The sequence below is a fragment of the Uloborus diversus genome, chromosome 9 (assembly GCF_026930045.1).
Source record: "Uloborus diversus isolate 005 chromosome 9, Udiv.v.3.1, whole genome shotgun sequence".
NCBI lineage: Eukaryota > Metazoa > Arthropoda > Arachnida > Araneae > Uloboridae > Uloborus > Uloborus diversus.
In genome coordinates, this window is record NC_072739.1 from 93,049,287 (window position 1) to 93,179,288 (window position 130,002).

A 130,002-nucleotide genomic window follows, 5' to 3' on the forward strand; every position below is an offset into this window, starting at 1 on the left:
TAAAAGTAATCATAATGTAAATTTTGAATCAAGGCTTCTCCGGGGCAAACATGAGTCTAAAGTCATTTAAACATTTGGAAACTCACTTTTAGCACACTTAAGTAAACATAGTAGAGAGCTTTTTTTTCTTTTTTTTTTTTTTTGCGTGTGTACTATTTAAGTAAATAAAGCGCACAGTTTTTTTTAGTGATCTTTGTTTTTGTTAGATATATTTTGGAAATTCTTCAAATTTTTATATGCTTCACTTTGCGCTTTCGTTTTTAAATGAATACTCTTTCTTTCTTTATACTTATTGCTGTTTTACTTTTATGGATAAGGATGAAGCTCAATTTTTAATGACGTCAAAGCGATGTGTTTTGAGTTCTTTCAGTTAAAACAGCAAAACAAAAGAAAGTAGCGATTGTTTCTCACAATTATTACTGACCCAGGCAACGCCGGGTATTTTTGCTAGTAATCTTATAATGCGTTTGGAAACATTAAAAGGAGAGGAAACAGGTTTGCCGAGTGTTTCCCGTAAGATTTTTTAGGAGGGCGCCGTGCCCTTCCGCTTTTAAGCTAATCTTTGACCCTTAACTTAACCAACCCTCCTTGCTCCTTAAAAGTGCAAACAAAACTTCACAAAAGCGAAATTATTTTTAAAAGGTAAAGATTCAGACAAACCTGTTCTTGAAACGTCACTCTCATTTCAATCGCTTATCCACAAGAACCTGATTAGAATTATATCTGAATGTTGCTTGGATTATCTTTAAAACTAAACGTCAAAAAGCTTTTCAATATTTAAAATATTGTTACAAATTCTGTAAATAGTAATTATTGTAGTAACGTAACCTGTAAATAGTTTCCCGTAATGAATATACGACCCCTATTTTCTTTCTTTTTATTGATAACGGTCTACTACTTTACAGAAGCGTGTGGAATATTTGAGAAATTTCTTTTCGGTATATTTAAGCCGTTAGCGATGGATAAACAGTTAGTTTCGATTCAGATTTCGAACGGAGAGCATTTTGCTCTGTTTATAGCGAGGCATTTCGCTGTGTTGTTTTCGTATTTGGAAGTAAATACGTGTGTAAACGTTGAGTTTACGGTGTTGTGTGATAATTGCTTAATTGCTGATGAATAATTTAGCAGTTGTTGACGATCTTTCCTGTATATAGTGTAAATAAATTTCCTGTGCTTTTATCAAGAGCAAGCAAAAGTTTGAATGGTCCAAAGAATGCGAAGATGCATTTCTACGACTGAAGGAGGCTTTAACATCAACGCCTATCCTCGCCTATCCTCAGCCTGAAAAATCCTTCATCCTGGACACTGATGCGAGCAACGAGGGAATTGGAGCTGTTTTATCCCAAGAAATTGACGGAAATGAACATGTCATCGCTTACTGGAGCAAATGCTTATCAAAGTCGGAGCGAAATTACTGCGTCACCAGAAAGGAGTTACTGGCCATAGTGAAAGCTGTAGAACACTTCCATCATTACCTCTACGGCCGAAAATTTCTGCTTCGGACAGATCATGCCTCGTTAACTTGGCTTTTGAACTTCAAGAATCCAGAAGGCCAGATAGCCAGATGGATACAGCGGCTCCAGGAATATGACATGGAGATCAAGCATCGAAAAGGGTTATCTCACGGTAATGCTGACGCTTTATCAAGGAGACCCTGTCCTGAGAACTGCCACTATTGTTCCCGAATCGAGAAACAGTATGGAACGACTAGCCCTACCGCCTATCAGGTGACAGTGACTCCAACATCATCAGAACCTGATCCATGGAGTGATGACCAAGTTCGAAAAGATCAACTTGAAGACCCCGACATAAAACCAATTTTAGAGTTCATGGAAAGTGACAGTCGACGCCCTAGCTGGCAGGACGTTTCCATCTTCAGTCCTGCAACAAAAAGATACTGGGCTTTATGGAACTCACTCCATTTACGGAACGGCGTGCTACACCGGAAATGGGAATCTGACGACGGCAAGACATCTAGGTGGCAGTTACTACTTCCTCGATCCAGGATTTCAGATGTTCTGAAAGAAATACATAGTAGTGCGACTGGAGGACATTTTGGTGTCTTGAAAACCCTCAATAAAGTTCGGGAGCGCTTCTTCTGGAGCAAGGCGAAGGATGACGTGGAGAAGTGGTGCCATTCTTGTGACGCCTGTTCTGCTCGTAAAGGACCGAAGAAAAGAAGCAGAGGGAAGCTACATCTGTACAACGTTGGAGCTCCTTTCGAACGAATTGGGATCGACATCCTGGGTCCTCTACCAAGAACTGCTGATGGGAACAAATACATTCTTGTTTCCATCGACTATTTCACCAAATGGCCGGAAGCATATCCCATTCCAGATCAAGAGGCTACCACCGTAGCAGAGACTCTAGTCCAACATTGGATCTCGAGATATGGAACACCTTTGCAGATTCATTCCGATCAAGGGAGGAATTTCATCTCTGCTGTGTTTAAGGGCCTATGCCAAATTCTCGGAATTGAGAAAACTAGGACAACACCACTACACCCACAATCGGACGGCATGGTGGAGAGATTTAACCGCACAATCCTGAACAATCTCTCACTTATGGTATCCAGAAATCAACAGGATTGGGACAAGAAGCTACCTTTGTTCCTGCTGGCCTACCGCTGTGCTGTCCACGAGACTACCGGATATGCCCCATCTCAGATGCTCTTCGGACGAGAGCTTCGGCTACCTTGTGATCTCGTCTTCGGTCGTCCTCCGGATGCGCCTGCATCGCCTGAGGAGTACATCCAGGATCTCCAGGCCCGGTTGGAAGACGTTCATAACTTCGCACGAGAGCGAATCAACATCGCGGCGGAGAAGATGAAGACCAGATACGACACAAGGTCTACTGGACATGAATTCAACGAAGGCGACAAGGTTTTGGTTATGGAATCCCATCCGACGGAAAGGTCTTTCACCCAAATTGCAGTCGCATTGGGATGGACCCTACAAAGTCCTTAACCGACTAAATGACGTCGTAGTGAGGATCCAAAAATCACCTAATGCAAAACCTAGGGTTGTACATTATGATCGGTTAGCCCCATACTATGGCCATAGTTCATGAGAATTACGTAAACAACCATGGTTGATAACATAAAAGTGGTAGATAATTTTTGCTTTTAATGTTTAGTAATATTTCTTGTTATTATTGTGGTTTTCTGTATCTGTTAGTTATTAATTAATGTGTATATTTGTAAACTTGTGATAGAAGTTTGGCACCCTTTCTGGGGATTGTACTGCCCGGGACGTGCAGTCCTTGGGAAGGGGGCAATGTTACAAATTCTGTAAATAGTAATTATTGTAGTAACGTAACCTGTAAATAGTTTTCCCGTAATGAATATACGACCCCTATTTTCTTTCTTTTTATTGATAACGGTCTACTACTTTACAGAAGCGTGTGGAATATTTGAGAAATTTCTTTTCGGTATATTTAAGCCGTTAGCGATGGATAAACAGTTAGTTTCGATTCAGATTTCGAACGGAGAGCATTTTGCTCTGTTTATAGCGAGGCATTTCGCTGTGTTGTTTTCGTATTTGGAAGTAAATACGTGTGTAAACGTTGAGTTTACGGTGTTGTGTGATAATTGCTTAATTGCTGATGAATAATTTAGCAGTTGTTGACGATCTTTCCTGTATATAGTGTAAATAAATTTCCTGTGCTTTTATCAAGAACTGTGTTTTCATTTCAAGAAAGTGGAAGTCGCACCGAATCCGTTACAACATAATTACTATCGAAAACACTTAAACTTTGTATGTGCCAAGACTCATACCAAAAAGTAAAAAAGCACCTTTTTTATTTTACAAAACTTCTTTTAAAAAGTACCCTTTTATCTGAAAGCACACTGCCACTTTTTTGGTCTCGGGGAAACACCAGTTCTCTCAGGGCATTTTTTTCTGAAACTGAAATCAATTTTAGACTATAGTGCCGATAAAAGGGTTATGGATCTCTCCCACGAAAATTTCTGTAAAGGAAATTTTAAGCTATCTTTAGTGACTTTAAGGGAGTGGCGAAAATTCGAAGACTTTGGCAATTTTTCGATATTTAAATTTGAAAAACACAATTGAGGGCCTTGATGCAAGAAAAAAACCTGGAAAGTCACTCATAGACTCACTCATTTTTGGCAGTGTTTCTTTCAGGCCGGGGAGGGGTGGAGCATTCAATGGAGGAGGCCAACAGCCCCCCCCCCCCCAAAGAAAAAATTTGGATTGCACTTGTTTTGTTATGTAAAGATTTTTTTTCTTTTAAAAGGAAATTATAGAAAATTCGGAACTCCCGGGGGGGGGGGGATATCGGCATCTGTGGGCTCTATTCTGTCACTGTCGATAGAAAGTCCCTCACTGGCAACAAACTGCGAAAATGACATTTTTTTGCACTGGAAAAATACGTGCAATTAACGAAAAAGATATGTTTTCCTCTTCCGTTTGTTGTTCGTTATTATTGCTGTTGTGATAGGGATGGGGTGGTTAGAACTATGTTATCTATTATCTATCTAGTTGTTGACTCGCACAATACGTTGGTAAGGTTCGTATCAGGACCTTAAGACATGTACTCTGTGGACACTCCTGGTACATCTTGTTGTGCCATTCTGAGATGAAAATACTCGTATAGCGATAATTTACAATAGACCGATGAAATCTCTTGCCAACTCACAGCATTTAGTTGAATCTGTCACAAACAGTGAAGACCAAGGGCGTGCACAGAAACTTTGGGGCCCGTCAAAAATCACTTTCATGGGCCCCCTCCATATTGTTTACTCCTGCATCCCTACATATATTTCTCCCCGGGTCAGCAGGTGTCTCTTCTTCCCCCCCCCCTCCCTTCCCGTGCATGCCCGTGCTCATGTATCAATACCCCAAAACATGGTCCACGCATTTATAGCAGGGCGGTCCTCTACCGTTTCTTCAATGTAGGAGCCATTACCCCCAGAGCTCTAAAAACTAGAGAGAAAAGAGAGGAAAGCGTTCGCACGTGTGGACTTCGGCTGCTTAGGATGGAAAAAAAATAAACCTGTATCCAAACTCTTTTTTCACATAGAGTAAACAAATTACATGTTGTTTTTTTTTTTTTTTATTATTATGACACTTTAAAAAATGTTAGATGTGAATTTAAATGTATTTAGTTCAATAAAAAAAACTGTTTGAAGTGGCCCACTCGGCTGTAGGCCCAGTCGGTGATCCCCGACTAGCCGATCTAGCCTGCCCGTCTCTGGTTTTTACTTCATATGTCGAAATTATTTCGTGTTCAGCTGCTCCTCTGATATGCTAATAATGCGTTTTGGAAGAAGAAAATATTGTAATATCTCAGTTAAAGCCACTTTAAATATCTATCTGATCTCTAAGTGATGAACAATTAATAAGAATTTTATGCCTTTCAAAACATGACTACAGGAGCAGTGGCGCAATTAGAAAATAGTTTTAGGGGAGCACAAATGGGGTCGTTTCCAAAATTTTTAAAAGTATTTTTTTCTGAAAGAGCATGCTTAAAAACATAGGATCTGACCATTTTTTAAATAATTTGTTTAAGTTTAATATTTTAAAAAAATTACTTAAATCGGCTCGCTTTCAATGTTTATGCTTCTGTCCGATGACATCACAAATGATGAAATGCCATTCTGTGTTGCCATTCACAGAGCAAAATATTTAATTCGCATTTTTACTTACGTGTATTGGCAATGATATGGTTGGTAACAAGCGTAGAGCGCAATTTTAATTCGCTTCTTGATTATCATAACGTGGAAAGCGCGGTAGAAAGATGTGGCAAAGTGCATCATTTTGTGACGTCATCAAGATCACGCCTTGTTTCAAAAATCAGACATTTTAAAAAACTAATTAAAAAGTAACTGTTGAGAAAATAAAAGTATTTTCTGGGTCCATGTTTTTTTTTTTTTTTTGCTTATTCTATCAATTTCAGTGACAAAAAGTACTACTTTTGACTAAAGGAAACAACCCCATTGCAAAAAATACCTTTTTTAATAAGAGGGGTCTGGGGGTTCTCCCCGGAAATTTTTGAAACGTAGTTTGAAAAATGCAATTTTAGACGGTCTTTGGTAGTGTTATTGGTAAAAAAGGGTACAAGGGGCTCCGAGGAAATTTATAGAACTTGGAGTCTTAAAACGTGATTATAGGCCATATTTATTGACGTTAGTAAGAGATGGAACTCTGGGATTCAACCCGATCTTTGTTTTTTTATTTTTTTTGAAAATAGATAGAAATCTCAATTCTCCTTTTCTCCTCTCCAATTTTTCGAAATTTAACTTCAAAAAACGAAACTGTAGACAACTTTGAATATTTTTACAAGAAGGGAATTCTGGAGCTCCTCCTGGAAAATTTTTCAAAATTAAAGTCCTAGAAACCTAAGCAGTATTTTATGATATTAGGAGAAATGGGTCAGAGGCTATTCTAACTTAACGTTTTCATAAGTTATGTTTGAAAAACCTTAATTTTTTGATGATATTAAAGGAAGGGGTGTTCGGAGGCCCTTGCCCTAATATTTTCTGACATTGAAGTCTTAAAAACGTGATTAACCATATTTGGTCAATTGGCGGGGGGGGGGGGGGGGGATTTGGAGGAGTAGCATTTTGAAAATTTTTATATTTTCAGGCGAACTAGAAAAAAATAACAATAATAAGGATAAAAGAAAAGAAGTAGGGCCGGCAATCTTTTGAAATTGAAGCTCTAAAACGCAATTTGAAGTGATTTTCGAACGCAGTTATAAGCGATGTTGTTTCGTATTCAGGAGCTTTCACGAAATTGAAGATCTGGAAACGAAATTTGAGATGCTCCGTTATGTTTTTGGCGCGGGGGGAGGGAATTCGGAGGAGTAGTATTTTGAAAACTTTCTTATTTTTAAGCGAACTAGGAAAAAAAATAAGGAATAAAGAAAAGAAATAGGATGGAGGGGAGTAGCTGACCAATTAGCTGAAACTAATGAGAATTTTCACTCGAAGATTTTTTTCTAAAGAAATTCAAGTTTTACCCCAACATCATTATTTTTTTCCCTTGTTAAAATTACTTTGTTTTCCAAAGACGCGTTCCCTCCCCCCCCCCCCTCCTTCAATAGTAAATATTTTTGAAAAACATTCAACTAAGCATTCTGGTGAAATTTGCCGGTAAAATCAATAGTTCTAAAATACGAAATCGTTAAAAAGGCATTGAATTTAATATCTAAAACAAACAATTTGTCCAAAGCTGATTCTTTAATTTGATACACAAATAGTTGGAGAAAAAAGGGGGTGGAAGAATTGAGCAATTATGGTCAAGTCGTTACTTTTCGAAACTAAAAAGTTCATTTAAATTATTGTCGACAATCTATGTATTTTATGCACAAGTAAATAATATGCAAATATGCTTACCGTATTTTTTTAATGTATGATAACATAATGCAGTGAAATTACCACGAACAATAGTTAAAAATCACAAAAAGATGAGTTATTATAAAACATCACGAGTTGTAATATAACTTATTCATCGTAAGAACCAAAATGGGGAATAGTAAACTTTTTCTTACAAGAGAATTACAAATTATGTCTTTTAAGTAAGGTAAGCTCTTCTTAGGGACTGTAGTTGTACTAGTTGAGGAAGTGGAGATTTAAAATCGCCGAAGAAAGTTTATCTCAGTTTAACCTTAAACGCTAACTGCTAAGTATAAATCACTGTATTATTACTAGGGGATAAATATATCTCTAATGGTGTTCAACAACGTACTAGCTTTTTAAGCTGTATGCGTAGTACCTTTGATGAGGATAAATGTAGAGGAAGAAAGGGGGTATATACGGTAACTAACTGGAAATTAATTCATCATTTAGCAAGTTGAAGTTGAGCTATTCTCATAGGTTAGTAGTAGTGTGTAAGAACTGCATGTGTGTGTGTGTACTTTATTTCTCAATAATTAATGTGATATCGATTCCGTCTAATAATCTCGTTTTCTCATATTTTGTGCAATATATTAAGTAATACAAATGTAATGTTGGATAAGGGTGCTGTTCAGGGCCGTCACCAGGTACATTCGTTTGGGGGGGGGGGGGTGTTGAAACTGATTCTGCCGACTGACTCCTAACATTTTGCCGACTCGACAGATACACATGTACACACATTATATATATATATATATATATATATATATATATATATATATATATATATATATATATATATATATATATATATATATATATATATATATATATATATATTAGGGTGGGTCCTTATTTATATGGGAAAATTTTTTTTCGGAATTCAACAAGTGACGCCCCCTAGTTTTGTGACACTATAATAAAAAGTAATCGGTGCAAAATTTGAACTTGATCGTGTCAATAATAACACGTGCCCCTAGGACGTTGAACTTTAACACTTTTGGTAATTTTCCCACAAATCTTCGAGTTTTTACTTCAGACCCCGTACATCGTTTTTCCTATGTTTGCCAAATATTTTTACAGCGAGGTAGCCTAAAATTAATCTTTTTAATTACTTCATATCGTCTAAAAATTTTACATGGAATAAGAATGAAATATTACTTTAGAAACTTTACCTTAATCGTACGCTTTTCTCAATGTATCTCAATCATGTGCATTTTTTTTTTTTTTCCGATAGTCTTGGAGAGTCTGTAAAATACAAAATTGCTTTTGTGACTCATATTTGGTAAATTGATTGTGAAATTCTTCGATTAATTGTGCTGCTCTTTCAGTTGTATCATTCACAACTTTCAGCATTTTAAAGATATCTCTTCCCTTTAAATAACTTCCTTCATTATTGCCATGAATCAGGATCAAATAGGAAAACATCTTTTGGTGTTTGTAACTTATCAAACAGTTTTATTGACTTGTAATTGATTCTATGAAGAGGAAGATTTTTTACTAAAAAAGTATTCCGAATCATCTACTGTTATTTGAAATTTTTTATAGTCATCAGACACGTCTTCCTATTCAGCAAGCATTTTTTTTCAAGTAGTCTTTTCCTATCTTCAAAGTTAATTCCTTCATCCAATACGTACAAGCTACTAGTTCATCCCCTAAGTACCATAAGTGATTTATGAATTTTTCAATCACTGCTTCTGCTGCATGTTTGTCATCGTTTTGTACGCTGCATGTTTTTTAGAAACTAGACTTTATATTAATTTTAAAAGGCCTAGAATGGGTTGCTGCGAAAAACTATATCTTCATACAACATTTAACTGTAAAACAGCATTTACGGGCAATCTCTTCATGTAAGGTCAATTTAAATTGTTTCCTAAATATATAAATATTCAAAAAATAAATTCCTTTTGCCACCCATCTGACTCACAGATAAGCTCCAGGTTGCCGAAAACATACGAGTATCCCTGTAGGAGGGAGGACTTCACCAAGAAATATTATTACACGTTATGAGAATTCTCTGTAATATTTCTTAATTCCGCTTTCTATGAACAATAATATGTTATCAAATTTTTCTTTTAGGATTTAAGTGGTATTTGTAATTTTTGAATTTTGAAGCGCTTAAATAATGGAATATCGAGTCTAGAACTAAGAAAGGAAAGAACTTCTTTAAAGACACTCTGCAGTACGATTTCAAGTGCATGATGATATCAATACAAATGCAATATATCACCGTTCAGCTTTTACTCTAAAAAATTACATGCACAATTTATACGGCCGGTATTGTAAGCCGCTGTATAAAACACTACAGCTTGAACAGTTAGCAATAAAGAGCAATCATCTAAGATATCATATACAACTGAAGAAATATCTCAGAAATTCTGAGTAGCTGTTCAACATTGGAACCTGAAGCTATCAGGGTAAGCCTATCGGCCTTTTTTTCCAGTTGCATCTGGATGTAGCTTTGTATCCCAGGGAATAACTAAAAAACCTAAATTTAAATTCATGAAATCTGATTTTACCCCTCGAAGATGTTCTCTTGCTCTCTTAAGGGGATGTACGATTGATCATAAAATTATTTGGAATTAAATTTACTGCATCTACATAGGCTGTTAATAAATGAGCAAAATCTTTGTCCCTAATATGGCATTTGTCTAACGTTGATGAAATGCGAGAAGATCTCTAAAGTTGTCAAGCTTTTTTTGCATTGAGGTAGACCAGATATAGAAAAAAGGGTCTAACATGTTAGGATAGATACCCATTTCGGTTTCTAAATCTTGTGAATTGGAAGAGAAATTTGATGATAATAAAGGACTATGTGCTGAAATAGAAGACAGTTTAAAGTACAGATTTTTACATTATTCCAATCTGGAATTTTTTTTAATTTATATTTTAGATATGGAAAATAGAGTTTATTTTTATGGTAGGGAAATCGAGGATTTTTCAAAATTTAAATTATAAGAATGCATAAACATTTAAGTATATAACTAAAGAACAGTGAATTAAAATGTAATTGTCATTACTTATATTTATAGCATGGAAACCTAGTGATTCTATTTGCCACACCTATTACATACACGGAAAATTTTCTAAATCAACACCCCCAAAGCCTGGAGGAGGCAATTTGTTATTGTCAAAATTCATTCATTAATTGCCTATTGCCTAGGCCATTCGGTAATGGTCTTTAGAATCCATTGTGTCCATCTTGGTGGAAAGAAATATTCCCCTGCCGCTTCGTTTGAAACGAGCGCGAATAGCGGTATGCCTGTCCCAAGGCCATTGGTGTACATGTACCCTATGTAATATGTAAAATTTTACAGAATGAAAGTGAAAGAATGGTTGATGTGGAAGAAGCAAGATCTATTGAGGTTCAAAATTACTTTCAATATGAAACCTATTAATATTTTTACATAAAAATGAGAAAATCCGCAATTTTTTCTTCAAAACTCAAAAAAAGGGGGTCCTAGGGGCACGTGTTAATATTCATGGATTGACTTAAAATTTTGCATGGATCATTTATTTGTATAATGGAACAAATTGAGGGGGCGTCGTGTAAAATATCTACAACTTCAAAAATAAGGATCACCCTAATATATATATATATATATATATATATATATATATATATATGTATGTATGTATGTATAAATTCAGGGCCTCTGAACAGAATTCGTTACATATTGCAGTCTGGAACATGCAATTGTAGACAAGCTTCAGTGATACTAAGGTGATGTATTAATTTCGATTAAAGTCAAGATAGACTGCTGTCCTCCGGAAAATTTCCTAAATTGGCATACTAAAAACATGATTTTAGGCTTTGGTTTATATAAGAAGGAAGAGGATCGTGGATTCATTCTCATCTTTTTCGCTGGAGTCAATATGGGGCTTTTTTTCTAGAAAAGGTGGTTTTCGGAAGTTCTTCCATAGAAATTTTTAAAAACAAAGATTTTTTACCATCTTTATTGACACGAAGAAAAGGGATAGGGGGCTCGGGGGCCCTCCCCCGAAGGTTTTTCAAAATTAAAGTTTATGAAACGCAGTTTTAGGCTATTTAAGAATACTTTAGGAGAGAGGGTAGACAGTGACGGATCTACATTTTTTTCCGAGTCGGGGTAAATATCGAAACTGCCGCCCCTATCTATCTTTCAAGTTTTAAAATTGAGTTTCAACGAAAAAAACAAAAATAGTGTGAATATAATGCCTCCTAGAAGTCGCCGCCCTTGGTATTCCCCGTCTCCTCCTCCCCTTAAATCCGGCACTGAGAGGTATTTACAGATGTCCAGTGGACAGTGGCAGATTAGCTAGAGAAAACGGCAATGAGGAATTAAAAGGAATTTTGGAGGAGACATTCTGAGGAAATTCGAAAAAAAAGAAAAAGAAAACGTATTTTATCCATATAAAATTTAACACATAAGAACATTTTCTACTCAAAAAGTTTTGTAATATAATGGTGAATTAATTATGTTGTATATAATTTTTTGGGGGGGAGGGGGGGGACCCTCATGATAATCATTCGTTTTGGTATCTTTGAGTACCTTGATTCTGATTGAACATTTCCATGGCGCGCAAATAAGGATTTTAAGTATACAAATCATTAGAATTGCTTTGTATGCTAGAAATAGTTTGCAAAATGAGTTATATCATACTATTAATGTTAGGCTAGAAAAAGTGGTGTTCGGAGGTTTCTGCCCCTAAAGATTCTAAAAATGAAACTTTAGACAGTCTTTGACGATGTTAGGGGGAGAGCAGGCTCAGGAAATTTTTTGAAACTGAAGACTTAAACAGGTGATAGTAAGTCATGTTTGGTTCCGCTGGGGCTCAGGGGTACTCCCTAGACGATTTCGTGAAATTAAAGTTCCAGAAAGGCAATCATAGACCACCATTGGTGATATTAAGGAAAGGAGAGGGGAATGACATATTTTTAGTGTTGTGGGAAAGAGTGGGGTTCATAGACTCTCCCCGGAAGTTTTCTGCGAATGATGTTCGAAAAATGTATTTTTACGCGATCTGCGATGATGTTCGGGGCTGTCCCCTAGAAAAATTTTAAGAAACGTATGTCTTAAATAATAAAAAAAAAACTAGACAACTTGGATTTGGGTAGCGGCGTATCCAGGGGAGGGGCCCAGCGCCCAGGGAGAGGGGCCGAGGGCATAACCCTTCTTGGAGATCAAAGAGAGCCTAAAACCTTATTTTTCGGCTTTTAATTTCGGAAGATTTTCGGGGGCGAGTCCCCGATTCCCAAGCAGTTCCATAATGTTTTCAAAATTGCGGTTTTCGGGTCTTAAGTTTTAAACAATTTTAGGTAAGACTCATCCAACTTAGCAAAACATCGCCTTTACAATGTTCTTGGCAGGGTCAGCTCCCAAACACCATATTCAGAAATACTGAAGGAGAAAACATGTCAGCATTTCTGTCCTCTAGCTGTCCTCCTATGCTAAGTTTTGAAGTTATTTATCACTTTTTTAAAATACCCAGACTTAACAAATAGGAGTGTAGTGTATTGATGTTTTAAACAACTATTAATTAATTATTAGCAGATATAAATAATTAGCATTATCTATAATGAAACCAATTTAGCAATTCAATGAAAAATAATGTCATAATCTCCTTGAGGTAAGCATGGGCGTCGCGGCCGGGGGGGGTCCAAGGGGTCCGGACCCCCCCAATATTTGAGGACCGGACCCCCTCAATATTTGAAAATCGGACCCAGTCGATAATTGTCAAGATGAAATTCATTATTTTGGGGAAATTATTTTTGCTTTGAAGACTTTAAACAGTTGCATAATACATAATTTACTATGTTTAATTCATATCAAATAAAACGAAATGAACATCGAATAAAAAATGAACTTAAAAAAAACAAAATAGGTGATGTGTATAGTGAACGGAAAGTCGGAAATTGAACTTCATTGACAAACCATTGCTCTGCTCTCTGCGCACACTAGCTTCAGTGGAGGATGCTAGAAAGGGGACACCTTCTCCCGAGTGCAATGTCAACCATCCATAGTCGAGTCTCCAGCGTATATGGACACCCCCCCCCCCTTTTTTTACGACTCTCGTTCTAATAAGTCAACAGAAGTCAGACGGGGATCTGAGTTTCTGCCCCTTTCTTTCTTATCTCGTTTCTCGGCGCTTCCAGGTTTCTGTTTCGAGTTTTGCAGTGTTTGTTTCGCCGATTCGATTCAATTTATAGCGACCCCGATGTTACCCAAACAAAATGAGACATCAGACCTCTTTGGCGGTTTTTTGCAGCTGGCAACAGCACCCTGGCCAAAGGATGCACAAAAATTTAGAAGACCACTTAGCTGGTCAAAGGTTAAGTTTAGGGTAGAAAGAGAAAGGAGACGTGTCATGTGTTTGACATTATTCAACACGTGGCTTCAAAGTACCTTACCGAAGCGCGGTTTCTCAAATGTGTTTGCGGCATCTCAAATTTGACCAAAAAAGCGTTATGTTACAGAAAAAGAAAAAGGAGGATTCTAAATATTAACGTGCAATTTCAAAAGCAAATCGTAAGCCAGCATAACGTTGGATACTGTGATGTCACTTCCGATAGACCAACAAAAAAAAAAAAAAAAAGAAGCGCAACATGACCAGGGGAAAAAAAAGACAAAAATAAAACGACGTTCCGACAAAAATAAAGATAATTTCATGGTGGTCATTTGGTCTCCTTGAGAATAGGTGACCTGAAGAGCGCTCCTATTTTGGTAAAAATACTTTTTTTTACATAATCGATTGTGGCTATGGAGAGGTGGCTTGAAACGGGAAAATGTAGCAAACCTTCTACATCAAATGAACCTGAGCAATTTTTAACAACTGAATCATCATCAACATCCACGGAACCATCTTCAAACTAGTATGTTGTGGCCATCACGAAACTTTCTTCTATATTTTTCTTTTTTTTTTTTTTTTTCTGATCCCTCCCCATGCTTGACGAGGAAGCAATATTCCCAACAAAAACAAAATTACACATGCAAAAACTTGACGACCATCCCAATGTCTGAATTATTGCAAAAGCAAAGCAAAGAGCGAAAATTGAAAGTTAAAAAGCCTTGCTTGAATTAATTACAAATATTTTATTTGTTAACAAACATAAGATGGCAACAGTTAAAAATTTTAAATCATTGGGATAATATTTCCGATCATTTCCATACAATTAAAATCACGAGAAATACGCAGACGACAATCTATTACGATTTATCTTTCTTATTGTTGCATTAATAAAGCTATTTTTATTCGCAAAAAAAAAAAAAAAAAAAAAAAAAAAAATCAACACCTTGGAGCGATTGGCGTCAAAATTGAACCAAAGCCTGTTTACGTATGGATTCACATATATTCCAAATTTCAACCAGAACGTAGCATTACTTCTTGAGATAGGGTACTCACAATGGAAAAAAAGAACGGGCGATTGCGCTACCCCCCTTTTTACTTTCTTCTATATCTAATATATAGAAGAAAGTATTGGATTCGTGCAAATTTTCGAATTTTGACGGATTCGAACGTTTTGAGGTGTGCTGAGTTCATTTCGACTATTTTTGGAAAATGTCTGTCTGTCTGTGTGTGTGTATGTATGTGTGTGTGTATGTATGTGTGTCACGTCTGTGTGTGACCAGTTTTTTGTGGCCGCTCTACAGCAAAAACTACCGCATGAAATCGAACGAAATTTGGTACACATATGTGCCCGTATGTGAACTTGTGCCCATTGGTTTTTGGCGCGAATTCCTCCAAGGGGGGTGGAGCAATGGGACGTTTTTTGAGTTACGCGTGCTTGCTATTCCTCAGGAAGTAACTGGCGGAATCAAACAAAATTTGGTCCATATGTTGCCATTAACAGGAACAGGTGCTGATTCAATTTTGGTGTCAATAACTCAAACGGGGGTTGAGCTATAGAACATTTTTTTGTCGTCAATTGCGACTGCTGTATCTCAAGAAATAATGAACGGAATGAAAGAAAAATTTATCGGCAAATAGCCCTTAGTGGGTATAAGAGCTGATTTCATTTTGGTGTCAACAGCTAAAAAGGGGGGTAGCGCAATCGCCCGTTCTTTTTTTCCATTGTGAGTACCCTATCTCAAGAAGTAATGCTACGTTCTGGTTGAAATTTGGAATACATGTGAATCCATACGTAAACAGGCTTTGGTTCGATTTTGACGCCAATCGCTCCAAGAGGTGTTGATTTTTTTTTTTTTTTTGCGAATAAAAATAGCTTTATTAATGCAACAATAAGAAAGATAAATCGTAATAGATTGTCGTCTGCGTATTTCTCGGGATTTTAATTGTATGGAAATGATCGGAAATATTATCTCAATGATTTAAAATTTTTAACTGTTGCCATCTTATGTTTGTTAACAAATAAAATATTTGTAATTAATTCAAGCAAGGCTTTTAAAATAACTTTCAATTTTCGCTCTTTGCTTTGCTTTTGCAATAATTCAGACATTGGGATGGTCGTCAAGTTTTTGCATGTGTAATTTTGTTTTTGTTGGGAATATTGCTTCCTCGTCAAGCATGGGGAGGGATCAGAAAAAAAAAAGAAAAATATAGAAGAAAGTTTCGTGATGGCCACAACATACTAGTAATTGTATGGAAATGATCGGAAATATTATCTCAATGATTGAAAAATTTTAACTGTTGCCATCTTATGTTTGTTAACAAATAAAATATTTGTAATTAATTCAAGCAAGGCTTTTAAAATAACTCATTTTTCGCTTTTTGCTTTGCTTTTGCAATAATTCAGACATTGGAATGGTCGTCAAGTGTTTTCATGTGAAATTTTGTTTTTGTTGGGAATATTGCTTCCTCATCAAGCATGTTGAGGGATCAGAAAAAAAAGAAAAGAAAAATATAGAAGAAAGTTTCGTGATGGCCACAACATACTAGTTAGCTGTTGACACCAAAATAAAATCAGCTCTTATACCCACTAAGGGCTACTTGCTGATAAATTTTTCCTTTCATTCCGTTCATTATTTCTTGAGATACAGCAGTCACAATTGACGACAAAAAACGTTCTATAGCTCAACCCCCGTTTGAGTTATTGACACCAAAATTGAATCAGCACCTGTTCCTGTTACTGGCAACATATGGACCAAATTTTGTTTGATTCCGCCAGTTACTTCCTGAGGAATAGCAAGCACGCGTAACTCAAAAAACGTCCCATTGCTCCACCCCCCTTGGAGGAATTCGCGCCAAAAACCAATGGGCACAAGTTCACATACGGGCACATATGTGTACCAAATTTCGTTCGATTTCATGCGGTAGTTTTTGCTGTAGAGCAGCCACAAAAAACTGGTCACACACAGACGTGACACACACATACATACACACACACACATACATACATACACACACACACATACATACATACATACACACACACACACATACATACATACATTTTCCAAAAATAGTCGAAATGAGCTCAGCACACCTCAAAACGTTCGAATCCGTCAAAATTCGATGTTCGAAAATTTGCACGAATCAATACTTTCTTCTATATATTAGATATAGAAAGAAAGTAAAATCAAAAGACCGTGATAGGTAAGTATCATTCTGTTTAGTGTAATACATGCGGAGGCTCCCCGATTTTATACTATTCAGATGGGGTTACTTCTCAATTTTCCGAATGAAATTCCTAATTACCCACATCACTACATCTAATGAGAATATCTTTTTAATGCAATATTTCGCAAAAAACTACTCGAAATTTGAAGACTCGTCAGACAAAATTTTCTGGGAAAGGAAAGTTTATGAAAGTTCACAGTGACCTCTTATCGAGTAGCCCCTGAATGCCTGCTAATCAGGTATGCTTTACAGTCAATATTTTGACATTATGAGTCCTATGGGAGCTAATGCGTTCAACTTTCTCTTTTTTTTTTGAAATGTTTCAACTTTTATAAATTTTAATGGAATAAATAATATTCCTTTTAGTTATTAAAGCTTAACAGAAAATTATCCATTAATAATCCTGCTTTACTGAACAAATTTTATTGAAATAACCATTTTAAAACTTATTGTCACGTGTCAGAAAAAAGCAGTTCATTTCTCTATCTCTTTCCCATCGTCCGCTGATCAGAATTCAATTATACACCAAATGCTGTTTGTTCTCTGTGTAGGCCAGTACTTAATCTGTGGGGTGTGCCTCTCAAGGCAGGACTGTCGCTTAAAGAGGATCAGGAGGGGCACTTTCCCTGCTGACTTTGAGAAATCAGAAATTAATGTATTTACCAGTGGCGGATCACCGCATAGGCGCATGAGGCGCTAGCTGGGGCCTCCAGAAAAGCAGGGGGCCTCGTAGCCTCGAACTAGCCTATCCTCAAAACCAATTTTTGTTTTGAGAATTTGTCGTGGAAAGCCATAATTTTGAGTGGAAAATGTTCAAAACTCATGAAAATTGATATTTAATCATGAATTTTAAGCGCGGGCTGATTGATTCCAATAGGACCCCCTGAATCTTAGAGGCCCCTGGCTTCAGGTGCCTTTGTTTGGATTTTCCCTAGAGTTTGGATTTTCCTTTTTCTTCCCACAATTTCAGCATAAAATTGTCTTTGTAAAATACTCGACAAAATTATTCTGATAAAATGCACAGTTAGTCTTGCCAACAGGCCCGGATCTGCGTACCCTCAAACCACGCAGTGCAAGGGGGGGGGGAGACACGACCTGAAAGGGCCCAATGTCCCAAGAAATTGAAAAAATAATAATAAATGAAAATAAAAAAAAATAGCACTAAGTTCTTATTAACGGTACGAATGTACACACTGCTGGCCTCTGGGGAGTGGCCCTACAGAGTTTTTGCAGTGAGCCCCAAAATTTATACATCCGGATCTGCTTTCCAGAAGAACTTTTCCCGTTCCAATGAGTTCTTTGACCAAAGTCGGCTTCGTCTGAGTAAGGAGTATGCATCTTGTTTCAAAAAAGTACTATTGATATACACATGAAGATACTTGCTTTAATTGGAATAGCCATATAGCTAGGAAGTGTCGAGAGGGGGTAGAGTGGGGTGAGACCCCCCTCCCCCATCTTTCCAAACAAATGATAACCAGTCGTCATTTTTGTGTTAGTATTATATCAGTCCTCAAAATATACCAATCGTCATTTGTGCGATTATGCCCGAATCGGTGTTTTTCTAAATAAGGGGAGCAGGCAGCAGGATTTACAACAAGGGTTGTAAAATTCGACCTCTTGGAATGGTCACTCTTCTTGACTAACAATTACATTCCCTTTCCTTATCTAGAATGCTGAAGGGAGAAGAGATAGATCTGTGGGGGGTCCCAGAGCGAAGTACAGCGCACAGCTGTGTTTTCCTGTGTTTTCTTTCTTTACTTTTTGCTAAATTTCCCACTTTCCCACCAGTGACCAACCCGTAACAAGATAGTTTTATGACGTATTTAACTAAATAAGCAGTTTGGAAAAGGCGGGAATTTTTTCTTTCTATTTTTTTGGAGGAAGAACGAAGAAGTTATGCCATTTGCTGTTTTGATTCACTCGTGCACGTGCTTTTGCTCTGTGTCTTCCATCAACGACAAGACCATTCCTTTTGAGAAAAGTTAAATATGTTTTGATAACTATTTAATTTTTAGAATTATGCTGCAATCTTGGTGGTTAAATGATAAATTTTGAAATATAATAGGCTACAATTAAAGTGGTACAAAGGTATTGCTTTTGGAAAAAAAGAATATACAATTAATTCTTCTTTAAATTATATTTCCATCACAGAGGAAAGAACCATTTGTCAATTCATTACAAATACGCTTTATAAAATTACTATAAAAAATTTAAATGCCTCTGCTGCGAAAGTAGTTGATTTTGAGTGTTCTCCTTCTTTTACTGGTGCCATTTGTTGTAATATATTTTACAATTTCAACTTCATTAAGATTATTTACTTATTAAAGGACAAACGTTTTATATAAAAACTGTAGTTGCGGCAAACCTAACCTGACAGCGTCGTAATGCTATAATTAAGATCTGCGTAGCTTTCTTAATGCTGCCAGGTTAGTTTCTCCCCAACTATTGAAGTGTTTCAGTTTTATTTTCAGGACTGTACATCAACATTTGTCATGTACTAAAAAGCATGTTTTACTGCTTCAGAAAAAAAAAGAAAAAAAAATCGATGATAATGATTATTAAAAAAAAAAAAAAAAAAAAACATAGGCTTTAAGATTTGCTTGAAAACTTCTGAAGAATCAGAATTTTCAAACATTAAAGGAAATTAAATTACGAATTTTGAATTTCAGAAGTATATAAATAATTCCAGGAAAAGTAAAAATATGAGAGTAAGAATTTCACTTGGATTCGTTCGTAGTTGCGCGCGCGAACTCATTTATACTTTTCTCGTCATCACAGCACTTCTTAGCATACGCTTTAGGATTACCACCCAGGACTCCGAAAGCCGATGAACTCCTTGAATTTCAGAAAATACTTGAGCAAAGGTCCCCGAACAGACTTTCTTTAATATCATAAAAAAATTAAGTTTTTTAAACTACACTTAGAAAAAATTTAAATGGCATAGCCCCTGAATATAAAATGTTTGCTAAAGTTTTTAGGACCATAATTTTGAAAAAAAAATTTCATGGAAGAACCCCAGCACCTCTTTCCCGTGAAATTGTTTATCATGTAAATTTTGTCTGCAATAGTGTTTTTGAAAGTTCAATTTCACAATTGGGAAGGGGGAAGGGGCAGAGAATTGATTTCGATCTATTTTTTAAAAAAATATATTGGGGGCACTCCCTGGGCTCCATCCCTTACCCTAACGTTAATAAAATGGCCTATAATCGCATTTTTAAGGTTTCAATTTCTACCACCTTCCGATGAGACAACTTCACCTTTTTGTCCATAAACATCAGCAAAGAAAGTCTAAAATGGCGTTTTTTAAACCTTCTAAGTTTCAAAAATTTTCCCGGGAGAACCCTTAGACCTCCTTTCCTTATCAGATCACAAGTTTACTGAAAACATATTGGTCATAATGAAGCAATCCAAAGCTTTTGTTTCAAATTCACTCCAAGATAAAATTTCGTAAGCGGGGTTTTCTTATAGTTTTAGTTGCCATAAAAAACAATTATTCATTTGCGTCTTTAAATGATTTATCTGGAATTTACAAGGGTATTTTTGATGATTCTGAGATTCCAATTATCTGATAAAAAGAAAAAGCAATAAATTTTGGACTTACACCTTGCACTCTACTTTTAATCCCTCCTTCTTAAGGACATTTTTTCAACAACAACAAAGCAAGTTGACAGGACGCAATTGGACATATGTACATTTATTTTTACTTCATACCGGTCACTGTGTTAAAGAATAAAAGATTGAATGCATTGTATTGTTATTTTTCAAGATTGAATTCGAAACGTTTTATCATCCATTGCGAAAATTAAGCTTATACATTACGTTTAAGTTAAAAAAAACTTGATATCTGTTGTCCTAAAATTTTATCAAAATTGTATCCTAAAATTTTTGAAATCACCACTCCGACCCGTGTAAATGTCAGAAAGCGGGGGCTCGGGGATCTCTCCCACTGTACTGACTAAATAACGAACAAATATAGGAGGCAAAAATTTTTCACCATAATATGTTTTTTTTTTTTTGGGGGTCAGAAATGTTTTTTACTTTTAAATAAGAATGTAACTGCCCCCCCCCCCCCCAAAGCTTGTTCGTTTATTCAAAAAATAAAAAAAGTTATGATTTCCAGCATTGTTAATATTAGTAAGACTCTATCGTTTTTGTTGTGAGGGCCTCAGGATCAGGTTGGCGCCTGGGGCCTCACAATCACATGATCCGCCACTGGTATTTACATGGGCATGGTTTTTGCTGTTTTTTTGGTTTCATATGCATTGAGTGTATGGATGATTCAACAAAAAAAGCAAAATTTTGGTGCATTTGTTACGAAAAACCTGAAAAAATTAAGAAAAAACTTTAAAAGGTTAGCATTATTAAAATATGATATTATGAGAGCTTAATTATTTGTCTTATTTTATTTTTGTAGTTGTGTTTTTCGTAGGTTCGTGAATGTCATAACGGTGAATTATATACTTTAATATTTTAATTAAAAAACATCAAATTAAACTCCTTCGAATCCAACTTGTGCCAAGAACTTAGAGCTGCAGGGTTTATCACTATGTAATATAAAAATTTAATTATACAGTTTGTCGCGGCTTATATGAGTCATAATTTTGTTCTAAACAGCTTTGATTCCATAAAGCGACTGATTCAAAAAAGCTGGATTTCGTTTTTGATGATTTCATTCATTAAGAACGGTTAATTCAATTGTCCACTGTTTCAAAATGTTGAAAATTTGGTGCGGCTACTCTTGGTGTGCCGCCCTTCGTCGTGTAAAGTTGAAAGAAGCTTCAGTGCGCTGAGAAAGCTGAAATTGTATCTAAGGTCGACTATGACACAAAAGCGGTTGAATCATGTTTGCTTTATGCTAAGTTCACAAAAACATCTTGGACGAAATTGATCACAAAAAAAAAAAAAAAAAAAAAAATAGCACGGATATTCGTATCCCATGTGCAGTCTAGAAAAAATGTATTTGTTAGTATTTAATTATTTTCCTTATTGTGTAGTTATGTAAATCAAGATGTACCCGGTTTAAAAGTATCGTATTAAATGTAAACCCATTTTATATATACATATATACACGAATTTTTCTTAATGCAACTTGAAAATGACAGAGTCAGAATGGTCCCCCCCAATAAATTTCAGCTCACGACGCCAATGGAGGTAAGAACCTAAGAACCTGGGCCTCTTCCGAAACAGAATCTTTGCTACACCACAGGGTTTAAGAAAGGAGGATCGGAGTGTTTCCCCAAGCGTTTTTTGAATTGTAGTTCTAAACATATAGTTTTAAACATTAAACGACTATTGGTGATGTTAGGAGAAGGTGATACGAAGTGATTTCGCTCGAAAACGTTTTGAAAATTGAGGTCTTAAAAGTGCCATTGTAGGCCATTTGTGGTAAACGAAGTTCAGAGGATCTCTCTCTAGACAACTTTCTGAAATTGAATGCCAAAAAAACGAAGTTTCAGACGATCTTCGTTGATGTCATAGGCCCTCCTGCAGTAAGTTTCAAAAATGCAACTTAGATTACATTTCATTACCATAAGATAAAAGGAAATGGTTAGGTTCTGCGATTCCTCCGTCCCCCCATCCTAAAGCTACTTTCCTAAATCATTTTATTTATTAAAAGAAAAAAAGGTAGGAGATCCTCCTCCAGATTTTCTTTTTAAAAAACATTTTAGCTGTTTTAGTTTTTCACGACGAAAATTTTCAATTTTCACTCTAATGTTTTTAATTGTTTAAAGTACAAAATTATGCAACCTTAAAACAATCTGTTAACATTTTGAACTTACAGACTAAGATAATTTAAAGCTTTTTTTTTTTTTAGATCGAGGTAGGGTTTAAACGTTTAACATTTTGAATACAGGTGGGTATTTTTTAGTGATACCCATTAAGATAAATTTTTTTTACTTTATTTAAATATCAGAAATCCTGAAACTCTTGATAAATTTCATTTTACGTTAATTTTTTATAACTCAATTTTTAAACACTCATTAGAGTTACTGGTGTGACTTTTCTAGACAAGATTTTGAATCTTTTCCTCTATTTGAAACATATTTTCCTTACTTTTGTACGGGTTTGTGTGTCCTAGGGAGCTATCATGTTTATTTACCTATCGTTTTTTTTTTTAAATTGAAACTTATGTAATTCTATAACGCTTTGGCTATTTTTTTTCTCTGTTTGTTAAATAATGTTTGAAACGTATTTCAGCTGTCTTTGGTTTGGTAAATCGTAATTTTAATGACGTACATGTTTGAATGTTTCTAAATAAATATTTTAAGATTGCATTTTCTTATGAAATTTTACAGCAAAAAAAAACATTCATTCCACCCCACCCCCCCCTCTTTTTCTTTTCTTTTTTGAAACTTTTCACACCGATTTTTTCATCCCTGCAACTTACTTTTATACCTCTTATTTTTCAATATTTACATCATATATTTACCTCTTATTTTTCAATATTTAACGGAAGATACACACACACACACACACACATATATATATATATATATATATATATATATATATATATATATATATATATATATATATATATATATGGGGAAAGATTAAAATAATGCTTTGAAAATATTACGTTAAAATAATCATACCTTTTCTGCTGCATTTCAATAAGCGTTTTTTTTTCTCTCAAATTCAAGTAAAATGCTTTTTCAGATTTTTCCTTACTTGCCACAATGAGAATTATTGTTCATTCACATGCGAATGAAGTTACAAAACTTTAACTTATTTTTTTTTTTTGAATTTATAATGAATAAAATTACTATGCAGGATAGTCACTCAAGTCTTCTGCCAAGCTCGGGAGCCGGACAAACTTAATGCACTTGTATCTCTTCAAGGCTCCAACGCCAATAACCTTTTTCCTTCTTCAGGCAGAAAGTTCACACAGCAGGGGCCGGACAGACCGTCCTTAAGCACACAATAACAGTTAATCCAACTCTTCTCTAATTTTCCCTCGAGCTCCTAGTTCTAGATTCCAGAGAAAGGTTTTTAACAGAAAAGACCTCTGAAGGTCTGACGTTTCTAATGTCACCCCTACACGCGATTACGCCACGCCGACTCCACGACGGCATTTCTGAGTGTTACAATTGGCGGACAAATGTCTTGCTTTAGTTACACAATAAACTTGTGTGGTAGACAAATAGGCATAACCCCTGCGAGTAGAATAAAATTTTGATTTTTACCCGTCAGCCTAGAAAAAAGCGGAAATGGTGCTGAATGTGTATTCAGAAGTTCGTTTCAAAATCAAACACTTAAAATACATACCAATGGGACTTTGTGTTGTAATAAAATCTTTCTCTCTATTTTAATTTTTTTATTATTTCGGCACCCTATGCAGGGCTGTCGCCAGGTGGCATTCGTTTGGGGGGGGGGTGTTAAAACACTGATTTTGCCGACTGACCCCAAATTTTTTTGCCGACAGCAGTATTACAACTAGAAAAAAGTTTTAATGGAGGGGGGGGGGGGGCACATTTGAAAAAAAAAAAAAAATGATAGGGAAGGTAGGAGAGGGGGTCCAGGGGTTCTCCCCGGGAAAAAACTTTTAACTTGTAGTTATAAAACGCAATTTCGGACTTCTCTGCTGATGTTAAGTGAAAAAAAGGTACAGAGGTTTTAAGCGGAAAAATCTAGAAATTAAAGCCTAAAAAAACACGATTATAGACCATTTTAGTGACGTTAGGGAGAGGGATAGAGTTCAGGGACTGCCCCCTTATCGATGTTTTTTAAAATAGATTTAAATCAACTCCTCCTCTCCCTCCAAATTTTCGAAATTGAAGTTTCAAAAACGCAATTGCTAACAAACTTTGAACATTTTTCGTAAAAAAAGATTTTGGGGCTCTTCCCTGGAAATTTTTTTTCAAAATTATGGTCCTAAAAGCTAAAGCAATATTTTATGTTCGGGTGCTATTCCACTGAAGTTATTTGTAAAGTGTAGTCTAAAAACCTAATTAGAAAAAGGTAGTTCGGGGTCCTTGTCCGAATATTTTCTGAAATTCAAGCTTTAAGAACACGATTGTAAGAACGTAAGTTTTCAATATTAGGGCCAGTTACTTTTCAAAATTGAAGCTCAAAAATCAAATTTTAAGCAATTTTCGATATTGTTTGGTATTTGGGAGCGTTCTCCTAGAAATTTTGCGAAACTGAAGAGCTGGGAAACGAAATTTTAGATGCTCCATAAGGCTTTCAATGTTTGTGTGTGATGTGGGGGACTTCGAAGGGATAACATTTTAAAGACCTTATTTTCACACGAATCAGAAAAAATGTTTAAAAAAAGGACAGAAATAGCGTGTGGGTGGGGGGAGGCTTAGCTGACCAGTGAGCAGTAACTATTGAACATTTTTTAATTTAAAGATTTCTTTTTAAAAGGAATTAAGATTTTCCCCTAACATTATTTTTCTTTTCTTATAAAGATCACTTTGTTCTGGTCTTTTCTTCCCTTCAATAATAAAGAAGTTTTTAAAAAACATTCAACTTAGCATTCTAGGGGAGCGGTCCCTGTACCTCCCCCCCCCCCCCCCCTCTGGTTGCGCCACTGACCGGCAGGAAAGAAAGAACCATGGAACCCTTTCTCTTTCTTTAACATCACGAAACGAATGTCGGATTCTGTCCGTCGGACGTTATGTCCCTTGGATGTTTTTGTCCGTTGGACGTTTTGGTCATGGATGTTACATCCGTGGACGTTTTGTCCGAATCCCTCACGAAACATAACCTAAAAGTGCAAGAACTTTAATTTCGAACAACTTCCTTCTCCTCTTAGGTCTCTGCACCCTAAAACTGCGCTTTTGAAATTTCAATACCGAAGATTCTGTGGAGACATCCCTCAATCAAAAATTAGCCTTTAACGCATTTTTAAGATTTCAATTTCAGAAAATTCCGAAATTCTCGCTTTCCCAAACGTTACTAGCAAAGATAGCCCGAACCTAGACCTGAACATGCACTTTTAAGATTTCAATATCAAAATCTTTCCGAGATAAATCCCGAAACACCCCCCTCTCACCTTATGTATTGGAAACTTCAATTTTGAAAAATTTCCCATAGAAATTCCCGACACCCCTAATGTCAGATAGTCTAAAACTGACTTCAATTTTGAAAAAAAAAAAATCGAGAGGCACTAGGGGCGGATACAGAAAAATCTTTTAGAGGGGGCACAGGAAATTGAATAGCCCTCCCCCCCTTTCGATGTTTCGTAACAAAGTTTTAATGACTTTATTTTTAAATGTGCATCTTTTTTATTTATTATATATATGCTTATGTATATATATTTATTTATTCTTGTTTTAAGATTCCTCTTCAGGTCAATGAATCTACTTCTAAGTTCATGAATATTGTGCACTAATATACTTTGAATGTTGACGGAAAACATCTTTAACGTTTCAAGTCATTTAAATACTAAACCCAATATAATGTCACCGAGATGTTAGACAATGAGCGGCTTTACTTAGGAACATTGTCATAATGATTATAAGCGCGAGGGCATGGTTTTTAATTAAACCCATACTTACTTGAGTCTTTTTTTATTTAATTTATAAAGAAAATCATAACTTTATAACATATAAGTTTTACGAAAGAATTCAGAAACAATTTCTGTGTGAATTTCAAAACAGTTGCTGATTTGTTTTTAAAGCCATGATACAGTTGAGATAACATATTGATACTACATGCCGTTTCCATTAAAAATCATGGTTTTTCCAAGAAACTACCATATGAGGCAGTGAGAAGCAAGGGGATGTCCAGTGGATATTTTCAACTTTTGAGTAAAACGCGTTTGAAAATAACATCCTAGGTAGGCTTTCATTGAATTTTTTTTTTCTAAATCATGCTATATAGCAGCAACTACCGGGGCTACGAGTACCATCTCTTGCCACAAGACAGAGGCGAGTTTCACCTACCATGTGTACTGGTTATCACCAAATTTTTAATTTTGCCACTTACATCCCTTTGCTTCTCACTGCCTCATATGATTTCTTTCATTTTCGATTCTTATAAGCTTTTATGGAAATCTATTATTTTGCAAATAGGTTCTTGGATCAAAATGACTTTTTAAGGTGCGCCTACACATTTTTTTTTAATGTTAATTGTTGATTCCATCAAAAAAAAATTGGTGGACGAATCGCGATAATACGGTCCCTTGACTTCGAAACCAGTGAGTTAAATGTATTCTGCAACTCTGGGCCTCTGACTCCAGTAATACTACTTTAGCAATCAAAAATTCTTTTATTTAAAATATGCTATGTGTGTGTTTTGTGTTCTTTTTAATTAACTACTTAAACAAAATGCAAAAGAAATATCATTTAAAAAGTAATAAATAAAATAGTGAAATTAATCCATCTTTTGGGGGGACACGCACCTGTTGCCCCCCCCCCTAAAATCCGCCCACTGAGAGGCACCCAAACCTTTTTTCGACATTACAAAACTTGTCTTAAAATTACTATTTTCGATGTAATTTCAAACATTAACGTTCTGCTCTTGATACAAAAAACCACTCTCCCAGTATCTATGGCAGCAGCTGTCGGGACAACTTCAAACTTTAGCGAATGGAGTAGCGCAAATAGTCAAGAGTGTCTAAATGGTCCAATTCTGTCTGATGTCAATACAGAGTGAAATCAAAGTCTTATTTATCTAAAGAAATTTTGAAAAAAAAAAAAAAAAAAAACAGAAATTTTAATTTTTAATGTTTTAAAACTTTTTTGCGTAAATGTAAGTGAACCGTTAATCTTATGGCAGGTGAAAACACTTCAGTATTTCTCTCTTAATTGAGAAAATATTTTAAGCATATTACTCATGTATAAACTTTGAGGTTATTTATCTCTTTTCAAAAATAACCAGAATCAAGATAGAGTGTATTGGTATTTTAAAATACACTGCGAATATGTAACAGGCAGATTTACACCCAGTTTTCCATCTCAGCACCCTACTTACAACTTCATTTTTTCAGTATTTAATGGAAAAATATAAAAAAAGAGAACCTTAAAATTAGTGCTTTCAAAATATATTAAAATAATCATACCTTTTCTGCTGCATTTCAATGTCTTTTCTCAAACTCAAAGTAACATCGAATGCTTTTAGTTTTTTCCTTACTTGCTACAATATTGCTCATTCCTTGCGAATGAAGTTCAAAACTTAAACTAGTCTTGTGTTGGGGGGGGGGGGGGGGCAGTTCAGAGTGCAGAATAAACAAAATATCTCTTATAGAATAATCACTCAAATCTTCTACTTTTCTAATGTCTGATGCCCATGATGCAGTCAGCAAAAGGCCAGGGAAAAAATGAAAATTAATGCCACTTATCTCATCAGAGCTCCAGCACCAGTAACCAATTTCTTTTTCTGGCGGAAAGCACGACAAAAGGTTCAAAATCAAAAGCACACAACAAACTGATCCAGGACTTCCCTAATTTTCCCTCGAGCTCCAGAGAATGATTCTAACAGAAAAGAGCCTAAAGGTTCGAAGTTTCTAGTGTCACCGCAGTAATCGTCTACTCGGCGGCATTTTCGTGTGCTACAATAGACGAACTAATGTCCTGTTTTCCTGTTACTAGTCATCACGACACAATACACTTCTTTGTTCGACAAATAGGGATCTGTGCCATTTTGAATTTTATTATACACGTCAGCCTAGAAAAAGCGAAAATGATGCTAAATGTGTATTCAGAAGTTTGTTTCAAAATCAAACATTTTATATCTACCAATGTGACTTTGTACCTTAATATTTTAGTTTGTCTTTCATTACGACGCCCCATATATTTTTTCCACTTGCTGTAGTTTTATTGACGATACAGTTTTACAATGAGTAGACGGCCCAAAGCTACGTTTATTAATCTACTTGCATTTTTAAACTGAGGTTTGCCGTTGGTTTCTTTATACTGTACAGAATAATTATTTCGAAAAAAAAAAAAAGTTTGAAACGTACATCGCACTGTAGTTAGGTTATCTTAATGTGTAACACAGATTCTCGAATATTTCTAAATAATAAGATTACATTTTCTTTCTAACCTTTACAAAATAAACACTAAAATGAAATTCAGCCTTGTTTTAGCAAAAAATTTGTGCTTTGAATTTCAAATCTGTTGAAATGGAAAAAATATGACGAAAGGACATAGGGAATTCAGAATCAGCTCTAAAAATAAAAAGCCGATTATAACTGGAATTGCCGACTTAGACAGTTATAGGCACCCCAACGGGAGGTCCCTGTGACCTTCCAAAATGTCCCTCATTTGACAAATTTCGTCTGACAATTCGGCAAATTTGGAGACCTTATTGCATTTTTGAAATTTTCGACTGTCCCTTCTCATGCGTGCGTATTGCATATTCTCCATTAAAAGGTAAAAATGTTGCACGTCAATCTGCATATTACTTTACTCAAAATTTTTTAAAACCAGAATCAATTGAAAAAGATTAAAAAATGCCGACTCTAACTGAAATTTCTCAGTGGGCGCTTATTGTGTTGGGGAAAATAAGTAGTCGTAAATTAAGCAATCGGCATATAGTGAGCAGTTGAAAAAAATGATCCTGTCTGCCATATGAATTTATCAGAATGAACATTAAGCACTGTCATATGGTATGCCTGCACAAACCGTTCATATTTTCTTTTCTCCTGTCAATGCTTATTATTCATTATAAATCTGTGTACCATGTGTACTACATTTTTTAAAAAATCAAACGTTTCGTAAATGCGGAGACTAAAAAGTCAAAAATACCGATTCTGGTTAATTTGACGACTGGGCCGTGCCATATTTCTCATGGACCAGTCAAAGCGCCCTTAAAATGACGCACTAAAGAAAACAGTCGGCGAAAGATTGCCAAACAATCGTGTTTACTGTGCAAAGGAGTGTAAACGGAGATCCCATTATTTATTTTATCTTGCGCCAAGTACCAAAAGGTTAGATATGTGACTTTGCCGACTTCTCTTTTTTAATTTTTTAATTAATAAATGCTTTGAAATTCCGAATTTTTGAAAATGCCGACCCAAACTGATTTTGCCGATTGGATGAAATCACTGGGAGGGTGAGACACCCCCCTCACTCCCCCCTACAGCGACGGTCCTGCATGTATGTTAAAACTACTACACTATTAAACTATACCAATTTTTTTATTGTTTTTTTATTTTGTCTTCATGAAGAGCATGCCATTTTATTGAAAAAAAAAAAGGGCTCACAAGAGTTAAAATAAACAGCACTAGTATTAAACAAATCAGACTTCAGAACAATTTTATTTTTTAAATATCATATACACAGCTTGTGAATTCGAAAATAAAATACAACAGCCAGATATAAATGACAGTAAATGAAGTGAGTGAGAAACAAAAACACTAAGATCTACTAATATGTACTATATTTTTTTCACATTTTAGCCACCATAAGTTCAGAGTTTCTACTGGAATACATGATATCTAAGTCTCGGAAACAATAAATTTAGGACAGAAAAGAAAATTTACTGATAAGGTGATTGCCTGGCATGAGAATTTGATGTTTTGTTGTTGCTTCCAGAGGGTCCATGTTTACGCTTGTGCTTGTTGCTTTTCTTTTTTGATGAAGTATGATCCGGACTATGTAAGAAAAAAAAGAACGATCAAGAGGGGTACAAAATAATTATGAAAAAAGTTAAATCTTCAGAAAAGCATGCATGAATGAAATGTTAAGAATTCATCAGCACGAAGCTTTGAGAAACTGTCACTTATCCAACTTTCTTTTAAAATATTTTCTGCTCTTATGTTTTGTAATCAGGGTTCAAAAACATATTTTCAAAAATATTAAAAATATCCGATATTTTGATACATATCTGATATTTTCACAGCACAAACTAAAGTCTTCAAAATAGTAAATGCATCCTCAAATCATTCTTCATTTTCTTTTATTGATATTACAATGTGTAGACTTATAAAATTGAGGTTTCTTTCATTATTTATATTTAATATTTCATTTAACATTTAAATCTATTTTAATAGTGTTAATTTAGCATTAGCTGTTTAGCTCACTTTTCTTCAGTTTGTTACTTTTACAGTTATATGATTCAGAATTAAATTAATATGCATTAGTCAGTGCACAGTCATAAGACATTTTTTTTTTCTGACCTATGTTTAACATTTAATTTGGCACTTTTAATATGATTTAAAACTGTTACATTACTAATAATTTTTATGAATATAAAATATAAAAGGAATATTATATTACTTTGTTACATTAATGATGGTATTAATACATCATAAGAAATATAGTATGTAACTTTTTGATTATTTTCAATAACACTATTACTATGATTATTATAATTTTTACAATGAAAATACCGTAGTTGAAAAATAAATATAAAAATATCATGATATTTTCAAAATAAATATTGGATATAATATCGTGATATGTATCAGCAAATCCTGTTTGTAATTAAATCACTTAAGAAAATTTTGAAAAATGGACTATTTTCTCCTGTTGTTTTACTTTGGGAGATTTGCAAACGACTAGCAAACCACTTTTCTTTCTAGCTGAGACCAATTTAAACTTTGATATTAAATATTTCCACAACTCCTACAGTCACAACAAAAATAAAAACCCCTTTTAACGGAAATCTTTAGCTCCTTAATTTGTTAATTAATGATTTTACTAGGAAGTTAATATAGACTTCTTTACTAATAATAAAGCTGCAAGTCCTCTCTGGCCGGATCTCTCTCTCTCTGTCCGGATCTCTGTGACGTGCATAACGCCTAGACCGTTCGACCAATTTTCATGAAATTTGGCACAAAGTTAGTTTGTAGCATGGGGGGTGTGCACCTCGAAGCGATTTTTCGAAAATTCAATGTGATTCTTTTTCTATTCCAACTTGAAGAAAAAATTATCAAAAGATGGACGAGTAAATCACTAAATGATCATGACATGGAACCGTAATATGGGTACAAGCCAATGGCGAAAAAAATTCACCGTACATTATTTGTAAATATACAGGCGAACCAAAATACCTTTTAATTTTCTAAAACGGTGCAAACCGTGTGGGTACCACTAGTTAAGATATAAAATGAAGACTAAAAAAATGCACCCAAAACCCAAGATTAAGATGTATGTTGCACGCACCCCTAGACACATTTTGGTAGGCAACCTAGTTGAAAAATATTCCTTCTTTATTAATAATAAAGCTTAAAGTTTGTCTGGATGTCTCTCTGTGAAGTGCATGGGGGTGTGCACCTCAAAGCGACTTTTCGAAAATTGGATTTTGTTCTTTTTCTATTCCAATTTTAAGAATATTTTACTTAGGAAATAAATTATCATAACGTTGGAAGACTAAATTATGAAATTATCATAACTTGGAACCGCTAGTTAATCATAATTATGTATAAAAATTATGGTTACTTTAAAAAACAGGTGAGGGGAGGAAATTTGCAGTGGGATCTTTTACCGTAACCAATGAAGTAGCGCATGAGTGAGGAACACATTCTGATGGGGGATTGAGAATTTCAAGGGTAGTGACGACTTTTTTTAAGAACTAATGTTCCTTTCTGTTAATAAGGATTTTTATATATAGAGAGTCATCATTTCTGTGATAGAAAACTTTACACCACATTTCTCCTCTTTTAATTAAGATGTGAGAAAAATAATCAATCGACATTTATTTTTGAGGGTAATTGTACACTGTGGCAATGCTGAGTACTGCGAAGCAGTAAATAAAAAAATAAGTAATAAACTTAGGTAGAAAGGACACAAAAATATTAACTGTAAAAACGAGACACTATAATAATTATTCATAAACATTGAGAAAAATGACGAAAATTAATCGCAAAATGCACATATAAAATGTCATATATGATGCCATTTTGATTATTATATTCTTTTCAGGAAGGACATTTTTTTAACATGGACAAGTAAAATTCTACAAGCATCGCTCTAATTTTTTTGCAGACTAGTGTTGATCAGTAAGACCAGTGGTAGAGAGTTGCTGGTCTACAGCAGGGTTTCTCAACCTGTTTTAATTTGTGGCCCCCTTTCAAGCGCCGAACTGTGGCTCCCTTTATATTGGATATAAATGTTTTGCATATAAACGCAGAGCTGCCAACTGTGCTACGAAAAAAATCTTAGTTCCTACGAACTACAGCCTTGAACTACGACGCTACGGAAACACGTCCAAAAATTACGATATTCTTTTTTTATAACCTTAAAAAAAATTTCCACCAATACAGATACTGTCCTCAATAGTAATCGTTTAGTTAACAATGCTTTTGTGTTAACTAATACTCCAAATTTTTGCTTGAAAATAAAAGGAATTTATCATACTAAATGATAAAAATAATTTCCAAAATTAACTGGAACTTGTACTAATGTAAAATTTTTTGTAAATCCCGAAAGTAAGCATTCCATCCATTATACCCCCCCCCCCCCCCGCTTTAACAGAAAGTAGGATCATTCGGTAATGCAGTATATAATCTTAATTTTTGCTGATCTTCATTTGCCACTTTCTCAAAAAAAAAAAACACACACACACACAAACATTTTTAGTTCTGCTTGTTATAACGTTTTTTGAATTTTAGTTCCCCTTCCGTGTGCAGGTTTTCTTTTCTAAAAAAAACAAAAGTAAAGCAAACAATATCGCACATATTTTTTTTTTTTTAAATCATGCAAAAGAACAATTAGCCAGTTTCAGAGATTCATTCCCTCCACTTTGTCTCGGCGCATTTTTATGCTAGGCGTTACCGGCGCATTAGAGATGACAACGCTGTGTTGCGTTGAGACGGCAACGTTGTGTTGCAACAACAACGTGCTAGGGCTCCTTTTCTTTTACGTTTCTTTTGTTCATATGTGTTACAAAAGGAACTTATTTGGAACGAACAAATTCGAAACGTACACTAAAACTGAACAATGACACCATGTGGAAAACACGTTAAAAAATTGTCGCAAAACTTAGAAATAACCTAATACTAAAAACTTTATAACAACCTCTATAATTATACGGGTTCGAAAATATCATGATACTTTTGAAAATATCCGATATTTTCCATTAGCACAAACTAAAGTTTCAAAAATAGTCACGCACATCCTCAAATCAATCTTTAATTTCTTATAATTACAATATGAAGACTTAAAATTAATGTTTCTTTCATTATATATCTAATATTTCAGTTTACATTTCTATCAATTTTAATGAAGTTAAATTAGCATTTAGCTTCACTCATTTTTCTTCTGTTAGTTACTTTTACAGTTATATGATTCAAAAATAAGTAATATGCATTAGTCGGTGCACAGTGGTAACACATTTTCTTTTCTTCTGAGCAATATTTAAAATTTAATTAGGCACTTTTAATATGAATTAAAATTGTTACATTACTAATAATTTTATAAATATAAAACACAAGTAAAAAAGGAATATTTTTTACTTTGTTATATTAATGATGTATTGTACATTAAAGAAAATATAGCAAATAACTTTTTGGTTATTTTTAATAATGAATAAACAAAATTGCTATGATTAACATACATTTTATATTGAAAATACCATAGTTGAAAAAAAATATATAGAAAATATCAAAATATCATGATATTTTTAAAATAAATATCAGACATATATCATGATATATATCGACTGATATATATCAGCGAACCCTGATAATTATCCCCCGCCACCTTAAATTTATCAGTTTGGTTTTGAAAATGGGAGGGGGGGGGGGGGGGGAATACTCTCTAGATTTTACTAACATAACTTACTCATTAGGTCTGTTACATTTGTTATGAAATTCATCGTTTTACCCCCCCCCCCCCCCCCCCCACACACACACTCAAAACTCTGCTACAAATTTAGATTTTCAAAAGTTGGCAGCTTTGTGTACACGTGTGTCGCTAGTAATTTTTTGGAGCTTGTTTTATTTGCCATGAATAAGAAATCCACAGTAGCAGTTGTTCTTTTAAATATCAAAACAGATTACCCGTGATAAACCAAAACTACGATTACAGTAAGAGAGAAAGACTACAGCTTAAGAGTGGGAATCGATTGAAAAAGTCCGCTCAGGTTCCAAATTACCTTAAATATATTTTTTATAATTAAAATAGTTATCTCAAAAAAAGTTAACCTTATTTAAATAAAAAGAAAAGGATCAACTGCTATCAAAATAAAGCCAAATGCCTTCTCTCAAAATTATATGCCTTATATTTCAGCAATTTCAAAATATTATTATTTTGAAAAGCAAATATTTTATTTGAACTTGTATTTCTAATACAGAGCATACAATCGTGACTGTGAGAGAAATAAATTGTAGAGTTGTGTTACAAAAACCCTCTCAAGCATATAAACTTAAAAACTGATCATGTTAAGGTAAGAAATTTTTTTACATGAAATGAAGTACAAAGGAAATTTTATGAAGATTGTATTGAAACTAAAATTTGTAATTTCATCAAAAATAAAAGATTTAATTTCCAAAGAAAACAAAAGTTTTAAAATAAGAATTAGGTGAAAGGTTAACAACTTTATAATTATTTTCATTAAGAATGAACTTGTTTGTTGCTTTTACACTTTCGTTGGGAAACGATGCACTAAAAATTTTCAGAAATTGCTAATTGAACCAGACCATCCAATTAATCAATGATCTTTGTCAATGTTAGATGTAATAAGTTTTTTTTTTTTTTTTTGAAGTCAATAAACAAAAAACTAAAAAAATCAAAACCATCATAATAGCTTAGATATTTTAGTACACATATTGTTACTGAAGTTACTGGTTTATAGTTAAAGGGATTTTAACTTGCAGGTATTAATATAAAACACTATTGAAAAGTAGCCTTAAACATTAAATTTAAAAAATTTGTAGAGTTTTACCTTAAAAGCTGTTTGACAAAACCAACCAAACTATTAGAAGTGAATTTACACAAAATTCAAACAATGTCTCCCTGTGTTTCATTTTAAGTTTTTCTTAACTCTCCGAAAGCAAACGAAATCTTGCTCCACTTAAAACGTGAAACATGAGAATGAGCCCTTTCTAGCATCATGATAGTCTTTGCAAGAGATCCTTAAATCAGACTTTTCTTTCAAAATTTATCAGGAAAAATCCATTCAGACAAATGCTTCCCAAATCTCATATTCAATCTTTTTTAATGTTTTTAAATATTTTTTCAATTAAATTCTTTTACTCATTTTGTTTTTATACATACATCAGGAGTATCTTTGTATCAACTGTAAAGATTTAAAAGCATGCTTACATCCGTACAATTGAAATATTAAGATCTATAACAAAATGTTGGTGAAATTATAGAGTCTTATTGTCCTGCATGTGACGGTGGAATGGCCCTTTAGCACATTTGCTGCTTGAGAGAGAGAAAAGTAAAAGGCTAATGAACATTCGTGTTTGTGTTATGATTTTGCTTCACATACATAATTTTATACATTTATACCCATGTTAAAGATTTACTTAAAATTAAGTGAAATATTTTCCCCTCTTCTAAAAGATTTTGTCAATTTAAAATAGTTCAACCATGACCCCTTTTGCAAGGTTCATAAATCCCCCATTTTGAAATTTTTTCCCTTGATTTTTCCTGTGGTCCCCAAAGGCCATACGGCCTCCGTTGAGAAATCCCCATTGATACGGGTATCTCATGAAGTGTAACATAAATATGCATTTCCTTACTTACCTGCCTTTGAATGCTACGGCATTCACATACTTAAGCTTATTCAAACGCTACAGCAAATAGCATCACTAAAATATGTATGGGGGGGGGGGGGGAATTATGAACTGTTCTAAAACCAAAAAACTACTATTTAATGCAATACCTTGAGCCATCAGTAATAGCAAGAACCTCAGGAAGAGGACTTCGAGTTCTCCTCTGTGTATCATAGCCCAGCATAGACCGCATTGGTCTAGTATTGAAAGACTGTGCCTTATGTTGCCATTCTTGATTAAACTGTTCAGCTTCCTCTGCAAAAAAGAAAAAAAAAATGTTTATAGTTTATGTTGGCACATGTACACAATGATTGTTGTTCAACATGATTATATGAATGTAAGAAACATACACACTAATAAATCTTTTAGAGTCCAGGAACTACTTGACATGAACCGCAAGTGTAATACATCTTAAATTACAAAAGTTAAAATGTATCTAGAAAACTTACCAATAACAACTTAAAATGTTGATGTCGACAAAATTTGAAAATTTTCTTCACTTAAAAATAGTTTATTCAACAACCCTGGTATATTCATCTTTTTGACCTTTTATTTTTTTTACTTCATTGCCCCTTTCTTAACTATGAATGCCAACCACGGAACAAAAAAGTGTCCTGCAAAACAGATTACTAGGTCAAAGACTACACATCTATAATTGCTCGTGGCACAAAATTCTAATTAAGTGTTAAATATCATTTATTCATATCAAGGGCCAATCCAGAGACTTACAACCTATTTTTTTGAAAGTCATCGACCATTTAAAACAGATATTGGGGTGTGGGGGAGATATGTAGAGGACCTTAAGAAGTTTAAGCTCAATAGGCATTGTACCGTTTTCTATTCAAGAAATTTTCAGAAAAAAGGTAACCCAAAAACAGCTAATTTTAAAACTGCACATTTGCAAAAAACGCCTAAAAATAAGTTAAACTACTGCGAAAACTTCTTTACTCATTGGATGTTCATATAAATCAGCTTAGCACTCGATTTTATGAGTAAATTTTGATTTAAAAATAACTATTTTTAAATGTTTTTGTGAAGGTGACAATTACATTTTTGTGAAGGTGTTTATTTTATTACTTCATATTTGTGAAAGTACCGATTTTAAAATATGATTTTTGTGAAGGTACCGAAAAACGGTAGTAAAATCCACCTCTGCATATGCATAGTTAGATATTCAATTCTTCCTTCCAAAATTAACAATTATCATAATAGGGGAGAAATTAGTAGCTTGATGAATTTTTTCATAAATTTTATGTTCTGATTATTGATGACAGTTGCAAGCTAGTCCATTGATTTGCATATTTTTGTATCATGCACTGAATATATCCCCATTGAGGCAGTGAAAAGCAAATGGATGTAAGTGGCAAAATTAAAAATTTCGAAATGACTATTGGCAGGCGAATTTCTCCTCTGTCTTGAGGCAAGCGATAGTTATAGTGACACTGCTATAAAACATGATTTAGAAAAAAATCTTAATGAAAGCCTACCAAGCCCTGTAACTTTAAACACATTTTACTCAAAACTTGAATATGTCCACTTTCCTTTGCTTCTCACTGTCAATTGAAAAATAGGGGAAGGGGGGACTGTAGAAATAGGTGAATCAGTGTCACACCCATAAATTAATTTTGAGAATAGCATATTGTCATTTCCAAGAAAGAACCAATATCTTAAGATTATAATTACCATGATAAAGATTAAAGAATATGATGCATCAACCTAATTTCCAGTATTTAAATACCTTCATTGATTGAATGGTTCATTTAAACGCAATTTCGACTAATGTTTCTTTTGAAAACCATCTTTCAGCAATATACGTCATTACAGTCAAGGTGACTAAAACTGTTAAAAGGTAATGGAGATTGGAGAAAATATCTATGTTGCACTCTAGTAAAACTTGTAGAGCAGCGAGTGTTGTACCAATACTTTGTCCCTATAAACGGGGATCAAAGCAATCAATTCACAAAATATATGACATTTTTTTGAAAAAATATAGGACAAAATAAAAGAGGAGAACCGACAAACATGGAACCATTATATGTACAGACCTTATTGGTCTGTTCATTTTTTGCCAGCACAATAAAGTGAAGTAAAATTTGTAATACAAAACTAATAATTAAGAAAAAAATACTTCATTTAAATTTAAAATGATACAGAAATAAATTACACAGAAATGCAGCATTTCTCATTCTTTTTCGATTTGCAGATCAGCAAAAATTTGTGAAAACATTTTGTAGACCAGGAGAGGTTTTTTTTTCCGAAAAATATTAACACTGCAGTAACAAATCTGAAAAAGATTAATTCTAGTAGTCGAACCCAAATGCAACGATCCCTGGTTGTAGAGAACCTTTTAAATGCTCCTAATTGAAGCTCTTTGTCATTAAAGCATTTCCAAACACTAGTAATGATCACTAAACACTAGAGAATCGGCTATAGCAATCCGGAAATATCAAAACATTTCAATTTTTCATAGCAATTGTAGGTATAATTCCTTACTAATATTTCCATAGGCAACCCTCTTTTCACCAGAATACTGCAGTTTGAACCATTCTTTGCCTACTGTTCCTCTGATAATACTGTAAATTTCACTGACTATGGCTACATAAATTAGGCAAGCCAATTTTTTTTTCTGTATGGGATTATGTTATTATTTTGAAATTGAAAAGCAGCAAAAGCGTATTCTCAATTTGCAAGGAATTTTTGGTTTATAAATTCATAGTATTCGCTATGCAGCAAAATCGTAACTCTAAGGTAGCCGTCAGTGTTTAGATCAAATTTTTTATGACAGAAACGAGATAAACAAGTTGTAAGTTCGTTAACAATAGTTGACAAAAAGCTGAATGAAATGTACATGCAACGCAAAAGCTTGCAACCAAAAATGGCATCTTTCTTCCCATGCTATGGATAAAAAGATATATTTCTATAGTTTGTTAGTTACAGAGAACAATACTTAACACTAATATCTTACTTTATTTTATTCTAATTGAAATATTGTGTAACAAAAGCATTCATTATTGAAATATCTTAGCAAGTGTCAACTTTTTTTTTTTTTTTTGAAGATTTGGGTGTAGCGAATCCTTGGTTATAGCGAGAGGGTTCCTTACAACCGGGTTTGACTGTATTTACATTATTTGCACCCACAGATGTTAAAGAATAATAGCATTTCCAGTTTATTTGCATCTGAAGATGTGACGTCACATCTTCAGATATAGTATGATTAAACTGTTTACTGGACTTAGATAACTTCTTTGCACTTTATTTTTCTTCCACATAGCAAAATTGCACTTTAAAAAATGATTAAATATAGTCAAAATAAGATTTAGATGATCCTACTAGAATATTAGAATGATAATTACATGCTTATTTTTGCCAGAATGCTAACCAACTGGTAATGAAAAGCAACTGATTGACATACATATTTTAAAATTAAGATTTTAATCATCACAGATACAAATGTTGTATTTAATTATTGTTAACCCATTTTCAGATGTTTTAAAGTGGGGATTGGGGGTAATTTATTTCAAATATTGCAATTTCTGAAACTTGTTAAATTTAATTTCTACAATAACAAATGATATGAAGTTTTTACTTTAGAACATTCAGGAAACTTTCTTCAGATTGCATTTTGTCTTTAAAAAACTGAAAAAGATACAATTTTTTCAAAGCTTTTTTTTCCCCCCAACAGAAAATGTCAGCTAGATTTTCTAATGCTATGACTAAATAAAATGCTGTTTCTTAGTTGTCCATGGAAATGTGGGATGTAACAAGACCCAAAGCTTCTTATTGTTTTCTTTATAGGATGAAGACCACACTTTGAAAGAAGCAGCAAGATGGTCTACAGTGATCTTCAAGAAATACAATTCCTACTACTGTACTTCAGTACTAATGAATCTTTTAAGCACAAAAGATGAAAAATTGTGAGCAAAAATGAAAAATACCTTGAAGTTGAACTAGACAAGTTTTAGCAACTCCTATACTTCAAATCAGGTTGCATATTTGGATGCTTCACTCGCCAAATCGATTAACTCCATAAAACAAAAAGTCGAGAAAAGTGATGAAGAAGATAGTGCTACCAATTAGAGTGAATGGGCCCTCGTGTTATTCTGCCATCGCAGGATCAGAAATGTAGTGAACCAAAAGTTAAATATAAGTTCACATTCTAAGCATTGATTAAGCAGAAATGAAGATTTCTTTAAAAAGTGCATTTAACTGATTTGGCAACCGAGGCATCCATATATCCCTCTACAACGCCTAGCCTGGATGCAATCACACTGGGTGCAGTAGAATCACATTCTTAGCAAGTTTTATAGAAGTGGATGCATAAAAATGGCTAAAAAGTGTTGATTTTACGCAAAATCAATAAAACTTGATATGTATGTTCTAAAACTCAAAATCCATGACCAATCGTTAGTTTCCATGATTTAAGGGCTTTTTTTTTTTTGCTGAAAATCATGACTTTCTATGATAAGTTTTGACCATGGTCCAAATCCATAACCATACGTGCGGATATCCTGTAACTTTTTATTGATTTTAATGCTGCAACTCATATACAGTCAAACCTCCCTTAAGGGACACTCCCCGTTAGCGGACAGTAAATCAGTCAAGTTTTTTTATTTTTCTGTGTCTAGTAAGATTTTGATCAGCCTTAGTTTTATACCAAGCATTTTTTCTACTCCTTTATGATGTTCTGAGGCTAACCAGTACTGATAAGAGGATTAACACCCCTTTTTTTCTGAAAACAGGAGCCATTCACGTCCAAGCTTATGAAAGTTGTTTTTATTTCATGCACAAAATTCCAGCAAAAAACATTAAAAAAAATCTTTCTCCTTTTACATAGTACCTTGCTTTATCAGTTTGCATGGGAGAGGAATTCATTCCAAAAAAAAAACTCTTGTGCAATTTAACAGTATCCACTTCCCCCTCCCACTATATTTTGGGACACCAGTGTCGGCGCAATGTTCTTACCCTCCAGAAGCTGATGAGAACTGGCACAGTACTGCCAGATTAAGTGAAAAGTAGCCGATTGGGGGATACATTTTGCTTCGTCTAAACGAAAAAGATGCTGAAAATCAACAACATTTATTCCATTCTGCTTGATTGGTTTTGTTCAGCTAGAGCAGGGGTTCTCAAAACTTTTAGACATTGCAATCCCTTTATTAGGCTAGGTATTTTGGCGGTCCCCTAAACTTTTAACTCTGTCTAAACTCTAAAAAAATAACTAAACACTACACAAATGGTTAAATTTTATCCTTAGGAACACAAGTAGTAACTAGTAAAATAAACATGAATTTTGTCTCGCGATTTTTTTTAATAATAAGAGACAGTAGATCTTACAGATTTTATAATTGTGCAATAACATAATTTTCTTCCACATCTTGTGACCCCTGGACACATCCCAAGACGCCCCTAGGGATCACGATCCACCGTTTGAGAACCCCTAAGCTAGAGGAAACAACTTACAAATGCCCTCCTATTTTATTTTCCCAAAAGATTCAGCAGATTATTTATTTCTTGAGTAAGTACACTTATTTTAGCACTACCAGGGCCCAATACAGGTTGATTTTACTACTGCTTTTCGGTACTTTCACAAAAATCTTATTTTAAAATCGGTACTCTCACAAAAATCAAGTTATAAAATCAGCAGCTTCACAAAACTAATTTTGAAAATCGACACAATCTAGAAACAACATTAAAAAAAACGCAAGTTTCACAAAAACCTGTGTTTTAAAATAGAAAACATGTTTTTCTGTTTAGAACATAGTTAACTCATAAAATAAAATGCTAAAATGATTTATATGAACAATCGCTTAGGTAACATCTTTTTCATAGCATTAAACTCAAGTTTCACTCTTTTTCGCAAAATTGCTTTTAAGCAATCTTTTAGCATCAGTTTTAGGGGATGGTGATTTCCTGAATTGTACACAGTAAAAGCTTATTGAGCTGAGATACAATGATATTTTCCCTACCTTTTGAGTCCCCCCCCCCCACCCTCAAAAAAAAAAAAAAAAAAACGTTCAAAATATTAGTTAATGACATTTGCACTTTTCAAACTAACACTTAAATTGCTCTAATTTTCTGAGACAAAAATTAGATTGTGCCTTTTAAAGATCAGAAAATCGATGCTGATAAAAAAAAAAAAAAAACTTTCACAAAAATGGAATATTGATACAGTACTTTCACAAAAATAGGTAGTGAGAAAAAAATCCTGGATTTGCCACTGACTACTCAAATTTAATTTAGAATTTTACTGTATGTGTAGGTTTGTTGTTGTTACTTATGCCACTCGAGAACCCAAGCCTGAGTAGCAATGCTACTCGGTTTTAAGGCAGAGGGGTCGGTTTCCATTTTAATCAAGCACCTATTCTAGGTGGAAGTCCGATTTGGTTCAGACAACACGATAGATGGCAGCACCATCTACGGACAGTTCGATAATTTAGAACCAGACCAAAAGCCGAGTAACTTTCTGGCCTAGCACCTCCAGAGGTATCGTTTCACTTGGAGGACATAGTGACCACGAGCATATTTAACGTCCCCCAGTCACCCTTAGTGAAGACTGGATCTTCCACCGGCTAGGATCGAACCAAGGACCCTCCGGTCACAAGTCCAATGCCTTACCAATCAGGCCACCATGGCCTATGTGTAGAATTAAAATACAAAATCAAAATGTCATTGTAAATTTGGACTTCCCAACAGCGGACACTCTCCATTAACGGACATCAACTTTGGTCCTGACGGTGTCTGCTATTGGGAGGTTTGACTGTAACAAAAATTATCTATTAAATGTTTCTTAGTAATTATAGCATTAAGAATTGTAGTATCATTTTGCAATGGTAATAAAAAAATATAGAATGTGTAGGTACATACCATCATCCAAATTAATATATTCATGGTTTTCTTCTTCTTCACCAGTGTATCGATACTTTTTCTTCTCTATCACGTGACCCCTTTCATTCAAATGATGACCGATTGCCATTTGTTGAAGACCAGTTCTCGAGTCCTGAACAGACTGTCGAGTTTCTTTAACCTATAAGACATGAATATATTAAAATTATGTAAGAATCAATGCATAACTATAAACATGAAAGTTACAAAATTTAAGTAAAAGATCCCTGCTAATACATGTCTATATTAGTCTCCCTGCAGCAAAAACAAAACCTCTTAGCACATTTCTCCCTAAAACAAATTTCTTCATGAGACTACTAATTTGGAGCTTGAATCTTTATGATACAGATATCATTCTCAAGAGAAAAAAATAAAATACTTCCTTTCTAGCAACACCCTGAATTTGAAATTTTTGGGAGGGGGGAAATTCTTAATTCACCAAACGAGCCAGAATTTCACCATATGATAAAAAAGTTGCACACATCATATTCCTACGTCTAATAAGATACATTAGGCATCATTAAAAATAAATCTTCTTAATCGCAGTCATCATGCCACCCTATTCTGTGAATCAACCAGAGTTTACTATAGTTGTTAAATAACATTGTACAGTACAAAATTAGAAATCCTTTATTACATTCCTACAACAATAATGTGTAAAGGTCAAGATTCAGAACATTTCTAAAAACTTGGTGGCCGTGCAGCCATTCTAATCCCATCAGACAAAACAAAAGTCATTCATTCTTATCAATCTTTCGACTTCGTAGCAATTAAAGCAGCCATAGACTCTTCTTCACTTATTCTATTGTCTGCCTATTCATCTCCAGCCGAACCAATAGAGGAATTACCCATAGAATTATCAAATTTCCTGTCCTCCACTTCCCTCATTCCAACAATTTTAGGTGGAGATTTCAATGCACACTCACGTACCTTTGGGTATGCAAAAGATGAGGCACAAGGGAAGGAACTATTGGACTTTACAGCAACTCATAATTTAAACCTCTTGAACACCCTTAATGCTCCACCTCTTTCCTCACCCCATATGGCCGGACATCACATTTTCAAAGAATATAAATGTTAATATTATTTGGCAAGTTCTCGATGAAATTTCTGCTAGCGATCATAAGTATATCTTAATACATTTAGATCAACTCTTTACCAATACCAGATTCATTAGATATAAAACATTTCATGATACTAAGCGCTTCCAAAATCTTCTAAAAATTAAACTTCCACCAATTCTTGATGTCCTGCCATCTCTTACCACACTCGATGATTTAGATTGATTCCTGTCAGCAGGGAAAGACTGTGCGGGGCTGGCATTCAAAAAGAAAACCTTTATCACACCCTCCCCTTCAAACTGGTGGCACACAGGCCTCACTGTTTTCAAAAAATGTGTTACAGCGGGGAGACGCCGTTTTCAATGTCATAGAGGAACGCCCCAGGATACTGAATATGGAATTAATTACAAAAAAGCACTTGCGAAATACAAAAAAAGCATACGCATGGCCAGAACCTCATCCTGGAAAGCATTCTGCAGCAAAATTCAGAATACATTTGGAAAACCATATAAGGTCTCCTTCACCCAGATTCAGAAGAATCCTTCAGTCTTGACATCTTGGACCATTTTTATCCACAACCTACAATTGTTCAACCCTCTTCGCCACCAACTGCACCATCTTCGTTCATACCTTTCACAACAAAAGAAGTAGATCAAGCGATTTGCATGATCCGTAGTAAAAAAGCCCCTGGTAAAGTTGGTCTTGACTTTGTCATATGGAGGATCTTCCATTCCACATTCCCTAACAGATTTCTTTAACAAATGCGTTTTATTGGGCTTCTTCACCACAGCAATGAAAGAAGGAGTGCTAATCCTATTCCTTAAGTCCAGAGACCCTACTCAACTTTCCTCTTTCTGGCCAATTTTACTGCCCGTAGTTTCAAAAATCTTCGAAAAAATATTGTTATTTAGATTACAAAGTTTCCTCTCCCTTAATAACTTCCACCACCCCAACCAATTCGGCTTCACCCCTCGTCGCTCTGTTGATCAAGCATTAGCTTTCCTTTCGATAAAATTGAAAAAGGTATTTCGAGAGGAGATCAAATGGTGCTGATCTCCCTGGACATTGTCTCCGCATTTGACAATTTCCCACGGGATAAAATCAGACACTACCTCTCGGAATCCAACTGCGACGAGGGGCTCCAAAATGTATATGCCAGTTTTCTTTCCCAGAGGAAGATCTTTATACAAACAAGTTAAGGCTCCTTGTCGACCCAAAACCAAAAAGGATGTCCGCAGGGATCATGCAGTGGACCGGAACTGTGGAACCTCGTAGTGGCTTCGCTGCTGCGGCTTTCATAGCCGGCCCACACTCATGTGCAGGCCTTCGCGGATGACATTATTATTCTTGTATCCACGCGTAAAACCTTTGACCTGCAAACCTTTGCCGGGGAAACTCTGACCATGGTTCATGACTGGCTGTTGGAACACAGATTGGAGGCATCAATCAAAATCATGTTATAAGCATCTTAAAGTTCCAAGAGACCTTCAGAGATCCCCGATGATGTTAATGGGCGATTTCTATTTAATCCAGAAGCCCGCTTTTAAATACTTAGGGGGTCTTGATCAACAACCGCTTAAAGTGGACAGCCCATATCGACTATATAAAATCGAAATCTTTGGCAATCTTAATATAAATTTCAAAAATTGGCAGGGGGCAATTGGGGAATTAAATTTAATCAACGGCGTCTACTTTACAAAGCAGTTCTCGAATCATCTCTATTACACGCTTTTGGATTATGGGGTCAATATATGGGTGTCAGAAACATAAACAAGATACATTCAATACAAAGGCGGTTTCTCCTCATTTTAACTGGAGCATACTCAACCACATCTCATTTCGCCTTTTACACACTAGTGGATCTCCCTTGGAACTTACAATACATAATAAAGTTTGGCAATACAAAATCTTTGTACAAAATCAAAATTTTTTTTAGATGGCCAACCATTCGAACCATCCTTTTTTGAAACAGAACTACATAAATGGTTCCTCCCATCCGACCAACAGCTAAGCAATTTTGAATTCCTCCACCCGAAAGAAATTCATCCTAGCAATATAATATACAGAAGACTGTTTACTGATGGGTCAAAAACTTCCATTGGTGTTGGTTCGGCCTAAGTGGTATACTCTGGCAACACAATAATAAATAGCTCAATGACTAGACTCGGGGAAGGCAACTCAGTTTTCCAAGCAGAACTCTATGCGCTCCTTAATTCAATATCATACACTCATTTCAAACCTACTAATAGATTTCAAATATTTTCTGATAGCTTATCATCAATCTTAGCAATAAAAAAATATTTTCACTGCAATAACCTAGTGCAAATCATTCAAAAACAAATTTTGACCCACCCACTAAATTTCAGTCCTCACAGGCCACTCAGGCAATATAGGGAACGAAGAGGCAGACCGCCTAGCTAGAACGACTGACGATTCCACAGATTTACAACCTGATCTGACGTTGCCCTTCCCTAAATCTTATCTTAAATACTTGATTTTTACCCAATTGAAGGCAGACTGGCAGTACAGGTGGGATCACGCGGAGACGGGCAGAGGGGTCTACGATGTATTCCCCACAATCAAGCTCTCTCCGCGTGTCTCTCATCACTGCTATACTGTCTTTTTAACAGGTCATGAACCATTCCTTAAATATCTCCATCATTTTGGTCTCATAGAATCGCCACTCTGCGTGTGTGGTGGGGTGGGTGATGCATATTATTATTTATTCGATTGTACACTTACAGATCGCCTGCATTTAAGATATCCCACAAATATCTCAAAACAGCAAAGAATTAGACAAACAATCACTCCCTAATCTGGGCAAGTCACTACTGTGATAGGAACAGGGGACCCTCGGGTGTGATGTCACCGAATGGTGAAGATCAAAATGGGAGAGGAGTTTTTACTACTTTCATGAAAAAACAAATAAATAGAACTGATCAGAATTGCATTTTAAAAGCTATAAACATGCATTATTTTTTTCCCAAAATAAATAGATAAATAAATTCAGGTCTGGATCTGCATACCGCAGACACCGCAATGCGGGAGGGCCCACGTACTTACGGGGACCCAACGGCTCAAGAAATTGAAGAAAAAAATGGAAACGAACTAGCACTAAGACTTATTAATGTTACAAAAATACACTGCTGGTCTCTGGGGATGGAGCCCTACAGATTTTGTTGCAAGGAGGCCCATAGTTTATAGATCCAGGCCTGAATAAATCAATGAAAAGTTGGCAGGAAACTGCATTTTAGATAAAATGTAAAAAAATACAATTTTGCTGTAAAAAAATAGTTTTGCTGTACAATTTTGCTGTACAATGTAAAAAAATTTCATTTTTCCCAAAAATAACTAGTTTAAAAAAAATTCTGGCCCTTTTTATGTTATTTTCAGTAGTTTGCACTGAGATAGGCATCCAATTCTGTTTTTGGAAACTTAGGCAATTAAATAGTCTTGTCAGCTTTTATCTTACAAATGACCAAACATGGCGAGTACACGAAAACTTTAAGATATGAAAGTAATTTTAATATTTAAAACCCCTTAAAAAACAATAATTTAGATGGAGAGTCAGTTTGTAGCACATTAGCGTCTAGCAATATGGATAAAATAATATTCTGAAGATAAAATTTGCATTTTTGTATTTTTCAAGAAAATAATTATCCAGGGGGGAAAAATACGGCACATTTTGTGGAATGTTCAATTGTTTGCATTGTATTGCAATAGACATCCAATTCTATTTTTGGAAATTTGGACACTTAAAGAATCTTGTCTACTTCCATTTTGGAAGTGACCAAATATGGCGACTGTGCTAAAAAGTAAGATTTAGGTTTTTGAATTGTAGCATAAAAATAAGTATAAAATGTAAAATCCTCATTAAACATCAATTTAATTGAACTGTTATAACTTTTAGCACATTAGCGTCCCATGTAATAAGGATAAGACGAAATTTTAGATACAAAATTTTTTATTTCTCAAGGAAACTGTTTTAAATAATAAAAGAAAATTAAATAAAATGCTTTACAGCACATTTTGCATCATTTTCATTAGTTTGCATTTGAATAAACAAATTCTGCTTTGTTTTTGCAAACTTAAGCACTTAAGTATTTTGCCTACTTCCATCTTGTGAGTGACCAAATATGGTGTCTATGCTTCAAAAGTAACTGTATTGCCGTTCTGATCAAAAAAGATCTTCCTCCACTTTTTAAAGAGTTTAAAGCTCAGTCCAGTTAAAAATGACATGTTTAGAATTTTTATGCAATAAAAACAACTTAGCTAATACATTTTTTTGGAAAGTCTCATTTGCAGATCAAAAATTTGGTTTTGGGACTTAAAACAGACCTTAGATATAACCTGTATTACCACACCTTAAGCTTGAGCAGAGCTAAGCCCCTTTTGACAGCTTATTAGCCCCCTTATAGAAAAAAAATACTAACAAGGTGTAAACTTTCCTACCACATAAAAGAGATTCTTAAACAAAAATTTATACAATACTAAAAATATTTCTTTGTTCAACATTGAACATTCTACGAGGCTATTCCTTTTATCCACCTGCACTCCCTAGTTTTTGCTCATTGTTTGCTCGTCATTGTGTACTTCAGGGCCCTCACTAGGTAAACTCTCAAGAAGCATACACTCAGCAGAAAAGATGAAAACACCTAACTGAAAGTTTGAATGATCCAGTTTGCGCCATCTCAAAATGTTAAAAGTTTGTTTTTACAAAAAAAATTTTTTTTCTTTTTTGCAAAATTATTTGATTTTTCACGAAAAACAAACCTTGTGAAAAATCCTGGACAAACCCCTGATACTATGAATAACTATGTCGCTTATAACCTTTCCACAGGAATAATTAAGCATTACTTACACCACCAGGAGCAGTTCGAGTAGAAGAAGATGCTTGATAGAGTTGAGGTCTTCCATTTTCATCAGTAGTGTAAGTCATCACAGAAGAGGATGAGAAGCTATGACAGTTGGGGTTAGTGCCCATCTGACTCTATAAAAATAAAGAGAATTAAAGTTTTGCTTATACATAAAGTGTGCCTAGTTTTATTGTATAGCTTTTGCACTAACAGAAAAACATACTTAATCAAAGCAAGTGACTATATTGATCATGCTAATATAGAATGTTTGTCTTACTTTAGGCTGTGAATGAACAAGAACATTCATAAAGTCCTTTAGTGTAATAAACAATATCACCCTAGTTCTTACTTTAAAACTTGAAAAACTGCATTGGATATCAATTGTGTAAAAAGCTTGGTTAGAAAAGAATCTCAATATAAAGTTAATTTATGGATTTAGAAAAAAATAGGCTGTGGATTTAGAAAAAATAAGACAATATTTTAGGACAACAAAAAAAAAAAAAAAAAAAAAAAAAAAAAAAAAGCACCAACATCTCTTATTTGAGAATACTGTGTTTTTGCCAACTTTCTTATGTACAGCCAGGGGTCTGGCCAGAGAAAATTTGGGTCTGTTAACAGACCCTTCAAAAATTCCTGTGATGCTTGCTTGCCCATTGTACAAGCAATAAATCACTAATGCTACCAAATATAGCAATTGTTGTTTGTTTCCGTAAAAAAATTAATGAACTTAAGTTAGTTTTTAAAACTTGGCTTGTTTCTTTTATCACAGCAGAATAAAAATAGCCAACAATGATGTTGTTCTAGATTCCACTGAAAATGCTATGACTTGCAGCTGGATATTGCTGCATCTGCACCTTTCTCCCTGTTCTCAATCTAAACAATATAATAAAAGCATATACTGTTGGCCCTGCTTAATGGAATATCAAGAAATTTTATTTGATTTCATTACTTTTCTCTTTTTTTTTCATTCTCTTTTCCTTTCGTTCGTTTAAGTCGGGGGGGGGGGGGGGGGGATTTTACCTTTCTAATTGACCACATTTGTCTTAAAACATAATAATACAACAAAACAGTTCAATAATTAGTATGTACATTACCAGTATGCATAAAAATGGAAGGAAAAAAATAACTTACAACTTGAGTTATGAAATCCGCTTTGATACCTTTTTTTAGTATATTCTTTTTTGAAACACTCCATAATAGTGGATTGCCTGTTGAAGGTCTTTTGAGAACACTTTTTGTACTCCCTTTTCCTCCTTCTTGTCTACCGTGTTTTATATTTAATATTTATAAATTTATTATCATCTAAAATGTGTATATTTCTTTGTGTTATTCAATTTAATTATCAAATGCGTTATCTATAGCTGTCTTTCTTTTTTTTTAATGGCAAAGACAAAAGAAACTTTGTATAGTGTGTAAAATGTTTTGATGGAATATGAACGTCGGTTTTCTCACCCGTTGTTAGCGAAAAACATTACTTTATATTTTTACATCAGTAATTGTTCTTACTTAATTTATTTCTAATTTATTCAAAAATGTTCTCATCAAAAATATTTGCGTAAGCTGATTAATATTATTCGATTATCTGGGGAAACTATTTGACTAAGTGGGGATCTTTAACATTGCATCTATGAGGAAATATTCGGTTCTGGGAGGTTTTATTGGTATAAGCGGGGTATTCATTTATCCGTTACCTGATCAAGCGGGGCTGACAGTATCAACGAATTGAACTTAGTGGCTTAACAGCTCTAAAATTAACATTAATGCTAAATAATATCTAGTGTTAAACCATTAAAGGGCTTAATTGGAAAATATTCCAAAACATTTTTTCAGCTTGGAAATTTTTGCACCCTTATGGTGTGATATTTTAACATTATGAGAGGAAAATTGCATTAGTTTTGAACTTTTCAGGAGCTTTTTTTCCTTAATCCGAAGTTTCGACAAATATGTCAATGGTCATCATGTAAGCCTTTTAAAATGCAATTCTAAATTTGTTTTACTTTAATAAACATTTATTTGCCAATTTTCACTTTTGATGCCTTCATTTTGAAAAAAGACAATCTCTTTGCATCCAGTATGAGAATTGAACTTAACTCATTATTCATGCTAAGCATTGTTAGGAGGCAAACAAATGAAAATCCTTTTTATTTTTATTGAAATCATTAGTTTAAGTGGAATTCTGTGTCTTTTTATGAGTGTCAAGAAGTTAAATGCTGAATTGATGGATTAATTTAATTTTTGCCTCAACAATGTTGATTGACATTAATAATATATTTATCATTAACCTTTAACATGCAATTTCGAAAGAATATTACTAAAATAAATTTTTTTGTATGCCCTTTTTATACTTTTGATGCATTACTTCAAAAATTTGAATATTTTTGCAACCATTATGGGAATTTAATTTTTCGCATTTTGGATACTTACTACATTTTATTCAGAGGGGAAAAAACAATTTATTCTTATTTTATTAAAATTATAAAATTAAAAAGCTTTAAGCAAAATTTTGTGCTCTAAAAATTCCATGTGCCAAAAAGTTAAAATAGGACCGCTGCCTGAATTTTATTTTTATTTCAATTATTTTAAGTTTTTACTCTCCATACAACATCTTCATCTAACATTTCAAGAACAATTTAACAAGATGTGGAATGGTATATAAATGCTGATACATCAGGGGCAACCATCCCCTAGAGAGCGATGCCCTCCCCTCCCCAATGCTATAAAAACCCAAGAAATCTAAGCTCCCTAGAAAAGACAAAAAAATACCACAAAACTCCCAACAAATTATTTCAATGCTACAGTTTACACCATGAGACACCTCCCCCCCCCCCTCCAACCAATGCAATATATTTACAAATTTTGAAATTTTGTTTGTACGGAATTATGTTATTTTTCACGAAAATGTTTAATTTTGCAAAGGATCCTGTGAAAAACCCTTGACAGCACTTGACTCCCCCCCCCCCCCAAAAAAAAGCTACATAGGGGGTACAGGTTTCGTACTCAATTTCAGAAATAAAATGAAGGAGTTTTGAAGGAGTAAAATGAGATTTTGAAGGAGTGCTAATGGTCTGTCCAGAAATGATGTGATGATATCGCACTTTTTTCGACACATTTGACCCCTTCCCTCTTTGTCACAAAGTGTCACACTTCAACTTACTCTTCTTGTCACATGTCCTATTTTTTATAAACATTGTTATACTAACAGTGTGATGTCCCTTTTTGTCATCCTCTCTCTTCCCCTTGTCACAATTTCATTAACCCGTCTCCCCCTCAAGGCATGACATCACTTGTGGATGACCCTTTTTACAATATCATAACTGCGATTTACTAAACAATTGTTTTTTTTAACACAATCACTTAATATAGTACATCTATTTAAGTATTTTTAAACATTTAAATAATAATTAGACAAACTGACTTTTGCTGCTGAGAGAGTGTGGTGGAGCAATAATCATAAAACTTGAAAAAAATGCCAAGCACCAATTAAACATGTTTTACTTCACTTATGAAATGTCTTAGTCATTTAATAATATTTTCACCTTCCTTCAACTTTTATGATTTCTATGATCAATTTTTAAGCACCCCTTGATGAAAAAAATAAATATATGAAATTACTACTTTAAAATCGCCCTTTTACCGATCGTCCCTTAAGTTGTCTATTGTTGAAGTATTTTAAGTTACCGTCATAGAGGAAGATTTATGTAGTCTTAAACTAAAAAAGAAGGAGTTTTGAAGGAGTTAAAACACAAATGAAAGAGTTTGAAGGGCCCTTCAAAAAAAAATTTCTAAAGGAAAGAGTATTGGAGGAGTTTTTTTTTTTTGAAGGAGCATATGAACCCTGTGGTATTTTGACCTTAAAGGAAAATCAGGAACGATTATTAAGTTCTCACACCAAAAGGAAATCAAAATAAAGCACTTTAATGCACCCTATATATTTCTAATGTTTTCATCAGGTTCTTGGTAAATCATAAGACTTTCTTACTCAATCTTTTATCCGGATTTTAACCTGGTTCCTGGAGATCCCAATAATAAATGGACAAATACAAAAAAAATAAATTTTAACTAAATGGAATGAAAATATAAGGACCATAGCCTAAACGAATATAAAAAGTTAAAATGAAAAATACAGTAGTACTTCATTTAAAGGAGTTTTTCTGGTTTTAGTTCCTTTGAATAGGGACCATCATGTATTTGCCTCTCAAAAAGGGAAACTCGATTCAAGGGGCAGTCACAGAGGAAACTTAAATATGATGCATTAGAAATATTAAATTTAATGGAATTCAAGGTTCACTTTTTATCCAAAAATTAATAGGTAAAGGTCTGCCTTGACATTAACATGTAAAGAAACAAATATATATAACCCTAAATTCTTGCTGAGACCAACATTCATGCTTTTCCCTCTCATTTTTTTTTTTTTTTTAAATAAGGGCTCAGCACCGACTGATAGCCTATGATCTAAGCTCTTTGCTTTGTACTTACATGACATCTAACAGATCCTGTAACACATTTATTCAAAATTGTAACTATTCAATAATAGTTTTAAAAGTTTGATACCACAAATGTGATAAAACTTTAATTTTATTTATTTATTTTTAAATTAAATTTGAATAGTGCTGTTTAGTTTATATGAAACATTTTCAAGATTGATCTTAAATGTTATTAGTCTGAAGTTATACTGAGTTAAATAGACAGCATGTATCAATTCATCTACTCTGAAGGGATACTTCTATTTTAGGGACGAAATGTCCAGAACCCTTAGTCTCTTATTGAGAGGTTCTACTGAACTATTAAAGTTTAAAAACATAAAATTTACTTTTAAAAAATATTATAAGGGACCAGAAAAAAAAATATTAGAAAAATATTAAATACTCATTAGTTGAAGCTTAATTATATTTATATTTCTGCATTATGAAAATTGGAATGAATACAAATATTGATTAGATTAACATTTTTAGCGTTAACATACTTTTGGACAGTTTAAGACACTTCCTGACGGTAAAAACTACATGTCCCGTCCTAAACCAGTTTTGGACAATCCAAAACTAGGCTTGCCAGATTTCTGAAATGTTCAACCGGGACGCCGGAATGCCCATCCCACCCCGCCATCGCAAATATTCAAAGGGGTACACACCCTTGGCTGATTTTTGGAGTGTTTTATTGGGCAGTTTATTCTTAATCTTATGAATAAATCGCTACTAGTTATGAACCTAAAACATGGCAGTAAAAAAGACATAAGCAGATAAAATTTGAACATTTCAGGTCCAAGATGTAAATATTTATGAATTGTTTTAGTTGTAAAAAACACTTTGAAGGAGGAATAAAAAATTGAACAATATTATGATATACTTTTCATATTATAGAACTTTTTTCAACAGTCTTGTTTGGTTTTAATCTTGTTTTTAAATCTTCACAAGTTAATCCATATTCATTTTACAAGTCAATGTTATAAATGATAAAGTAATTGTCCTAAATAATCCTTCACAATTAACTATTTTTAGTCATTTATAATCAAATTTATCCTTCTCCGGGACATGAAGTTAACCAGCCGGGACACCGGATTTTGTTTGAAAAACAGGACGTCTGGCAAGCCTATCCAAAACCAAACCCTGTGTAAAATATTTGTACTTTGCAAATAATTAATTCCCTTTTTCCCACTTTTTATAAGATAAAAAGAAATAAGCCAAACATGAAGAAGAATGCCTTGCTTTATGAAATAGAAATTCTTGAGAATAAAATTCAAGCACAAAACATGAAGTGAAACGGAAAATAATTGTAAGGCCGGATATCCATGTTTGGCAGACAAGGGTCAGTGGATATATAACGTCTGGAAAAAATCACTATATGATGTATTTTAACTTGGAAACTCAAAAAATATTATTCACGTTTTAGAAAATCATGACTTTAGTAAAACTTTTGCCAAAGCTCTTTTCTTATATATTTTCAGGGTTTTAAAATTTTCACAGGATGGGTTACAAAATATTTTTCTTTCCCAAGACTAGATAGCAAAAATTAATAGAGACGTACCGAGTAGCACTTTGGCCGAGTAGCCGAGTACCGGGCCTTTCACTACTCGGCCGAGTACCGAGTTCTCGGCCTTTCACTACTCGGCTGAGTTACCAAGTACCAGTTATGTTTTAAGAAAAACCACTGACACACATGTCATAAATTTTGAACTTATTGGAATAGTAGTATAGACCTCCTTGTCCATATAATAGTTTTTAAAATTAAATTCCTGCCCAGTGAAATCCCTCTAATGCAGACACTAACAGGACAATTTTTTTTTTGTCCGCAATAGAGAGGTGTCCTCAAATGTTATTTGCATTGGAACTGGGGAATTAAAAATTGTCCACATAACAGGGGTGTCCGCCTTTGAGAGGTGTCCGTTAGGAGGGGTTTCACTGTATACCAATCAATTATAGTTCTAGTGTGCCAAACATAAATAATTTTTAAAAGCAGATAAAACAAATGTGCAGGAATACTGCAGACACGTGTTTCTGACCCCCCGTTACAAGGAAAGTCTTTTTCAGTGCATAACATGTGAGCTAAAGAATGTAAAGACATACGACGAAAAAATCCAACTTTTGTGGGATGCCTTTAAATCCACGAGCTCCCATTTTGTGCATTGAAAAAGAAATTCCTTGTAACGCCAAAACATGTGTCTACATTGTTCCTGCACTGTGCTTTTAACGTTGTTTTATTTTCTTTTATTTTTTAAGCAAAGGTATTTTTATATTTTTTATAACTAATTTTTGTTTGTAGCAAAAATCCATTTTTAATATAAAAATTCCATATTTTCTATACTTACCTTTTTTGCATAATTTTTAATAAATAAGTTTTATTAACTTTGGGGACATTAAAATAAAGATTTATTCCATTGAAGCATTACAAACTTCATTTTTCTCAAAATTTAAGTTTGACTTAAAAAATTTAAATTGTAAATGATTGCAGTATAATGCTTGCTCTTTTTTCTATAAATTTTAATATCTGTCTTGGACAATACTCAATTTTTTGCAACTACTCGGTATTGGCCAAGTATCTGATCCGAATTTGGCCGAGTACCGAGTAGTTACCGAGTACTCGGTACGTCTCTAAAAATTAATAAACAAAAATCTGAGTCAAGAGTATACAAGAACTACCTAATGGAAGAAAAAAGGGCTTTCAGGAGAATATACAAACCCTTATAACATTTTTACACTAACTATTAATATTAAAGTGAACTTACAAAGTTGGCAAACATGTCATCCATATTTGGAAACAAACTTCCACCAAAACCAAAAGGGGTCAACATGTTGTCCTGAGAATTACCGCGAACAGCTGGCTGAATTGCTCTTTGTCCACCAAACATTCCACCAAATGGAGACATCATGTTATCCATTAGTGATTCCATTCTTCGCATATGATCCATAGGGCCACTGGAATTTATAGTATATGCATATAATTAACAGAAATTGATGCATTAAACACTAAAACCTTCAATCTTTGAGTTGAACCGCACCATTGCTGCGGTCAATCGTCTGGTGTGCTAATTCTACATTAGCTACCAGTTTGTTTGGCTCACTTGGCTCCCTTAAATGGTTTTCCGTCTCCACCTCAGTTACTTCCTATTCTGGGCTGATAAATGCTGAAAAACATGAAACTGCAGTCCTCGGATGGAATAGAATAACTAAGCTGGTGGTGAATTTTATGTATTCAAGAAATTGTTTTTTTCCCTCACATCCATTATAACCATAGATCTTAAAATATAGTAGATGAGCCTTTCCCTCTTTTTCTGCTCGGAGCACGCGTCAATATCCCCCGTTGGACATCACGTGATCATGGGACACTTCACAGAGGCATCTTTTCCCTTCATCGAAGAGAATCGCTTTTTTGCAGCGATCTTTTGTGCAACTAAGCGAAATAGAAGCATAAACTGTTTCCCATCCTAACTTTTGAAGCAGCCGCATAAGCCATTCAAGCTTTTTTTAAAGTATTTTAAATATTGAATAGAAACAAGCATTTAACGTTAATTACAGAAGAAAACAATCTTAAGCATAAATAAACCTTCCAAGTTTTTTTCTAGATATATTGATTCAATGCAAAATTCGAAAACAACTTTTGAAGTCAGTGCAATAATTATACCTAAAAACCACATGTCCCATAAATCAATTAGAAAAGTCAATTAAAGTATTCTTGAATCTACAACAATTCTTGCAGTTAAATAATATTCTCATGCATTGCGCACTGATAATATATTAGTAAAGTTATTATAAACAATAACTTTTGTTTGTTCATGATTTTTTAGTCAACTTCAATAAACTTTTTATAAGTAGTATTGATAAGTACTCAGAAAATGAATTTATTTGTTAAGCCATTCCATTTCACGTCAGGCAGAGCCTGTCCCATAACTATCACCGATTTTTTTAAAAACATCACAGCAGTTACAACTAAAGAGCATATGAAATATTTCAAAGTATTTTGCAAGATTTTCTTTTTCCAGTTACTGACAGCCACATTGAAAAAAAATGAATGAAACATTAGATTTGAAATAGACCCTACTTCAAAACTATTTAACCTACTGGAATAATTCCTTTTTCTACAAATAAAAACCTATGAATTATCTAAGCATCGTTTTTGAAAATTTAATTGGGTTCATTGACAATATTTTTCTGTTGAAAGCACTGCATATTTTCTCATTTAAAAATTTAACTCTCTGTGAAAAGAAGTTTTATTTTTTTTCTAAACGGAAATTAAAGTCTGAAGCCCTTATATGGTAGTTTTTATAGCAATATTTGGATACATACAGCATAAGAAATTAAATTGAAATTTTTTAAGTTTTCATAAATTAACGACTTTTGAAAAAAATTACTCAAAAAGCTCATTTTTTAAAAATTTTGAAATTTGCTCATTTGGACCTCTTAATATGTAACAAATAGATGTACACCAAATCTTGTGTTTTTGCTCAGAAAACGCTTTCCGATCTTTTGAAAGTGATCTTATCTCCTATGATGTGCATGTGAAATGAAAAAATTCTAATAATTTCAAAAAGTGAAATTCTGATACATTAACGCGTTAATAGTAACAAAAGTACTCTTTATTCAGGGGTCTGGACAGAGGATATTTGGGTCCGTTAACGGACCCTTCACAAAAAATCCGATCAACCAAAACGGACCTTTCACAAAATCCCTATCAAACAAACAAAACGGACCCTTCACAAAATTCTGATAAACAAGATCGGATCTGTCACAAATTGTTTATTGAAAGAGCAAATTTGAAAGCAAAATAATGCATATTTTTGTGTATAAACCGATCATTTTTGGAACCTTTTTTTAAGTTAAATTAGAGGGATCAGCTTATACAAAATCGGCTAATTTTGAAAAAAAAAAAGAAAAGAAAAAATCGGCACTCTTGCGATGCTCCTGCAAGCAATAAATAATTGCTACTGCCAAATAAATATAATGGTTGTTTGTTTTATCACAGCTAATTAGCAGCGGTGTTGTTGTAAACTTTTCTGAAAAGGCATTGGTAAGCACTTTTCTCCTCTCATGATTTAATAAACAATAATAATATATATCTGCGAAATGAACTTAGAACTGCAAAGGGATAGTAAGGGTGAGGAAAAAATATGATCGCTTCAGATAGGGTTACCAACTTCAAAACTATCACCACTTAGAGTCTGGCGTTGAACCTTTACAATGACTTGATTAGAAAATATTCTCATCATTTTGTCCGCTTGTCAATATTTGCGTTTTTACGGTGCGGTGCGATGTTTAATTGTTATTTTGGGAGAAAATTATATGGATTTTGATTTTTCGATGCTAACAAGGATGATTAACTTTAAATAAACTTTTTAATTACCCGCTTTTTTTTTCTTTAGATGTCTACATTTTAAAAAATGCAATCTTTTAACATCCGATATGAGAATCATATTTTGTACTTTTTTCAAGTTAACTTCGCTTAATTAGGATTCAAATAAATGAAAAGTCTCTTTATTTCTGTTAGAACTCTCATTTCAAGTTTTTAAAGCAAAATTCCATTTTCTATTATGAGTCAAAAATTAAAATGCTGAATAGATGGTTTATTTTATTTTATTATTATTTTTTTTTGGGGGGGGGGGGAGTCAACTGTGTCCACAGATATTAATGATATGTTATCATAGAACTCTTAAAATGCAATTTTAAAATAATTTTATCAAAAATATTTCTTTTACAAGCCATTTTTATACTTCTGATGCCTTCACTTTGAGAATTACGATCTCTTTGCATCCGCTATGGGAATCCGATTTTTCGAATTTTTGATGATTATTACGCTTTGTTAAGAGGTAAACAATTGAAATATCTTTTTATTTTTGTTAAAATCACGGAATTTATAAGTTTTAAACGAAATTCTGTGCTTTTTAAGAGTGTCTTTGGTCAAAAAGTTGAATGCTGAACCCTATTCTGAATTTTGTTTTATTTATTTATATTTTTGTTACAATTATTTTAAATATTGTACAGAAATATATCTAGTATAAAATTTAACATAATGCAGAATGGTAGATAAATATTGATACTTGAAAGAGCGATGCCCCCCCCCCCCCCCCCCCCGCCAAATATCAGAAAAAAATCCAGAATGATTTTCTCGCCATAGAAGAGAAAAACACTCAACTTTAAGTTTAATTGATGCAGTTTGTGCCATCTCTAAATTCTAAAATTTCATTTTAACTTTTTTGTTTTGTTTTTTTTTTTTTTTGCGAAATTTTTTGATTTTTCACAAAATTAATTCTTTTTTCACAAAATTATTTGATTTTTCACAAAAAACGGACCCTGTGAAAAATCCTGGACAGACCCCTGTTATTAGTAACAGCTAAAATCTTTTTTTTTTCTATATTAGTTTTTTTTTTTTTTTTTGCTTTATTTTGTTTTTAGAGCTAAGCATTCACTGTTACTAAGATGCCGTAACAAATCGAAATTTCTCTCTTTTAACAACATAAAATAGAAGAAACCATCCAAAAACAAAAGAGAGTAGTAGAATGCATTTCAAACGATTTTTCATTTTAATTATATGCGATTAGTGACCATTGTCCCAGAATGTATGGTTCCTACCTCGTATTATTACTTCTATTTACAAGCACTAATTTTAAACCACAAAACCCATCTATAGTCCGAGAATATTAGAAGCTCACTTGTTCGATGACTGATATATAATCAATTGAAGATGATTATAAAAAATAACCTAACTGTTCACCACCGTAGCTATCACAGATAAGGCTTAATTTCTAACAAATGAAATGCAGGAGCCCTATGACCTTCAAAACTTATTTTAATACTTAAATTGCCTGAATTCAGTCCAAAATATAAAATTTACATGAAATGAAAATGAAGAACAGGACCCCCAGCTCTTGTGAGCTCTCATGAAAATTAAGCCCTGATAATAGCAGAAACCAGAAAGTAATAAATAACAAAATCAGATATTCACCAACCAAAGGTAGTTTAGTTCTCTTCTATAACTGGGCAGTTCTCAAAAGGTGGGAACAAAAAAGTTAACTTTGAACAATTTCAAAAATTTTCAAATTTGACATCAATTTTGCTTTTATTCTATAGTATGCATACCTGGAACACAATATATGAACATGAAAAGACAGCAGGTATTTGTAAAAATTGTTAATTAGCAAATTAAATCAGCAATCTGTAGGTAACACATTTTGGACATTGTTGTCCTGTAGGTAACGTATTTTGGACATTGTTGCCCTGTAGGTAACGGATTTTGGACATCATCATAATGCAAGTTTCACCATTTTTGACAATTGTCAATATGATTTTTAACTTTTCCAATGAAAATTTTATTTACTACTTTTTGAATTTTGCAATTTAATAGCAAAGAGGATATTAATGAAGTACTTGAATGGCTGTACATACTGCTCTTTACATATAATAAAGTTTTGGAATGATTTTGAATAAGTTAATGAAAGGTTAAAAAAAAAGCTTCATGGAAATAACTATACAGACTCGTAGTTTGATTTATTGAGACAAATAAGGAATAAAAATGGAGACAAATAAATACGACATATAGATTTTTAAAGGAACAATAAACAAAATGTGCTTTAAGAAAGTAATAAATATTTTACACAAAAAAATGAAATTTTAAATGCAATGTTTTAAAGGCACTAAGTTTGCAAAACAAGAAAAAATGCAGACATGTGTTTCTGTGTTACAGGGAATCTTTTTTTCAATGGCACACGCATGTGAATTTAAAGGCATCAAACAAAAACTGTTTTCATTTTTCTTTACATTGAAAAAGCAATTCCCTTTAATCCAGAAACACATGTCTGCAAATTTTTGCTAATGCTGTCCTTTTCTAATGCTGTTGCTGTTAAACTTCAGTTTTTTTTAAAGTTTATTTACACTAAACCATTTTTTGGATACAGTGAGCTATAATTTCTTTATCAAAAGAAAAATCTCCTCTTGTAGTAATAGGATGAGGTGGAGACGTTGATTTCAGAAGTATATCTTCGTACTGCAGTTCTGCAACATCTGTCTTCTCTGGGTAGCGAAATCTATTACAATTAATATCACCTTGAGGAGTTAAAAAATTTAAGGTATACATCTTAACACTATTAATGGTTGTGATTTTCTCAATAACTCCTGGCCATAAATTTTCATCATATATGACAAAACACCAGTCACCCATTTCATATTCTTCATTTAATTGTGGAGACCCAGTATCTGGAGCAGAGCTGATTATTGAAACAATTTTTTGTTCACCGGCTTCTCTTGTGACACATGGCTGCAAATTTTTGCAGTGCATACAGAAACACGACCTCGGTCTTATTTCCACAAGTCCAATGTCATTTGTTGCTCGAAGTGCATGAATTTTTTGAGTGCCTTTGACAGTCTTAGCTGGTTGTCTGGTCACTTGTCGAGCATGATCGATTTCGGCTTTTTGAACTAAAATTACTGCCCGCTCAGTTTTAAATTTTTTTCCATTCTGCATCGATGTTGGCATTTCCTGGCAAATCTGGACAAAGTCTTCCGCTGACTGAATCAGGCAACCTGTATGGACAATTTGCCTATCAACCCATGTTTTGATTACTGCGCCTTCTGCATCAGAAGGCCCTTTTGCATGTCGAGAGCCAAAAAAATGGTGTTCGTAGTCATGTTGAAAGGTTTGAGGGTATAGTGAATAATCAAAAAAAGCTTCACAACTTTTATATTGGCTGGCACATCCATCAGACCATCCGACATGACGCTTGATTTTTAGACTTCTTTTGGTTATAATATGGTTAACTACCTTGGTACGGAACACATCGGCTGCAAAATGATCATGTACCAAGTCAGATGTAACTAAAGTTACACCTTCCCTTATAATTTTCTGTGTTTGGGGATCTCGATAAAAACATACAGTAGGATGTAAAGTTATGCCCTTATTATCCCAGTATGACGATTGAGGATTTAACTGGTATTTGACTCGAAAATTTTCTGAAAAATCCTCTACCGTTACCAGCCATTCGTCACATAAGTTATCGATCAGAGAATTAAATTGCTGCAACTGCCACATTGCATTAAACAAATGCATGCCAAAAGGTTTCAGTTCTTCACGTAATTCGCTCAGTAAAAGTTTTACATCTCCACATTTTTGCACTAAGTCCTTCACAATTTTAACTTCTTGGTTTGACTTATGTGACTCTGATGATTTCAGAACTAATCGTTCAGTTTTTTCATACCGATGCCACTTTGTTGGAACATTTGCACAACAGTTTTCAATTTTATCCAATAATTCGATATTTATTTTGTTTTTACAGTCGCCACACTCTCTTTCAGCACAAAGCAAAGACCTTTCCTGGCACATACTTAGTTCATATAACTCATATACAGTGCTTGGCAATTTCGGAAAATTAGGCCCATTATGAGGGGCAAGGCGACGAAGACAGTCCAATTTGTACAATAGATTCACACAATATTCACACATGCATGTAATTAAGTCTTTTGATCCTGTAATTTTTACATTGTTAGGCCGCATTCTTGCAAAACTGCTGTAACCTATACAGTCCTTTGGAAATTCCTTTTTATATCGATTGAATGCATTTAATATAGTGGTTTCCATTAGGTACATAACTTTAAATTTCTTAACTGTTTTTTTGCACGGCAAAGGTCTGCTTATGTCTCCTCTTTTGTAGAAATTAATAATTTTTTCTCGAGGAACTTTCAAAATTTTATGCTTGTATGGTACACTATTTATAGTTTGTTTTGATCGTTTAATGATCTTCAGAGAAACTTGAGAAATGGTTTTTAACATTTTCATCCTGCTTAAATCTTTTAAATTTCTTTTCTGTTTTAAAATGCTAGCCTGTCTCTTGATTTCTCTTTCAATATGACTTGGATCTTTTGTCTTCTTAGGGCTAGGTATTCCAATTTTTCTTAAAGCATGCTTTTTTTTCTGTTGAACATGACCGGATTAAACTTTTTATCATGCTTGCATATTTAGTAGGAGATTTGGGCAGGCTTTTACGTATCCTTGATGCTCGGGAACGTACTGATGGAGATATTGATGAGTGAGAAGGAATAGTAGTGACACATGAAAGCAATTCTGCTTTTGAATTTTGAAGCTCTTTCTTTGCAACAGCCACTTCTGTTTTAGAGTTTTTAGGCTGTATTTTTATTGCAGGTACTTCTGTTTTGGAATTTTGAAGCTGTTTCATAGTAGCACGGTTACTTCTATACTTCTTTTCCCTTTCAAGAACCCTTCTTTTCTTTTGATGGCTCATTTTAGCCCTGGATTCTCTTTTCCTTATACGATCATATTCTTTTCGTTCTTCTGGAGACATATCTTTAATTTTCTTCTGAAAGGTTGAGCGTATTGCAGTTCGATTCCCAGCTTTTCTTTTTTCACGCAACTTCTGCATACGAAGACGGGCTTGTTCTTTTCGAATGGTTTTCTTTTCTTCAGATAATGTGTCTCTTGTTTTTTTATTTCTTGCAGCTTCCTTTATTAAATAACATTTGTATTTCTCTGGATTATTAACTTTCATTTTCTGCAGATATTTTCCAAACGTAGAATGTGCTTCTACCAGAACCTCACTTTTTGTTCTACTTCTAGGAGACATAATCTCGTGTGAGCATTAAACTTTGCAATAAATCCGTTTTCAAATAGGTATTAAAAATCAATAATGACTTCAAAAATCATATAAATACACGTTAATTCCACAAAAGAACTTAACTAAATTGTTTAAAGCACTTTTTAAAAACATGTTAATTCACAAGACTTACTATCTCTCAAATTTCAAGATAGAATGAAAATAACCAACTGATATTTGTTCACAAATCAACTGCAGACGATTTTTTTAAAACTCTAAAAAATTCGAGAATTAAAACAATTATTTAATTTAAAAATGATACAAATGTAAAAAGTGACATCAGTTTTAATAATGAATATTCTTTCTATTGTCATAAGAATTAAAACGATGTCTTAAAAAAAATTATTGAAAAAAGAAATTCGTATTTCTATTTGGAGATAGTTCAATTATGTTTCCAAAAGAAAGGAGAAAAAAAAAACCTAAACTAATAAAAGCGGGGGGGGGGGGGGGGAATTGCTAGCGCAGGTGATAAAGTCGCCAAAAGTGGTACAGCTGACGATAAACTACATTTGTCAAACTGGAATTCCCCTCTGGTAACCTTTAGCGTATCGTATACTGTGTTGTCGCCAATGTCGCCAGCGGAAGTTTGCTTGGCGATGTTAGCGCAAAATGGCTTTCGTTCGATCGTAGCCAGCCATGTTACTACTGTAATTTATGCATTGTTCAATGTGTAACGTATTAATTATGCAAAATACCAATGGATTAAAGAAGATAACATTATAATAACCTTTTTTATTGAGGTTAGAAGACAGTGGATCATCAAAAATTATGAATAAACGGACAGAATTATCGGCATCAAGATCGCTACGCCATTTGGACATCTCACATGTATGTTTAAGAAAAATCATTTTTCTTCTAAGATACTGCATAAAAGCTTATGAAAACACTTTTAAACAATTAAAAATTGATTCTGAGGATCGATAAATACCTTTAAAACGAAAACATCATATACTTAGTTCTCAAATAATAGCATTTTAAAGATCGCAACTTTTGGACATACATCAAATTTCAAAGTTACGTTTTTTTTAAATCGTTTACAAAGTAAATAATCTATCTTTACTTTTGTTATCTGTGTAAAATATTAACAAAAAGTTATTCAGTGTAAGATTCATACCTTTAATTTTTTTTTGAAACGTATGGAAATAATTTAAAAAAAAATTTTTTTAATGGTACATTTGCTCAGTTAACGTTTTGGTATGTCCAAAATTGTGCCTTTTAGCAAAGAAAATATTTTTTTAAGGGCATTTGAAGAGCATTTTTTCCATAATTTATGTCAATTCTTGTCTCTATACAGCATTATAATTTACCTCAAAAATTTTAGAGTTGATTAAAATGAAAGTTATTTGGTGTTGAAGCTTCAAAGTTGAAGTCTGTGTTTGCTCCCACCTTTTGAGAACTGCCCAACTAGAAGAGTCATACAGGAAGAATAACTGGATTATCAAAAGCGATTTGCTACACATATATTATTAAAAGTCATTAAGATTTTACCTGTTACTGATAAAATACACTGGTGTAATTATTAGGCATGAGCATATCAGAATTTCAATTAATAAAATTATTAGAAAAAACATTTTACATGCACGTCATGTGCAATAAGATCATTTTCGAAAAATTATAAAACTTCTTATGAGCAAAAATACAGGATTTGATACATATCCACTAAAGCATTAAAAAGAGTTCAGATAAGCAAATTGTTATATTTTTAAAAAATGGTCTTTTTGTCTCACTTCAAAAATTGTTAATTTTTGAAAATTTCCCCAATTTTAAATTTGATTTCTTGGGCTATATGCATCTATGCAATAAAATAAACTATGAAACTTCCACATAAAGGAGTTAGACTGCCATCTTCATTTAGTAAAAACATATATTTTTTCATAATCCATAAGCGGAACACTAAGTCACAATCTTGGGGGAAAAAGTCAACTACAAGGCTTAGAAAAACTCAGGTTCCCACAGGTAGACATTAATTACATTAGTGCATGAAAATCTTCAGACAATACTAGCATTTAAACGATGCTTTGCATTGTCATATAATTCTTGCCCGAGAGAAGGAAGTCTCGTTGATATCCCATGATCATGTGATTCGTGGAAGAATCATGATGACCTTACTTTCTTTAGGCGAAATACACTGCGCTGTGGGAGAAAGGCCCATCTATTCCTTTAAAGTTCTATGATTATAACAGCATAGGTATGTTTCAAAAATAATATTTAAAAAATGAATTTTTTTAATTTAAGATTTTGCTACAACAAGCATACAAATTGAAAACAAGTAATAAAATAAATAAAGCAAAACATCAAATGCAGTTTTCAAAGTTTTTTTTTCTGAAAAAAAAAGGATAAAAATCATTAATACCTATTTTAGCTAATATTCATTTCATTTTCAACACAGTAGAATTTATTTAAAATGAATAAATTCTAAAGTTATTTTTCTGTTTAAAGTGTAAATATTGAGTATTTTGATGACTTTTTTTTTAAATTTATAATGAATCTATTCTGAGATAGCTTTTAATTAATTATTTCAACTATTTTACCATGAAGGAAAATCTTTCAGAACGATCAAAGGGGGAGAAAACACCGAAAGAACCCCTCTTTATAACCACACTAATATACCCGAAATATTAGAAATGAAAGCCATTAATAAAAGATAGCACTAGCACCTTTCTTTTCCAAAAATATCCATAAATTTAATTAAATTAATCATCAATTTGAAATTTAATTTTCCTTTCTTTGTAGACGATATTAAAGTAAAATTTTCATTGAGCTATGACGGAGTTTTATCCCCCCCCCTACCTCCCCTCTCACCCGCATATCGATAAAGAGACTATATATTAATTTTTCCCGAAGATTTTTGAACATAAAAATTATCGCCTAAACTTAAGTTATTTTACATTAAGCTACTTAACATAGTATTTACATAATACTTAATTATTTATTTCGTGTTTTCATAAATAAGTAATTCGCTCCCTTCATTTATTTTCCTGATAAATAAATACAGAAATATATTCTACAAAATTATCGTGCATTTTCAACAGTAAAATCTGACAACATCCTAGCAAAACTTATTGGATTGACTCCAAGAATAAAATATTGCTCAAACTAATACAGCCACGTCTCGTTCTCGGACCAAACCAAAATAATTTCCAGAAATGAAATTATATCAATGGGCGTTAATATTTAAAATGTAGAAGAAACGTTGATTATCAGAAGGTGCTATATTTTTCAAACTATGTTCGTTCCCACTAAAATGTCCTAAATTTTGGTTTAAAATTTTTGTGCTAAAAAAATATTTGAAAACTTATAAAGATATCGAGAAATAGGTTGAAATAAAATTTCCCACAACAAAAATGTTTTTTCAATACTCACATAGTTATGAAGTAATTTCATAAGTAATTTTTTAGAAAAAGCTGTCAAAATGTAGGTAAACATTAAAGCATCGTTAATGATACTCATAAAGCCACACTAAAAAACAGTTCCAGGTCATTCCTTCATGAAAACAACAACACAAATCATAAATATCCTGCAGGAAAATGGACTATAAACGTTAAGTCTAAAATTACGTCATGAAATTCTACAATCAAAAAATTGGTTTTTGAAAAATTAAAAGGAAATACCTGAAAAATGAATCATCAAAATCTCTCATCATAGAGAACATATTTTTTGCTTGTCCTTTCGCAATTCACAGCCGAAGATGAAAATTTAAACCTAATGGAATACTACAATAGAATTTATCTTCGCAAAGGCGTATACACGCAGTAAAGTTGTGCTCGAATTTGTGTAGGATTTCTACTTCTAGAATATGCTAAAATCGCAATGGTGACAAAAACTTGCCAGATTCATCCAGAATACTAGAAATTTCTGTAAAGACGAATGCCAGTTTTTAGTTGCTACTATAAAAAACATCGACCACTCTTGTGTTTGAAAAATTGCTTCATACTACACTCTTTTGCCATTTATATTATCCAAAAATAAAGTCAGTCTTTACATTAATCTTTAAAAAGTAATTTATTGAGGCAATCTACATCTCAGAACATTTTTGTTAAATGAACCATGGCCAGACCATTGAGTCTAAATGCTCTCCTCCTGTTTAAAACTTTTAACTGTAACTGTGTAAAGTTATTACTTCCGGTTCCGTTTCGCAATAATTTGAAACTTCATCTTCATCAAAATATTGCAGCAAAAGCAATCATATGGGGACTTTTTCGAGGAGAGAACACAAAGGCAATATCATTCAAAATAGCAACTGCTAACCACTAACTAGCGTAGTAAATAATTTGGGAGTTTATCTCAAAAGTGTCATAATATAGCACCAAAGAGTCTTATTGAAAACGTATAATTTTTCGGACTTATCATGGAAACGGAAAACTCATCTTCAACGACTGGTAATTTAAGCCGAAAATTCCTCTTCACTATAGTTTTTCTCTTCTTTTTTTCATTAACTGTTATAAATTATCTTCAATTAAGATCATGTAAAATATTATTGTTTAAGTTGCACAACTTTTTTGTCATACACACTACTTCGTTTCGGTATCATATCAATGTTAAATAATCATAATTATAAAGTTCATTATTATTTAGTTTTCGTTTTAAATTTAAAATTTTCTGGAAGCGACAGAATCATTCTCGAGAAAGATGTCCAAATAATATCTGAATGACAAAGGCTTTTAAAAAAAAAACCACACTTTGCTAAGAAGTATAAAATGTGGAAAAATCTTAAATTTTATTAACAAAATTTGCAAAAACTTGGTGCCATGCATTTTACAAAAACGAGAAACCCCCCCCCCCCTTTTTTTTCTTTTGTTAAGAATAGAACTGACGAATTAAAAGATACCATAGGGCAATTCCATGATAAGGCCAACCAGATGATCAAATTTTCAAAACTAAAATTTGTCAACAAATGAGGTGTCATTTTAAAGGTAAAGAGTTGTATATTTTGAAATGCCTGTCTAAAATTTGATCACTTCAGTTATAAATAAGTTACAGCAGGTTAAACCAAGGTCAACATCTTGAGTATTTTCAAACCATATTTGAAGACTCTCGAAGAAGTTCTGTTTTTTCCAAAAAATACATGCCAATATTATGAATTGAGATGAATAACCATTTAAAGATACAGAGTGTTGCTGGTGATGTTGCAAAAATGTGTCAAAATATAATTCATTTTGATTTGTAAAAGAATTCCTCTGGGGTACATTAAGTGTTTTACGTCCGACACCAAAATGGGCAGTTAATTATGCTGAGCCAATAATTTTAAAGCTACATACATGTATTTTTGGGTACAAAGTAAGATTTTCAATCTCTTTGATGTAACCTATTTTCATTTTGTAACAAGTGAATATTTTTTACTAAAATCTAGGTGTCGGACGTAAAAAAATTATTACGTCCGACACCGTTATATTCCTTTAAATAACATATGTTTTAAACTGTGTTTCTCCTTTTTTTGCCTTTAATTTCAAAGTTAAAGTGAAACATGCATAAAAAAACAACTTTGTGAATTTATTGTATATACATTTAGGGTTGATAGGGGTAAGTATGACCCCTTTTGAGAAAAGGTGTGTTGAATGAACGTAATACAGTTGATTAAGATCAATTTTGGCAAATTTGCCAAAACTATAAATGTAAAAAGAAATTAGAAACACTAAGTGACTGCACCTATGTAAAATTGGCTAAGGAAGAACCATTATCAACATTCAACCCATATAAATCTTGATGGTTTTCTTTCATGTAAGTTTCACAAATAACTAATCACCAGCTTTTGTAGCTGAACTATTAATTCCTACTAAGTCATCATAGTTGTCTTGTATTTCACTAATGCAAATATTTCATCAAAGTTGCTTTTGATTTTCAAATCCTCACTGTTAGGGGGGGGGGGACTACTTAGCCCATAGTGTGGGGACGTCTTATAGCAAAATTTTGCGGGGTAAGTGGGACCCCTACTCTAAAACAGATTTTAATAATATTTTACTCAAAAATTCTGACTGCAGTATGCACTTTAAGTTAAACTGTACATGAATGTTTAATGATCATAAAAAAATACATGCTAACCGGGAAACACTTCTTTGAAAAATGCTGCTTAAACTCGCCAAAAAATATTGTTCAGATTTTTTTTTTTTTTTTTTTTGACTAAGTTCCCTGACCTAGAAAAAAATTTCACTTAACCCAAATATATGCAAAACTAATCACTATGATGAACCATGACTTGATCAATGTAAAAAAGTATAAAAACCATATGGATATTTCAGTTTTTGGGGTGCGACCCACTTACCCCAGTGTCCCACTTCCCCCAATCAACCCTACTTTTGAATTTACTTGGTAAATTTTGTTTCAGTATATGTAACCTATAATTTACATATTTATAACTGTAATCATTGTTATGTATTTACATTTAAGAGCAATAGTTTACATCCAATATGAACAATTTACGTCCGACACCAAGCTAAAAATATTTTTTTTAAATAATTTTATTCCTTATAATATCATTTGAAAACTGTGATATATGCTTCAATCATAAGTGTACTTTAGAATTATGCTGTTTTTAAAATTAAAATGTGAGCCAATTCACAGACTTTTAATAATTTTTTAGTGAACCATCAATTTTACTATTTGTGTGTTTACGTCCAACACCAACTCTTTAAATTTTTTTAATTTATACTTTAGGGATCTATTTTGAAAAACTAAAATGATTTTTTATTCAGTGGGATGTAGTAAGTATCTCGTAAATAAATTTGATCATTTTGGAACAGTTTATATTTGGTAAATGAATTAAAACTGAGAAATTTTTCTTCATTTTTTACCATAGATCTTTAAAAGGGATAGATAGGCCTTTCTCCTACAGCACAGCGTATTTCGCCCGGAGAAAGTGGGGTCATCATGATTCTGCCGAGAATCACGTGATCAAGGGACATCGTGTCTCCCTCTTCTCGGGCAGCAGTGATATAACAATGCGAAGCGTCGTTAAAAGTCTAGGATTGTCTGAAGATTTTTCATTATACTTATGTGAGAAATCTCTATACGTGTGAATCTGAGATTTTTTAGCGAAAGAGGGTTTGATGAATGCAATGCTAGTGCCAATTTTATTAAAAAATAAAGCCATTGTGGACTTTCTGAGTAACAGAAATCTTTCTTTCTGCTAAAGGCAAAAAAGGTCCCTGCAGAGTCGAAATTAAGAATATATTAAGCAATTTATTGTAGATGCCGAGCATTATATTAAATCACTAAAATCAAGCGATGGAAAATTAGTTATAGTATGTCCTCGAAAAACTGGATTTTTAAGTTTCCTAATTTCCCTATTGAAAAGTGTGCTGGGAACATATGAAAAGTATGTAGGTGCCCGAATTCCAGTTCTAAACTGCGTAATGACTTATAAGCTTACTCGGGATCACCTTGAAACTTTTTTCAGTGCGATCAGGTTGTGAGGGGGGATTCAACAATAATCGTCGGACAATTTCGAAGTGCGAAAAAAAGATTATTCATTCATACGGAAATTAAGGAGTTCAGTTCTTTAAATTGCGCTGATTTTGACAACCTTCAAATGCTAAGATTAAATTTGAAGCGTAACAAAAATGCTTTGAAAGAAAGCCAATTCTTCCGATTCCTTTGACGACGATTTGGAAAATTCAGAAATCACCTCAATTAACATGACGCAGTATATTAATGATGTTTCTGACTACGCTGGATTTTTTGTGAACTGCGACGACTGCAACGCAGTCTTAACTACAATAAACCAAAAAATAGGCATAATAAAATTTAAGAATTTTGAGACACATTCAAGTATGATAAGTTATTGCAAGATTGCAACCATTGAAATATGTACATTTGTGAAGAACAACTGAGCGAGAATGAAAAAGTTTTGGGAGTAAAACACAAAAATATAATGTTTACTCATGAAGCCACAAGAGTTATGAGAAAAATTTCTAATTCCGTTTTTCTAAGTTTAAATAAGCATATGTTGGAAACAGAAGCAGCAGATTTTCTCGTTAAAAAGTTTATAAAATTAATCGTTACTAAATATTGAAGCGTTAGAATGTATCGCGCTGTCAATTCAAACAATGAAAATAATTCACAAAGACCAATAAGTAGGAAAGTGACAAAATTAATATTGTTGAGGGACAATAATCACTAGTTTTCTTCACCCTCGAGTTTAAATTGTCAAAATTATCATATCCTGTAGGACGAAAAAAAAAAAAGAAAAGAAAAATTGGGGAGAGGGAGGGTTGGGGGTGCGCCTGCTTCAAAAGTTATGATTGGGAAAATATCTAATGGACCATTCCATGAAAAAGCTGTCATTTTGTTCCGCATTTCATTAAAAAGTAATAACTTAAAAAGTAACAAAGGACATTTTTTTGCAAAAGTACAACAAATACATTTGCGATATCTTAATGAAAAAAAAATTGTTACTTTTTTTAATTATTACTTTTAGTGAAAAATATGAGGTGTTACGTGAGGGACAGAGTGTTCCCTTTTTCTTTAATAATGCGTTAAGTGGTTTAATTTAACCCATGCTTAAAGGGGAGTTTAACCCATGGGGTTTGACCCATGCTTAAAGCATTTGGCCCATGGGTTAAATGCTTTAATTTTCCCTAATTGTGCAAATGATCGCGGCACAAAGTGATTCTCTTCGATAGGGGAAACAGTTTCTTGTGAGAGGTGTCCCTTGATCACGTGATGTCCAACGGGGGATGTTGACGTGCGCTCTGAGGAGAAAAGTGGGGAGAAGGCACATCTATTTCATTTTAAGATCTATGTTTTTTACGTCCGACACCATGGAATTGCCCCAGACAGAACTTCCTTCTATCATTTTTTTGATAATAATAATAAAAATTGCTTGTGTACTTAATGTTGAAAGTTTTTAAAAATTCTGTTTTTGAATAGCTAAAAATGTTAGAACATTGAAATAAAACAATTCTGCATGTTTGTTGAACTTTAAAGTTAAATTACCTGCTTGAAAGTATGATACATAATTTATGTTTATTAATTTATGTTAAGAACATATTATATAAGTTTCCTTTTTTCCCCTTTTTCGTAATCCTCTCAATTATTTCAATAGGTTTAAAAACCATGCAATTGAATGATCAAAAGGCTGGAATGCAAGGATTAAATAAAGAAGCCATTAATAAAGTTATTTACGAAGCATCCAAAGGAACTCCATATTTTGCTTTTCAAGAAAAAAGACAGAGATCTATTGATTCTAAAGTTAACGAATTGTTAGCAAATCTTAAGAAAATTAATGAATTTCAAAGAAAAGATTCCTTAGAAAAGGTAAGCTAATTTAATTAATAATAAAGTTTTGATTGTGTGTGTGTGTAGTTTTTTTTTTAATTTTATTTATTTATTTTTGTGACATATTTAATTTTTATAAAACCAAACTGATGCTAGTGTTTGAAACGTAGCATGTGAGTTTTAAATTCAAATTATGAGTTTTTTCCCTTATGGCTTTATTTGGAAAATTAATCAATAAATCGGCAAAACAAAGAATGAATTCAGGGCACTAGGGGTCTTTAAACCAAAAAATTATGGCTGGCACTACATTCTAAAACTAAAAAATTATTTTTTATGCATATTCGAAGAGTTTTTTTTTTGGGGGGGGGGGTCGAGTTTTCTTGTAATTAACAAAAATTTCACTGTCTTCAGAAAATTTTACTTGAGTTCTCTTTCACGCCTGCAATGCACTATTTTTAATCAAGTTAAACACAAAGTAAAGGAGCAAACCTTCATTGAGAGTTTGTTATTATTTCTGTAGTCCAGGTGCGGATCCACGGGAGGGGAACTAGGGGAACGTTCCCCCTCCAAAATCCAAAGTGTACCTAAAAATTTTCAAAAGAGAGTACGGGAAAATTATTCCGTTTTTCAAAACTTGAACTATAAGAAAGGCGCCAGAAAAAGTAAGGAGAGAATTTCAAAAGCGGATCTAAAAAGAGGAACTGCTGGAATGTCCCTCCCCCCACACACACACACTTTTGAACGTGAACTAAGGTACCAGGAAAAGCAATTAGGCAACAACAGAAACGAATCCATGGAGGGAGCTGGGGGAACCTTCTCTTAAACCCAAAACCCCCATATATACCTAAAAATTTTCACAATAGAGTGTAGAAAAAATCTTCTGTTTTATAGAACTTAAACTCCAGGAAAAGCTCTAGAAAATTCGATCAAACAATAGCAGAGGCGGATCCTTGGAAGGGAACTGGAGGAACGTTCCCCTTCCTCTAAATTCTCATGTGTAGGTACTTAAAAATTTTCGAAACGTATTACAGCGAAGTTCTCCAGTTATATAGAACTTTAGCTTGAAGAAAGGCACAAGAAAAAGATAGGAGAGAATTTCAAAAGCAGATCTAAAGAGGAGAACTGGGAAATGTTCCCCTCTTCCCTGCATAAAAATAAATAAATAAAGACAAACCTGTTTAAACTGTTTTTTGCATTTATTTGGTGAAGGATTGATCATTATATTTAAAGCTACTGCAATTCAGTGGCGCTATTATAGGTGGAGGCTGGAGGGGGGGGGGACACAGGGCGACAGGATCCGTGATCCCCCAGAAGGCCGAGTAGAATGTTTTTGTGAAACATTTCCTATAATTAAAGAGAAAAATAGAACGTACCTTGGAAACAGTCGCCTTTTTTAGTCGGTCTAAAAATAAGAAAGTCTTCATAATGTCGGACGTCCGCTTCCTCCGCCAATACCTTTAAAGCGCGTGACAAATCTTGTTTTCTGGACTTCAATTTTGAAAATTTTAAAGGGGAGAACTACCTAACACCTCGCATTCTAATAACATCGAGAATCATTAAAAATTGCTTTTTTGGAGCTTCAATTTTGAAAAATTGCCAAACCCCTGACGTTACCAAATATGGTCTACAGTCAATTTTTTAAGATGTCGATAACGAAAAATTTCCGGACAAGGGTCTGAATGCTCCTGTAGAAAATCTGAACATTAAAAAATTAAGGTTTTGAAAAATTTAATGGGGAAAGCGGTTAAATCCTTTATCACGGAATATCGCTCAAAAACTTCGTTTTCTAGGACTTCAATTTTCGAAACATTTTTTGGGAAAAGCCCCAGAACCGTACTGCTCGAAGTATTGTCAAAGTTAGTCTGTAACTGCGTTTTTGGAAATTCAATTTCAGAAAATTTAGCGGAGGGATTTTCGATTTAAATCTATTTTACAAACTAGTATGTTGTGGCTATCATGAAACTTTCTTCGATATTTTTCTTTTTTTTTCCTGATCCCTCCCCATGCTTGACGAGGAAGCAATATTCCCAACAAAAACAAAATTACACATGCAAAAACTTGACGACCATCCCAATGTCTGAATTATTGCAAAAGCAAAGCGAAAATTGAAAGTTATTTTAAAAGCCTTGCTTGAATTAATTACAAATATTTTATTTGTTAACAAACATAAGATGGCAAGAGTTAAAAATTTTGAATCATTGAGATAGTATTTCCGGTCATTTCCATACAATTAAAATCACGAGAAATACGCAGACGATAATCTATTACGATTTATCTTTCTTATTGTTGCATTAATAAAGCTATTTTTATTCGCTAAAAAATAATGATAATAAAAATAAATCAGCACCCCTTGCCGTGATTGGCGCCAAAATTGAACCAAAGCCTGTTTACATATGGATTCACATATATTCCAAAATTCAACCAGAACATAGCATTACTTCTTGAGATAGGGCACTCACAATGGAAAAAAAGAACGGGCGATTGCGCTACCCCCTTTTTGAGCTATTGACACCAAAATAGAATCAGAACTTATACCCTCTAGGGGCTACTTGTCGATAAATTTTTCTTTCATTCCGTTCATTATTTCTTGAGATACAGCAGTCACAATTGACGACCAAAAACGTTCTATAGCTCAACCCCCGTTTGAGTTATTGACACCAAAATTGAATCAGCACCTGTTCCTGTTAATGGCAACATATGGACCAAATTTTGTTTGATTCCGCCAGTTACTTCCTGAGGAATAGCAAGCATGCGTAACTCAAAAAACGTCCCATTGCTCCACCCCCCTTGGAGGAATTCGCGCCAAAAACCAATGGGCACAAGTTCACATAGGGGCACATATGTGTACCAAATTTCGTTCGATTTCATGCGGCAGTTTTTGCTGTAGAGCGGCCACAAAAAACTGGTCACACACAGACGTGACACACATACACACACACAGACAGACAGACATTTTCCAAAAATAGTTGAAATGGACTCAGCACACCTCAAAACGTTCGAATCCGTCAAAATTCGAAATTCGAAAATTTGCACGAATCCAATACTTTCTTCTATATATTAGATATAGAAGAAAGTAAAAAACGGAGGCAGCCCCCCAAAAAAATCCCATCTCTGACCCTGCCGTCAATAAATATCGCCTATAATTGCGTTTTTACAACTTTAATTTCCGCAGGCGGCCCCCGAACCTTTCTTTTTCGTAACATCACCAGAGGCTGTCTAAAACTGCGTCCTTAAGACTAAAATTTCAACATTTTTTTTCAACAACCGCCCTATCAGATGGTGAAAATTTTAAAAGTGCACCCTCTATAAAACTTTTGTGGTTGAACCACTGGTGCAAATATTATTTCCTTTAAGCACATACAAATAGAAAAATGAACAAACTTTTTAAACTAATTATTTAAGAATTGTACTTTTAGAATTTGTAATGAATACATTTTTTTCATAAGAGGCATTAAGAAGCAGTAGATACGTTGTAAAACTCAATATTTATGGTTATTTTTTAATGAGTAATTTCATTTAACTCCCCCACCCCCATAAACATACTTGCTAGAAAAGTTCCCCTCCCAAATCCATAGTCTGGATCCGCCCCTGCTGTAGTCTGAATATGGTTTGGAAAAGCGGCTTCTTTTTTAATAAGAATTCAAGCCATTTCTGACCATAAAAGTAGATGTTCTGCATTGATTTTACTTGCATTGCAGATCTCTGCTGTGTGCAGGTAAAGGACAGTAAGTGCAAATTTTTCAATTTTTTGCTTTTGTCATCTGTTTTACGTTAGCAATACTTCACTAGCTTATTCAGTAAGTTACCGCCCTATAGCCAGGGCTAAGGCAGAAATACATGAAATACACCGCCAGCTCAGTCAATTCATTCTCAGTCATGTCATGAATTGACTGAGCTGGCGGTGTATTTCATGTACTTCACTAGCTTGCTTTTTTGGTTTCTGCGGGAAAAAAGGCTTGAGAAAAGCGTCTAATTCAGACATTTCCCTATTGTTAGTATTGAATCCAACACACATTTCTTCAAATATCTCAACATTTTATTTCTGGAGACACTGCCATTTACCTACCCGCGGCAGATCTGGCATTCCATAGTGGTGAGAATGTGAAAGGATTAAAAATGTTCTGCTAAGCAATCATGACTGTGTGTTTATTATCTTGTTATCTTCTATTCCCTATTTGTTTTTTTGTTTCTGAAAATTATTTTAAAAGAAACAGATAAGAAAAAGAGGTACTTAGGCAACCTTTCTGAGCGGTCATCCCTGTTAGTCGGGGCTGTGCTTAGGGGGGGGGGGCAAACTGTGCGGCTGCACGGCGCCGCTAAAATATTTTGATGTTAAGGGGCTGCTAAAATATTACAAGAGAATAAAATATTTCTGTTTGAATAAATACCTTCTTTCTAATGGTACCAACAAAAAGATGATGCTATGGGACGAACTTGAGCTACAGTGCATCAAAAATAAGCAATTTTTTTATGTGAGCAATTTTGACAGCCACTTTGGAAGCCAATATCTTTTAGAAAATCAATATTTATGCTCTGCAATTTTAACCCATTAAAAGCATGTATGAAGTAAGAGCTTTTGAATCATTTTTGTTCAGAATTTATGACATTCTAAAATCCAGGAAAAAGTTTCTCCACTGCGTTTTTCTTGCGACTTTGCATGCGTGCTACACAAAAGTTAATGAACTCAAACTCATAAAAATACTAGAACATCGTATTAACAACCAAAAGTACTTAGAGCTCCTAAAATTTCAGGCTTCCAGTCGTGTGATAAAATTTTCTGTAATCTGAACTTAAACATGGCAATTCGTTACGACAGACAGAATTTTGAACTCACTTTCTATCATTATTCAAAAGAACACCATTGAAGGAAAAATTTATTTTGAAATGAAAAAAATCTGTTCTTTCTAATGTACAGTATAACCACTCCTAACGGACACCCCTCTTATGCAGACAATTTTTAGTTCCCCAATTCCCCAAAGGCAAATAGCATTATTAAACCCCTGTCCTGCGGACACCCTTCTATTGAAGACAAAAAAAAATTGTCCAGTTAGTGTCTGATTAGAGGGGTTTTACTGTATTAATGAAAAGAAGATGAAAGGTAACAAACTTAAGCTACAGCTCTTTGAAAATAAGCAATTTCACTTGAACGGCTTTGATAGCCACTTCGGATGACAACTAGGTCTCCTGACATGGAATGCCTCTTCTATATTTGCATACGTGAAAAGGCAGAAAAAGGTCAAAAATTTTCATTCTTTTTCGGAACGTTGTTCTGAAGTTAGATTTCAATTTCGTATTCCATACTCCCCTCCCCCCCTTTGGGCTGAAAACAATGCAATTTGGATACCAGTCTTTATTTCATCAATTACATCTTTTTCCGATTCCAAAAATTTTCTTTGCAACCATATTTTGTATCTTATTTTTTTACACTAATTTTGTACTTATAAAAATCTCGAACTAACTTATACAGATGAGTGACACACTACAGTTGGTTATGATTTGGGAGAGAATAAATAAATAAAAAAATGATTATTTATCGACTAAAGGACAAATTTTGCACACGGCCGCTAAAACTTTAAGCACGCTCCTGCTGTTAGTAGCCAGTTTCCCATGTCAGGCAATTTTTGGCCTATGTGCTCAACCCTTTAGAGTGGCTATTCAAACTTCTCTAAGCAACAGGGCTGTCGCCTATCTGAACTTTGAAATAGACTGGCGACTACTCTTCCATTTTGGTTCTTAATTTTATTTACCGTCAGCTGTCACCCCATTTTTGTGCCTTTTAGGCGCAATTTTGGATTCAGATGATGAAGCTCCTGTTATTTGTATAGTTGTAATAAACAAAGAGTCATGTTTTCGACTAATCTAACTTTGGAGAAAATTGACGACTTCATAGCTAATTCAGAAGCCATAGCAGATGACTCAATTCGGGATTTGTTTTTACACGTTAATAACAAACTTGAAAAAAATTGGTTTCTATAAAGCCAGAAAATTGTAAGCAAGCACAAATTGAATCTCTTTATCCTAGGAAGTAGAAATCATAAAATAAAGCATTTTCTTTTCTTTATTTTCTCAGAAAAGAATGTTAAAGTGTTGAATTGTATCATTTGTAGTACAGTTTCAAGTTCAATAACCAGAACCTTTAATAGCGGTCACCCCCTCTAAGTCGCCAAGTTTTAACAGAACGGAGGGGTGACTACTCAGAGAGATTTCACTGTACTATACATATTTTATCCAAAATTTGTTGTTTTAGAAAAAAAACCATTAATGTTTTGCATAGATAAATCTTGCTTTTTATCCATGTTTTGTGTAAAATTGTCATTGTGGTTCTTATGTATTACAGTCGGACTTATTTATGACGAGCGGGAAGGCATCACAATCCTTGCTCGTCATAATTGAGTTCTTATACTATACCCAGGGCCGGATTTGGAAGTGTGGAGGCCCCGGGACAACGAAGGAGTAAAGGCGCCTAATCAGGGTTCGAAAAGACCATCATATTTTCGAAAATATCCGATACTTTGATATATATTCGAATATTTTGATGTATATGTATATATCCGATATTTTCGATCAGCACTTTAATAGTAAATACATCCTGAAGCTACTGCTATTAATTTTTCTGCATTATTATTATTATAATTTAAAGCCTTAAAATTACTGTTCCTTATTTATATCTAAACATACATTTTATTTTAAAAGTTATGTACTTTTATGGTTATTTTCTGTCCTGTTACGGTATAACACATTTATTGTCATCAAAATAGTCATGATTGATTTTTAAAAATGTATCTGCACTCTTCTGAATACAGTTATACATTTTATTTGTTCAATATTCCTTCTAATGCCTTAGTACCCAAACTTAGAACAGTGTCCTAAATTTCAACCATATTATAGGATTTCCACCAATTTAAAGGGCTGAATCCTTTCTTTGGTGGAAAAAAAAAGCGCCCCCATGCAATCTATTGCTAATAGAAAATTATAACAGATTTTTAATGATTAATTCAGAATTTTTTGTTATTATTTAAAAATGTCAATAAAAGGGGGGGAAGCGGGAGAAAATCGACGTGTTCAATAGATATTTTCTTTAAAAAATTTCCATTCAAATCATTTTGTCAAAATATTTTTGAGTTTTTGATCTCAAGAAGCGAGAAGTTGTAAGGATGACCTGCAAAGTTGACCATTTTTCAGATTTTTTTACTTACTTTTTTTCTCTTTAACTCATAGGCACAAATTAAATTAAATGAATTTAAATATATATATATATATATATATATATTGCTACTTAAATGCTCGATCAAATAAAAAATTGATAGTAAATGGATAATTGCAATCAGGGCTTTCTGATATATCGATAACAATATTATTTTTGTGCAAGCATTCTTTGTAGAAATACAAAACAAAAGTCTGACAAAAAAACATAGAATTTGATGACCCGTGAAAGTTAGGATATTTTGTAAAAAAAATTTTTTCATTGTGGGGGCTCCTTTGTTGTGAAGGCCTCGGGGCAGTAGCCCGGCCCATAGGCAGATTTAGGACTAAGTTCCTGGGGGGGCAGGATTTTTTTTTTTTTTTTTTTTTGCTAAGGATTACCCATTGCTAAACCTTCAGACATTCGAAAGTAAGTACCATTGAACACTTTCGAATAATTTTGTAATCCTTTGAGTCCTATTTTAAGTGACATTCATATGCACTATTTGGAGACTAAACTTTTTGAAACCATAACGTTTCCGTTCTATGTTCGGTACGTTGACAATTGCTTTGTTTTGCTTGACCAAAACCATGTTGATAATGAATTTTTATTTTCTACTTTAAATTCTATCGATCCTTGCATCCAATTCACTATTGAAATGGAAACTGATAGTTCTCTTTCATTTTTTTACGTCTTTATTACTAAAAGTAATGATGAATTTATGACTTCGGTGTTTCGTAAGCCTTTTGCTGTTACACTACCTCCTCACAAATGTTCTTCTCATCCTCCAAACCAAAAGTTGGCCTCATTCAAGGCTTTTGTGTTCCGTGCTTTGAACATCTGTTCTTCCTCCAATTCTTTAAATGCTGAGTTTTCTTATCTTAAAGCAGTGGCTTTCGATCGTGGTTATTCTCCTAGCATCATTGATTCAATTTATAATAAGTTAATTAAGCCCTCTCATTCTGAAAAGGTTTCTGCTTCTAGTGTTTCGTATACTAGTGTTTTGCCTTATTATCCAAAAGTTAGTCATCAAGTTGCAAAGATTTTGAAGAAATTTGGTTTCGATACAGCTTTTTCTCCAGTTAATAAGATAAAATTTACAAACTTAAAGGACCCCATTGATTGCCATAGCAACTGGGGCATTTATAGCATCTCCTGCAAGTGTGGACTTGGCTACGTTGGACAGACTAAACGTGCTCTCAAGCACCATCTGAAAGAGCACGAAAACTATGTTAAGCATAAAGAACTTGCTCGTTCTTCCATCGCTCAGCATTGCTGGACTTCTGGTCACTGTTTTGATTTTTAATCTGCAAAGATTATTTGTAAATGTTCTTCGGTTTATGACCTCGATTTCTGGGAAGCTTACCATATTTGGAAAAATTCTCATTCTCTTGTCAATGATTTTTCCAGCACTCCATTTTTTCATGATATTTGGAAGCAATTTCTATAATTGCCTTTCCTGTTTCTTTGGTGTCTCGCACTCTTTTTGTCTCCTGGCTTCTGATTGGTTGTCTCTTGCCTTGCTTTGAGCCCGGAGCGTACATGCTGTTCGCTGATTGGTTGTTTGCTGTCATGTTCCTGTATTCTTATTGGTTGGCTCTCTTTGGTATAAATACCGGTGTCCACCTGGTTTTTTGTCTGTTCTCTCGCAACTTCTGGTTGTGTTGGTGAGCTTTTTGCACTGATGAAGAGGCTCCATTGTAGCCTTGAAATAGCTATATGCTGCATTTTCTCGAATATTTGTGCTTTATTTACGTTGTTTTTTCACCTTAATCATATTGTAGCACAAAGCTTATATGATAATTTTTCATTTAAAATGAGAGGGTGCCTCATGAAAAAATAATATCTTCAAAAATAAGATGCGCCCTAATATACACACAATATTTTGACTCAGAACTATTTAATACTATGGCAAAGATGCACTTTAGTAATAAGGGTCAAAGATTACCCCCCCCCCCTGGTCTCGCTTTGAAACTTTCAGGTATTTTTTGATGAACTCACAATCACCCCTGTATTTGAATTGACCTGAAGAGAGGTGACTGGTATCAAGAGAGTGACGCAGGGCTCCCTTTTAAGTAGGACATAGCATATTCCCTAATGTAGGGGATCCGGGGGTTTGTCCCCCGCAGGAAATTTTGTAAAATGGATTTTAAATTCTGCATTTCGAAGCCTTATAAGGGTTAATTGGATAGACAAAAATCTCTGGAAAAAAAAGACAAATATATATATTTAAGTTTTATGATTTAAATGTGTGTAAGTTAATACTTTAAAAGAAATGCTATACAGATTTAGAAAATATGTAACATGAGAGTAGCATACTACTTATTAGAACAATTCATAATTTATACACTTGATAAGAAATAAAATTGAAGCACACTTTGCTTAGGAGTTTCAAAGACTTGTCTAATTATTTTCAAGGTTTGGTTGGTTAGATTGGGTGTTTTGGCATAAGAGCCCTAGTAGGTTATAATGCGCCAATTCTTTTCAAGGTTTTTAGAACATTTAATATTTTAAGGCACCTCATTTACACTTTCCAGTCTCTGAAATTGAGTTCTAGATTATACAATTGTACAGTATTATTCAAACTTTGTAAAAACAAAAAAAAAAAAAAAAAACAGGTACTTTAAGTTTAAAAGAAAAAAATAAACTATAGAATTCTCTCATTACAATAACCTTGTTTTTAATTATAAGCAGTGCAGAAAACGAAAAGGAATAGAGGTAGTGTCATTTTTTCCGGGCTAAACAGATCAACAATATGCAGTAGAAGCAAGATAAAAGCAATTAGTACAAAAGAATTTCCAAAATACTGCATTTGGGATTGAATAAATAGCAAGATATGAAACATCTGAGTCACAAAAATTTATTTCAAGTAATATGTTAAAAACGTAAGCACCATGATTTTTACACTTTTGATGCAGGATGTAGCAAGGAGCTGAATTTGACATATTTTGGCATTCCTTCCCCTACTATTTGTTAGAAATTTTAAAATTTCAGGTTTGTAGCCACACGTTTTCCAAATATTCAAGGTTTTCAAGCACTTGAAAATAAAATTAGTTTTTTCAAGCACTTTTCATTTTTTAAGGAACAAATCATGCAATTTTTTTGCGAGTTACGGACCCACTTCAAAGCAGTAGCCCGAAGCTATGGCTTATTTATCTTATAGGCAAATCCGGCACTATATGTAATTCACTCTTAATTGCAGATTTTTGTAATTTTTACGAAAATTCGTCAGTTTTTACGGTTAAAGGATTTTTACAATTTTACCAATCTGAACGTGTGAATTCCAGAAGGTTCTTCAAAATTTTTTGTCTGTAAGAACACAAAATATCTCATTTTTGAAGCCATGCAAATTGAAAATAAACATTCTGAGAAAGAAAACAAATCATAACGAGTAGATCGTTCTGTTAGCGCAAATGGGGGAGGGGGGTTCTCTTTGTTTTAGGTTCTAATTTAATACTTATCAATTATTATAATAGTTGCAGCTGAATGCATACCTTGTTTAGCCTATATTTTCATTTATATACTTGCCCAAATGGTTTTCAGTCCAAAATAGTGAATATAGGCATATATTTAGCACCCCAGTGACAGCTGTACTATTTGTATTTAATGTTCTTTTTTTCTTTTTTCCCATCAGAAAAGGACATTCGCTATTCTCTTCATTTTCATTGAACTATCCAAAAAAGAAAAAAAATAAGGATTTTTATGTTTTAAGATTTTGGAAGATGTGTTCTTACTATTTTAAATCCTCCCAAAACTGGGGTGCATTGCCCCTCTATGCCCCCCCCCCCTCAATAAATCCAAATAATAATCCAAATATAAAAATTCTCCCTTCTGAACAAGTCAAAAAAGAAACAAAAAAGATTTTTTAAAATTTCTTTGGAAGATGTGTTGTTACTATATAAAGTCCTCCCAAAACTGGGGGGGGCATTGCCCCCCTCTAACCCCCCATAAATCCGCCCATGGCCCGGCCTGCCCTCTACTTTTGTAATTTGTGGAAAATATTATCAAAAAATTATTCAGTTTGAGATTCATACCCTTATTTTTATTTTATTTTTTAAATGAATGGAAATAATTAATTTTTTTTTTAATGGTTTATTTGCTCAGTTAACGTTTGGAATGTCCAAAAATGTGCCTTTAGCAGAGAAAATATTTTTTAAGGGTATTTGAAGAGCATTTTTTCCATAATTTATGTCATTTCTTGTCTCCATACAGTATTAAAATTTAACTCAAAAATTTTAAGTTAATTTAAATGAAAGTTATTTGGTATTAAAGCTTCAAAGTTGAGGTCTCTGTTTGCTCCCACCTTTTGAGAACTGCCCTTTACCTAGTCGGACGAATAACAAGTAGTATGAGTAGAAAAATTCCATTGTATTTCAAGTGCTTTTCTTCTCCACAAATGAAAGGAAATGGTCATCATAACATGTTCTCAGGATTCATGACTCATCACTTACTTTCAGTTGGTTTTGAAAGGTTAAGGATTTTTCCCAAGAAAGGATAAACTGACCTGGAAGTTAGTAGATATTTTATGAATTACAAAGAATTGTTCACTTTGAGTGGAGTTTTTGCTTGATAAAAATTAGGTTTGCTCCCATAGATTTAACATCGTAAAAACCAAGTATTTCCGATTTTCTCGCTAAATCTGGGTTCACCTTAAATCAGGGCTTGTTATAAGCGAGTTTGACTGTATTAGGTGCTACTCGCATTTAAATACTTTGAATAAAATATTACTAGTTGAAATTGAATATTACCAGTGAAATGTTTAAATATTTATTCAAATAATGTTAAAATGTCTTTAGATGTCGGCATTGGGGTCAGCTTTAGAAGCAGAACGAGACTTGACCCACTCAATAGTTCACATCGACATGGATGCCTTTTATGCTGCAGTTGAAATGTTAGATGATCCAGGTCTCAAAGAAAAGCCTATGGCTGTTGGCTCTTCATCTATGCTGGTAATTATTGAAGTATTTTGTTTTCAGGCTTAAAAAATAGCTATCAACTTGAAATGATGATCTGTTTTGAAATAATATTTATTATTATTAAATATTTTCTTACTCTGAACCTTTTTTTTTGGTCATTTGTGGATTTATGCTCATAGAAAATTCTATGATTTTCAATATCAGCCATCCTGGCGATGATACTTTATTTGGTTTACATAAGTTTTCGTTTGTATCAAAATTATTAACAAGGGTGATGGAATTTTTTTCCTTTATCAACCCTGCGACAGATTGTGATCCTCCTCTTGTCATTGTTTATCCAGAGATATGTTTAACTAAAGATACTTGCCTTATTAGGTATAACTGGCATCATTGCTTTGTAGGATAAAAAATCTTTCTGATTTTGTTATTTGATCGAAAATAGCTTACAAATCCTTTACCCTCATTCAAATTTTATTTCTTTATTATGCTTCCGACCGTAAAATATTTAAAAATTGGTACAATGTTTTGGCAAATGTGCAATGTGGCACTTTTTCTTCCAGTGTAAAATTTGGAATAAAATGGATCATGTAATCCATGATCAGTCTGACATTTCAATTCCAACGTACAAGCCAATTATTAACATTGCGTGATAGTGTTTTTTAATGTTTTATGTATGGTAGCTTTTTAAATATATTGTTTGTTAACTTTATTGGGCATGATTGCTGTACATACTGGCAAACAAGCGAGTCCTTTCTGAGAAAAAAATGGTAAAATGATGAGTGAAAAAATAACGGTTTGTGTATAAACCAACTCTACTTTCAAGAAAAATCAGTAAGTTTTTGCTGTGTTTGTTGAACAGGAAAAGAAAGAAAAAAATCTAACAAATCTTTTTAATATTAGAAATTTCTCTGTCTGGGACCAGAGCAGAATAGTCCCAACGTAGTCCATGCGTGTCGTAGGACGTAACTAAAATGGACACCCAATCTAAAGTGCAAAGCACTGTGATGATGGGATGGATGGCATCTGGGTTGCATGATGTCTATACGATCCCTTCAAGGAAAAGTGCAAAACCTCATTGTATTTAACTTTACACTCCTACAGGGTGGTTGTGCGGGTGTTGACCTTTTTACCACCTCATAGTTCCCAGCTACTGTTTAATTGGAGGCTGACTTGAAGGAGAAAACGAGCAACCTTGCTGCTGGAGGAGGTGAGGGTGTAAGTCTATAACCCATCGACTGAGGGGGGGGGGAAGGTGCAAGTCTGCAACCCACTGACTGCAGTAAGGGGGTAGGGGGTTCTCAATTTCGGACAAAAATACATCAGGCGCAGGCAAGAGAGGGGGAGGCTGGTACAGGAGGCGAAAGCCACTGGGCCAGCCTTTCCCAAGAAGGTAGGGAAATCAAACATTTTTGGTCAGAGGTTTCAACTCCTTCCCCTGTACAAACTGCTGAATCTTTAAGAGTAAGGACATATCAACCACAGTCCTATGCTCAAGCAGGGAGTATGTTTATGATGGCTGTTGTGAGAGAAACCTTCTCTTCGGAGAAGTTATCTCACAATGACATTGAATGTATTCAGCTGGTCATCCTAAGAAGGGCAGTTCTGATTCTTTCTGGAGATCACATGCCGAAAATGCGAAAGGCTTCTTAATAAAAGTAGTTATTGGGAAGGCTTTTAGGCTTATTGGTCAGTGCACCTTAAAGCGGCACCTTGCTTCAATGGGTGTCATTAAGGATCCAACTTTCTGGGGTTGCCTCTTTCTTGAAGAAACTGTTGCTCACATCATGTGTGATTCTGAAGTGTTTTTTGCCTATAGGTTTGAACAAATTGGTCGTCATTTTCTTGAACCATAGATGATTCATAACATTCCTATTAGGTGTGCGTTGATTTTTGCTTCAGCTACTGATCTGTTTTAGGACTTCTGTTTGGGGACTAGTACAATAGACCTTTGGTTGCAGTGCTTGGTTCAATTTAAACCCCCTTTCTTTCATTTCATTTCAATATTGGAAATTTACAATCTTCATGCTTGTGTATAAATAAGTTTTGTTTCTTTAATCGAGATTTTTTTTATAAAAGTTCTCCTTTGCAATTATGATTTGTTAATTGTTGCTTTTATTAATAATAAATATTTTGGAAATTTTATGGGGTTTTTAAAAAAAAAAGAAAATTTAGCAATTACGAATTGCTTACTATCCTCACTTAACCAAAGTTTATGTTGCTCTGTTTTTCAGATTACCATAATGACAGTTTTTTTTTTTTTTTTTTTAATAATTATTTAGAAAGCAAAATTTTTGTCTTCATAGTTACAAATTTTCTCTGGTTTGAGTTTATTCATATTCTTTTTATAGGCCTAACTCAAGCATATTTTACATTTAAAAAAGTTTTTTGTTGAAAATTACCTTTTTTCAGGGGAAAACACTCATGTAGATGAATTTAAGCAGCAAAATACAAAATTTCTAGATGACTAATTCCCATTATTTAAGATTGATAAGAAATAAAAATGCTTAAATGTTATGCATTTTTAATGTTTAAAAGTACTGTTAAAAATATTTATAATAAGTGTACTGGTGAATATTTGTTTAAGGACACATAAAACTTGTTGAATTTCTGACTACTGATTTGATTTTTCATCTGCCAGAATTATTTGTAAATTTTCTTCAGTCTATGACCTCGATTTTTGGGAAGCTAACTATAATTGGAAAAAATTCTCTTTCTTAAGTCAATCATTTTTCCAGCACTCCATTTTTTCCTGATATTTGGAAGTGATTACTCTTTCGGATGGGTCATTTTCTCCCACTCCTTTTGTTTCCAGGATTCTGATTGGTTGTCTCCTCCTTTTGTTATGGGCCACGGGGCTGACTTCTAATTCACTGACTAGTTGGTTGTTATCTCTTGTCTTGATTTCTTATAGGTGGACCTATTTAGTATAAATACTGGTGTCCATGTGGTTAATATTCAGTTCATTCACTGGTTGTGTGGTTAGTTTTTTTGCTCTGCTAAAGATGCTCTATTGTAACCTTGAAGTACCTATATACATTGTATTTTCTTAAACATTTGTGCTTTATTTACCCTGGTTTTTCACTTTATTTCATAATTCGTAATTAAAGCTTGCTAACTTAAAAAAAATAAAATAAAAATGCTCTAATTTAGTAAACAAGTTTTTTTTTTTTTTTTTTTTTTTTTTTAAGCCAAAATCTTTACTATTTGTCATTTTGATGTATCTGTTTTGAATTAACTCAGTGTGTTTTTTATATTTTTTTCACAACTAAGTACATGTATTTATTTTTAGTCAACATCAAATTATCAAGCTAGAAAATATGGTGTGCGTGCAGCTATGCCTGGATTTATAGCAAAAAGATTATGTCCAGAGCTTGTTATAGTTCCCTGCAATTTTGATAAATACAGAAAAGTTAGCCATAAAATAAGAGATATTTTAAAAACCTATGATCCAGATTTTAGCCCTGCAAGCTTGGATGAAGCATACTTGGATTTAACTATGTACATAAAGGATAAATATCGCAAACAGCTCCACCTTGAATACTGTTTGAAAAAGAGTTTTTGTGAATTTTTTTCTGATGAAGAAAATGATCCTCTTTCTCAGTCTAATTACGAAAATTGCATCACTTGTAGCCAGCCAATCAGTTTTGAAAAAAGGGATGAAATGGCCTATGACATTGTTGAAGAAATAAGAAAACAGATATATGAAACTACTCAACTCACTGCAAGTGCAGGTAAAACACTTTTTCAACATAAAAAATGCACAATCAAATTCCTTTAACCCCTTTCACACTAGCGTGTATGTTTTATGATTGTTAGTTCATAGGAGAAAGGCAGTTGTACTTTTGGTTCACAGTAAATTGATTTGCTCTTAGGTATTCTACAATGAAGAATTGCATGGTCATATGATTTGATAAGAGAAGATAAATTTTAAAGATTAGGTTTGTGGTGTGTCCTTGTTGGGAATTCCAAATAATATTATCAATTATTTGTTTATTTTGATATATATGGCTTTAATTAAATCCCTATTTTCTTTTATCTTGCAAAGTCACAAATACTAATTTCAATGTATGTAACGTATTTCCCGATCTTAGACACGTGCGTGCCTTACGTTATGAAATGACGAAGTTCCTTATCCATTTGATTGCCCGCCGTTCTAACATCGGGAAATGCGCATTTCACATGCAAATGACTCTGGCTGACTATATATGTTGCTTCTGTAGCTCAGTTGCTCTCTCTCTTTTAAGGCGCCGTATTTTAGTTTCATAGTCAGCCAAGTCGGCTGCTAGCCGTCATGCTCTCGAATAGGCATTTTATAACTATAAACTTTATCTGCAAACCTTAAGTTTAAATAACTGAAACTTCTATTGCATAAATTATTCTTCATTTGTCATAATGCAAATTTACAAATAATGGTTTTGCCTGTTTTACTAAACTATCTATGCTTCGAGAGAACTTATTTTGCAATATCATATTTCATATGTAAATAGCTCGCCTAGGATACCACTGTATCATATCACCAAGGAGGAAATAAAGTCATAATTTCAAATACAGGTATTGTTTTCTGAAAAGGACTCCAGTTACACTCTGCAACTAAAAATGCACTAATTAAATTAGTCATTGGTGCGATAACTTCATTGATAAAACCTCATCGCACAATAGTCCTATCTGGTTTTACAAAGTATTGCTGCTACACCTTATCTGGAGAGGAAGGGGTTAACTTTCTCTTGTTCTTACTGAAAACTTAAACTCTAGTACAGTTGGTTCTCTATTCAATGACTTTCGAGGGACCACAAAAAAATCGTCCTTAAGTAGAATGTGTCCTTAAATAGAATGCTTTTAAAACTACAGTGGAGCATCCGGGACCGTGAAAAGTCGTCTTGAATAGAGCGATAGTTAATAGCGCTAGTTAGTTGAGCGTCATTAAACAGAGAGCCAACCTGTATTTGATAATTTCCAAGTTTATTTTTTGTTATTAAAATTTTTTTAAATATTATTTGTTACACACTAGAGATGGGCTCGGGCTCTAAAACCGAAGATAGGTTTCGAGTTCGAGCAGGCTCGGACTCTAGTAAAAATATTCAATCGTCCATCTCCAAACAAATTCAAAGCAAAAAAAAATCATCATGCTGTGAGAAAAGGAAACTAACATTTAAATCAATTCAATCAATGAAAATTTAATTAAAAGAAAAATTAATTAATGTTTAATTGATATATATATATTTTATTAGCGATTACTATTGAAATATGTCACAGAGTAATGCATTTAAAGTGGAGCATTTTGAGAAAATTTAGAAATTTCCATTGACGAAGAATATTCAACATAACATTTTTTATTAACAGAGAGATTAAAAATTAAAAAAAACAATCGCAGTTGCAATACGAGTACCCATATTTAGTTGTTGTAAAACAACATCTGATACTAATATTTCATTAAATCATGTCAGACTATAGAAGGTTTTTGATACAAGAAAGTTTCCTGCAGGCTCAGATTTTGGTTCGAGACAATATCACCCAGGCTCGGGCGGGCCCAGGCTCTCATAAATGAGCCCGAACTCATCTCTATTACCCACAATGCATACTACAGAAATATCTGAATGTGTTATAAAATGTTTAATTCAAATGGTAAGTAAAGCTCTAGATTAGCATTCAACAACTGGAGACCATTTCATTGAAAATGGCTACCAAAAAATCAAGTCTTGGTCAGCAAATGTGGCATCCATGTGTTTCTTTATCTGTTAAAAAGCATATTGTATATCGAGCTATGTCAACATGCTTCCAATACTGAGAGGTTAAGAGTATCTGCCGACTCCACCTTGGCAGTGTAATTCGTAACAAACTCCCTGAAGGTTATTTATATTTTGCACTGAATAATATTCTTTTAAAAAATTGGTTGCCAAAAGTCAAAAGTAGGCACCATTTTGTATGACTGGTAGCCAGTGGCTACTATTCAAAATTCCTAGTCTAGAGCTTTATTGATAAGTCAGAAATTTTTTGTTTTTATTTTATTTTTCTTGTTCATTTCTTATTAGAAAACTAAGTCACTCTTGACGTTAATGAGACCTAAAACATCCATTATATTCACTTAAATTTTCTTACATAATCTCTTCATTTGTAGGCATAGCGCCAAATACAATGCTAGCAAAAGTATGCTCTGATCAAAACAAACCAAATGGTCAATACCAAATATGTTCAACAGTGGAGGCTGTGAAATCTTTCATTTCAACTTTGCCTGTCAAAAAAGTAAAGTGACTCATTGTTCCTAATATTTTCTGATTAATAATTTACTAACTGAAGATTTATAAAAATTTGTAACATCTAATGTGTTTGATATTGTTGTAATCATTGCTGTAGCTATAATTAGTGCCATTGATCGTGACCAAAACTGAGCTTGAGGGTGTACAGTTGAACCTCATTTTTAACACTGAATTCATGCAACCGTGATAATTATTTCATGTTAACCAATTTTTTTCTTATCCGATGAAGTAGGAAATTATTTTTAACTCACGGGACCAAACGAGTGTTTCGTAGAAAACAATTTTTTATGCTAAGCAACTTCGTGTTCATGAGGTTTGACTGTATTGGTCTAAGTTTACTATATCTGAAAGAATCAAAAACAAGCCCACATAAATGTAGATATGTTGAATTTCTCTAAGTGGGAGGGAGAGCAATTGACCCCTCCTAACCCCCCCTAAATGATGGCCCTGCACCTATCAGCAGTATTCAGTATATACAGTAGTATTTCTTTACTTTCAATATTTCATGAGCAGATTTCTAATGTTGAAGAAAGTTTATTAGTTTTTTCATAATAGAGTCACATTTAATAACTGCACTTTTTGTGAACCAATCAATCATAATTCCTCTTATGAAATACATAACCCACTGTCTGCACGTTATGGAGAAGAAGAACCTGTCTGACAGCTTTATTTGACGAAATGATCAAATTTATGTAAGAATTTAAACAGTACTGTAAATTACTAAAACAGAAAAGGAACAATTTTGTTTTCTCTAATGCATTTAATGCTCAGTTCATTATTTGTGTTGATTTTGTAGCGTTAGTATTAAGTTCGAGTTTGACTCTTTGGTTTTTTTCCCCTTTTAGATTTCTGGTATAGGTCCAGTTCAAGGCCAAATTCTAAATGCAATTGGAATTCATACGTGTGCTGACATATGGGAGAAAAGGGACATTGTTGGTGTTTTGTTCTCTACCATATCTGTAGATTTTTATATCAGAGTAGGTTTAGGCATAGGAAGCACTACTGTAAAAAGGTAACATTTTTAAATTACAAACTACTTCTGAATTAAAAATATAAGCAAACCACATAATTTTCAATTAAATAAGATTAATATGATTGTCATCCAGGGTTGACCGATATATATCGGTCGATATTTATTTTTTCAACTACCGTTTTTTCAATATAAAAATTATTAAATATAATTATTTTAGTAATTTTGTTTATTTTTTATTAAAATAACCAAAAGTTATGTACTGTATTTTTATGATATATTAATCCATGATAAATGTGACAAAGTAATGTAATATTACTTTTTATTTTATGTTCATAAATAAATTAGCAATGTAACAATTGTAATTCCTATTAAAAGTGCATAATTAAATATTAAACATTGGTCAGAAAAAAAAAGAAAATGTCTTATGATTGTGCACCGACTAATGCATATTTTTTATTTCTGAATCATACAACTGTGTAAGGAAGAAAAATGAGTAAAACAGCTAATGCTAAATTACCTCCATTAAAAATTGATAAAAATGTAAAATGAAATATTAGATATAAGTAATGAAAGAAACCTTAATTTTAAGTCTACATATTGTAACAATAATAGAAGAAAATAAAGAGTGATTTGAGGACTCATTTACTATTTTGAAGGCTTTAGTTTGTGCTGATTGAAAATATCGGATATATATCGAAATATCGGATATTTTTGAACCCTGTTGTCATCAGCCCTGTCTGATTAGTCTGTGTTTAAAAGCCAGCTAAACAATTACATATTAGCAGAAATCTTTTTTAACACAACACTGCTTTGAAAAATTAGTAATGCTGAAGGAAAACCCTTCTGCTATAGTTAAACCGTAGGTGGCTCGTACTGGGGTGCGGCTGCCCCCTCACTTCCAAATGTAAAGGGGCCTTGCCCCCTCACTTTTCCATACAGTGATTTATTTCATGAAAAAAAAACTAAAAATTCCAAATAAATGGACTTTTTTTATGCTATTTCATAAAAATGGAGCTTTTTATTGGAAGGAGGGATTCCACGATGGTCATTAGTTCCGATTTTCTAGGTCACATTCCACATTTTTCAGAGGTCACTTAATCAGTAATGTGAAAACACAATATTAAATAGCTCCAATTTACGAAAATCGAGGGCAAAATCAACTTTTGGGGTAGCGCTCCCTAACCCCCCCCCCCCCTCAACCTCTTTTGATCCCTCACTTTTTTTTGTGCACCAGCTGCCTATGACTCAATCCATTGAAAACTTGCTTCCAGAACTGAAATTTTATTTCATACATTCTGTTACAACCTCTTTCTATAAAACGTGACTATGATTGCTTTGCGACATTGGAACTTATATTTCTTAGAAAGGAAAAGTTATGCTCTGTTGAACTGCATGTAACAGTAAATTATCTACCCCAGGGAGCAAAATAATGTTTAGATGTATCATCGGTTGGCTTTCAGAAGAAAATAAGACACTAATAATAGTTACATTTTGTGTTGCTTTTTAATGCCTGAAAAATGCTCATTGAAGCATTAAACTTATTGAGGTTTACAAAATTTCAAAATAATATGCAAATTTCATTCCTAAAATTTGTTAGCTAATTTGTTCAATATGATAAATGTTTAGCATATATAAGAGTATTTTTCTTCCCTGAAAATGCTACCTTCTTTTAAAAAAATTAGTTGTTTTTAAATGGATTTTTCTTTTTGGAAATTTTATCTCATGTATAAATTATACGAAATGTGCATTGATTTCATGCATTTTGGAAAACCCAAGAATTGTCCTAAATGTCAGAGAAATGTTAGGTAAAATCAGGGGCCACAAGGAGAAAGTATAAATATAGCATTTTTATTATTTCAGCTTTTAGTGTATTTCCATACTTTAAAAGATTTCCTACTATGCCTCCTGCAACTTAATCCAAATTCTTTAATTAATTGCTTGCCTTTGTTATACTAAGCTTGCATAAATATTTTAAAATATAACGAACATTTTAAAATCTAATTAAGTTCAAATTTTAGTTTCTAGTAGGATGATATGAAGCGAGAACACTAGTATTTGTAACATTTTGGGTGATTTGTTTCCATACATTTAATACATACTTAAAAAATTTTGTTCAAATAACATCAAAGTATAATAATCCAACCTTTAGAGATAAATGCAGTACTTTGAAAGAAAAAAAATATAGTTTTTGTTACAAATACAATAAAGATTACCTTTCAGGCAATATGTGCTGCAGATAAAAAGAAAATGTGCATTGTTTCCATTGTGTGTTTCTACAGATTTGCGTGCATTTTCTTGCTAATTTTAAAAGGAAATCGTGTTTTATGCAGAAATTTCTTAAAGTGAAAAATAAAAATTCTTTTATATGTTTTTGAACGATACAACTTTGTCAAAAAGCGCAACGGAATTTTTTTAGGTGTTATAATATTATGCATAATTTATCATACATATTTTATTTTCAGTGATTACGTTAGAAAAAGTATAGGAGTTGAGCATACATTTAAAGACACACATCAGCGTGATGAACTATACAAGCGGTGTATGGATCTCTGTGAAGAAATGATAGAAGATCTCAAATCACGTAAATTGATGGTAAAACATTTTGTCATACATAAATCAAACGAAATATTCTTTGTTTGAGTGTTTCTATTCTGAGGCATAGCAAGAAATACCTCAAGGGCATGTCATGTCCAAACTAAAAATAACCAACTCTGATACTTGATTCTTGCTAATTTAGAAAACTGGTTTGCGGGACTGGCTTTCACCAGGGATGCAACAGCAAGAGAGGGAAAAATTTGCTAAGATTATTTCTGAAAAATATTATTACTGTAAAATAAAATCATCCTCACTGGCTCAACAACCCATTGTGGGTCCTTTCCTGGCCTATTCCAGAAATGTCATCCAGTTAGATCTATTTTTGCCTGACTTCTCCAATCTGAGGATTTGATAGTTTTAAAGTATCTTTCGAAACAATTTCCAGCTATCTAAAGTGAAATAGTTTAAGGATTTTTTTTGGTAGAAAAATGAGTAACAATAGAGCTAGAAGAAAAAAAAGAAACAATCCCTAATGCTCAAAAAAAAAAAAAAAAAAAGTATTTTTCTTGTATGGAGTATTTTCTGGTGAACAAAGTCTTTTATACAACAGTGGCATATCTGGGAGGAGTGAGGGCTGACTTTCCACTCCAGATAATCCTTCGTTTCGAAGATGGGGGCAGCATTTTAACTCACAATAGGAAAATAAATATTTTGAAATCATTTTCAAAACATTGAAATACACACAATATATTATGTGATACTATTTAAAAAAAGAAAAAAACACCACCCACAAGCATTACCAAATATCGTTTAAAACATTTTAAAGCGACAGCAACAAAAATTTTACAGGGGAATGTTTCCCACTCTCTCACCAACAACATTAATGATTGTCTTAAACTTGAGCTTCAATTTCAAAAAATTTCCGAGGGAATCCCCGAAAACTCTGCCCCTTAATATCATCAAAGGTTGTCAGAAATTATGTTTTTGGAGCTTCAATTTTCAAAAATTTCTGGAGACAGCCTCAAGTTTCTCCTCCCTCTGGCTTCACCTAAAATTATCTGAGACTGTTTTTCAAACTAATTTTGAAATTTTTCCGGGGAGATCACCCTTAGCCCCCTTTTTCTAAAATAGTTGAAGATAATCTACAATTGCATGTTTGGTTTCAATTTCGAAAATTTGCCAGAGGGAGGTACAGAGAAACAGAAGCTGAAAAATGCTATCCATCTCTCTATTTTTATTAGTTTCAAAAAATAATAATAAAAAACTACCTAGCGCCCCCTCCCCATACACTTTCACACACCAGTTTTTTGCCCTTGCAATGGCTCTGCACCCTCCCATACCAAAGCTGTACTTTTTATTCTTGTTTAAGTTTTATAATCATAGTAGAATCTTTGTTAGGTTTCGATTTTTGTTTTACATTTTCCTATAAAAGTTTTTTTTTCTTTTAGTAAATGGGTAAATTATGTTTATTGTGCACATATTTTTCTGGTATTTTAAGCAAACCTTTCAAAATTAGTTTCAATTTGGGAAAAGAAATGCTTTGTTATAAATATAACTGAAAAATGTATGCTATTTTTTGTTCAAGAAGGAATGCTATCGATATTTCATAATGAATTGCTAAAGCTCTTGATTTTATTGAATTTCTATGAAATGGTGAGAGGGGGGAGGGGTGCTAGACCCATAGGTACACAACATTGATTATAGTTCCAGTATATTCTTGTTTCATTTAAATTATGCACTTCTCTTAGTGAAGTGCATAACTGATTAGTTTACATTTTGTTGCATTTTCAAAAAATTCTATCTTAAAAAAACACTACTCATGGCAGATGCTCATTAATAGCATGTATAATCACTATATAACTTGTCTCTAATAATGTCTCTATAACTTGTGTCAAAGACATATTTTAAGATTTCTTTTGTGGGGTGACTTTAAGTGAAACTGGGACTGGAGTGAGGAAATAAATTTAGTCTCTGTGGTAGAATTTGAGTTTGCGACAATGTATTTTTAAATACCATTTAAAAATTAATTGTAAAAAAATTTAGTAAAATTATACATTCTTTTTCAGGGTAAAGTTGTGGTTCTGAAAATTAAGACGTCTAATTTCGAAACCCATACAAGAAATCATTCTTTAGCATACCATACTGATGATCAAGAAATAATTTGTAAGGCAGCCAAGAAACTACTGGATTTTGAAATTTCAGCTAGCGCTCCTCATCCACTTACACTCCGACTAATGGGTATGATTTATATGTCTGCATTTACAATCTCATTTCTTTGTTGTTGGTATGTACATAGAGTGTTGCTTCTTTATAAAATTAACTACGTATGAACAGGGCCGTCCAAACGGGTAGGGAGGGGGGTCAATTGTCCCGGGCGTCACAAAATGAGGGGGCACTGCAAGACGCCCTTCGTTTCACGAATCATAGATGCACAGTCACAGACACACAAAATAAAGAATTCTTGCAATGATTCTCTCTTTTTTCCTGGTGCACAAAAATATTCTTCTCTCCTGGTCCTCAAAACGTTTGTTTCCATTGCATCATCGAAGCAGGTACAAATTCTGAGAATATAACGGTTTTGAATCAAACAAAAGTTTTAGGGAGGCACATTGACAAAAAAGGAGAGGAAATTATATTCTATTCTATTCTTCTTATTCTATTCTTTATGAAAACCATTTTTACTTTCTTCTATATCTAATATATAGAAGAAAGTATTGGATTCGTGCAAATTTTCGAATTTCGAATTTTGACGGATTCGAACATTTTGAGGTCCATTTCGACTATTTTTGGAAAATGTCTGTCTGTCTGTGTGTGTGTGTGTGTCACGTCTGTGTGTGACCAGTTTTTTGTGGCCGCTCTACAGAAAAAACTACCGCATGAAATCGAACGAAATTTGGTACACATATGTGCCGCTATGTGAACTTGTGCCCATTGCTTTTTGGCGCGAATTCCTCCAAGGGGGGGTGGAGCAATGGGACGTTTTTTGATTTGCGCGTGCTTGCTATTCCTCAGGAAGTAACTGGCGGAATCAAACAAAATTTGGTCCATGTGTTGCCATTAACAGGAACAGGTGCTGATTCAATTTTGGTGTCAATAACTCAAACGGAGGTTGAGCTATAGGACGTTTTTTGTCGTCCATTGTGACTGCTGTATCTCAAGAAATAATGAACGGAATGAAAGAAAAATTTATCGGCGAGTAGCCCTTAGTGGGTATAAGAGCTGATTTTATTTTGGTGTCAACAGCTAAAAAGGGGGGTAGCGCAATCACCCGTTCTTTTTTTCCATTGTGAGTGCCCTATCTCAAGAAGTAATGCTACGTTCTGGTTGAAATTTGGAATATATGTGAATCCATATGTAAACAGGCTTCGGTTCCATTTTGACGCCAATCGCTCCAAGAGGTGTTGATTTTTTTTTTTTTTTTTTTTTTTTTTTTTTTTTTTTTTTTTTTTTTTTTTTTTTTTTGCGAATAAAAATAGCTTTATTAATGCAACAATAAGAAAGATAAATCGTAATAGATTGTCGTCTGCTTATTTCTCGTGATTTTAATTGTATGGAAATGATCGGAAATATTATCTCAATGATTTAAAATTTTTAACTGTTGCCATCTTATGTTTGTTAACAAATAAAATATTTGTAATTAATTCAAGCAAGGCTTTTCAAATAACTTTCAATTTTCGCTCTTTGCTTTGCTTTTGCGATAATTCAGACATTGGAATGGTCGTCAAGTTTTTGCATGTGTAATTTTGTTTTTGTTGGGAATATTGCTTCCTCATCAAGCATGGGGAGGGATCAGAAAAAAATATATATATATAGAAGAAAGTTTCGTGATGGCCACAACATACTAGTTAAAAAAAGCTGCAAACTTACAAAAGCTACTCCTGCCAAAATAACAATGATATTTGCTACTGAAAGGAAATTTATTCAATATAACTGTACCATGTGATTTCATTATAAGATTTGTAAGACTGTAGGGTGTAGGTGCTATTTGTTGGTCATAAGTTAAAAAAAAAAGTTATATTATAATCATTGAGACAATCTAACAAACCTCGACTCCCCCTACTATTGCAATCTGCAAATAAGGGGAAGGGAGACATAGTTTTCATTTATGGGAAAAAAAGTTTTTTTTAATGTAAAGTACATTAATTTGATAATATATATATATATATTTTTTTTGTAGGCATACGAATGGAAAAGTTGATGCCTGAAGGGGAACTGCCAAATAGTGAGAAACAACCTGTTAAGTTGACAGATTTTTTGCAGGCCATGTCCACAAAAGTGCCAAGTCCTTCAAAACTGCTTCAAACTTTTACTTGCCCAATCTGTCAAGAGAAATATGAAACGTATTCTAAAGCATTTAACGAACATGTAAACACCTGCTTAAAGGATAAAAAGCATCTTCAAACGGTTAATCAAGCAGAGCATGAAAACACTGAAAGTCTAGAGTTAAACATATCCACAAATATATCAACAGCTAATAATTCTGTTGCAGATTTCTCTGTTGATGCTTCTGTTCTAAGTTATACAGATAACAGTGCTGTTTCCAATGATTGTTTAACAAGCTATTCTTGTCCTGTGTGCATGTTGAATCAAAATGTGACTAGCTTAGCCGAACTAAATGTACACATTGACAACTGTTTAAACAGAGTTGCTATCAAAGAAATCTTATCAAATGACATTGCAGTAAACAAAAAAAGGTAACCTTTTATGTGACACTTGAATGGACTTTTTCATTTAAAATTGCTTTGTGTTACTTATGAAGTTGTAAAAAGTCTCAAACTAAACTTGCCTTAAAATATTTTTCCTACGTAAGATACAAACACTATAACACAGCTAGTTGTAGTTAATCTAATAAACTTATTAAATGGTTCAATTAATGTCATATTTAATTACTGTGTTTTATGTAACAAATAATAATACATTTTTATGATTATATATATGTTAAATTTTTTAAATCGTGGTCATTAACCCCAACTCCCCCATTGCAAACTCTCGGCGACAAGGATCTTCTAAGCCAGCCCATTGAAGATTCTCTTTAGCGCGGTTGAACTGTATTATATATTGGTTGCTGATTTTGAGTAAGAATGAAGTCATTGGCCGGGTTTCATGTAATTTACTTTTATAATGAACACTGGTTTAAGAACTGTAATTTGCAACTTTTTTTATCTCAAAATATTCATAAGGAAGCAAAAATCTCCTTTCTACCAGTGCACTAAAGCTGAACTGACTGTTGCAAAACCTGACATAATATATATTAGGCCTGCAGGCTAACATAAAACGCCCATAACATAAGGCCTGCAGGCCTGACATAATATATATTCAATAACTATGTGAAAGTTTCCATTATTCAAATTACTGATATAATATAAAGCTTAAACAATTCCACCCAATGGCTTTCAGCTGAAAAAAACTTTGTGTCCCATTCTGTATTTTTCGAAAAGGAGACATTTTAGTCTTGCGACTATCTGGGGACAGGCTACCTGGTTTTGGACGTATGCCCATCGTAATTATATCACTAATACTAAATAAGCGAATTGGAAGTTCTGCGAGACACTAACAGTCAACTTTATTGAAAACAAGATCCTTAACCCTTTGTGAGCTTGTTCCAAAATTTACCTACAGACTCATTTTGTGCTATTATGCCACTGTAGCACAAATGAGGCAGTAAGAAGCAAAGGGATGTAAGTAGAAATTTTCAAGTTTTGAGTAAAATGCGTATAAAGATCATTTCCGTGGTAGGTTTTCATTGATTTTTTTCCACCAAATCGTGCTGTACAGTAGCACCTACCAGGACTACTATCTCTTGCCCCAAGACAGAGGAGAGGTTCACCTACCATTTGTACTGCCAGTGCTAAGTCTATCTTAGCTACCAGTTTGTTTGGCACTCTTGGCTTCCTCAAGAGGTTTTCCACCTCCAGCTCAGTCACTTCCTAAGCCGGGCTGATGAGTGCTAATAAGCATGAAACTGCAGTCCTCGGCTAGAATGACTGAGTTAGCGGTGTATTTCATGTATTTCTGCCTTAGCTTTGGCTATAGGGCGGTAACTTACTGAAAAAGCTATGCCTTGCTTACAATCTTTAAGTTGAAACAAACCATTGTTTCGGTCACTCGTCTGGCCAGTGCTAACTCTATCTTAGCTACCAGTTTGTTTGGCACTCTTTGCTTCCTCAAGAGGTTTTCCACCTCCAGCTCTGTCACTTCCTAAGCCGGGCTGTTGAGTGTTAATAAGCACAAAACTGCAGTCCTCGGCTGGAATGACTGAGTTGGAGGTGTATTTCATGCATTTGTACTGGTTATCTCCAAATTTTTAATTTTGACACTTACATCCCTTTGCTTCTCACTGCCTCAAATGTATTCATCATTCAAACACATGGCATTTTTCAAATCTTGGAAAAATGTGTCATATTTTTTCTTTTCTTTTTTCAGGAAGCTGCACTTCAAAGAATTTGGGAGCAACAAATTGTCAAAAATGGACAATAAAATGAAGAGGATAGATGAATATTTCCAGTGAAATTTTTGTATCATAAGCAAGTCACATTAATTGTATATTTTAGAGTTAATAATTTAATTCTGTTATATTTTAAATTATCAAAGAATAAAAATTTTATTTATTGTTGTATTTTGTTCAATACTAAACATTATTCAATACACTTTTTTATTTCTTAAGGGGTAGCAATGTTGTTATTATTATAGTGCTAGTAAAACAAGTGACGGATCTATATTTTAAATTTTTTATAAGCATTTTCAAATTCCCTTTCAATATGTATTGATATTTTTGTTAGTGCATAGAAATTCACGAACCAATACGATACAAATTCTTTTGTAGTTGCTGTATAAATCTAAAACTTTTCCAGATTAAATTCATTTAATTTGGCATTACTTTCAATAAATTGGAACTGTCAGTAGACTGGAAGCTGGCAAACATAATGCCAGCGTCCAACCAACTTCTTTAAGAAAGGGTCTAACTTCAAAGCAGGTTATGATGTACCTGTGAACATAAATTTAGCAGTTTGAAACTAACAAAAGAATGTTTTGAAAAAAAAAAAAGATTGGTTGCTAGATTTGCCTCTGGGACACTTCAAAATAAGGTGTCCCACATTAAGGTACAGGAATGTGCCAACTGTGCCAATCCCTGATCCTGTGCCAAACTGCTCCAAAAGGCCGCCAAATGAACTTTTCTGCGCCAAAATCGGACAAACTTGCCCCGAAACTGCCATTTTTGATTTTCTGTGACACTTCCTTTAACATGTTTGGAAGAATATCATCAAGTTTATGCATTTAGAGCTTGTTTTTACGATTTTTCGGCTTAATCCGATTTTTTGCTCATTTCAAAATTTGATTGCATCCGCTTTTGAAAAACTCGATCGTTTGGATTTTTTATGTGATTCTGTTCCTTTGACTAGCAGGGCCGATCCTAGGGTGTCGGCCGCCCGTGTGCAAAGACCTAATGTGCCGCCCCTGAAGAGAAATTTGCATGTTTTGACTAATACTTATCGCCCATATAAATCTTTCTTCAAATTTCTGCATCAAATTCTAATTAAAACTAGTATGTTGTGGCCATCACGAAACTTTCTTCTATATATATATATATTTTTTTTTCCTGATCCCTCCCCATTGACGAGGAAGCAATATTCCCAACAAAAACAAAATTACACATGCAAAAACTTGACGACCATCCCAATGTCTGAATTATTGCAAAAGCAAAGAACGAAAATTGAAAGTTATTTTAAAAGCCTTGCTTGAATTAATTACAAATATTTTATTTGTTAACAAATATAAGATGGCTACAGTTAAAAATTTTAAATCATTGAGATACTATTTCCGATCATTTCCATACAATTAAAATCACGAGAAACACGCAGACGACAATCTATTACGATTTATCTTTCTTATTGTTGCATTAATAAAAATATTTTTATTCGCAAAAAAAAAAAAAAAAAATCAACACCTCTTGGAGCGATTGGCGTCAAAATTGAACCAAAGCCTGTTTACATATGGATTCACATATATTCCAAATTTCAACCAGAACGTAGCATTACTTCTTGAGATGGGCACTCACAATGGAAAAAAAGAACGGGTGATTGCGCTACCCCCTTTTTAGCTGTTAACACAAAAATAAAATCAGTTCTTATACCCACTAAGGGCTACTTGCCGATAAATTTTTCTTTCATTCCGTTCATTATTTCTTGAGATACAGCAGTCACAATTGACGACAAAAAACGTTTTATAGCTCAACCCCCGTTTCAGTTATTGACACCAAAATTGAATCAGCACCTGCTCCTGTTAGGGGCAACATATGGACCAAATTTTGTTTGATTCCGCCAGTTACTTCCTGAGGAATAGCAAGCACGCGTAACTCAAAAAACGTCCCATTGCTCCACCGCCCTTGGAGGAATTCGCGCCAAAAACCAATGGGCACAAGTTCACATAGGGGCACATATGTGTACTAAATTTCATTCGATTTCATGCGGTAGTTTTTGCTGTAGAGCGGCCACAAAAAACTGGTCACACACAGACGTGACACACACACAGACAGACAGACATTTTCCAAAAATGGTCGAAATGGACTCAGCACACCTCAAAACGTTCGAATCCTTCGAAATTCGAAAATTTGCACGAATCCAATACTTTCTTCTATATATTAGATATAGAAGAAAGTAAAAAAGATGAATTTATGTAAACAGTTAGAAACTCCTTAGGTACAATTTATATCTTTGAAGAAAGTAATAGGTTCCGAAATTTACTAGTCGTAAAAATGCATTTTAAAGTCTGTCTTTGGTGACATCAGAGAAAGAGGAGGGGGGGGGGGATCGCCCCAAAAAAATAAACGAAACTGGCGTATGAAAAATAGCTGTAAATAATCTTTGGTTGTGTTTGGTTGCAAGGACAAAAGAGTCGGGAACATTCAACGTCCATGGAGAAATTTTCAATATTGACGTGAAAAATTGCAATTTTAGAAAATTTTTCGAGACTTGAGTAGGTACGGAAGTAATGTTGGAGGTCTTTCCTGAAATTCTTTCAAAATTGATGTCAAATTGCAGCTATTTTTTGTGACCTTAGTTTAGGAAGGATCGGCGCTCTTTTCGAAAATTTTCTGATACAGAAGTTTTAAATTTGCAATTTCGGGTTATCTTTGTTGACATTGCTGGAGGGAGGAAGATTCGGTCGTCTCCTATCGAAAGTTTTCGAAAGTGAAGTTTAAAACTCAAATTTAGGCTGTCTTTGGTAACGTTAGGGGGTCTGGCATCTTTCCTCCGATAATTTATGGGCACTATTGTTTCAAAAACACATTTTTGGCTAGATTTGGACACGATAGGGGAAACGGGAAAGTATTCCGAACTGAAATATTTTTCGGAAATAAAATCAATTTTTAGCTATTTTCGTGAAGGAAGGATTTTGGGGCTCTAAAAAGCGCAATTTTGTGCTATCTTTAGTGACGTTAAGGAAACCGGGAAGCTTCAGCGGATCTTTCTGAATATTTTCAATATTAATATCTGAAAAATACAACTAAAGACTTTTCTCCAACTCACCTCGGCGATTGATGTTGGATGCCGGAAGCCCTAGCGCCGTGAAAATTTACATAAGCCATCCGGATTTTTTTAGAAATAGAAGTCGCAAAATCATATTTTAGGCATTGTTTGATAACGATGGGACAAAGAGCGGGCGGCGGTTCAGTGTGCCCTCAAGAATTGTTTTTTGAAACTGAAGTCAATTTCAGGCTAGTTTAGGCAGGAAGAGTTTGGTGGCTCCACGGAACCGTCTAAAAACGAAATTCTGAGCTATAGTAATTACGTTGGAGAAAAGGGGGATCCAAGGTATTTCCCCCAAAGTTTTTCAAAACTGATGATAGAAAAACACAATTTTAGTTTGTTTTTGAATACGTTAAGTGAGACGGGGTGGGATTGGGGGCCTCTCTAGAGACGCTAATTCAGACTGTCTTTGGTAGTAATGTTACGGAATGGATTTCAGGACCCTATACCGCAAATATTTCGAAAAAGAAATTCGAAAAATGCCATTGAGCAATTTTTGATAACGTTAGAGAGGTCTGTCTCCAGAGCAGACATTTTGGAGCCATCATTTTTAGGCTATGTTTGGTAACATTAAGGAAGAAAGGGTGAATAAGAAACTTAATCGGATCTTTAAAATCAGTGGTTCAACCAGCGAAATTTTCCGAAATTAAAGTCCTAAAAACGCAGTTTGAAGCCTTCTTTAGTCTCGTCAAGACATCCTTTCGATCTTCGTTTTGGAGCTACACTTAAATTTAACTCGGGGCAAAGGCCCTGTCCTCCTACCTGATCTGAAATTGGGCTGTTCATTCGTGATTTTAATTAGAAAAAAATTGCTGTAAAGAAGGAAAATTAAAAATTTTAGTTCGTTGATGTTTAACTCTCAGGGGAGTTGCAATTTTCCATTGTCTCTCCAGTCTCAACGCATCCACGACTGCTGAACACAGAATTTGTGGTTTGAAATATTTGCGAGAGTATCCTATCAGCATAGTTTTTTTTCACACATTATATGTCTTCATTGTTTAGGGTCAATAAAAACTTGGGAGGCTAGGTGAAGCATTAGCGGCCTTTAGAAGGCACCCTTTCATGCTTCCGGGGGGGGGGGGATTTTCGTCATTGCCCCTCCTCTGTATCCATGACTGATTACCAGTTCTGTCACAAATTTTGCAACCAAATGAAGCATGTGTGTAAAGAGTTGATATTAATGGATAATGAAGCAACTCAATGTGCTCTAACATTCTATTTTTCTTAATACGCCAATGTTGTTGAAAAAATTGGCCCTTACTTTGATAATTGAACATTTGAAATTCAGCATATTTATTCGACTTATTATGTTATCTTGTGAGAAATTCTTGATGAATTTTTCTTGATTAAAAGAACTATATTATGCGGCCTGCGGCCGCCCCTTGCTTTGGCCGCCCTTGTGCGGTGCACGCTCTGCACACCTGCTAGGATCGGCCCTGTTGACTAGACAAATTTTGCACTGATCTTTATTTTCACCCTTTGTTATCTTTTGTTTTCAGTATATGAGGATTTGTAAATTTGTCTTCTTGCCACGCCCACTCGAAAATGTCAATCCAGTTGCATCCAAATTGATTTAAGCGAATGCCATCTGTAAAAATCAATATTGTTCACCAGCTTTTAATCTTGGAGTTTCTTATGATTTTAGAAGAAAATTGATCTATAGTTTTGGTTGGAAACACTTAAGATAGCAATAATCTGGGAATTCTAATGCTCGGGTAATGAATATGCAGACATTTCAAGTTTCCCAGATTCAGGCATTTTTTCCATATTCTTAGTCTGTCTTAACATTTTTACTTATTTATTTATTTTTTTCTTTTGTCATATTTTTTTTCACATGCGTTTAAAAATTCCTTTTCTATGACATCATTTCTCAAAATCATTTTTTTCCATTGTAATTTCAATATTATTTTTTGATTAAATAAGCTCAAACAGTTAAAAATAAAACGTTTTAATGCTGCCTTAGCTTGATCTTCATATTTGTTAATCAAGTAGTTAAGTATATAAACATATATGCCAAGAAAAAAATAATAATAAGGTCAAATATAAGTGAATAACTTAAACATACCAAAAAAGAGAGAGAGAGAGAAAATCTAATCGCTTATTAAAACTCACTTGTAACTTGTTGAGGTAAAGTTTTTGAATTCAACCATTCTTTTGTGCTTTTTTTAAAAGCCTTTTTGAATATGTTACATAAAAGCAAACAAATTTTTAAAAAAGGTATCAAATCACTCTAACTGAAATCTGCACTAAAGCAGTGATGTATTAAGCAAAATAAATGTGTGCACTAAATTTAAATCAAAAGTGTAAGAAAAAAGTAGAGCAGGACAGGACTTTTCTTTGGGAAAATATTAGAGGGCAATTCCACGAGTAACTGACTGACATTCATAGAACAAAACGATAAGTATTTTGAAACATAAACCACAAAATATTAATTTTTAAAAAGATATCTTCTCGAATATTGAACTTTTTAAGTTGAATTTTATGGTATAATTGAATTTCCAAAAGACATATTGGGTGATTTTAGAAAAAAAATTAAAAAGCATGGTAACTGACTGACATGAATGCAACCTATGTGAAAAGTAATACTGATTCAATAAGAGATTTTTTCAGAAAGTAAAAGGAATTTTTATTAAATTCAAATCAGGATCAAAGAACAATGAATAAACTTTCGGCCTATGGCATTTGAGTTGGAAAATATAGCTACAATAAAAATTACAGTAATTAGAACATGTTGGTAACTGACTGACATTTCTGAAATTTTCTAACTGTACAAATGCAAATGTTCAAATGTAAGCAGCGAAACAAATAAATAAGTTTACATAAAAGGTAAGCAATAGAAATATATTTTTTAGATTTGATACAGTCGACTCCGGTTAACTGAACCAGTGGTTAATTGAGTCAACCGCTTTAATGAATCAAATTGCCGAAAACAGAACAAAATCCAGCTTTATTGAACAAGCCGCTTTATGGAATCAAAACTGTTTAGAACAAATGTGACTCATATACTCAGTGACCACTGAATTGCTAAAATAAATATTTGCAGTATTTACGACAAGTTGGTAACACACTGACATATTGGCAATCGACTTATATTACAAACATGCAACACAAAATATCCAATAAAAAATTTTAAACAAAAAAAAAATTTCTTAAGTTTGTTTCTTTAAGCTAAATTTAATGGTATCACTGAATTTTTTAAAATTCATTTAAGATCTGACTGACATTTCTAAATTTCCTATATATCCTAACATAAAAAAAATCCAGAATTACTCAGTAAAACATACAAATAAGTGTACACAAAAGCATACTTTCTTTGCCATTAGTGCTAGACCAGGAGACCCTCAGCTTATGAGTACCCCCAAAATAATAGACCATATAGAAAATTAATACAAAATAGTTTTAATATGCTAATTATGATCTTTAAAAGCAAGAGAAATACAAAACTTATAAAAAGATTGATTTTTAACATCAAAATAGCTATTTTGTGTTACCTAGTATTTTGTTCAAGTAGTTTACACCCTCAGTGTATCCTAGCTGTAGTATATGAAATAACAAAAACTGTAGGCACTTGCAACTTTGCAGCACTTCCTTCGATAGATTTTTTTTGTAACACCTATTAATGTGTTTGACCGAATGTCTAACAGCCTTAAAGTTAGTAAATAAAATTCTACGAAAAGAAAAGCAATTAAAATATTTTTTTTATTGATAACCTCTTTTCTCTTCATAGTTTTTTTTAATTGCTAGAGAATTTTAAAATCTTTTCTTTTTCTTCAATATTTAAAAATAGATCACATCCTTGTAAAATTATTGAGCTATAAAAAGCTATTATATATTTCCTCTACATCATCTTGGCCACTCATGATTGAACAAGTCCTTTTTTTCAAGAATTTCACTTTGCCTTTCGCTTATTACCATCTATCAGTCTTTATACAAAATATTGTAGATCACAAGAAACTCCATAGAAATGCTCTTTACTAGCAATCGCTTCCCATTTTTTGAATTTAGAAATATAACCCCGGTTTAATGATTGTCAAGAGACTGGAAAAAGTTGTCGTTAAAATCAAGGACCATATACATTTAGTGTAGTTAGATCCGGACCAGTGAAATGTATCATTAAATTGAGGAAATCGTTAAACCGAAGTTATATTGTATACTAGCTGTACCCGACGCGCGTTGCTACGCCAACAAAAAAATACATCATTATACTGATTTTCATGACAATCGGTTTAACGGGGCAGAAGTTGAAACTCTGCAGTGTCACCTGGTGGCGAGTGGCTTCAATGAGCATATTATGCACCTTCTCCGTGGAAAAATACATATATATATATATATATATATATATATATATATATATATAGCAATTTTCATAATAATCAGTCTAGATATCAAGTGAAGCTGTGACTATACTCAAATTTTGTACTCACGCAGTTTGCAAGATCAATCAATCGCTAAAAATATCAAATAGAAAAAGTTTTAAATCCCCCCGTTGCATGAAAAGCCATAAAACAATAAAGAAAGAATTTATTTGTTCAAACTCAAGAAAAATGGCAACAACTAACTTCTTATCAATGAGATCTTTCACGCGAATTAATTTCTGCAACCGATAATTTTATTTGTATTTATCCAATGGATTGTGACTTAAATTGGAATAAAAAAGGAACTATCGATCGGATTTTTTTCGAACTGGTCTATAAACATTCCCAGTACTAAAAATAACAAACGGTGAAAGTTTCAGCCAAATCTGCCGGTTAGTTTTTGAGTTCATGGATGACATACAGACAAACATTCATTTATATATATATAGATTTATATACAACACCAAGGCGGACAGGCCCGCAAGTGCACCCTTAAACCCGTGCGTGTTTTTTTTTTTCTTTTTTCGCCCCCAAACCAGTAGGCCTTTGGGGTTTTTTTTTTATTTTTATACATCTTCGAACCAGTGCGACTGTTTTTTTTTTTTTTTTTTTGTATCCTCTAACTGGTGTGCCTTTGTTAAAAAGAAAAAGTAACACAAACATGAATTGCGCATATCTTTCAACATTTTGCATTTTTTAATATTTTCAAAAAAAAAAAAGAAATGTACCGTATTTTCCTGCCTGTAATCTGCAGATTATCTGTTAAATAAATCTAAAGATAATTAGGTGCAGATTATATGCTGCCGTGGATTATCTGTGATTTTTTTTCTCAACAACAACGCATTGAGCCTCAGTATTTACATTAGGATCCACCAACAGAGACCGTTTTGCTTTCCGTACTTTATTTTACATAGCTTGAATGTTCTTTCGCTGCCTGTAGATTTTTTATTTTACATAGCTTGAATGTTTCTCCAACATGATTCAGGCTACCTAAAATAAACATACAGTTAAGGACGAAACCTTCATTTGCACAAGATTAGACCTTTTACTTCTTTGTCTATATGTATTTATTTAGGGTGGTATAATCACGATTTCAAGAAGAAATCATTATTTTTTAGATTAATTTTGATTATACCTTAAAAGTTATTACTTCTTCACGTTTTTAATTCAGTTACTAAAATTGTATGTTAAAGCAAAACTTCATTGTTTTTTACATTGTTTTATCCGCAGATTATACAAAGATTTTTTTTTCTTCAGGCCGATTTTAGGATCTGTGGATTTGCAGGAAAATATGGTAGCTACTAAATAAATTTAAAGTTTGTAAAATTCTATTTCTCCATTTTGACGTGATCCAAATATTTTAACTCATTGAAATGGAGGATATTTTAATAGGCCGAGTTTTTCCACAAATGGCAAAAAAAGGGGTCATTATTATAAGCTTTTCAAATTCCAAGAAAATCTTAAAAGTAGGAAAAATTACTTTGGTAAAATTGTAGGTATTTGGGAAAGTAGCTGTTACTTAAGATAGGAGGAATAGTTTTTTTTTTACGAGGGTCTTGATCTTTGTTGGGAATTGTCAAACTGACTAGAACCAGCATAGCTGAGTTAGGCGGCTCATGTAGAGGGGCAAGGGGGCTCCGTGTTCCCCCAAGTTCAAACTTTATGTTCGCTCAAAAAATGTGTTGACTGATTCACGAGTATAAATAAAGAAGACTGGACTTAATAAGTGTATTTTATACTTTTCCCATTTTAATATTTGATAAAAATTAAATTGCAGCTTTGAATTGAAAGGAGGGAGTTTACTGTGGCCATATGTCTCGATCTTTGAGGCTGTGTCCCCAATTTTGTGGAGAACCTCATTTAATTAATAATGACATTAAAATTGCCAGGTAAAAATATATATATATATATATATATATCTCTTTAGGGGTGCTGCTAGGCCAATCTAGCCCGCCATCCACTTTTTTGGTGTACCAGCCGCCTATATAGCTGGGTTCAGACCCTGTTACTGGTTGTATCTTTTTATTTTCTTTTTAAGTGTCATTTAAAACATTAAATATATAAACGTTTTACGACAAAAGGTTCCTTAAAATATTATGGAATATTGCTCAAATATTTTTATCAAAAGATATCCCAAATTGTATAGGATTTTCTTTTAAACACTAATATTCTGGAATGTATATAAATTTTTGGCATATCTTTTCCAAGATCAATTAAAAGTGCATAACTTAATTTAGATTATAATGAATTGCAGTATGAATGTGGTTAAATGAATTCTTGCTACTAAAATGTTTGAAATGAAAAATTTTCTAGCATTATTAGTTCAAAAAGGATTATGCACTGTTTGGAATGAATCAAACCAAATGTTGGGGGGGGGGGGGACAGATGCTGAAGTTGAGGGTGCTACGACCCGCCCCTTAAAAAAAACTTTCCCCGGGTCCTCTGTGAACACCAGTCTCCGGGTGCTGCTCCTAGGCCTCCACCACCAGCAGTTCACCAGAATTGGCTCCACCTGGGCGGTTGCGTCCATGTCCTACACACACACACCTATGTGCACACTCGTGATTGCAAAAAGCATAATTTGAATTCAAGATGTCAAAAATTCAAATTTTCTTTTTTGGTCATTACTCCCTTGTTTCCTTTATAATTGATTTAAATACAAACCTGAATTTTTAAAGTTTTTAACGATCTGTTTAAACTAGATTGAAAAAAAAAAAATCACAATGGAAATGTTTTAATTGAAATTTTAGTGCCTTTTTTATCTCGCAGCAAACCTGCCCCTTTTTTGGTCTGAGAGAAACACTATATGTCGTTTGGTTTTCTTTTAAAACAATGGTATTTAAATTGTGTCCCACAGGTTACATGTGGCTAAATTTCAGCTCATGTGAAATATTTATCAAGTGTAGGCAACTCCATAAAATACAAAGTTATCTCAGCTTTAAACTGTGCGGTTCAATATGGTATAATTTTGAAAGTAATCATTGTGATAAAATTAAACTAGCATTGTTTTTTGTCCTCCAACATCCTTAATAAATAAATAATTCTGGAAAGTAACTAAGATATTCATACAGACACATGTGCAATTTTCATAACATATTATATATTCGATAGAAAGATGCATAATACATTCAATTTTATCATTTAATGATTATTCTATCATTTTTTTAAAGCTGTCATACACAATCCACTGTTTATCTCATTAGTTGTAGATTTTGTTACACCCGAAGCTATAACCATTACTAGAGTCCGGCTTGGGCAAGAATGAAAAAGTTCTTTTATCTTGTCATTCACTTCTGAAAACGTTAAACTGGTTTCTTCATCCTCAAATTGCATGTGAGTTACAAGAAAGTCATATGTTTCTAAATTATTTAAAGTACATTTAAAAACTTTCTTAGCATTTGATTTCGGAATTTTTACTATTTCTTCTGGAAGCATATCAACAGGGTAAGAAGCAAGAGATTCAGAAGTCCCTATCAAACATGCCTTTTTAGAAGCTTTTACGATTCTGGAAAAAAATCCATCTTTTGACCCTGAATCAGAATCATGACTGATTTTATTTTCTTCCGATACCTTTTCTGGTTCTTTAGCTTCAGAATCTGCACTTGAAGATTCGCCAGTTTTGGGAGGGGCTAAAACGGCATCACCAAATTGTATGCTATTATCCAATTTCACCTGAACTAATTTCATACTTGCAATTGAATCTTCAACAGGATTATGCCCATGCTTGCTTAATTGTATAGATTCTTTCAAATAATCGGCAGCGAGCGATCTAAGGGAATTCTTTTTCCCTCTTATCCCACTCTGATTAAATATCACACTAGTATCAATAATATATGGATGAATCATTCTCAGAGCATGCAAGTCACAGTTAAGTGATTGACCACATAATATTGCATCTCGTGGCAAAATCCTTTGTAACTCTTTGTGAACATCTGAAAGCCGAACATAAACGTTTCTTAACATCTCTTGGGTTACTCCGCTAAATTTTGTTCTATAATCAACTACCTTATCAATGGGTTTGACAAAACTGTGGTAGACAACCTCCAGCTGTTCGTCTACGACTGCAATCCTGGTTACTTCATTATGACTTTTGACTGTTTGACACATTTCACAATCAAGAGCAAACATTGGAGATGAATCTGTAACAGGGGAATATAAGTCTTTCGTAAAAACATAATTATCGCAGATGGAATGCTCATAAATACTTTTCGGTAAAGGATAATGTTCCATGACCAATTGTACAGGACTCAATAACAAATGCAGCTTTGAAAGTTTGTTCTTTTTTGGAACTTTATCAACAACTTTTTCCTCAACTGGAAACAATGAAGAGTATGCAATTTTATCTTTAAAATAAGCATCAGATACTAAATGTAAAGTGCTCAGCTCATTTGCAAAAGATGAATTTGAAGAAGCATATTCAACTGTAATTGGAAAAATATCTATGACATCTTGCATGGAAGCAAGATTACCAACAAAACTGTTCTTGGTTAATCCATCAATCACCAACAAAACAGTTTTCACAAGATTCTCTGGTCTTTCTATCTTTGCCCACCGACAATCGTAAGGTGCAATGCTTCCCAGTAGTGAGCGGAGTAAAAGATGGTGAATGTCTTGAATGAATAATGGAAATGTTTTAGGAGAGGTTTTATAGTTTCTTAAATCAACATGAGCTTTAAAACCAATTGGAGTAAGGGAGAAAAAAGGAGCTTTTTCCTTCTTTTTTGTATATTTCTGTAACTCTCCTCTTAACGCTTTGTAACTTTCTTCTAAAGATTCATTCGACTTTTTCTTTTTCAACGACAATTTGCGGTCATCAGTCGCAATTAAATTCATGAAAGCATCCAACTTTCTCTTTTTTGCTTCGTACTTCTTGGTTTTTTTAACATTCCAGGTGGAACGTGATGTGGAATGAGAAGAACCATCCATTCTGAGAAATGAAAATCAGTTAGTGCAATATTTTTAAAGATTTATAAAGGGCTAATAACTCCTACAAAACATCAAAATTTCAAAGAAACTTCAGTCAAAACTCATTTTAAATCGCACATCTTCAACGGTGATCTAATGAGACGATAAACACAAAATTTTGGTTCTGGTTACCATTACCATGTGAAAAGACGTTACGGTTAAGATATAAAAGTCTAGATCGTAAAATTTATTTTACTGCAGCATTTGAGCAAAAATATTCATATTTCGTAAAACATTATAACTGAAATTTTTTTCATCAATTGCTATTCGGAACTCCAGCGAACGGGTCAAATCGTAAACGACCAAATCAACAGCTGATCAAAATTATATGTGATACGATGGCAACTCTCTTTTGGCACCGGCAAGAACTTTACTTTACCGTCCGTTAAATACAGCTAAATCCAGCCGCCATATTTGAAAAAGGTTGCTAGATTCTTTTGTTTATCGCCCTATTTGGCAATAAGCAAAATGAAGCAATTCTTTTGATACAATCGTTACGGATCAAGTTAAGACCATTCCTAAATTGTGTTTTATTCATCCAATTCGTTTTAATTAATTTAAAAATATTTTAAATGTCACATAAAGAAAGGCAAATATGAAAAATTATTTTTAAAAAATCGAATTGTACCACGTTTGAAAAGCAAGCACTAATAAGAAACAAAACAAACAAACAGTTACACAGTTTAAATGCAGTTACTTGTTTTATTATAACTTCACCGTGAAATTTGGTTATATGTTAGTTGATTAATATACTTATGGTAGAGTCATATAGGGTCATAAACTTTTCATACAGGGACTCTAATAACTCATTGGAGCTATCTGTAGAAAGTCCCCCCCCCCCCCAAAAAAAAAAAGAGACACCATAAATGAAAGAAAAAAGACTCCTTTAAATACTCCTCAACCCCCCGAAAAAAAAAATCAACGGCAAAGTTTGTTCCATGATCTGCAGGGGTGCCCTTTCCTTCAAGAGTGTGATACCCAGCCCCCCCCCCCCCCAAGAACGAAACCCAAAATACCTGTAAAGAAAATTTTAATGACAGCGCAGTTCTGTCCCATGACCCCCCCCCCCCCCCAAACACATACAACCATGCACGTCATATGGGTGATCAGTGTTGAAACTCGTTTGATAATTTGGCAACACTGTTTTTACTATAGTTATGTTTAGTGAATCTGGCAACAGAAAATGTTTAGAATTACTTTCTTTTGAATTGTCGTTATTATACGTCCTACGGTTCTAAGCTAATTATATACGATTATTATACGTTTTAAGTTGCTCAATATGTTTAAGAATTATATCCTGTGTATGTCATGTCGTCATCAATAAATTGTATACCCGGGATTTACGAAGTTTTATTTGAGTAACAACAAGTGGCGTCCGTGAAGTTTGAACTTTGTATTTTTTGATTCGAACAGCGAATATGTCTGACAACGAAGACAAAGATGATGCCGTTATCACTCAGAAATGCGACAAATTTGAAAGATTACGGAAAGAAAGAACTAATTTACGAAGGTTATTTACCACGACTTGTAATCAATTTGAAAGAACACAGAAAGAAGAAGTCGGAGGTAATGAACTTGGCGCAATTTTTAATAAGTTGGCGGATAAAGCCGAGCGTTTATTTAGTGCTGATGCTCAATTATTGGAAATTTACGAGCAAAGCGATAAGGAATATGATGAAATGGAAACGTATAGAGATCGCTTTATTGAACTTAAAACAGAATATGAGCATTGTTTACGGCGTAGTATGATTGGCGCTTCTTCGCCAATTGATACAGCTACGATTGTTAAGTTGAAGCTTCCAAAAATTGAATTGAAAGAATATGACCTAATGCCAAGGACTTGGGTTGCCTTTTGGGCGCAATACAGTCGTATTCATGAAGATACTAGTATATTAGAAGAGGATAAGTTTCAGTATCTTCTGTCATCATTGAAGCCTACTTCGAAAGCGCGCAATATAGTAGAAAGTTATCCACCATCTAAGAAAAATTATGCTAAGGTTATCGAACATCTCGAGTCCAGGTTTGGCAGACGTGATTTATTAATTGACGTGTTTATACGAGATCTTTTAACATTGGTAAACAACCGAGCTAACATTAAGCTTTCTGATTTGTACGACAAGCTCGGTTCGAGTTTAAGAGCTCTGGAAACATTAGGCGTCACTACGCAAAATTATGCTGCCATGTTGTATCCGGTTGTGGAGTCATGTCTTCCAACTGATGTATTAAAGGCTTGGGATAGATATTTATTAAACAGTGAGGTGGATGATGAAGAAACCGTCCAAATTACGAAAGAGAAACTGTTGGAAAGGTTGATGTCATTTCTTCGTCGCGAGATAGAAGGGGAAGAACATCGGGCTTTAGCTGAAAGAGCTTTTGGTCAACCCGTAAAAGGTAAGAAGGAATCTTCAAGCAAAGATGAACCTACAGCAATGACTTTAATATCTTCTTACGAAAGGCCTTGTAAGATTGAGTGCATTTTTTGTCAGAAACGTCATGACAGTCAAGACTGTCATAAAGCTGCCTCAATGAGTACAGAAGAAAGAAAATCAATTGTAATACGTAGACGCTGCTGCTTGGTGTGCTTGAAGATTGGACACATAGCGAAAAACTGTCGCAGTAATATTCATTGCCTTGTATGTGGAAAGCGACACTACGTAATCTTGTGTCCAGAATTGTCTAGAAAAAATAAGGTTCAACTCCCTAATGAATCAAAGATAGAAGTGAATACGTCCACTTTATTTACGGAACTTACACCTCAGAAGGTTATATATTTGAAAACAATATTGATACGTTTAAGAAATGGAAATCAAGAAATTTATGTCAGAGCCCTCCTTGATGATGGATCACAGCGATCTTACGTGACCAACCAAGTAGTTAAAGAGTTAAGGTTAAAACCTTCAGGTACAGAGTTATTGTCCCAAGGACTATTTGGTGGTAAGCAAACAGCTGAAGTTAAACATGGTCGCTATGATATCAACGTTCACAGTATCGATAGAAGGTTTTCGTGCAACATGTCAATTTTGGACCAGCCCAAGATATGTTCTTCTTTGCCTCGCATACGTGACCCAGATTTAGTACAAGAATTAAAACGTCGAGGAATTGAACTAACAGACATAGGTCCAGAAACTCCTCCTATTGACATGCTCATCGGTGCTGACTTTCTGGGAGGAATATTAACAGGAAGAATAGAAGTTCTGCCATCTGGTATAACAGCCGTAGAAACGAAACTCGGATGGAGTGTTTTAGGTCCAGGAAAGAAGAGCAGCATAAATATGGTATCGCTATGTATGCATCACTCAGAGATACACAAAATTTGGGACTTGGAATCTTTGGGTATAATAGATCCCACTGAGAGGAAAACAACTAAGGAGCTAGATGAAGAAACGGTCACATTTTTTCAAGAGACAATTCGGAAAACTGGAAACAGGTATGAGGTGGCTCTTCCATGGCTAGCAGGACATCCTCACTTGTATGATGGATACGACCAGGCAGAAGCAAGACTTCGCACCGTTACAAAGCGTCTTTTGAAAGACAATTACTACGAACTGTATGATGGTGTCTTACAGCAGTGGAAGAATGATAACATCATAGAGGAGGTGACAGAAGCTGAAATGTCAAGTTCAAAGGCTTGTCATTATTTGCCACATCATCCAGTCGTTAAATCATCAAGCGCTACCACAAAGGTCAGGCCAGTCTTTGACGCTTCATGCAAACGCCCCGGATATGCCTCCTTAAATGACTGTCTTAGTACAGGACCAAGTTTATTAAGTGAAATCCCTCGCCTCATAAGTAAATTTCGTTGTGGTGCCATTGGAGTAATTGCAGACATTAAACAAGCATTTCTTCAACTCTCTTTAGCTGCCAAAGATAGAGACTACCTAAGATTCCTTTGGTGGGAAGACAAAGAACACACTAAGATGAAATTTTACAGGCATTGTCGTGTTGTTTTCGGCGTTTCATCAAGCCCCTTCTTATTAAATGCCACGATTAAATTTCATCTTGAATCGCAGGAATTCCAATCAATAGTCCTGCAAAACACGATCAATCGAATGAAAGAAGGATTTTATGTAGACAACTTAGTCACGAGTGTGAATACCAGCGAAGAACTGGAACAATTAAAATCGCAAGCTATAGAAGTAATGCAAAAGGGTTCCTTTGAATTGAGATGCTGGGCTTACAAAGGAATTAAAGAAAGTATAGATCAGAATGTACTTGGCCTGAAATGGGACACTCATGCAGATGAACTTTATTGTGCTGGCTGTAAAACGACTTCGGAAAAGGTCCTTTCAAAGAGAAAGCTTCTCTCTGTAGTTAACAGCATATACGATCCTATTGGATTTACGTCACCTGCAACTCTTCTTCCAAAATTATTGCTTCAAGAAGCTTGGAAAAACAAGATAGGCTGGGACGACGATCTGCCTCTAAATATTCAACATAGATATCAACACTGGGTGAAGCATATTGATCTCATAGAACAGTGCAGAATACCTCGTCGATTAATGCTAGGAACTCTTGAGAATACAAGCCTGCATGTCTTTACCGATGCTTCCGCAGATGCATACGCTTGCTGTGTATACTTACGCTCGGAAGAAGAAACGGGAACCTCTGTCCAATTAATAACTGCCAAAGCCAGAGTAGCTCCGATGAAAAGACCGACGATTCCACGCTTAGAGTTGCTTGGAGCTACAATGGGTGCAAGAATAGCAAGTACCGTTTTAGAAGCAATACAGCAACCTTTGAAAATTTCCTTTTGGGTCGATTCAATGGTTCTTCTAAGTTGGATAACGAAAGGAGAACCGTGGAATACTTTCGTCGGTAACCGGGTTAAAGAAATACGTCAACTTACAAATGTCGATAGTTGGAGATTTGTACCAGGATCTATGAATCCGGCCGACTTGCCCTCGCGTTCTTGTAATTGGAAGGAGCTCATAGATAGTCGATGGTGGGAGGGTCCCACTTGGCTACAAGAAACAGAAAATACCTGGCCAAATACTGAGATTACGATGCCTGAAGAAGCTTTAGTTGAAAGAAAGAAAAGTGTTATCTGCAGCACGAATATTAACTTACAGGAAAACTTCAGCAAGAAGCTTCTATACTTTTCTAAGTACAGCAAAGTTATAAGAATGGTAGCTTGGATGCTGAGATTTATAAATAATGCTAGGAATAAGTCCACCCGAGTTATCTCCGAGTTAACATGTGAAGAAATACAGAAGGCAGAACTCGCCGTCATTAAATTGGTACAAACAGAACTGCATGCTGAATTGAAGGAAAAATACTCGAAGTCTATACGATTTTCCGAAGAGTCTGGAGTTTTAAAAGTTGAAACTAAGTTAGTTTTGGGTGAAGACCCAGAAGATTTTCAAAAACCAACCGTACTACCAGATCATCCCATCGTGAGACTGTACATCGAATACGTTCATAAAGCTTTGATGCATAGTGGTGTTCAGACAACTCTGAATCATATTCGAGAGCTCTACTGGATTCCTCGCGGTCGGAGGGTTGTTAGAGAGGTTATAAGCAAGTGTGTGATCTGCAAGCGACATTCAAGCAAGCCAGTACAGCCGAATACAGCGCCTCTGCCCATTGATAGAACAAAACGCATTTCTGCATTCCAAGTCACTGGTGTAGATTTGGCGGGACCTTTACACTTACGTCAAGGTACCAAGGCATGGATTGTTTTGTTCACATGTGCTGTATATAGAGCCATTCACCTAGAGCTCGTCACGTCATTGTCAGCTGAAGCATTCCGGCAAGCAATGAGAAGATTCTTCGCTAGAAGAGGGAGATGCTCTGTAATGTATTCTGACAATGGGTCAAATTTTACTGGAACAGCACGAGCCCTTCAATCATTGAATTGGGAGGAAATACAATCTGAATGTGCCTTGCAAAACATCAAATGGCATTTTAGCCCACCCACCGCGCCATGGTATGGTGGTTGGTGGGAGAGAATGGTACGTAGCATGAAACAAATTTTACGAAAGTGCTTGGGAAAGGCTTGCGTGACATACGAAGAGATGCTCACGGTGTTGTGCGAAGCAGAAAGTGTCATTAATGAGAGACCACTCACCTATATCTCGGACGATCCGAATGAAATGACACCTGTAACTCCAGCTCATTTCATACAAGACATAAGAGGATCAGAAACACATGACTTGGACATCCTTGACTCCCAGCATTTATTAAAAAGAGTGCGTTATGTACAAAGTTTGCGAGATAATTTTCGAAAACGTTTCCAGAGGGAATATTTAGGTGAACTTGTACGTAATCCAAAATCTAGATCAAAACAGCAGGAAATTTCAGTGGGAGAAATAGTTCTCATAGGATGTGAGGACACTAAGAGATTGAACTGGCCATTAGGTCGTGTTGTTGAACTGTATCCTGGCAGGGATGGTATCCAAAGAATTGCCAAACTACGAGTTGCTAATGGCTACCTCGTTAGACCTTTGCAGAGGCTGTATCCTCTCGAAATGTCAATCAGTGATTTGCCATCAGACCTAGCAGCAAATGGGAAGGAGGTGGCAGCTAATCTCGATTCTGGATACTTGGAGTCCACAGCAGTTCCTATTCCAAAAACCCTCAACCCTGACGCTGAGATTTTCATTCCCATGACCGAGGTACCTCAGCCAGTGAAACAAACCCGCAGTGGTCGACGAATAGTCCCTCCACAACGTTTGGACTTGTAGACTTCAATTATTTTTTTTTCTCGTACTGTGACTTTAAAATTGTGTTAACTATTATTTGTATTATTCATCATTGTCTTTCATTTTGTTATAATTTGAAATTATTTATTATGTATTTTATTTTATTGTAGTTTTGTATTGCGACCAGCTTTATTTGCAATACAAAAGGTGGGAGTATGTTGAAACTCGTTTGATAATTTGGCAACACTGTTTTTACTATAGTTATGTTTAGTGAATCTGGCAACAGAAAATGTTTAGAATTACTTTCTTTTGAATTGTCGTTATTATACGTCCTACGGTTCTAAGCTAATTATATACGATTATTATACGTTTTAAGTTGCTCAATATGTTTAAGAATTATATCCTGTGTATGTCATGTCGTCATCAATAAATTGTATACCCGGGATTTACGAAGTTTTATTTGAGTAACAACAATCAGGGATTCAATTGGCCTTTCCCCCTGGATTTTTGAAATGTTTCTGAAATTGGGCATTTTTGTACGAATTCGGTGGGGTTTTTTTTTTTTTTTTAATTTAATGCATTGCGCACAATCTGACTGATTCGAGCACTTATAATGTAAGTTTCTAGAATGGAGGGGGGACATTATCCCCCTCCCTCCATTCAGAAAATTTGAAATGGCGGGCCTTTGGGACAAAAGACTCATTGCTACAAACCTACATATATGTTTACATAATAAAGTGCTCGAATCAGTCAGAGCATGCATAAATCAAGGGCGATCCAACTTCTGCTTTTACAGGGGGTTATTCAGAAAAGGGGGGGGGGTCGTGTCACATATTGCTCTTCTTGAGCTCAAATGGGGGGGGGGGTACCCGCCCCCATCTGGAGCCGTACCTTAATAAAATTTGCAATGGATAGCAAATTTGCGTATTCCATACTTTGTTTAATATAAATTTCTCATTTCAGTACGAAGATAAATTTTTTGTTTTAATCAGATCAGTTTTTTTTTTTTTGGTGCATTTATTTCTTTGTTTTTTCGCAGCCCAATGCAAATGAAATGCTAGAAAAAATTTTCGTTAGTAAACTCCTAAACTCCCATAGTTAAAAAAAAAGAAAAAAAATCGCAAAACAAAATTTTGAACAGGCATCTCGTTTACAGGACCAATCTGTGAGCTCAAGGCAAAATTGCAACTGTTATTCCCTCCCCCGCCACCCTCCTCGACTGCCTGCATACATAGACATTTGTATGTGTAATTTTACGGAGTAACTAAGAAAATATTTCCATTTTAAATTAGTAATAAAAAAGAAAGCTTCGATTATTATGAAAGGGCGTTTATTAAATACCTTCAATAAAGCATTAACATTTTTTCTGGTGGCTGGGCAGCTTAATTTTAAATATAATCAAATTTTGCCCAATATTTACTAACGAAAATAATTTCAGGTATATAAATTAGTATCAAAGTCTCAAAAATCATATTCATCATACCAACATAAAGGTAGTGTTTGTTGAAAAAATTTTCATCATTCTCTTCAAATTTTCTAACTTTCTGGTTTTGTCTCCACTTATTTAACAGATGCTCTTAACATGTGAAATCTACATTTTTAAATTAAAATGTAGCTTTTTTTCTTTTTCATATATTCAAAACTAGGGAATAGAAACGCGGACCATCGTTTTCCGAAAAGTTTCACTTTTGGTTTCGATTCCATCCCATAGCGCAGGTGTGCCCAAACTTTTTCGATTCGCGGCAGCCTTAGAAGAAATATAATTTTGCGAGGCATCCCAGTCTTTATTGATCATATATGTGTACGAATGTTACCGTGGGCACTTCGTGGCATCTTTACGCGGATTAATCGGTAAAAATCGGCAGAAAAAAAATTGTTAAAGTGGCCGCTGACCGATATGCTAATGCATTGTCGCATCTCTACTCCGCACCAGGAAAAAAATGACGTTGATATTCCATTTAAATTCTTGAGTCACTAGAAAAAAAAAATAAATAAATAAATAAAAACTTATATTTAAAATTTTTTCTCTCCATATGGGAGAAAATGAATAAAATACACGACATATAAATCCCCAAAATGGGGGAGGAAACCAATAAAATATTTGTTAACTAATTAGTCTCTTTCATTTCTATTTAACTATATTATACTTTATCCTTTATTTTGCGGCCTCTTGACAGAATGTACTACACCGATCCCTTCCATTTTGGTGGAACTTAGAAATATCAATCATGAATTTTAATCTCTTTTTGATATTTTCAATTTGGCCCAGGTTCCATAGTTGTGGTACGCCCTTTGTTAGTACAGCCATAAAAATATATTACTTTTTTCAATTTTTCAGAAAATTTGAAGTGATAAACAAATGTTACACATCAGTTTTTAATTTTAATCTATACATTGTCTTTATCAATAAAAGTATTAATTTTAAATTAAACCTTGCAAATGTTTGGAAAATAAACAAAATCTGGAAAACTAAGAAATTACAACAGAGAAAGCGAAAATGAGTGAGCTCTATTTACAATTCGTGTATTGATTTAAAAAAGGGAAAAGCATATCCTCTCTAATATATAAATAAGCATGTCCTTGATGAACATTGCCTGACTGAGACAATTTCTCCCACTCATCAATTAGTCAGAAACTTATGCTTAGTTTCTCTAATAATATTTCATTATACCTTTTATTAGTGTTCATTTTCAAAAGAGAAACATATCCTCTGTAATATATAAATATACAAACAATTGATGAACTGTATGTCTGAGACAATTTCTTCTACTCATATTTAATCAAACATAACTGAACTAATGCTTATCTGCTACATTAGCAACCAGACTTCACCTGATTAAAATGGCCCCTCCCCTTTCAGGCTTCTTCTTTATAGCAAAAATAAAGTTTATAAATTGATGTAACTTTATCACACTTGTAAGATATCACACAGAAGTAGCAAATTTGAGGGTTTGCAAAAATATAACTATTTAGTCGAAAAAACTAAATATACAGACACATAGACTTGGATATAAGAATTTTATTTATAGCTACAAAAAATATAGGCACCATTTCAAAATATGTAATCTTTACTTTGTGATTAATGAAACAGAAATTTGATACATGGTTATAAACAAAACTCTTTTAATAAAGTTGATTTAATCTTGCTAAGCAGGTGGTGCAGTTGATGCCATTATTTTTTTCAAAAGCATCTTTACTTTTAACATGAAGCCTTAGGATAACCATATAGCAGTACAAAAATCTTCGGTTTTCCCTTTGGCCCAGATCAGGGATTATGTGGGTTAATGACATCAGCTTTGATTACTAGACTACATGGAATGCAGCTGAGTCCCTGACCCTAGAGGCACCCTTGGGTAAGATATCAGGACATGAAAAAAATAGCAATGAGGTATCAAGGAAAAGGGATTACTTGTGATGATGACTCACTGAGCAAAGCATGGGATGTTCAAAGAAGCTCCCACACCTGGAGTAAAATTGCTTTATACATTTCTATAAAGGTTGTGTAAAGTGAGAGAGAGAGAGGTTTTTAAAGAATTGATATGTGAAAAAAAAAAACCTTTATTTATAAAAAAAACACACACACACATACAAAAAAAGTTTAGTTGTGCCAGTCATTGGAAATTAAGGGGTTCAATGACACTAATTCCCCACACTTTTGGTTACACTTCATTATGTTTAGTGAAAATATATAATACATTCAAATCTCAGACTGGTTCAAACTTCAAGTTATGGGAAGTTGCCACAGCCCCTCAAGGAATATTTGAGATATTGAGAGTTGATTGTATAACACAAATAAAAAAATGTGTTCCGGAATTGATTCCAGACGATTGAAGACCTCAGTGATCGTTAGTGGTGACCAGGGCTTGTTAAATATATCCATGGTTAAAGGACAAGTTCCCATGCCAAACTGATACTTTTGGGGCTGATGGATCAGGGGTTGCTTGGCTCCTAGTCGGAATCAAAAAACCAGAACTGTCTTCAAGGCCTCATCCAACCGGTTAATCTCCATGTTGCATGTTGTAGTAAGTATGGGGACCCTGGAATGTTGAGAGAGAGAGAGAATCCCATTCTTCAGTTGATTCAGTAGCTACTCTTCAGGCTCGGAAAAAACCGAAAAGCACAAGCAGAGTTAATGGCAGCAAATGAAGCCAATTCCCTCTACAATGTGCCATTCAGTCGGGAATTTCCAGCCTCTGCAACTGGACACCTGAAATAGTTCTTGGACTCTGGGAAGAAAAAACAATTTAATTTAAAAGCAACAATATTATACAATGCTAATGGACACAATACTGTTTTTCATCCTGTTCAGAAAAATAATATATTTTATTTCTCAACATGTTTGTAATTAAAATATTTCGACAATAGGTACAATAGTAAAATAGCTGTTATCAATAGCTTATTTGCTATTACTTTTTTTGTCATCTATTAAACCAAGGTGTAACCATGTATTATATAAAAAATTTACTTAGCTATGATTGCTTCATAATAGAGATTATATCAAGAATAGAAGCAAGACACATTCATACGAAAGATTATTCAAGAATTAAATGCATTGCCTGTGTATTACAAGAAAATTCTCTAAATATAGTATGGCACAAAACCAATTCAAGTTGAGAATCAAGTTTTATAACAGTCTGGGAGTAACCCAAGTTTCCAATTACACAGATTAACAATAGAGAATAGCATCCATAAGAAAGTAACAATTTTAAAGATCAAACATACCCACACTTCCATTGATTCAGTAATTACTCTTCAAGCTCGGAAAAAACCGAAAAGCATAAGCAGAGGAAACGGCAGCAAATGAAACCAATTCCCTCTACTATGTGCCATTCAGTCAGGAATTTTCAGCCTCTGCAACTGGACACCAGAAACAGTTTTTAGACTCTGGGGAGGAAAAACTTAATTTAAAATTTGAATGCAACACTATAACAATGCTAATGGAATGGCATACAATAGTTCTAAATAGGTATCCATCCTATTCAGAAAATAATTAGTATATTTTGCTTTTCAACATGTTATTAATTAAAATATTCTTCAACAGGTACAATAGTAAACTAGCTGTTATCAATAGCTTATTCTCTTTAACTCTTTTTTTGTTGTCTATTACACTAAGGTGTGACCATCTATTATAAAAAAATACTTCAGCTATGATTGCTTCATAATATTACATCAAGAATAGAAGTAAGACAAATTCATAAAAAGTATTATTCAAGAATTGAATGCACGACCTGCTTATTACAGGAAAATTCTCAAATTATAGTATGATACAAAACCAATTCAAGTTGAGGATCAAGTTTCATAACAGCCTAGGAATAATTACACAGATAAACAATATAGAATAGTTTCAAAAAGTAGAACTGTAATAAATTAAAATAAATTGAACATCTTTCTGCGAATGGAGAAAAAATCTCAAGAATAAAAACAAATATCAAGCAGTAAAAATCCTCAACATATAAGCACTTTAACCTGGAGCGTTTGTTGCTGCTCACAGCTACTGCACCCCACATGATACTCAGTGGCGGATACAGCTGGCGGGCAACCGGGCATTTGCCCGGTGGGCGGGTCATGCTTGGGGCCGATCAATTAACAGCAAAGTCTTTCGGGCCTGTCTACTAACAGCAAAATGTAAATTTTGCATGTGTTTAGAATAACGCAAATTTGCAAAACACAGCCTCAGCTCCTCTTTACACATGTACTAAAACTTGTGGGTGGAGTGAGGTAGGGCCGTCACCACAAGAGGGGGGAGGGGGAAATTCTGAAATGGGGCTACCCAGGGCCTAAATACCACACAGGCTGACTAGGCCTAGGCCTGGGGCTCTAAGTTCCTAAGAGGGCCCACTTTTTTTAAAGAATTATGCATAGCATTGCAACAATATGAAAAATGCATGTATTTTTTAAAAAATAAAAAATTAAGACTTATTAATTGCAAAAAACTTCTTTAAAGGGGAATTTTTAATCATTCTGCCAGTAACGAATTTACTTGGTCACGATTATGAGGGGGCCCAAAGGGGATTCATAAATGCACTTAAATGATTTATACATAGTTGTGTGATTGGACAAAGAGGCCTCCCAAAGTGCAATAGTGCTTTAAAAACGTAAATCAAACACTGCATAGTCTTCAGGGGGCCTCCAAATTAATGTGGGCCTAGGGCCTCACTTTTAGTTAGTCGGGCTCTGGGGCTGCCAATGGTGTAATAAAAAAAATTAAAAAAAAAAAAACAGGAAAACCTTAGCGGTCGTAAAAAGTTAAAATACTTTTGGTCTCTTTGGCGCTTTTATTTATAGATGCCAATTTACAATTGCTATAAAATGCCACTTACAACAAGAGCCGACGTGAGGTCATGTCAGCTTAGTTGGAGAATTGGGTCCCGGCTCGGAATTGAACTCGTGCAGAGGGTACAATATTCTAATGGTGAAAGGTGTAGAAGGAGGCTTGTGAAAAAATCGACTTTTGTCATTTTTTTTCTCGGATCCGCTTTTGCTCTCGGTGACCCTGTTTATGACAATTAGAATAAAAGTGACAAAATATTTTTTTCCGTAAAATTATTTCAAAATATGCAACCTTAAAATACCATTGAGGAGCACCCAGTTTCGAAAATTTGCTGGAGGAAAGTACTCGATCCTCTCCTATTTTTTTAACGTTCCCAAAGATGGTCTAAAACTGTGTTTTTAAATTAACAGTATCAAAAAATTTTTTGGAAAGTGCCTCGTCCCCCTCCTCTCTCAGCATCATTAATGAAGAACGTTTTAAATCTCGTTCTTAGTGCTTCAATTTCGAAAATTTTCTGGGGTGAGCCTCCTGAAAACTCCTTTTCCTAACATCACTGAAGGTCAGCAAAAATTTCGTTTTTGGAGCTTAATTTTCGAGTAACTCCGCACTGCCGGTGTCCTAGTCTTTACCAAAAAAGGCTGTTAAGTCTTCAAACTGAAAATTTTCTCGTGGGTGGCCTTGGAGTCTATCTCGACTAAAAATCACCAAAGATATTCTAAAATTGCGTTTTCAGAGCTAATACATTTTTAAAATTTTTAGAGAAAGCCCCCGGAACCGCTTTTCACACCATATACTCGAAGATAATTTAAAATTCTGTTTTTGAATTTCCACTTCTGAAAAATTGCAGCAGGAGAAACCCTGAATCTACGCTCCCCTAACATCACCACATATTGTTTAAAATTGAGTTTTTAAGACTACAATTTCAAAAAATTTCCGGAGGAGAGGCCCCCTGGACCCCCCCTCCCTATTTCAAACTCAATGTTAATCTCTCCATTAAGTTTGCAAATACTTTGATGACTTCCAGAAGCCAGAAAGCTAAGTCCTCTCTCTCTCTCTTTGTATTGATACATGCGTTTGAAAAAATATTAAGGAGCTGCCAAACTCGTACCGGACCCCTCCCACCAGGTTTTTGACCTCGCATCGAGTCTGGGGGTCGTCAGGATATGGCAGTATAAAAAAGGGAATGTTTATGACAGGCCCAGTAATGTACGTTTGTGTCAAGGGATCCATCACGTTCAAAGACGGCCCTAGTCTTTCACCCATGAACATCGCTAGATCAGTTTCATATAACAGGGCTATTAAGTTACTTGTTTTGACTGCAGAAAAGGACATTCTAGCCAAGCAGTGTTACCATTAAGGAAATATTCAAAATGTTCCAGGCATTATAAAAATACTTAAATGGACAATTACAATCACAATTTTCCTCCAAAATAAAGTTTAGCTAATACTGTATCAATTTGCTCACCATTAAAGCGCAGAAGTGTTCATACCTGTTAAATTTTGTTTAAATAAAACATATTTAGTTGTTAAGAATAATTTCCTCATATTTAAGTGATATCCCAATCGTTAGGTAAAATTTAGTATCTATAAGAGCTATGGGGCCGCTACACCTTCTAATGCCAGGACTGATTTTTTCAACCAATCCGCCACTGATGATACTTTGATTTAAATACTTCAGTATTTATCCTTAAGCATGTGACAATATCTGGAACTGGCAAGAAAATCAAATCTGCATGTTATTTTTCTGAAAGTCATGAAGCAATTCAGCAATAAAAGCATGATTGACAGATCTTTTAAAGGATGATGAGTGAATTATTAAATTTGAGATTTCCGTTACACAGAATTCTATTAAATAGCAGAAGCTAGAAGGAAAAAAATGATTGTTTGATAACTGTTTTATAATTCAAAGAGGTAAGAATCTGCATCAGATGAATATACTCCTGTTTAAAAACATAATTTGGTCAATAGGTACCTGCATTTTGAAAAAGTAAAATGCATAAATTATTTTTCTTCTAGAAAATACCATATTTTGCTCCTGTCTGTAACTTTGCAATTTTACTCAAATGAAACATACACTATATAGGAAGCTAAATATAATAACTATTGCAGAAATAGTTATTAGTTAACAGAGAAATCACATTTCGTCTAACCAGCAAAGTATTAAGTCCATAGCAAGAAATTATTGAAATCAAATCCTTATTTACTTCATATCCGTAATAACGACGTTCATCATTGAGCGAAACCGTTTTGTAAGATACTACTAAGATGCATTTCTTTAGAAATTAGTTGATTTAATATGAAATATACACTGAATTACAAGCCGTTATCTAAGTTTACTTATGCTTTAATTAAAATATGAATAAAATTGTACCATTGTTTGTTTCCTTTATGAATCAAAGCAAAATCCTCTTTGTTCTCATGTTCACGAGCGGCAACCCATTACGAGATCACTTTGAAGAAAGAGAAATACATAAATTAATCATTTCATCTCAATAGCTCAATTTTCAATACATTGTAACATGTTACTGACATCAAATCACATTTATGACATGTAAGATCGAGTGAAATTATTTTGCAAGACATTAGGCAGTTTTTGAATAAATATTCGTTGAAATAACAAATGAAACTTGCAACATTACTAATTTCAAGAGTTAATTTGTGTTTTTGTGAAACATAAATTCAAATTAATCATTAAAACGTACCTCACAATCACCTAAATCCTCAGGCCGTATATCTCGTGTATCTACCGCTTGTT

The 130,002-nt window shown here is 33.9% G+C and overlaps 3 protein-coding genes across 3 annotated transcripts; 1 reads left to right on the forward strand and 2 right to left on the reverse strand.

The window, feature by feature from the left end:
* Positions 1 to 30,097: 30,097 nt before the first annotated feature.
* Positions 30,098 to 68,264, reverse strand: LOC129229845 (myeloid leukemia factor 2-like). The gene is made up of 6 exons (XM_054864220.1): positions 68,026 to 68,264; positions 56,549 to 56,738; positions 49,335 to 49,463; positions 43,395 to 43,554; positions 36,644 to 36,788; positions 30,098 to 30,461 (listed from the first exon to the last, which is right to left on the reverse strand). The coding sequence occupies exons 1-6, from the start codon at positions 68,064 to 68,066 to the stop codon at positions 30,347 to 30,349; spliced, it is 780 nt and encodes a 259-aa protein (XP_054720195.1). The 5' UTR covers positions 68,067 to 68,264; the 3' UTR covers positions 30,098 to 30,346.
* Positions 68,265 to 73,618: 5,354 nt separating this feature from the next.
* Positions 73,619 to 102,073, forward strand: LOC129230007 (DNA polymerase kappa-like). Its single transcript, XM_054864393.1, has 8 exons — positions 73,619 to 73,666; positions 85,607 to 85,759; positions 89,016 to 89,457; positions 91,842 to 91,966; positions 92,826 to 92,992; positions 95,416 to 95,545; positions 97,555 to 97,726; positions 101,912 to 102,073. Exons 2-8 carry the CDS (start codon positions 85,607 to 85,609, stop codon positions 101,968 to 101,970), a joined length of 1,248 nt encoding a protein of 415 aa, XP_054720368.1. The 5' UTR covers positions 73,619 to 73,666; the 3' UTR covers positions 101,971 to 102,073.
* A 10,413-nt stretch (positions 102,074 to 112,486) lies between these two features.
* LOC129230377 (RNA exonuclease 5-like) lies at positions 112,487 to 114,296 on the reverse strand. Its single transcript, XM_054864776.1, has one exon. The coding sequence runs from the start codon at positions 114,294 to 114,296 to the stop codon at positions 112,527 to 112,529; it is 1,770 nt and encodes a 589-aa protein (XP_054720751.1). The 3' UTR covers positions 112,487 to 112,526.
* Between the last annotated feature and the right edge of the window lie 15,706 nt (positions 114,297 to 130,002).

What these genes read in the sequence shown, in the direction of transcription:
- LOC129229845 (XM_054864220.1), bottom strand. Translation starts at nt 68,066, where the DNA reads ATGTTCTCTATGATGAGAGATTTTGATGATTCATTTTTCAG. An exon ending in TTTGATGATTCATTTTTCAG is followed by an intron (nt 56,739 to 68,025) that starts GTATTTCCTTTT and finishes TATAAATTCCAG; the next exon opens with TGGCCCTATGGATCATATGC. An exon ending in ATGACATGTTTGCCAACTTT is followed by an intron (nt 49,464 to 56,548) that starts GTAAGTTCACTT and finishes TTATTTTTATAG; the next exon opens with AGTCAGATGGGCACTAACCC.
- LOC129230007 (XM_054864393.1), top strand. Translation starts at nt 85,607, where the DNA reads ATGTCGGCATTGGGGTCAGCTTTAGAAGCAGAACGAGACTTGACCCAC. An exon ending in TCAACTCACTGCAAGTGCAG is followed by an intron (nt 89,458 to 91,841) that starts GTAAAACACTTT and finishes CTTCATTTGTAG; the next exon opens with GCATAGCGCCAAATACAATG. An exon ending in GGAAGCACTACTGTAAAAAG is followed by an intron (nt 92,993 to 95,415) that starts GTAACATTTTTA and finishes TTTTATTTTCAG; the next exon opens with TGATTACGTTAGAAAAAGTA.
- LOC129230377 (XM_054864776.1), bottom strand. Translation starts at nt 114,296, where the DNA reads ATGGATGGTTCTTCTCATTCCACATCACGTTCCACCTGGAATGTTAAA.